The sequence below is a fragment of the Cuculus canorus genome, chromosome 4 (assembly GCF_017976375.1).
Source record: "Cuculus canorus isolate bCucCan1 chromosome 4, bCucCan1.pri, whole genome shotgun sequence".
Classification (NCBI taxonomy): domain Eukaryota; kingdom Metazoa; phylum Chordata; class Aves; order Cuculiformes; family Cuculidae; genus Cuculus; species Cuculus canorus.
In genome coordinates this window covers 27001077-27145255 of record NC_071404.1, presented here as the reverse complement: position 1 = coordinate 27145255, position 144179 = coordinate 27001077, and the positions used below count along the sequence as shown (strand labels likewise).

The following is a 144179-nucleotide window of genomic DNA, read 5'->3' as shown; positions in this document are numbered from 1 at the left end:
TTTTCTTATCCCTTTTCTCCTGCACTGGGCATTTTGTAAAGTTGAATTTGATTATTAAGTAATTTGAACTTAAGTCAAATAGCAAGGAAAAGGAAAGATAAGATTTTCTGTGAGTCCAAAATGTTTTTTTCTTACCAGTTAATATGATCCTAGATAAATATTTCTATAACATCAGAGCAATAAGACTGAAGTAACTATTTTCATTATTTTCTTTTTAAGTCTGCTGTTCTTTAGATCATTTTCTAATAAACAGAAAACAGAGAAGATAATTTTCTACTTCATTTGAATCCTGATCCGTTGCTCATCAAAGTCAGTGGAAATCTTTTCACTACATTCAGTGGTGTTAGGATAGAGCTTTTACTGGTTTTTATGAAAACTGAGAACATACAAATTCTTGGTAGAGACAGTGGATACCATTTCAACTCTTCACAATCTGTAAACCAAACACAGTATAATAGCTATCATCACATATCCCAGTACTGTTAAAACTTCTGCACAAAAAGTCAGTGAACTTTTGAAAACTTTCTGAGGGAAGAAGGGTTTGCCTCTTTTTCATTCACTTGCCAAACAGTCTGATTTATAGATCGGCTGGGACTCATCCTTAGGATTTTTATACTGGTGACAGCTGTTAAGACTCTTGTAACCCTGGGTCATTTTGCTCAGACACCATTAGGCATGTACAAAGAGATGCTGTGATCAAGATTTTTCTGGTTTTGGCGTGTAAAGCAATCAGTCATTGTCTAATGGATGTAAGAGATGTTAAGGGATTCAGTGAGCTTCTAAGGGTGTGCATGTTCACTACACCAAGAAGACAGCTAAGCAGCCTCTGCTCCTCAGTCTTTCCAGGTCACCAGTTTCTGTCCTCCAACCATTGCCTTTAGGAAATTATACCCTTCTGTGTTTTTCCTGATGGCTCTACTGCTGACTTCCTCACAGCTCTTTCTTGCAACAATTAATTTTATCAACCAATCAAGCCAAAGTTTTGTAGCTTGGCTTGTCAGAGCTAAGCACTGGGTCATTCATGAACTGCTGGGGAGGTGAGTATACTGCAATTGAAACCACAAGATACTGCTGGATGCAAAGGAAATTTGACCATTTTTTTCACCATTCTTCTTTTCTCTCTTCTTCCACAGTCCTTTATGCCCTTCTCTGTCACTGCACTGCCCTTACCTACTGTTCTCCCTAGACTCACTAGTCACCTTCCCCCTATCTCAGCTTCCAACTAGAAATAAGTTCTTGGCAGAGTCCTGTATTTTGCTGACAAGTGATGTGCCAGCAGTAGTCTGAGAAGAAAGGAAACACGCATCCCATCTCCTCTCCTTCCCACTGCTAGTAGGTGGCACTGGGAAGCCATTTAGGCAGCACTATCCCAGCTCCGGTGAAAAAGATGGGGTGGACAGAAGTGGAAACAAAGCCAGAAGTACAAGGAGTCTGGGCAGCACCAAGCATAGATAGGCTGTGCCCCCAGATACTAGATCATTTGTTATTGTTCAGTATCATAGGAATGCTACTATGGTAGCAATGCCTCATTCACTGTACCCTCTAAAAACTGCATTCTCATCGTATGTAAATCAGTACATTCCGGTATCTCTGGTGAAGCCACACCATCTACACTGTCTGTCAATCATCTGGCTCATCCTTATAAAGTAACAGGGAACACTGATCACATAGGCTGACCCCTGACTGGTCAGAATGTACAAATGCATCCACGGGCTCCTGCAGTAAGGGGTATTACTCTTCCCTCCAAGTCCAAGAACAATACTAAACACCATTTCTAGTGCTCAGGTTGGGAAAATAATGCAAAGGTCAGATTTTGCTCTTAGTTACAGAGCAGTAAATTTGAAGTAGTGTCACCAAGCTGTGCCAGGGGAGGTTCAGATTGGACATTAGGAAAAACTTTTTTCACTAAAAGGGTTATCAAGCACTGGAACAGGCTGCCCAGGGAGGCGATTGAGTGACCATCAGGTGAGGTATTTAAAAAATGGGTAGATGAAGTACTTAAGGATATGATTTAGTAGTAGACAGGTATGGTTGGACTCAGTGATCTCATTGGTCTTTTCCAAATTACGGATTCTATGATTCTATGATCTACAAATATCAGTGGGTGGATCTTCAAAATATCAAGACTGGACATGTGTGGCCATCATCACATTGCTGTGCAACATCAGTTTAAGGATGAAAAATAGGACAGTTTTTGGTTTTCTGTGGAATGTAAACTAGTTGTTACATGCCTGACAAAGAATAGTTTGTGTTAGCAAAATTGTTCTCACATTTTTAATGAAAAAACTTGAAAGCAGATTCCTCTGGTTCAGACAAACATTCATCAGTAGAAGCAGGTACTTGTAAATGAATTACTTGATGCCATAGCCTCCTCTACACCTTTTTCTGTTCACAAGCAGAGAAATCACAATATACCTCAGGGAAAATGGTCTTATTTGGTGTTAGAATCTAAAGAGTTCCTTGGGAAGAAATAAATACAAATCAGAAGTAAAATAAAATGCTTGTCACTAATGAAAAGAGAGAGACTGATTAGTTTGTGATTCACAGCATCTACGAAATTGAGGTCACTATTGTGAAGGAGATCAGTCAGTTTCTAATCTATTTCTTTAGTGCAGTGCTACCGATTCATCAGAAATTTATAGGGAAAAGTCCAACAGAGCTTGAGGCTTGGACAGAATTCATTATTCAGTACCTTACTTTCTCTTCATGAGATGCATATTTAGTGCAGCAGATATACTTTTACCCATCAAAGAACTTTACATGGATCCCAAAGCTTTTCCTTGTTAAAGCTCTGAAAACTGTCTTGGAGGTGTCTACTCTATAGTGAATCCATATATATATCCTTAAGAGAATCATAAAATATGTCCTCATTTACTTTCAAAGCTATTTTTGTAAACTATCAATGCAATGCAAAGATTTACAAGTCTGCTTACAAGTCTCATAAATCACATCTGTAAAATCTCTTCCCCAAGCAATGTTTAATGTATAAAGTATATAGGTGGTATATTATATATTAAAGTATATAGGTGGTATACAGATATGTATATTTATATATGTGTATATATATATTTATAAAGGTTTAGATAAATCTATATATATTTATACATACATTTTTATATAAGTATATATATTTGGTCCAAGGCAAAATTAATTATTTATCTTGATGGTTTTTACTGTCTTGGTGAATGCCAGCCTTGATGTCTTCCTTTAGGTTTTATTTTCTTCTTCATGTGAAACTTAAAAATAATGCACCAAATACACATCTTTTCTGCACAGCACATATAGCATCAAACACACAACACACAATCAAACACGAGCAGTGTGGGCTCAAGAGACTGGCCATTATTTGCTGGGCTTCTCCTTCCTCCATAGTCCCAACTAGCCCCTCTACAGAAGCAATAAAATATTACATTATATGGTCGGAGGAAGTGGATGCGAGAAAGGAGGGAGACTAAGAACACATCTTCATTGCAATATTTTATCTGTCTGCTGCAGTAGTTTGTATTAGTTGTAAATGTGGATGAAAGGATTTCATTGAATGCTCCTTTACTGGTATTGTCTCTCTCCATTCTTTAATAGAGTATATAAAGATTTCTGCTTTATCTAAGGAATAAATTATGATCATTGGCTAGTAAGTCAGTCATGCATCTTGAATAATGGGAGGGTAAGAAGCAAAAGACTCTTAGGGGTTCAGTGTGTATTTTGTTTAGGACCTAAGGCTCCATGTAGCTAATTTGCAGTCTCTGTCTTTCCATGTTTTTCGAATAGAAGAATGGATTTGAAGCTTTCCTGTACAACCATAACCCTTATTGCTCTTCATGTATGTGCTTATTTTTTGTAGAGAAAATACAGTTGTATCAAATTATTTTCACAATGAATGTAATAGTCCACTTAAAAAAAATAGTTTTTCACGTGCTTTTTCACTGAATTAAGAGAGAACGACACAATCACATCACAGTCATAGAAATGTTGTTTGGATTGAACATTAGAGGATCAGGTTGTCCAGCCGCCCAATCAAAGAGCTACTATCCTGAATACTGCATTGTGGCAGCTATGGGTTTGTCTAGCTAGGTCTTGGAAACTTCCATATGTGTCTACATCACTCATGGGCAACCTGTTCCACTGCTGTATGATGCTTCCAGTGAAGTTTCTGCTGATGTCCAACCTGAACCTCCCAACTCACAATTTGGGGTTGCCTCTTGTTGTGCCATCTGCCACAGCTGAGGTAGAGTGAGGCTTGCATTTTTGTATCTGCCCTTCAGAATGCTGTAGGCTGCTATTAGGTTGCTCCTTAATCTTAACACCTCCACCTCTCTTCATGGGACATGTGCTGTAGGCCTGTGATTACATCTCCTACCTTCTAACATCAAGATAATTGTCCATGTTTTGTTGAGAACATATTGTTATTCACAAAACCGCCAATAACTTGACGGAAGTGAACATCTGAGGTGAGACATAAGGGTTTAACATAGAAGCATGCATAGTATACATTTATTTATACATAAATTTAATTTGTCTAGCCTTACCACATTTTACTGAACGCTTAAAATTACATTGTTTGCTTTTCTTATGGGAAGTTGTTGTACAACACAAAAGATTGTTGTCTGAACAAAAGCAAGCAAGAAATTATGGCAGATACAGAAAATGTTCAGATCAATGCAAAAAGTAAGCGTCTGTCCCAGGAGGATATTATGAGAAGACATCCACTTTATCACCTTGCAGATAACAATACGGAAGCCACTGGGAACATTACAGTAATTCTGTAACTGTTGAGTTCAGCACACAATAAGTGAAGTGTTATCTGGTTCCCTCTATAAGTGGAAGGGGGAAAACTTAAAACAGAGCTTGCTACAAAGTACGCTGTTTCTGTAATTTCACAGCAGGACAATCAGAAACCACTTAAACCCACAAAATTCGGGAAAACTTCAGTTCTTCTAAAGCACATATACTCACTGGGGCCTTGTTATACTGAAAACTGTAAACAGCATATGCTAAGCTTCTGTATTGTACAACAAATTCTGTGTTGTGTATGGACTCCTGTTTCTGAAAATGTTGGTAAGAAGTTCAGCTGTAATCAGCAAGGTATAAAATTCCTGCAGATTCAAGAATATTATGAACACAACCCAAAAGCTACCAGTACTCAAGACAAGGAATGTAGTCTTTCACATTGAAACTGGAACTTTAACATATACAAAACCCAGATGTATGTTTGAGTTTTGACAATGAAGCTTGCACATTCAAAACATATACTCCAAATTTCCATATAACCCTGGCGAGGCTAACTAAGCAACTCTAGTCATAAACAGAAGACCGGTAAACATTAGTTTTGATCCTGTAAGTGTGTAAGTATTTTGCACAAGACATATTGTAAGAGCTCAAGAGACTTCCATGTGGTAGAATTTCTTATTATGCTGAGAGAGAGGTGGGTCTAATTCAGGTAAGGAACAGAACTGCCCCTAAGTCTCCCCCTTCTACATAACCATTACAGGACTGAGTAAATATGTGGCATGAGTACTTCCATGCTAATACTTTGAGCACGGGTAAGTGACAAGTGATTTTGGCAGCTACCAACCATACTGAATACTGAATTTGGCTTATTCACTGAGGAACTGAGTATTTCTCAGCATTTAGGAACAGCTTGTTTGGCTTGCTGGCCTTCGTGAACCTATTTATGGTTAGCTTAGATGCCTAACTGAGTATGAATTCTGCTAAAAGTTAAATACCACAACTATTAAGATTAGTTCACCCTCTTCATGTATTCCCCCACCAATTTAGGGAAAACACCTTGATTAACCCCAGTCACCACAGAAAAATGTCAGACCCATATATGATCAGAGCAACAATGGATTTTTTATGGATTCATTTTCCTTCTCCAAGTGGGATCAACCGAAGGCTGCCCAATAAGTGCCCCTAAACAGCTAGTTAAATGACACACTTCTGCTTATATTTCCTTTTTCTCCCTTTTTTTGCTTCTCAAGTTCTTCCCTTTACCACCCTCATCCACTCGAAAATTAACAGTCTGTCCCTATTTGTTCTTCTCTGTTATCCCTAATTTTGGTACTTTTTACCTCTTCAGTATTTGTGTTATGATTGTACTAATTTCTACCTCCATCAGCAATTCCTTTAAGGTAGAGATTCCCTTTTGTTATTGAATGTATTTCTCATTTTTCCTACTTCTCACATTGTCATCTTGTTAGTATAGCCATGTTAGAATTAGATGTCTATATACATGTTATCCCGTTATCGTTCTCTGTAATATTTTGTTAGTGTAGCTGCATGCCAGGGGTGCCTACTTGTGCATATACCCTAACAATCGCCAGGCTTGCCTCTGTTGTGAATCTAATACATTTTAGATGTACTCCTTATTGAAATGGAAGATTAATCACTATCACATGAGTAGTACTCTGGGAGCGCTCAGTTATACTCTCAGTGTTGGTTGGCACACTAGGAATTTAGCTTCCTTCCTACAGCTTTTAGATGTGCGATGTTGGTGCACACACTATCAGAAAGCTTCTCATAGAATTACTAGGTTGGAAAGGATCCACTGGATCATCAAGTCCAACCATTCCTAACAATCCCTAAACCATGCCCCATAGCACCTCATCCACCCATCCCTTAAACACCTCCAGGGAAGGTGACTCGACCACCTCCTTGGGCAGCCTCTGCCAGTGCCCAATGACCCCTTCCGTGAAAAATTTTTTCCTGATGTCCAGCCTGAACCTCCTCTGGCAGAGCTTGAGGCCATTCCCCCTTGTCCTGTCCTCTGTCACTTGGGAGAAGAGGCCAGGTCCCTCTTCTCCACAACCTCCTTTCAGGTAGTTGTAGAGAGTAATAAGGTCACCCCTCAGCCTCCTCTTCTCCAGGCTAAACAACCACAGCTCTCTCAGCTGCTCCTCATAACAATTGTTCTCCAGCCCCCTCACCGGCTTCATTGCTCTTCTCTGGACACGCTCCAGAGCCTCAACATCATTCTTGTGGTGAGGGGCCCAGAACTGAACACAATATTCAAGGTGCGGTCTCACCAGTGCCAACTACAGAGGGAGAAGAACCTCCCTGGACCTGCTGGTTACGCCTTTTATGATACAAGCCAAGATGCCATTGGCCTTCTTGGCCCCCTGGGCACACTGCTGGCTCATGTTCAGTCGGCTGTCAACCAACACCCCCAGTTCCTTCTCCTCCAGGCAGCTTTCTAGCCAGACTTCTCCTAGTCTGTAGCACTGCATGGGGTTGTTGTGCCCCAAGTGCAGGACCCGGCCTGGAGAGAACAAAGTTATATCATCCCGAGTTTCTGTGATACATTTAAATGAAATTAAAGCTACTTTAAATTGTCTTTCCCTATGAAGGCAGAGTACTAATTCATACATAGCATAAGATCATATTCAAGGGCCCATTGACTTTGCTTCTAAATCTCTTCCAGGTTTGTCCAGATTGACAAAAGTTCTCTTAGGTTAGTCTGGGGAATTAAAAAAAAATCAATCGAGACCTCTGTCTGGCTTCAAATAATCATTTTCTTGTTTCTTTTGTTAAATTTTAATAATAGAAAAAAATTAGAAGCTGTCTCCCCACTGAACTATCTCTGCTTCAAAAATTACCTCTGCTGTATTTAGTTCCCCATAATTGACTGCATGCTGGCATTCATTCAAGCCTTGGGGCTCTGGTACCCTAAAACATCTTCCCTGAATGCTGGAATGCCCTTCAGAAGCCAGTCCTAATGTCTAGCTCCCTAATGAGGACTCCACCTAAATTACATGGATCACTGGTGGAATTTATATCTCTATCATATATATACATATCTTTTTTTCTGTAGCAAATTACTAATGTAAATGGCTTGAATTATTCCGTATGAATTTAGCTAATTCAGCCCAGATGGTGAATTCTTAAGACTCTTGGCTTCAAGGACAGAGAGCTTCTGAACAAATTGCACGTGACAATGGAAATAACTTAATGTTCAAAGAGTTTTCCATTATTTGTCAGAAGAAATTGTAAAAACATGTCACATCAGCTTTTTGCTGTCTTGTCACCAATGGATTGACTGAAAGATGTACATGGAGATTTCAAGCAAACTCTACCAGAGGTAAAGCCCTCCTGGAAACCACTTGTACTACCTTGTGGTTTGAGCTATCTCTCTTCTCCTGTAGAAAGCAGTAAATAATTAGATAAATTATGTTTTACAAGTGTTTTTATAGAACAAAATTTAGGGTATTAAAATCTGATTAGCAGAGTGAGCAGCAGTGTGTTCAACTAGCTGAACAACAGCAGGAAACTGAGTACTGTCATTTGCTGGTCCCCACCTGGACTATTGTGTCCAGTTCTGGAATCTTCAATATATGAAGGATATGGAACTGTTGGAATGGGTCCAGAGGAGAGCCATGAAGATGATCAGAAGGCTGGAGTACCTCCCATATGAGGACAGGCTGAGAGAGTTGGGGTTGTTCAGCCTGGAGAAGAGAAGACTTCAAGGAGATCTTATAGCGACCTTCCAGTACCTAAAGGGGCTACAAGAAAGCTGGGGAGGGACTTTTTGCAAAGGCTTGTAGTGACACGATGAAGGGGAATGACTATAAATTGGAGAGGGGCAGATTTAGAGTAGACATTATGAGGAAATTCTTCACAATGAGAGCATGTGAGACACTGGCACAGGTTGCCCAGGGAAGCTGTGGATGCCCCATCCCTGGAAGTGTTCAAAGACAGGTTGGATGGGGTTTTGAGCATCCAGATCTAGTGGGAGATGCCCCTGCCCATGGCAGGGAGGTTGGAATTAGATGATCTTTAATGTATCTTTCAACTCAAACCATTCTATGATTCTATGATTGTATCTTCAAGGTAAGGAAAGGGAAAGGAAATGAAGGGATCCCTCTGATTCACTAGAGGGAGAATGGATTTAACATATACTGTTCAAAAAGCTTACGTGAAATTGCCATGCAGTGTATTTTAATGTTAATTAACTGTATAAATACAGTTCAGTAAATGGTATGTTCATAAAGGTAGAGTTTTACTGATCATAATTTATGAATTCAAACACCTGCATTTATGATGATTCCAGTATTACATATGGCACCACTTATAGCAAAAATGGAAAAGGAACATTTAACCCTGAGACATTGAATTACGTTTGATTAAAAGTTAAAAAAACCCAAGAGTTGTATATGATTTAATTTTTTCAGGCACTCAAAAACTCCACCCAGCAGTAGCACTATGCCGTCACTAGGACAAGATGTGGAGAGGCATAAGTCATGATGCAGTGCTCTGCAAAGATCTCTTCATGCTGGCACTTCCTGCAATGGGGAAGGCACAGGATAATGAGCTTATTCAATCTTGCTGTGGTACTCTAACAATCAGATTAATTTTGATGGGGATGATTTTACTTCTCACAGCTTTTTACCAAGGGATAAGTACACTTACAGTATTTTCGGAAAGTTAATCCAACAAGATCTAGATCTTGGTTACCAAAAAGAAGTTCAGAAGAAGGGAGAATTGAGTATCTCTGGCTGTATCAACTCTGTGGGATATAAGAACCCTGCCCAGTCCTTCCACTGGAAGGGATGACCTCCAGGCTTTCTGACTCCATATGCTTAGGTCTCATTCTGCTATGGAGTCAGAAAGCCTGGAGGTCATCCCTTCCAGTGCATTTGCACACCTTGATTTCTGCAGCGACTGGCCAGGAGAGAGCTGCCAAGTCCTCTGCTGGGTACCCGACCCAAACGTTATCTGTTTCATAGCAGAAAGTTTATAACATTGAATTGTCAACAAATTGTCAAAATATTTGATTAAATGGCTTGGATCTCATTGTTTTCTTGATTTAAACATTTTTTTCATGTTTTTTAGTGGAAAATACATGTTAAATAATCACCCAAATCACCTTTACTGTAGACAAAAAACTTACGGAAGCTTCATTATTCTTGGGAAAAGATGAGGGAAAAAACAGCATGCTATTTAATAAACATACAGTATTTAATAATATTATTTTAGAGGAAAACAAAACCAAACAATACTGATCATCTCTGCTGAGATGTGATTCTTGGTGAGATGATGAATTTCTTTTTTCATAAGCATATTAATACTTGAACATAGCTCATTTTATAAAAGCAAACATTGAAATCAAGCATTAAAACTCAGTCTCTCTCACCAAAAAAAAGTCTGGAAAATGATAATCCACTGCAGGATAATTTTCCAGACAGTATAATGGAAGGAATGTCATTCTTGTTTCAATAACTTTTTATAGAAGTATTTTTTAAAGACAGTTACTTCTGTCAGTAGTTATTCTGTCCTCTTTCACGCCTAGGTAAAAAAGTCAGGTTCAGAAATATATAAATTGGCATATAAATAATTAATCCTCTTGCAGTTGTACATAGCACCTAGTCTATACTCTTTCATGGTGGAAATTGATGGAAAGTACATTTAATGTGGATAATTAGATTGATTTTCTGTGTTAAATATCTTGACTGATTTATTTAATCTTTGCAGTCATTATAGAAAGTAAATGATGAGCTGATATCTAAAATAATGCTTAAAGCAGGACCAAATAAACAATTAGAAGGTTGTTCAAGAACAGAAAATTTCTCTACAAACATGACTCTTTTTTTTTTAATTCAGAATTATTTTGCTATCTATTCTTTCCTCCAATATAATCTGAGTATTGAATTCTGCCCTGCTTCTGTTGCTTTCCCAATAGTTTTTTTACTGCAAAGCCTATGAAGGCACACACTTATCTTGCAGGGGATTAACAAAAAAATACAATAAAAGGCAAAAAGCAATAATTTCTGTAGTTATTTCATTTTGCTCAATAGCGCAAAATGGAGTTACACAAAAATCCTATATAATTTGTGGTGTGTATCACAAGAACAGTATGTGTCACCATAACTACATAATAAGTAATGGCCTGAGATTCTGATCTTGTAACTGTCATCTTTTTACATAACCCCCGGGTCATTCAGTGTGTTGCTCCAAGTTGTGAATTATTGGTGTTAAAAAAATTAACAAACTAATTTTTGGATATTAGCAAAGCAGAACACACACCAAAATTGGTTTTTCTTTTCTCTTCTTCCTCCTTTTTTTTTTTTTCCCCTACTGAGGAAATGGCATAGCAGGAACCAATCTAATACTTATGCAGAAGAGCATCTATTTTTAGTAAAGCAGTTTTCACTAGATACAATATGGGCATTCTGAATAGATTATGTGAACCATTGCTAATTTAACTCCTCTGGGTTAAGAAATAAAGCCCATAGTGTATGTAACTAAGGGGGTTTTCTAACTTTAAGATATGATCTTGGGTTTGAGCTGTTGTGGCAAATTCACAGATTATAAGAGACACCTGTAGAAGTAAACAAACGTGATATTTAGGTATCTATCCTACACAGCAAGATAAATAATCTATACCTCTACAAACAGATAAACCTAGTGATCAAAATTAATGCAAATTCATGTAACTTGTTTTAATTAGGACAAACTGGCCCGAAATATCTGTGCATGGAGGAGGCATCCCGGCAAAGCGTAGATATTTTCATTTTGCATAGCATGAGTGTTCTACGTATTCCGCATCTGTTTCTTCCACCCCCAAATGTAGTGTAAAGGAAGAGATTTGTGTCTGTGCATTGAAGGTTCAGCCTATTAACTCTTATCTATTTATTTGCCTGTATACATAGATTTTTCATATGAAGCCCGTGAAAGTAGTATCTAAGCAACAGCCTGAACATTTCAGCTTTGTCCTGAGGACTCTATTCTGCTTTTAGTATGGAGCATAAACCTAGGCAGGTTGTAATGGCTATGGGGAGTTTAACCATCATATTGTTCTACTGTAGTTTATGCTAAGAAGCTGTAAGCAGTGTTATTTAAATGGTTACTATTTCCTGCTTGAAACAGCAATTTCGGTGTTGTAACCACTAATGAAACTACCTCAGAGGTGATCACCTACAGAAACGTTAGGAGCAAGATGATACTAGAAGCAAAATCACACACAAAAAAAAAAAGTATCAGTATATATACTTTGTTATAGTCTCTGCATCTGGTTGCAGACATACATGGGATTTAGCAGGATTTACTTCTCAGATATTCAAAGCAGGCTAACAAGTTTTGAGCACTTATGATGTTATTTGAATTTTATTTTATTTTTACATATATTTCAAGGACCTGCTGTGTTTTTTCACCTGTAGGCCAGTGCGTTTCAGGAATTTCTCAGAATTCCTGTTAATTCATGCTGCTTCCTCACCAATACCAAGTGCATTTGGTTCTTTCAGCTAGAAGGGTTATATAGGTAACATGAGCTCTTTCAGTCAGCCGTGTATCACAAGAAATTATTTTGCAGACCCACTCTGAATTTTTACCAGTTGTGATAAAACATAACAGGGAAAAGTTTTTGAAAGATGTAATGAAAAGAACTACTAACACTGCTGTGTGAGATTGAGTTTTCTGTTGGCTGATTCATCTGCCACTACTTTTGAAGAGAACAAAAACCTGCAGTCTCAGTTGGGCAAACAGCAAATCAATTCCTTATATGTAGATCTCATCTGTGTTAGAGAAGTCATACTGAAGGTATTGCAAATTTGATAGTGCTTCCGCAATTTTTTGTGGCAAGACATGGGGACATCAGATGTGAAATATTTCCAATTTAGAGAAGGACTAGGATATCATAAAGAAAACTAGCCTTAGGCTAAAGCAATTCTGAAGTTTAAGAATATTAAAAGTGAGGGCATGAACTTAGGAGTTTAAAGCAAGAATTTCTTTTATTAACAGTGGGATTTTCTGTTGGAAAATGACAAAGTAGTGGAAATACTTGCTTTTGTATTAAATAACTCATTGCACTAGATAAACATAAGATGCCAATGTAATATTGCCATGAAAAAGAAATGGAGAAAATTTGGTTTGATGTGTTTGCCTGTAATACTGAGCAAGTAGAACTGATGTCCCGGGAATTTTCGCCTGACAAATTCCCCGTCACTACACACCTCTGGGACACTGGTGATTCTTTGGACTCTCTGTTTTAGCCTTTATGATACAAATTCTTAGTTTCTGAATATTCTGAAAAGTATTTTGTAGTTTTATGGGGATAGAGCAGTGCAGATGTACATACAGACTTCTGAACTGAATGAATATAGTGTTTTTCCAAAATTTTCTGAGAGAAAAAGAAAATTGCTTACAAATGAGGAAATTGTTCATGGCCTCAATGTCACTAATGTGTATGGGAGTACAAAAAATATACTCCAGCAAATCAGAGCGAACTCAAGGAAAGATAAATAAGTCTTCAAACATTACTCTTTAATATCTTGGCAAAGGTCCACATTTTTACTGTGCCTAATAACGCCTTTGTATATATTGGGAAACTTGGGTTACAGCTATACTCCACTGTAATAATCAATACTTTTATGGAAGAGGTCTGATTGAGAATTATTGCCCATCCTTCATTGTCCTGTATTCTTATTCTCAGATTAATAATGAAAACGTTGTTATTGTTTCAGATATCCAAAGGTAAGCAATTACTAGTGATTCTCATTTTATTTGAAATACAGATCATTATTGGTTTTGTCCTTGTGAACTCTTTGAGTCTCTGTTATTATTTTCCATCTCTTTGAACATGGCAAAAGAATTAAAAGATATGTATTAAATCTGATGATTAAACTAGACACCCAAAGACTGTGGCTATTGTGTCATGAGTAAATCACTGCACTTATGCATAATGAAGGTTGATGCACCACAGCAAGAAAGTAGTAGTGAGACAATGCCCCAATAATCTAGAAAGATACTGCTCAAGATATCTGTCTAAAAAGGAAAAAAAAGTTACTCTGGAAAAAAAAAAATGTGGCAACGAATTTATTTGGTACAGGGCAGAAAAATACCAAGGAACGGAAAAAATAAAAGGATGACAAACTTTTCTTATCTTCTTATCTTTCTGGCAATTGTGTGCCAACATAACATCATTTTAGGATTTAACAAAAAAATATTTCTCCTTTTGTTCCACAAATAATTTCCATTTTCAGATTTTTTTCTTTTCATATTTTTGTTATTATCCTTGCTCATTTTTTATTCATTTCTTAGTGTCTTATTTATTCTTTCATACTGTTGTTATTTTTCTTTCCTTATTTTCTATTTCATTATTTTCTCCTCTGTCCCTCTTCTCACTCTCTTTCCATTATTCCAGTCTTTCTTTGGCTGGCCTCCACAGAAAATACTGCAGTATTTTTTTTTTTTTATACTATTCTTGCCAGTAAAACTGTATCTTTGACAAAGAGAAAAAATAAGCTGCTGCTCTGGAGGTGGCTAGAAAACTGGCATAATACCAGTGAACATAATCCAAGCTTGGCATGGGACAGGCTAGATGACCTAAAAACTTTTCCTTTATCGAACTTCAAGGTTTTTGTGGAAGTAGTAGGGGAAAGGAATAGATATCAAAACACTTAAATCTGTCATGATATTTTAATTGTGAAGGGCTTAAGAGACTCCGCAAATACTCTGTCCTTAAACACACCTTTCACTCTAAGCATTTATTCTGCATTTCATCTTTTTCAACCCTTTACTTTTGCTCCTTGGATGAGAAGCATTTCTGAAGCAATCTTTCCTCTGGAAAACAGTGGTGCATGTGCTGGTTCAGCACTGTAGTGCAGTGCACATTGGCAAGCCTTCTGCAGTACACCTAAGGTGGAGGAAGGGCAGAGTCAGAGATGAAGGTATAGCCCAGAGAATTTAATTCCTCGGAGACTGTAACACATCTATATATTTCCTTTCGTTCCTTACTTGCCTATTGTCAAGCTTAGCTGCACATGCCAAGCACTGACATCAAGACTGTAGATCTGTGTAAAGAGGTCTGAGGGGGTTCCTCTTGTCTTTGTTTTGTGGATCCATTATTTGTCTAGCCTTCAAGAAAAAGTATCTATGTATGTTTGGGTATGTGTATTTAATAATTTTAATTCTTGTTTCCAATATTTTGAAACACTTCTGAAAGACTGCAGAGCTATGCCATATTAAATAGAAAACAAAATACCTTCTCTCATCCAAGGTCATACTGTGTCAGTCTCTTGGGAGACATCAAGCTCATTTATTAGTACAGGAGCAGAAAAATAAATTATAGAAACCACCACTGACACTGGCACATTAAATCGTCTTATAAAGATTCAACAAACCTTCAGACAGAGTAATTTGACATCTTATTTTCCTTCCTCCTTGGTCAGCTATAACTAAAGTATAAAACAACAATTTGATTAAGAACTCTTACTACCAGAAATTCAAAATTAAAAAATGAGCAAAAATAAAACTAACAGCACTTGAAAAAGTGAAGGATTCATCCCAGATTTGGAGCTGGTTTGCACTGTCATTTCTAACATGCAGGACTTAGCCTTTTATTTTCATATCTTCCTGTAAGTCTCTGTCAGCCTGCTTATATTCCCCAAATAGCTTCTGCTTCACTACATTTCCATCTGTACAGAAAGGGCATGGACATAAACACTGATAAACAGTGAATGAAATCTTCCCTACCTCCCAGCTAAGGCAGGATACTGGCAGGCCATATTTTTCTTTTCAGAAAGTATTATGCTAGGGATTGAGTCTTTTATTGTGATTTAAGAGGGATTTTTACCAGGATGCTGGCAGCATCAAGCGTCTTTTGCTAGATGTTGTGCTGCTCTATGATATATAGGTATGTGTCTTTTGGCTGCTATAGCAACCTTCCTCTAAACTAACAAAGTACCAACCATTTAATCTCTGCAGTAGGTTAAAGTAGATTTTTGTCTTGCTTTTTTTTGGTCAGTTTTCCTCTGATTAAGAACAAGATGGAAAATTGTCATATATGTGTCTACATAATGGAGAGACCAATTGCATCAGGAAGATTTAATCTGGATCTGAGTACAAAACACATTTCATGGGATGTTATTGCCGATGTTAAATAAGCAAGAAACACTTAGAAGGTTAGGGTTTGTTGGAACCCTGAATTCTTTTTGCCTATACCATTACTATACTGGCAACATCTGATAGAATTTAACTGAGCCTGTTAAACAATTAACACATATATCCCACCATCCATCTACAGCAGAAATCAAGCTCCTAAATTAGCAGAATTTTAGGGCAATACAGGCATAAAGTGTGGTTAGGTAATTTTAACTACAGATAACAATTTTATACAGACTTTTAAAAATGAGTAGAAATAGATGCCACTGAAAAATACACTTTGCATCTGTAGTTCTGTTTTCTATGGGATGAAATTTTCAATATGATATTATTCAAAAGAGGTACGAGTGTATCACATACCTACAATCAAGCTATTCCAAGTGATAAGAATAATAAGGAAATAAAGATAGTCCATATTGTATATTGAAATAAATACTGTATTGTATTTAGCAAGTGTTAGTGCAAACCACAAGCACATCTATTGATGAAAAAAGGGTACAGGCATGTCCTAGAAAACTAGTTAAATTGCTTACAACAGAAAAATATTTTTCTATAACTAAATTAATATCCCTAAATTAATATATTAATAGATATTAATAAATTAATATCTATTAATATTATTATTAATAGAAAGTTGATGCCAGGAAATAAGATAATAGAACCCTTATGCGCTTATAAGAAGCAGATTTGCAGCTGATTAATTAATAAAAAATATTAAGCTTGCTTTCATCCTCTGATCCTACACAGAACACTCACAAATGTGACTATGATGTCATTGCCATCACAGAAACGTGGTGGGATGACTCACATAACTGGACTACAGCTATGTTGGGATATAAACTCTTCAGGCGGGACAGGAAGGGTAGGAAAGGAGGCGGGGTAGCCCTCTATGTCAAAGAGTGCTTTGAAACTCTCGAACTGGATTACGGTGAGGACGGGATCGAGTGCCTATGGGTTAAAATCAGAGGAGTCCACAAGAAAGGGGACTTTGTGATAGGAGTCTGTTACAGACCACCCAGCCAAGAAGAAGCTGCTGATGAACTCTTCTATAAACAGCTGGGGACAGTCTCTAAATCTCTGCCTCTTGTCCTTGTGGGAGACTTTAACTTTCCGGATGTCTGCTGGGAGTACAATACAGCAGAAAGGAAACAGTCTAGGAGGTTCCTGGAGTGCATCAAAGACAACTTCCTTGCACAACTGGTTAGCGAACCAACAAGGGAGGGTGCTTTCCTAGACCTGCTGTTTGTGAATAGGGAAGGTCTTGTTGGGGATTTGACGGTTGGAGGACGCCTGGGATTAAGTGATCATGAGATGATAGGGTTTTCAGTTCTAGGTGGGATTAAGAAGGGGGTTAGCAAAACAGTCACATTAAACTTCCAGAGGGCAGACTTTGGCCTGTTCAGAAGGTTGATTAGCAAAGTCCCGTGGGAAACAGTCCTTCAGGGCAAGGGAGCCCATGAGGGTTGGGCGCTCTTGAAAAATGAAATCCTATCAGCTCAAGAGCAGGCCATCCCTGTGTTCCGGAAAAGGAGCCGGCGGGGGGAAAAGCCAGCTTGGTGGAGCAGGGTGATCTCAAGATGCGTCAATAAGAAAAAGAAGCTCTATGTGCTCTGGAGGAAAGGACAGGCATCTTGGGTGGACTACAGGGACGAAGTGAGATCGTGCAGGGAAAAAATCAGGAGGGCCAAGGCCCAACTAGAATTAAAACTCGCTAAGTCTGTGAAAGACAACAAAAAGTCTTTCTACAAGTACATTAACAGGAAAAGGAGGACGAGGGAGAATATCCAGTCTCTAGTGGATGCAGAAGGAATAACAGTGACAGGGGATAAGGACAAGGCTGAGGTACTTAATGCCTTCTTCGCCTCAGTCTTTAATAGCAAAGAAAGTTGTTCCTTCTGTTTACAAATCCAAGAGTTAGAGGGGCAGATTGAGGCTCCCGTGGTCCAAGAGGAGGCGGTTAGAGACTTGCTTGCCCAGCTAGACGTCCACAAGTCTATGGGGCCGGATGGGATCCACCCAAGAGTATTGAAGGAACTGGCGGATGTCCTTTCCAAACCCCTATCCATCATCTTCCAGAGGTCCTGGCTGACTGGGGAAGTTCCACTAGACTGGAGGCTGGCTGATGTTGTGCCCATATACAAGAAGGGTTGCAGAAAGGATCCGGGGAACTACAGGCCTGTCAGTCTCACCTCAGTGCCAGGGAAAGTCATGGAACAGGTAATCTTGAGTGCTATCATGAAGCACACGCAAGAGAACCGGGTGATCAGGCCCAGTCAACATGGGTTTACAAAAGGCAGATCTTGCCAAACTAACCTGATCACCTTCTATGACAAAATCACTCAACTACTGGATGGGGGAAAGGCTGTGGATGTAGTCTTCTTGGACTTCAGTAAAGCCTTTGACACAGTTTCTCACAGCATTCTGCTTCAGAAACTGTCTGCCTCTGGCCTGGACAGGCGCACACTCTCCTGGGTTGAAAACTGGTTGGATGGCCGGGCCCAGAGAGTGGTGGTAATGGAGTTAACTCCAGCTGGAGGCCAGTCACAAGTGGAGTTCCTCAGGGCTCAGTACTGGGTCCAGCTCTGTTCAATGTCTTTATCAATGACCTGGATGAAGGCATCGAGTGCACCCTTAGCAAGTTTGCAGATTACACTAAGCTGGGAGGAAGTGTCGACTTGCTGGAGGGTAGGGAGGCTCTGCAAAGGGATCTGAACAGGCTGGACTGCTGGGCCGAGACCAATGGGATGAGGTTTAACAAGACCAAATGCCGGGTCCTGCACTTGGGGCACAACAACCCTATGCAGCGCTACAGACTGGGGGAAGAATGGCTGGAGAGCTGCACAGAAGAGAAGGACCTGGGGGTGCTGGTTGACAGCCGACTGAACATGAGCCAGCAGTGTGCCCAGGTGGCCAAGAAGGCCAATGGCATCTTGGCTTGTATCAGAAATGGGGTCACCAGCAGTTCCAGGGAGGTTATTCTCCCTCTGTACTCGGCACTGGTGAGACCGCATCTTGAGTACTGTGTTCAGTTCTGGGCCCCTCACCACAAGAAGGATGTTGAGGCTCTGGAGCGTGTCCAGAGAAGAGCAACAAAGCTGGTGAGGGGGCTGGAGAACAAGTCTTATGAGGAGCGGCTGAGAGAGCTGGGGTTGTTTAGCCTTGAGAAGAGGAGGCTGAGGGGAGACCTTATTACTCTCTACAACTACCTGAAAGGAGGTTGTGGAGAGGAGGGAGCTGGCCTCTTCTCCCAAGTGACAGGGGACAGGACTAGAGGGAATGGCCTGAAGCTCCGTCAGGGGAGGTTCAGGTTGGATATCAGAAAAAAATTCTTCACAGTAAGAGTCATTGGGTACTGGAACGGGCTGCCCAGGGAGGTGGTCGAGTCGCCTTCCCTGGAGGTGTTTAAGGAACGGGTGGATGAAGTACTTAGGGACATGGTTTAGGGAGTGTTAGGAACGGTTGGACTCGATGATCCAATGGGTCCTTTCCAACCTTGTGATTCTGTGATTCTGTGATTCTGTGAAATGCACATATAGTCTGTGCCTTGCATTCTCATAAGTCAGCATCTATTGCTGTGTCTTGAACCCTCTTCTAACATAGCCTAACAGTAGAAAACTAGGAAGAAAGGCAAATAATCTTCTCCTCTGTTTAACTGTTTCACTCTGACTTCCAGTCTGTTTGTTAGAGTCGCTTGAGTCTGCAGATGCTTCCCAATGCATTCTTCAGAGTTGTGTTCAGACCAGCCCCAAGAGTCTCCACAACAAGCAGTGGAGGCAGCTGTGTGAATGCACACCAGAATACACTAGGGGTGTCTGCAAGAATAGGAAGAGCTGGCAAAACTGCAGTTAATACAGTGTTTGAGAAAATTATTTTATTAGTTACTGTAATGAGGGAAAAAATCACTGGGGAACAGACTGCAAGAAAGTATCCTATGCTTTAATGATAGATGCATGAATTAAAAAATATCCAGACTTCAACTCTGATTTTGAATGAAAATGGAATTGTAAGTGATTGGAGAGGCTAAGACTGACAGTTACCTTTAAATTGCATGAGAGATAGGTGTCTGAACTGTTGCTGTTATTTGCCACGAGCTTATGGTGGAACATGAAAGAAAAGACCACAAGCATTTCAGACATATTATCTTAGACCTGTCTATTTTTCAAACCCATGATGACTATAAATCCCCAGAACAAAAATCAGTATGAATCAACCTGTACTTTGAATGTGATTTGTAGTTATTGGGTGTATCCTAATCTCGTTTAAACAGAGCTCTGGCATATACACATTGCCTTAGTTTGACTGAAGGTTATGTTATTCTGCAGCTGCACAAGAGCCAAGAGCATGAAAAGCACATTACAACATGTCGTGCGGTAGTATGACATTGTGGACAGGGGTACTTCATAAAGTCCTGCAAGACTTCTGTAACATGCCAGTGAATCTTCAAACTGCTGAAGCCAAAGAACTTAGGAGCGATCAAAACGTTTGAAGGGATAAAGAAAGTAGAAATCTCCTCACTCTTTCCACATAATTTTGCATGCTTCACTGTTTGGTGAAGTACCAAAAGAAGTAATCCCAAAATAAGAGCATTACAAGGTTTCTGTGAAGATATTTTGGCTTCTCAGACTTCTTGTGCATATGTCATGAAGCAGCAGTCTGTGCTAAGAGAAATTTATTCATTTCTTCTTCTAGGGCAGCTGTCTGTCCTGCCTTGGTTCCTCCTGCTATGCAAGTCCAAATGGAGGTGGGGAGACTGAAGAAGAGGAAGAATTTGCCCTTCTTACAAACATTTCCTCCAATTCTTCAAGAGAAGAAGCAAGAAAAATAGCATTTTCACCTGTTGCTCCAATAGATCTCCTAAGTCTCATAGAGAAATAGGAGGTCCCTGAAACTTAAAGAAGAGGGGCAGATAGTGAGGGGAGAGTGACAGGAGACAAAGGTACAAAATAGGAGAACAGGTGAGGCAGGAACCAGAGAAAATGCAGAAAGGATCTTCTTGTGCATTATATCATCCATTCTCCTCTTGATTAGCATCTTTCACCATTCATTCATCACTTGCTGATTGATTTTTTACTTTCCTGATGTACTAAGCGTGCATCCAGGTTCTGCTCATTAGACAAAATGTATTCAGTACATATTATTTTCTTTAAATACCATATTTGGACTTTAATCAGTTTACTCATTCTCTTTCATCCAGTACAACATATGTACAATAATTAAACTTCTTATTTTTAAAGTGCTCATAGCAAGCTATATCCTACACTAGGAAAAATTTGAAAAGGTAGGAAGAAATGGACAGAAAAGGAAAGATAAATTGGAGTGATTTACTCATCAAACCTGGAAGAAAAATTCTATCCAAAATACAGATTTAATTGCCAGATCAAAAACCCCATGGCAGAATCCTATGAAGAAACATACCTGATTGATACAGTGTTCATGATTCTGTGGAGGAAAGGAGCTGACAGAGTCTAGCCATTTCTAGTAGATGAGTAAAGATATGTAGTTAATGATGCACACAAAGCCAAGGAAACCTTTTGCAGACTTCTGGAGTAGGGGTCATCTTATTGGAAGTACTGACTGATGTTTGTTGGCATCTCCCTAAAAAATAATTACATTGTTTTTAATTTTTATAAAATCTTTTTCCTGTACTGTCTTAAAATCTCTCAAAATACAGGAAATTTTGTGTGTGTATCTAAATATAGTGAAAACAATTTTGCTTCCTAGTTTATCATAACAGTTGATTTTATAGCATGAATAATGAAGCTGGACTCATGTGTGGCACTCTTCTATTTGATTTTCTAGATCTTCATATAATGAGATCTGCTAAATAAATTAGACTCAAAAGGGCTTTTTTTGGTTTAAATGTTAAACTTCCACTCTTAAGGAGAGGCTGTGGATTAGCTTGGCGGTTTTTTCCCCCCCCCCCAGATGGCTTTGTAAAAGGAGATCGGACAAACTATGTCAATTACAGCTTTGATGTTAAATACCTCTGGATGTACACTACTTTAGTTTCATTTAACAGCTCTTTGGATTTATATTACTGTATAAAATATCCCCACTGCTTAGTGATACGATGGTTTAGATGCCTGATGTTGATAGCAGTCTGGACCATGCCTAAATTAATCCTGACCCTGCATTTGTAGTTTTGAGAGCTGGTCTAGGTGGGTTTTGTAATTAGACTCTCCCAGGTAGCAGGAAGCTAGAGCTCTGGCTCCTTAGTTAGCAGCTGTGCTCCCAGCTGGGTGTGTTTATTATAAATGAAAAAGACTCCTCAAATTTCCATTCTCCGCATGACCACGCTTGGCTTTAGTCTCCATTTCTGGACATCACTGAAGATAAACATTAAAGGCAGTCTGAATGCTGCCTCATAAAGATTTGGTTGACATAATGTACCATAATGATATATTTCTAATCAGGCTATTTAGTACTATCAAAGGATCTTTTAAAAAATGAATCATGACTTGTCATTTGAATATAAATGTAACCTAACTCAGACAACTCTCTGTATAATGAGCCTATGCAGTATAGCAACTGAATATGAAATGAAATATTTGCCTAAAGCATGCAGGTGATAACAAAACAATGGGACATTGTTGACCCACGGTGAGAGTATTTCACTACTCATCTGAAGAAAAAATGACTTTTATTTCAATCTCATTATGAAAACTGGAAAGCGTGCTCTATGGCATTATTCACCACAGTGCACAGCGTTTTATTGTCTCACCTACACCCAATTTGGAAGGTTTAAGTGAGATTTAAGGAGTACACAGGCACAGTACTGGTTCTTAACATGGGAGGATTTCATCATTAATAGCTATAGATCAGATATAAATCTCTATAAAAGCAACACATGAAAAAATGACATTTAAAATCAGTTTTCCCTTTAGTCTCTAGAGTATATTTTTGTTTCAGGTGATATTTTTACGTATTCGGAAAATAATCCCTTTCCACTCTCCCTTCTATTTAATCTCTAATAGGCAATCTTTCCCTCTGCACCTCCTAGCACTTTCACTGCTTTTTTGCATGATTCATTGAGCTTTTTGTCTCACATATTTCATCCAAGTGTAACAAATCCCCTCAAGCCAGCATTGGTCTGGAAAAGACCAAGGATGGGAAAGCAAGTTGTTTCATGTGAGGGTTAAATTCTTTAGATTTCTGCCTTAGAATAACCATGAATTTGTCTGCTTAGATTGTTTTTTTTAAAAATTCAGAGTTGTAGTTGAGATACACTCCAGATTTCTTAGGCAAAATCCTATTGGGATAAATGACAGTTTTGCAGCTGATTTTGAGGGAGGCTAGTTTTTCACGCAATTTCTTTGCTTTTTAAGTCTCTAAGAGCTAAATGTCTATTCTCCTGTCCCGTTCTACTGCAGTCTCCTTTTCTGTCTCCACATGGTTATTCTCATAGATCAGTGGAACACAGAGATGCCTTCTCCCAAGGTGAATTCCATACTATGGAAGCAATCATTTTCCAAAGAATCATAGAATCGTAGAATCGTTATGGTTGGAAAGGACCTTAAAGATCATCTTGTTCCAACCCCCCTGTCATGGGCAAGGACATCCCACTAGATCAGGCTGCCCAAGGCCCCATCCAACTTGGCCTTGAACACCTCCAGGGATGGGGCATCCACAGCTTCCCTTGGCAACCTGTTCCAGTGTCTCACCACTCTCATGGTGAAGAAATTCTTCCTTCCGCCTAGTCTAAATCTGCCCCTCTCCAGTTTATACCCATTGCCCCTCGTCCTATAACCATAAGCCTTTACGAATAGCCTCTTCAGGTACTGGAAGGTCGCTATAAGATCTCCTCTGAGCCTTCTCTTCTCCAGGCTGAACAACCCCAACACTCTCAGCCTGTTCTTGTATGGGAGGTGCTCTAACCCTCTGATCATCTTTGTAGCCCTCCTCTGGACCTGTTCAACAACTCCATATCCTTCTAAGGTTAAGGATTCCAGAACTGGACACAATATTCCAGATGAGGTCTCACAAGAGAGGAATAGAGGGGCAGAATCACCTCCCTAAGGATCAGAATCACCTCCCTAACAAATATGCCTCCCAATGACCAAGTAGCCTCAATTAAAGTATAGGAAGTATTATTACCCATAATTATAAGAATGTCTTTGATGCACTGTTCTGTTAGGAATACATCTAGTCCACCACATAATTTATTACCACTCATTAATAGTAGGCTCCTCTGGCCAACGTCTTTTCTGATCCATATCCTGAGCCCATTATTATCATCACTAACTAATAATAATATCATCACTACTAACCTGTAACTAATACAGGTAACACAAAGCATAACCATGAGAAAACAAAACTGGAAAGCTTTAAAGCATTCAAGAAGACATTTTGCCTCTACCTCTTTCCAAACAGAAGAGCGTTAAAGGAGTTAATCCTTTGGTCATGACACCGTTAGAATGTAGTGTTATGTGCTCCTAGGTAGGACACACTCAACCACAGATCATATGAATATGAATTTGACACTATCAACAATTTTTCTTTTAATGCAGTAAAAATGCATGGACGGCAGCCAGCCTCTCTGCTTCATCTGAAACCAGCCTTTGTGATTAGGTATGTAGTAGAATATGTCACAGCATAATGCTTAAAGGATGAATAAACCAGATGAGACCATATTCCTTCCACATGTGCAAACTTTAGCCACGCTCATTCCTTGTTTAATATTACTGTAAAAGGATGGACTGCTTCTTCTCCAAGAGAGAAACATGATCCCATGGGCCAAATTCTCCTCTGATTTACATGCAATGCAATCTCTCTGGGCTAAGTAATTAGATTATGCTCCTTTATCATATTGTGCCTTAGCACAATTCTTTTTTTCTATCATGCATCTTAGAAATAAAATATATTTCACTTTGGAAAGGTGAAGTTGCTTTTGTGTGTACCAGCAAAACCTGTCACCATCTTGACAGATAGGAATTAAACCAAGAAGAATATGTAAATATTTACGTAGTTCACAGTCTGAAAAATTAATCCACAAAATTAAATTGAAGCTTTTTTCTGCTTCCTACTTCAGTTACAAAAGATGTTTGCAGAAATTTGTTGCACAACACTGAAACAAGTGAGAACTGAAGTTAGTTTTAGGTTAATGGAGGCAATTGAACAATTTTAAACAGCCTCTGGACTACTCTGAATTATGCTGCCCTTCAAGAACTACACACCATATCCCTGCAAGGATAGATGGGAACAGTGAAAAATTGTCTAAGAGATTATTTTACATAGAGTTGCCACAGTCGTTGCTACAGTACCTGTCATCATCCAAGTGGTGTAAACATACCACAACAGAACTGAGGGCATTATTTGATAAGTTCTCATTATAAAAAGCTCTGAGATCATAAAAATAGGCCACTTCCACCAGTTGTGAGGAAGATAGATTTTTATTCAGCTGTGGTAGTGGTTTCACCTATTTTTTGATTACTATCCCCTGCAAGGGGGTATTACCTACTATGTAGTAAACTCCAGCCTCATAACATTAATTCTGCTCACCTTAGTCACCTTTTAGTGACTGCAAGAGCTGACAGAGCACAGACCGTCAACAACAGGTCTAAGGCGCATTTGCAATGTACACAAAGAATAATAAAGTATTAAAAAAAAAAAAAAGGCAGCTTGAAGATTTGAATGTTTTGTGGGCTTTAGGATTACAATCCTTCAACTCACAGTTTCCAGCAGATGGAAAAATGAGCAGCACCTGTAATGTTTCGTGATTTATAATATGAAGTGCACTTCATAAAACCGGAACCAATGTTAAGACAAAGTTTATTAGTCAAATCCAAAAGTAATTGGCCAAGTTCTTAATTCTCTGCTAGCACTTTATTAGTACTTTATGTATAGGTATTTATGTTACATTTATTATCTACTCATAGGACTAAGTACCTTTAGCATGTTAAATAACTGCATCGAAATATATTTGTATTCCCTAGTTCTTCCATCCATTGGAGTTTAACTGTTAGTTACTGAAGCATGTTGCCTTGATGTCTAATGAGACACCTCTCCTTCACCTTTTTTTCTTCTAATCTCAGGTTTATGCTTGAGATCCTCCATACTTACTTCTCCATACTTGTGGGCTTTGTCATTCTCAGCAGTATTTGTGCTAAAAGTATTTTGAAACTTACAATGTAGAAAATAGCAGCTGTGTTTTATCTCTGCATATTTACTACCAGCTACATTTCTTCCAGTGTGTTCTCTCAAGTCTCTTACTAGGTTAAGAAAATCTCCCATTACTCCTACAGCTCTCTTGACCTTTCCATACGCCTTTTCATTTACTCAGTCATTTTCACACTTGAGCTGCTGTTTCTGGAGAAGGCGGAGGGGTGTATATTTCTGTAACTAGTTTATTCTCTGAGATCAATTCAAATTCAACCCTGAATGATACTGCAGACTTAGGTATGACCAGATAACCACTGTTCTTTGCTCAAGGAACAAGCAAATCAATGCCCATACAAACACCTGCCATGGGAAAGCATGCAGGCATAGAGAACACTTTGGGTCCCCTCTGCCTCTTCTCATAGCATGGAGTGGACCATATAGAAGGTAAACCCAAACATCTCCTCTCCATATTGAATTTGCTGGCTGATTTAAGCTAATATTACAGCATTTTTTACCCTTCTCCAGGTTCTCTGCCCCAGTGTGAAAAGGGATGAAGTAATCTCATTCCTAGGGAGTGAGATTACATGCTTATAAGGAAGGCACAGACTTCTTGTTTCACATTTCTACTGTATCTTTTACTGTTAATAGCTCGGTTGATGTTATCTTTCAGCCAGACATAAGTTTGGCCTATAATATCCTACTTTTTTTAATATCACTAGCTGTGCCATTCTCCTACCTACTTTGTTAGACTTCTTTCCATTTTTATTCAGGCATTGTAAGAGCCTTTTATTATTGAGCTTACATTACAGTATATTAATGTCTATAAATTCCCCATGAATCTCCTATATAGCACATTCCCACCATAAAAAAAATACATTACCCTGTTAGCATCTACTCTTTTTGTTTTCCTCCTGTCTATGTACATATTTGTTAGAAAGGCCACATTCAGGAAAGATTTGGGTTTTCTTCAATAGGTCCAGCTGACTGAAAGACACTATCTTAATGATCATAAGATGTTACTCTAACATTAGAATACAACACCCCCTTCCCCCGAGCTACTGGTGCACTCAGATAATTTCAAGAAGTCTTTCTTTCCCAAATCAGAAAGTGTCAGGAGGAATTGAAGGAACAATTCACAGTAGACAAGGCAGTTGGGCGACTTTTAATCTCTTAAGTATAAATATGCATATAACATAATTGCCAGCTTTGACATAAAAACATTGGAACAGCGAAGTAGTTATTTATAGGTCATCAACAATAGTTTGTATCCCACATTCTAATATAAAGAATAGATACATGTTTATATATGTGCCTGTTAATATTTATGTTCCTTACAAAGAAAAATAAAGTCTGTCAATTGCAGCATAGAACAATTGACATGACAGAAAGAAAAAAACCCATGGTACAGCATTTCAACTGAAATATGCCTTTTTTGGTGCTATTGCCCCCTTATAAGTGTGTGCTCATGTGGTTTTTTTTTCCCTGAGAGCTGTGAAAACTGACATTTTTTATTGTCTTCTCAGACGTGGGAGGCAGCCATTTCTAAATCATTTTGGGCAGTCTACCACTGCAAATTTTACTTTATTCTTATTCCTTTATGGCTTTTATGAATACTATTCTGATAGTGACAACAATTAGGTTGGCTGCAAAATCAAATGTAGATTGCTATTAGTACTTAATACTGACTTTTGCATTCACATATGTTAATTTACTGTGCTCTTCTTTGGAGTCTTGTCACTTTCATAATTTTTCCTTTAAAGCTGTCATTAATTTATCATTACAATATCTTTTGTAGCTTTCTTTTGTGAATCAAGCCCCCTGTATGACAAAGAAATTCTATCTTTATATTCTGATTTGGTTCTTCAGCGGAACATCAGGGAGAAAATATCAAGTATACAAAGAAAGAAGAAAACACATATATTGAAGTTACAAACAAATATTCATATTTCACTATGCTATTTTGTCTCTTGCAGAATGAAATGAGTAGACAGTAAGTTCTAAAGCATTATGAATTATTATTTTATGCTCTATATAAACAGTTTCATACCAATGAAATATCAGTATAACTGACACAGAAGCAAAGACTTTAGTATATCTCTGATGCTGCATTGCGTGTGAATTCTTTTACATTGATCAGTACTCTCATCATAGCAAATGAGGCTCTTCAAGGACTGCAGAAGTGTTTATATGTCCAGTGCCAAAATGGTATCGAAGCACTTACCTCCTGTTTAGGCACTTCACTCATATTAATTTCAGTGAATTAGGATAGATTCTTGTATATCCTTTACAGTTCTGGCCTTAAGTGTTCTGCAGAATCAGAGCCACGCTTGACATTTCCTCTTCCTTTTTCACTTAGCCAACAAGAATATGGATGTAAAATACAAGAAGTTTGGATATTACCAGAACATGACATTTCTTAGTTTTGTGCATATAAAGACTCAAGCATAATCTTATACTGAAAAAAGTACTGTATATTATACTTTCTTTGATATTTTCTCACTCAATGAAGAAGGAAAATATCATTATGAATGTCCATTCCAATATTAGATAACCTACAGCAAACAGGAAAAATCTATACTGAGTTTAGTGGAGCCATAATTTGTACTACTGTAGGGAGTTCCTGAAATAAACACTACTGCATTAATTTCTATGTGCTACACTGTAGATATATACCCACTCAGACATTAAGTGCCTACTTATCAGAACTCCTGAACACCACAAACATAAGCTGAAGCCAAAAGGAGCTGTGATTATGCAGACTTTATCAAAACCAGGAAAATCAAAATCTTTATTGACAAAACAGTACCAGTCAGACTGTAGCTGCTCCAGTACAAGTGTGTATCACTACATGGACGTGCTAGGTGTACCTGATGTTTCTGGATTTGATTCAACTTAGGTTCATAAAGCACTGTTGGTGACAAAATATGAGATTCCCTGTCCTGATGACAGTGAAAAAGAGCAGAGTCATATAAAATCTGTTGCTATAGCAAGTGATCATATTATATGTTTAATATTCAGGAGTCAGGAGTTAATGATATACAACCTAACTTCACTATAATGAAACAATATGGTACCAGATACATATGTTTGTTCTGTTCATGTGATGATTTTAGCAGGCTCTGGGAAATTGCTGCTTCAGAATAAGAAAGAAAAGAGCAGCTGAGCAGAACATCAATACACAGTACTTCTATGGAGATCACTTCACATTGATCACCATTTAAAAGATATTTTTTAAAAAGATAAATCAAGGAAGAAGGAAAAAAAAACAGTACATTCAAATGCTAAATACAGCCTTCACTGAGAAAAGTGAGAAAAATGTCATTGTCATACTCTGGATACACTTACATAACTGTTCATGCTATTATGCCTAATTAACAGCAAGCTAACAGATTCTTGCTTTGGGGATGTTTATATACAGAATATGCTAAATGTAGAGTTCGCTACACCAAAGTTAGATTTTACATAGAATGAGGGCAGTGTAAATTCACATAGAAAACATATTTCTGCTTTGAAAAGGCGCTATGAGCCTAAGTACTTTGGGAATGCTAATTCTGACTGCTAATCTTAACGATGAAAAAGAAATTGTTGCATTCTTCATGGAACAAATCCAATAACATAAAATATCAAATTATTCTCATATATGTTAGAATAAAATAATAAAATTGATATATTTTAATGAAGCTGGACTACCTTGATATTGTTCTTTCTTCTGTTTTTGCTTTGCTATTGTAGCATAGTATAGGGAATACTCCAAAGAGATACAGTATTAAAGAACAGGCTTTATTTTAACTTTCATAAATGACTCTGGACCCAAAGAACTCATCAGGTAAAGCTTATGCAGCTTTTGCTGTGAATAATTCAAACAAATCACTTCAGCCACAGTATGACAGAGCTGACTTCACAGCGGTAACCTCCGTAAATACTGTCAGAAAACAGATACATTAGCTATTAGTGACTGAAACTTCCAGTCCTTGGGAAGTAAAACTTTCCAAATTCTTTCTTGGTTAACATGTCTGACAAAACATCTCATCAAGCCGTTTGGTTTTTTTCCCTGAGAATGCATCATCTTTGAAACCTTAATAAGTACTTGCTATATTTCATATACAAATTACATTAGAGCAATGGACTACTATGGACTGTAAAGAAAAAAGCTCCCATAGTCTCAGAATCAAGTGTGCAGACCAATTTCTTCTGATTTCAGTCCCAGCAGAACAACTAAACATCTATAATACTAATCTAAATGTATGCAGCATTGTTTAGGCCCTGAACGTACCCATTGCAGCAGCACTACCTTTACATGTATGAGTGCTTCTGTTGAACTCTGAGAATTAATTACATAAATAAAAACATTCATAAATTCTTGTAGGAAAGACTTCCAATTGTTTCAGAATAATTCAATGCTACTTATAAATAATTTTAAGGTTTTAAAAAGATGAATTTTGGGGCTAGAAAGAAAATGTGATACAGAGAAGAGCTAATAAGGACCAAAGGCAACATATATATTGAAATGAGTCCTGGTTGGCAAGCTCAGACTCATTAGAAAAGCCATTTCTTCGGAATGATGCTTTGTTGCCAACAGAAATAAGATGTAAAAGAACAAGAAAGATCTAAGAATTCTTAACAGGAAAACATTAATAACTGGGAAAAGGAAAGAAATTACAAGCAAAAGGAGAGAATTGTTAAAGTGGCCAATGCGTTGAAGCCTTACTGAGCCAGTGTACAACAGCATTAGAAATAGGATTCTGCTGGCAGTTTCTCACACTCTTGTCTTCAATTTTAATGTCATTTTTTGGGCTGATAACTTTTTGAAAGACAACATAATCATCTTAAATGCTTATGAGGTGATTTCTGTAATTATTGCAGATCCGTTCACAGTAATCAACTGGAACTTTTTCAGCATGATGAGCTACTCTTCCTGCCTGATCCTGCAATACAGGACAAAGGAACTATTCCTTTTGACTACACTGGGAGTCTGCCAGAAGAATCTTCTCCTTACTAAAAAAGTGCACCTAATTTGTTCATTTGCTGGGATTACAGAATTTTCATAATTCTCTCTCCAAGAACCTCCAATTAAATGTCCAATTTCCATGTTTGTTCTTCTCTTAAATATTATCCTCTACTTTGTCGTTCATTTTCAGTAGAGAAATAGGATGTATTTTACAATTTAATTTGAAAATTGGTTAGGTATCCTTCAGTTCATGTTACAAAATGATATTAAAAAATAAGACTGCAGTAGCAGGAATTACCTTGGATAGCATTAGTGAATGCTTTTTTTTTTTTTTTAAATAACTCTGAAGTGTGTCTTTGAAACAAATTTCTTGTGAAGGAAACTCTCACTTCCATCTCTCTCTTTCTCAGAAACCCTAAGTATTTTATTTAATAGTTTTTAGCACATATAATTTCACAAGAGACTACAGAAACATTTTTAATATGTAAAAAAATTACCTTTTGTTGGGTACATCAGTTCAAAACCTGTCTGAGCAATAAGCCAAGTAAATGTATTAATTTCTGATATCCTAGTTTCCATTTCAGAAGTGGACAGTCTGAGCAGCAGTAAATGCATACTTATATCTGCATGAATTTTTCATAAGGATGACCTAGTTGTTCTACATAATATGGTCTGGATGATTTTCCTGACCCTCTTCTCTGTCATTTCCCCTTCTCTCAGCATGATCCTCTCAGAAAAGCCTAGATTTATCATGTGGGTTGGTCAAACCAGCCCTCTGACTGATTCCAGGAAGGACTACAGTGAAAAGAAGCTTTTTGCTTAGGAATGTGTCCTGTCTGTGCCCCTCCAGGCTGCCTTCCAAGGCTGTTGTTGCTGCCCTTTGCTTGCACCAGATTTTCGCCCGCGTTTTTTTTCCTCTGCTTTAGGCATCAGAAACCTACACATACCTGAAACTTAAGGATATTTTTTCTTATGTACTTGTAAATTTATTTGTGTCTTTTACTGGCCTTAGACTTCACTCAAATAACACTGCACGATACTGCTACGCTACGCATCATATAAGAAGATGCTTCTTACTCCACAGAGCACAAATATGTTCTCATAAAAATCACCTTTGGAATTTATATGAGCTTTTTTCATCAACTCAAACAAACTCATTGTTGGGCCTAACACATACTTATTCACAGAGGAAACTATAAGCTGACCAAATAACAGACTGCATGCAGGAGTTTAATACAGAAGTGACTAAAGCATTTGGTATAAGGATTTTTCAGCATTTGGTATAAGGATTTTTCAAGTGCTTCAGGCAATGGCTGTTGAGCCTAGAAAGAATGAAGCACTGATTCTCTCTTCTTTCCCTGATAATCCCAAGGAGAAACTTCTTCTTTCCCTGAGTAATAAATTAACATTTCTTTTATGCATGACTTCTATGCAACCTGCCAAACTTGGGCAATTTTACGTGGTAAATGATCTCACTCTAACATTCGTCAAGCTACATATCCTTAGATCATATATCCTTACAAATACAAGTCACTAGAGAGAAGGTTTAAGATACAGTTCTGCTGTAGCCATGGGCTTCTGGAGATGAGAAAGAGATGTAGTTGTTCTCTTGCTAATGGCACTGCATCGGATACGACTCTAGCTCAGTGCCGTTCATGGGTACAATGCTACAGTGTCACAGCAATGCGGTGCTCAGGCACGAATTGCATTAAGGATGGGCAAAATATTATTCTGTATTACACAGAACAGGGTGGATGTGAAATCTGTCCTCTTGGAAACAGCAGAAATATTTCAACTGAATCCTCCGGAGAAATAATAACCCCTGCAGGCAAGAACAAAACAACGAATACTGTCTGCTCTTGTGCCTTAAGGATTTAAGCATAAAGAAATATATGACAAAATGGTCAATTAACAACGATGCCCTGCTTTCTTGGTGCCAGGCAGTTTGAATGATTTTTCTGACCTTTAGGAGCATTTCAAACAAAATAACCGTGGATAGAGAGAGAATTTTGCTTAATTCCATACTGTCACCCCCATTTTCAAAACTATTAATCGTTTCAGGAAGTGGTCAAGAAGGGGCACTGCAGAAATCTTTCCTGCGTGCTTGTTCTCTGATAGAAGCAATTTCAGTCCTACATAATTCTTATGTTTGAAGCACAACGTATCTAGTTTTCTAGAAGACTTTGCTCAGTCTTTCCAACACTCCTCACCCAATGGGTGAGTGATGGATACAACTCCCCTAACATTAGCTATGTAAAAGCTAGGAGTTCTTTACCAAAATCAGAGGGAGAAAGATACCACCATAGACTGACCCATTCCGCCTTAAAAGAGGTATCTACAATAGGTGGGATGAAGTGCTGTAGAGATGTCTGTATTACAGCTTTAAAAGTGAGAAGTCTACACAAGCAGTTTAGAGAACGTGACTAAGGTTTGTGTAACAGATGAAGGAAACTCACTTTCTTCATCACTGCACTGTCATGAGGAGGTAACAGACTGCAACTGCATCTGCCTGTGAATTGATGTCTTTTACCCCCAGGCCTGAAATGACATTATTTAAATGAAGAACAAGTTCGACTCCCACCTCTACGTAACACAATTAAGGATATAAACTTTAACTTTTAATGGAACATATAAACCAAAGCTAAAGCGTTCCCATGCATGAACCACTGAGCACAACAGAGTCACATTTAGATTTGGCACTGGTAGTCACAGAAATGCAAGCCAGGTTTAGGCCTCAGCTTCTACTGGCAAGAGCAATTGTAAACCTTTCATCCAACACATGGGCACAAGTCTGTGCTCTAATAGATTCCAGCAGCACAGCCTGAAAATACATGCATCAGAAATCTGGATGCAAGCGACTTGCAGCTCCGCTAAAAACAAAACAAAAGAAAATTAATGTATCTTAAATAGCGTACAACTTTAGTTGTTTCATAGCCAAGAATCCACATGGTAATGTGTTACAAATAAAAATCTGCGCCTGGCATCTGGATTCTAATGGTAACTGACTCTCTTTTCTGCTCTGAATCACCCCAATACCACTGTCAAACTAGAGAGCACACCAAGCTTCTCCGAAAGTCAAGATGTTAGCATGCCACGTCCCAGGGAAGCAGCAGAACATCAAATATGGCATTTGTGTCCCACCAGGGCCTGTGAGATTTGCACCACCAGCACGGCTGTACACAGTTTTCTTTTATGCCCTCAATTAAACTGCCCCTTTCCCTCAGGGTAAAGGCATGCTGATACAGGGATGGTGGTGAAAAACGCTGCCACATGCATCCCGGAGGATGCTACTTTTGGAAGGACGACCATCACCGTGGCGCTCGGCGAGTGCGGATGGGAGCGAAAGCTCAAAGGGGGCAGAAGGACTCGGGGGTAAGGCGAGGAGGGGACATCCAAAGAGAACCCAAAGCGCCACGCCGGCGCGGCGGGGGGAGGAGCCGGGGCAGGGGCACGGCTCCCCCCTGGGCGCTTTGCCGCGTGGAAGGCGGCTCCGCGCCGGGCAGGTGAGGGCCGCGCCGCGGGGCGAGCGGAGCAGAGGCGCTGCCCAGGCGCTTCCCGGCGCTCCGGGCGGCGGGGGAAGGAGGAGGAGGAAGGAGGAGGAGGAGGAAGAGAAGGAGGGGTGGGGTGGGTGGAGGGGAGGGAGGCCTCCTTTTTTAGGAGGGAGACCCTCCTTCGCGGCCGCCCGCTCGCAGCCATGGCTTTGAAGGAGGCGGGCGGCAGCATCCTGCCCATCAGCGACATGGTGTCGGGGCCGTCGGCGTTCCCCGAGGTGGTGGAGCTGAACGTGGGGGGCCAGGTGTACGTGACGAGGCACTCCACGCTGCTCAGCGTCCCGGACAGCACGCTGGCTACCATGTTCTCGCCCTGCCGGGGCGGCCCGGCGGCGGCTCGCCAGCTGCCCAGGGACAGCCGGGCGCGCTTCTTCATCGACCGCGACGGCTTCCTCTTCAGGTACGTGCTGGATTACCTGCGGGACAAGCAGCTGGCGCTGCCAGAGCACTTCCCCGAGAAGGAACGGCTCCTGCGGGAAGCCGAGTACTTCCAGCTGGGCGACCTGGTGAAGCTGCTGTCGCCCAAGGTCACCAAGCAGAGCTCGCTCAACGACGAGGGCTGCCAGAGCGACCTGGAGGACGGCAGCTCGCAGGGCAGCAGCGACCGGCTGCAGCGGGCGGCGCTGGACAAGCGCTCGGGGTTCCTCACTGTGGGCTACCGCGGCTCCTACACCACTGTGCGGGACAACCAGGCTGACGCCAAGTTCCGCCGCGTCGCCCGCATCATGGTGTGCGGCAGGATCGCCCTGGCCAAGGAGGTCTTCGGAGAGACCCTCAACGAGAGCCGCGACCCCGACCGCCCCCCCGAGAAGTACACCTCCCGCTTCTACCTCAAATTCACCTACCTGGAGCAAGCCTTCGACCGGCTCTCCGAGGCGGGCTTCCACATGGTGGCTTGCAACTCCACCGGCACCGCCGCCTTCATCAACCAGTACAGGGACGACAAGATCTGGAGCAGCTACACCGAGTACATCTTCTTCAGTAAGTGCTGCCGCTGCCCCTTCCACCCGCGAGGGGTGCGTGGAGGTGTGCGGGTCGAAGCGCACCCGCACCCCCCGCACTCCAACCCTTCGTGTCCCAAAGCAACACGTAGCTCGAGATAAATTGGGGCTGCCCCCTTTACCCTCTCGTTCAATTCAAATTGTGTGTTGTGGTTTGGGGGTGGGTGGGACGGGGCTGCCTAATGCTCCATCCGGAGCGCGGCGAGGGAGCGGCTCCCCCCAACCCTTAGAGGTGTTTTGGCGCTGCTTCCGCCTTTTGGTGCCTAACGTGGACCGGGGAAAACCATCCCTCCCGCACCTCCTGCCCCGCGTCGGGGTCTCCCGGGGGCCGGGGGGGGTCTCAGCCCCGCGCTGGCCCCGCCGCGGCGGGTTGCGGTGCTCCCTCCCAGCGAGATGGTGCGGAGATTGCACCGGCGGAGCCCCGGGCGAGGATGGATTTTAATGTTTTATCGCTGCGTTTTCCTCCCAAGGGAGCGCACTGCGCCTGGGCACGGTCAGCGAGGGCACGGCCAACTTCCCGAGGAGCCAGAAACAGTCTGGCTCCAAGCGTGGGGGGAAGGAAAAAAGGCAATGACACACTCCTTAGGCTGTATACAGCTCCTGAACAACTCCGCTACTTGGCTGTGGGTACCCTTAAAGGTTTCAGGTCACTAGCAAACAGGAAAATCGAGCACTGACGAATGAGTTTCAATCTGGCAAAGTATGTAGTGCTATGTAGGGCACTAGCTGGGCAGTGGTTTCGGGTGATGAAACTGCGCTGGATGGAGAACACCAGCCCCCGGCAGAGGTTTGTCTTTGAAAGGCAGAGGCAGCCTTAAGCAGTACAGATGTGTTTGAGAATCGAGTGAGCGTGAGGAAGAAACGTGTTGTCCGTTGACTTTTCTCTTCTGCCTCTGTGTAGACTCAGCTCCCTAAGCGCAGGAGGGATGCTTTGGCAGAGCAACTGCCTGCCTCTGCTGAGGTGGGAGATGCAGCCTCTCACTGACTTCATCAGTAGGGCAGGTACACAGAAGCAACCTGTTTTGTGCGCAAAACTGGATCGAGGCACGGTATTTAATAGAAGAGAGAAATGTGAATCGTTTTCTACTTGGAGGACAGATTAATTAAATACTTTACACTGTTCTGTGATATATAGGGGGTGACTACCTTTTGCTGGGCAGGTACTTCAAATCAGTCTTCAAAACTATATTAAAACAATTTGTGAAGATTCATTGCGTAACCTGCCACCAGTCATATTTCATGAAGATATGTATAAACTGAGCTATAGGCAAGCTATAAATTCTTCTAAGTGGACTTTTATCAAGTATTTTACATGATTATTAAATCTTCTTTCAGAGAAAAATCTATGCACTGATTTTCAAAATAGTAGAAATTCTTTATGGTTATTATCAAGACTATGAAATAACCTGTTCTGCTCAGAAATAGATTTTTTAGTTGCATAGTTATTTGTGTGCATTTGCGATGCTCGTAACATTTTAGGTTATTTTTTTTTGTGTATGTGTTATGATGCAGTTGCTGTATGGAACAGTGCTCTAATTCAGATCAGCGTTCCAAATTAATCCCTGGTGTAATACCACTGATTTACATGGAAAAATGCCAGGGATGAATTGAATGTTTTACATGAAGAGTTTTGTTTCAATTTTTAGTCTTCCAGCTTCCGATGTTGTGAAAAGTAAAACAATTGGGTAATGACTTCTGAGTGCTGAAAAGATGGGGAGCATGTTTTTATTTTAGTTGTTTGTTATGCATTTAGCAACCTTTTTGTTTAACAGTTTTGTACAGTTTTGTATGGCTAGATAGATTTTTCCAAAATACAGTAACATGGAGACAAAACTTAAAATCACCAAAACGGGAGGAGAAACAAGCAAAACACAGTGCCTGTGTTTATTTTCCCTTTTGTGTGTGTATGTGTTTTGTTTGGTACCTAAGTATCCAATTGATGGAGACTGTTTACAAAACAGTACTTTATTATTATTAAATGCCCTGGATGGCTTGGGTGTTTGCTGTTGCTTTGCCTGGCTGTTGCACAAGAATTCATTGAAGGGAGAGGAAATTTTGGAAGCCTTAGTGCTTTGCACCAGGGGTGGGAAGAGTGGTCACAGTTACTGGCTGTGGTTTCACCAACAGCATTTGCCAGGACTGTATGCCTTCCTCACTCACAAACAGACCTTAATACACAGAAAGGAGAAGAGCTATTCTGCAATTCACGTTTTTAATATTCTTTGAAACATGTCCCCATGAAGCCTAGAAAGGAAGCAGTTTCAGGTGGTAGGTTGCTGATTTCAAGACCACTGTCCAACCCAGGGCTGTGCCTTACAGACAAAAATACAAAGGCAAAGGACTTTGGGAACCTGTCCTGATTTTGACTGGTGTCTGAGACTTAATTTGGTGCTAGCAGAGAAGGAACCTAGTTTTATGTTCCACTGGAAAAAAACCCTAGCTGCATTGCAAATGTTATTCACAGCATGACCATCTGCAAACAGCAACTGTATTAGTTGTTGGTCTGTAATTCTATAGCAGCCACATAGACTTGTCTTTCACCATTTCTCCTGAGGACTTGTGGACAAATCTGTTTTCTTGTAATGATAGATAGCAACGTGATTGCAAAAATATGTATGGATGTGTACATTCTGCGTATTTCCTTAGGTCACTAGTAGTTGAATGAGTTTCTTACGGGGAGCTACTAAGGAACATTTGAAGACCGAAGGTGGCCTTTAATCTATGGTTTGTAGAACAGATTTTGGGTCTATTTCTAGTATTTCTTAAACTTTGGCAGGTATTTGGATGAAAATGACCACCTATGACTGTTTTAAAAAATGGAAATTATATTTTCCTAAACATTAATGCAGTTGAAATTCAGTTTGGGTACTACACAAGTTTACTTAATTTGTGGATTTCTTAATATCTAGGGTTGGATTAGGTGTTGCAGGGATCATTTGAAACCACTTACCAAGAAGTAACACTTTAGCCTTTGGCAACATGTCCTTACAAATACAGAGGCAGGCAGGTTTTTTCCTGTAAAAAACATGAGGTTCTTTTACCTCAGTGGTGTGCAAGCTGTCATGTATGCAATGACAGCTTCATTTGTCTACTCAATAACAGCATGGCCAGAGTTTAACTCGCACCTTGCATTGATGGCTTATTTCTGAAAAGTGCTCATAGGTCTGCTCTGTGTATCTATCCTCTCTCTTAATGGCCAATAAAAGGAGTAACTTCTAATGTGGTATAGAAAAGGGTCTACCAGAGCATACCACAACCTTTTCCTTTTTTTTTTCCTTTTTCTCCTGATAACTTGGCTTCATGCCTGAATGCTGTCAGGGTTCTCTAAGCTGTTGAGGCTTTCACCGAGGGTGGCTTGGGTCAGTAAATGTCACAGTAATTGCATATGCAGTTTGGAAAAGAGGCTCAAACTCTTTTGCTGCTTAGTTTCAAGCTGCCATTGAGGACACTGATTAACTATTTGTTGGTGTGCAGTAGGCAATGGCTTTCACAAAAGTTGCTTCTAGTTGAAGACTGGATGCTAAAAATAATGAGACCTTGCTTCGTGTGGCTGCAGGTAACACAACAGACCTTCTGTTATTAGCTGGTGTCTGTGTGAGGAATGGGTGCAATTTACATTTAGAAGCTTTTGTCCTTTTTTGTGTGGTTCACTACCTCTCGGTAGTGTTGTGTAATGCAGGATTGTCCATGTGTGCTATTACTATTTTTTTTCTTTGGTGGAATCTAAGTGGTCTTAATGGATTTTACATTTAACATATGCTATGCAATCTGACTTAGGGGTGTTGAGAGCATCGTGCCTAGCTGGAAGTTTTCTGTGCTGAACTGACATGTTTACTGTAAGAAAAATGCAGTAAAACTTCATGAAAAAAACTCTTGACATGTTTTCTCTTTGACACTCCTGTTTCACATGCGACATTTTGTGTTTCCTTGTCTTCTGTTTTTGTTTGTAACGGGTGACATTTGCATGAATTTTGGTGCTTATTTTCCACTTGAAGTCACAACATCCTGAGATTACATTGGTTGCTGTGCAAATTGTCATAAACAAGTGATAAGAATTTTATAATCACTGGGGAATAAGCAATTGGAAACAATGAACTTTCATGAAACAATACGATATTTTGAAAATAACCCCACAAAAACCAACAAAGCCAAACCGAGCCCCCCAACAGCAAGACACTCCCCCTCCCCAATATTATTTGTGTCTCTGCAATAAGAAGGAGAAAACAGAAGGTGACTCTTGAAACATGGGGAACAAGCATATACATATAATACTTTGAGATGCTAATTGGTCTGTGCCAAATCCAGTGCAACGTCCCACTGGGATAGTAAGAGGGTGGTGGGTTGGCAGGTAACCTTAAACTGCTCTTCTGAGGCTAGAGTGGTATGAGAGCCATTCTGCAGGTGGTTTCTGTGACCATGCCAAGCTCCATCCACCACTGCTTATTTGCTGGAGGTTTTGGTACATGGAGTGTGTATCTGTATTTGATATGGAGCAAATAGATCTGAAACGTGCTAGACTGAGGAGGGAAAGGAGTAAAGACAAAAGTAAAACAAGGATATTGTTTTTTCTTTTGTGGAACATGAAGGTGTGATCAAACTATTTACTGTGAGCCTGTATCAGAGCCTAAAAAGTTAGAGTACAAGTTTTTGGTGGTATGGGAATACACAAAGGGTTAATTTAGTATCAGAAGCACAATGTAGGAAAGCTGATTTCTGACAGAATCAAAATATAGGAACGATGTTTCTGGTAGGACTGTTGAGCAAAACCTTTTAAGAGGGATTCTGCAGGCAGTCCTGTGACTTTGGAAAACTGACATAAGACTTCAGGATATTCTGCCTTATTATTCCAGCTCAACTCTAATAGTGTTTATAAATAAATAAATTAATGACTGCTCTTTATCTTGCCATTCTTCCAAAATATATGTCCCTGAATATGAAGAGATCAATCAAAGTATATAGTCATAAATTACCAACATAAGAGTATCTTTCTTATGTCATCACTTGACATAATTTGTGATAATCTAGACTACTGAAACTGGTATTCTGATTTTAGTCATAATTTGAACCAAGAGACTCTATTTGAGAATGATTTTAAAAAGTGAGATTAAAAAGAAGTTTAAACAAATTCAGCTTTTTAATAAATAAATAATGAACACAGCCTCCTTTGCTCTTACACCTGGTGCAAAGACACTACTGCAGTAAACAAATATGCCAAGAACCTTTTTTTCCCCCTTACATTTCAATAGAAACATGCATGACTTGATACAATGATTTGTGACCCGTTTTTAATAATTTTATCAGGTTTTTGCTGTCATTACAATAAAATTATATTTTTAAGTCCTGTGGAGGCACTTTAATATTTGGAGCTGAGGACTGAAACTGTTGTGTAGCATTTTAAATGTAAAACTAGAGATTATCTGAGAAAATTAACTATCCTGGATATCATATGCCAGGATCAATACTAGATAAGCAATAAGCACCTTGATACAAGCAGCTGTTATTTCTGGTGCTGCAAAATGGAAACATAGTGGTTTTACTATCATCCCAGATTTGTACTTCTTGTGGACGCTGACTTTGCTGTATCTGTAATATTTTGCAGGAAACTGTTTCTTGATGTCAGATCACTTCATACATTTTCAGCGATTTATGACAGTAGTTGCAGGGAAGTGTTTACTTTTCCACTGTAGGATAAGCAAATCATATTTTTTTTTATTGCCAACATGAACTTCCAGTTATCTACTGTTCAGGTACAGAATTTATGTGTACAAAAGTTTTCTGTATAATATTATTCAAGGCACGATATAAAATTAAAACATCACTGCTAATAAAATACATTTTGCAATATAACTGCTTTCTCAGTATGATATGGCTGGTATTTCACTGCTGATTTTCTCCTTTGCAGTAAATACCAAATTTGTTATACTGTGATGACAATTTGAGCGGTGAACAAAAATCCACCAAGCATTGCATGAAGAGAGACTTCAGAGATTCTCATGTTATCTTCTTTCTGCCACCGTACCACCTTTAAATGTAGATCTCCAGAAATGAAAAACTGCTCTGGCAGCTCTCACAGATCACAGAAGCAGTATGCTATAGGAATGGGGAGAGACTGAAGTGGCAGTTTCTCTTCTTCGTCTAGCTGAACATCAGCATGGTCTGAACAAAGCATCCAGAAATAATCAGTCATGTTTTGTTGCATTATCTAGTTTAAGGGTGGGAAGTTTGATAAGCCAGGTACCTAGACAGGCAAAGAGGGAAAGCATGTAAGGTGATGTACACCTGTCTCATACCTCTAGGGTCCACGGCTGCTCAAGACTGGTGTGGTCACCACTGTAGTTCACAGCCAACTTAGCATTGTCCTGCGTTGTCTCAGCAACTAGGCAGATCCTGGGTGTCATTGCAGGAGAAATGAATAGACTAGCATGGCGGGGCTCTGGGTTTCTGCACTGATTTTCTGTCTCTAGTTTTGGATTACTTTACTGTCAGAGTGCTGTAAGAAGCCTCTTACAGAGTTAAGTTGATTGAGGTCATGTCTGCAGGGCTTTTTTGTACCACAGGCTGATTTGTTTGGTGGTAATTTGACTTGGTATAATTGTTGAAATAAGCTGGTATCACAATACCAGCTAACATCCTAACTTGGCAAGCAGGTGTTAGCTTTATATCCAAGGATGGTTTTATTTAATTTCTGCTTAAAAGACCCTTGTTTCTTAAAGGAGATGGAGTACTAATGGTACTCTTAAGTCATGTCTCTTATATAAACTGGGCTACTGAAGTCAAGTGGAAAATCCTTAAAAAAAATTACCATGCAGATTTCATTTTGCTTTAACAAATCAAATGTTTCTTGATGGATTTCCTGGGGACATTGTTGATTCCAGCTTGATAAAATGACATGGTTAGTTTGAGAAGAGATAATTTATACTCTACTATTTAAAATTCATATATTTACTAAAAGTTAGGAGAAAAAAGTGCTATGTCTAAAATAAAAATGTCATTCTCAGTAGTGTTTAAGTACTTCTCTTTAAATGTTTGTATGATTTTTATTTCTTACTTTTAAACCAGTAATGGCCATTGCACATTTAGCTTTTTCCTTATATAAATTCAGGATTATTCAGTGAATTTATTATTTTTCTTCTTTTTTTCTCTGACCTAAATGGGATTAATCGTATAAGTAGGGACTAAATGTGTGCAACTCACACATTCACAGCTTTGAGAAAGACCTTCACTGGAACTGAAGCAGTAAATATTCTTGGGCCAGTCTTTCACATAGAAGTGAAATTCAAACTAGATGGGTGATGATTTGGTTCCATAACTGTTTCTAGTGCACATAATCCTGGCAGGAAGTAAACAGTTATGTTTTGTAATTTCTGTGGCACTTGTAGAAACTAATGCCATTCCATTTTGGTTGCATTTTATCAAACTGTGGTAACAAAACTTGTCATGTTTGTTACATTTTGACAGTTTAGCTTCAAAAGACATGTTTAAAGAGTGGCATCTTGCTGCAAGGTTTCACTTCATTTATATCATTGCATTTCTAAATATTTTCAGGACTTCATGACGTGTAATAAATATCATAGTATTGGTAATGAGTGTTTCATGTTTGTAGCAACATAATGCATATAATGCTTTAAAACCGTTTATGCAAATATTATTTCTTCTTTATGGAATAACTTCTGTCTTGATACTGTCTTTCCCAAAGCTGCTCAAAACAGGATTCAAAGATAGGAAGCAGCATGTTTACCCATTCTTTGCCAGGCCTGCCTGGCCATGAACAGCATCAGGAATGCTCTCAGTTACAGCTGGTGCAACGATTCCTTCCTTAACATTTTGCAGCAGACAGTAGCTGGGTCAAAATTTAATTGTTCCCTTTCCCATTGCTTCCCGTATGCCTGAAGCCTATGGCAGAAGCTCTGAGTGAAGTTGTTGCAGAGAGACAGGGGCCACTGCCTGCGGGGACTGCCCCCGCCTCTGGACTGTGTGCACGTCAGGTTCGCTTTGTACTGCTCAAGTTGTGTACCCTGTGCCTGACCTGTTTTCTGTTCCTGTGACATGTACTTAGTGGATAAAGAAAACTAGAATAAATTACGGAATAAAAAATAATGGTGCTTCCTTTTGAAAGGATTACTATAACACTTTTAACAAAAAAAATTTAAATAACTCGATACATAGAGAACAACTCAGTCATCAGTGCAAGTACACACAGTAACAGTGGCTAATGCATTGAGGTAGTATGCTGCACATACCCTTTTGGGGGCAAGTAGTGGGTTGTGAAACTGAAGAAAGGAATCATTAATTTTTATTAATGAAATTAAATATTCCAGGAATTCACTTAGCAGATGTTCAGTCGTATTATACATACACAGTACAGAACTATTCTCTTTGCATCAGCACAAAGATATGATTCGGAAATGAAATCAGAGTATTTTATTTTTCACACAAGCGAACAACAATAACTCAAGATGTTTTTTTATCTTTTAACTTTCATCCTCTCTGGGTTTTACCCTTTAGTAGTAATAACAAATATTCCCAAAGAGAGATGAGTTGGTACTCAGGGACTCTTGTCACATTTTGTTGTAAACAGCAAAGCAGCTTAAGCTAGTAGTGAAATTGTTTTATTGAACATAGATGTTTCTAGGTTCTTGTAAGGATTACAGCTATGTCAGTGTATTCTACAGAAGTTGTTAGAAGCGTACTACTATTCCAAAAACTTTTTATGAGTAATATTTTCTATATGTCTCAGGTATCTGTGAAGCTCTTTATATTTATTAAATAATAGGAGGAAAAAAGGCCCAGAATTATATATGTACATGATTACATAAATACTGTGCAAAACAGTTATTTTCATAACCTCTTATTATCTAATTAAACCAGACCTTTTCCCCCCATCTGTTACTCAAATCCCCAGTAAAACTACCATACTACCAAAACTTTGAGTGATGACAAATGTCTATTTTGTGTATACAGAAGTATTCTCTTAACACTTCTTGTTCTTAATGCAAGGTTCATTCATTCTCATTAAAGGTCAAGAATATAAAATAATATGAAAATCAGCTACGAAAGGGTTAGAAGGCAGATAAAGTCAGTAAAACAGAGTGCCAACAGCCTAATTAGTGTAACACAGATGATACAGCGGAGAAGGACTAAAACAAAACAATGCTTTTTGCTAGTTTTTCTTAATAAATATGTTTTCTTTTCCTTTCTTCTCACAGTCACCCATTTATAGCCAGTCTCTTCTCACTATTGTTCTCTCCAGACAGCTGTTACTATTTTTGTTGTTAATGTCTCCTTTGGCTTTTGAGCTGATCTGAAGCAAACTGGATGCATGGCTACTCTTGCTTTTCTACCTATTTTTGTATTTCAGTGTTAGGGAATGTAAATCTCACTCATTCTGTCATTCTAAAAATAACAGTATACAGCCTGATAGAAGTGTGATCAGTATTGCTGAAGTTATCTGTGCTTAAGGGGAGGGGAAGGTTTCATCTATTTATGACACGAGAGAGAATGAAAGCATTGTTCAAGTAAAATTGTGCCTGTCCTCTCTTACTGCCAAAATTCTGGCATCAAATCCCACATTTGCATTTCTGAGTGCCTTACCTATTCGAAGTACCCCTTCTTCAGATAACTGTCATTATCTGTATGTCTAGATGAGCATTTTTATATTTAAAACAGTAAACCAAAATTACATAAGGAATATAACTGAGAGCATTGTAATTTGTAATCCTACTTGGAACTTTTACTTTCTAAGCACCCGTAGTCTTTAGTTTTCTCTGTAAGAATCCCTCAGAAAGCTTTGCATTATGTACCTGCTTTAGCTTGAAAACATCTACTCTGATCATTTATTTTTCCTATGAAGTTTCTTCACGCGGTGTGTTTATTTCTGGGGATGTTCTAAATAATGTTTATTAATGTTATAGATGGAGAGAAGACAAAATCTTATTTGTTTTTGTTACCACTTTCCAAAACCCACCTGGAATAACACATAATAATACCATCTTTTGGCTTGAAAGTAACCCTGTAATTCTTCAAAATTCTGAGACAAACGTTTCAGAAATGTCTCAGTGATTCAGTACGTGATATTTTGAGGACTGGCAAAATTTTTGAAAGTTTACCTCACAATCTACTAACTTTGTATCTTCCAATGATTTTTACGAATCTAGTATTCGAGCCTCCAGTCACAACGATGCTTACAGTTTCATTCATGTCCTTTCACTATTTATCTTATCCACCTGCAGCTGCTGAAGGAGTTTGGTGTCTAAATTGGTGGAATTATCCTCCTAAATAATTGCGTCTGTGATCACATTTAATTACAGGAAGAAGAATGTGCTCGTGGTAGAGGAGATTAGGTTAAACACTGTCTGTTTAATCAGATCCCTGGTGACTAACTTCTGGCAGTGGTTTCTTCCTAAATCCCGTTGCTGTGGATGTGATGGATAAAAGCTATGCAGCCTGTGCAAGTCCGTGTCGTCAGAAGGTGGTTTTGTTTTTCTGATTTGAGGGGTATGACACAGACTTAGGAGCAACCCTGAACTTCATTCACATCTGCCAAAACCATGTGTGGGCCTCATGGTGATTTTGGGTGGGCTTGGCTCTGTAGGACCCGGGGCTGGGAAGGGCAGAGCTGTGAGGAGCTGGAGACAGGCCCTGCTGCAGCCTTGGGGACAGCTGATCCTGGGGGTGGGGAGTTAGATGGTGTCCTGGGCTGGGTTGGGGGAGGCCCAGGGCTATCAGGGCTAGTACAGCCTGGTGGTGACCCCTTGGGACCTGGCAGTGTGGTCGCCACGCCTGCTGTCTATGAAAGCAGCTGCATACTCTAAGGATCTTTGGCCAGGTGCCATAATCATAGAACAGTTTGGGTAGGAAGGGACCCTTAAAGGTTATTTAGTCTAATCCCCCTGCAATGAGCAGGGACATCGACTACATCAGGTCACTCAGAGACTCATCCAACCTGATCTTGAGTGTTTCCAGGGATCTGCAACCTCTCTGGGCAACCTGGTCCAATGTTTCACCACCCTCATTGTAAAAACTTTCTTCCTTATATCTAGTCTAAATCTACTATCTTTTAGTTTAAAACTCTTCCCTCTTGTCCTACCACAACAGGAGCTGTTAAAAAGTTTGCCCCTATCTTTCTTGTAAGCCCCCTTTAAGTACTGAAAGACTGCAATAAGGTCTCCCTGGAGACTTTGGTTCTCCAGGCTGAACAACCCCAATTCTCTCAGCTTTTCTTCACAAGAGAGTGTCCCATTTTTGTGATCATTTTTGTGGCCCTCTTCTGGACCTGCTCCAACAGGTCTATGTCCTTCCTGTGCTGAAGGCTCAGGAATAGGCAAATTTGAATTTAGACTTCTGGTTTGGAAAATTTAGTTCTTCTTATGGTCTCGATAACTGTTGATAAATTGCACCTTTTTTGCCCCTTTTCTTATCCTGTGGTTATGTTACAGGTTTATCAATACAGAAATTGACATTTTGCCAAAATTCATCTTGATTTCTAGCAATGGTTAGCTCTCAGTCACTAATTTACTCAATTAAATCACTTTATAATAGTGAAAGAAATAGTAGTAAAAGCTATTTACTGTATTATCAAACAGTCATAGCAGGAGTATTGAAAGTTACTGGCTAACTGCTGCTGATTCAGATTAGATTGCCATAATTTCTGTTCAAGAAGGTGTATGGTATTGGACTGTGGATCAGTAAATTAAGACTATTAACTGTTACATGTGGTAGCCATGTAACACGCTCAGCTTTCAGGTTTCTTAACAGATCTACAAGTTTATTGATAAAAAGAAAAACATTTCCCTGTTTAAGCAGTCAGGCATTGGAGCAGGCTGTGCAGCAATGCTGTGCACATTGTGCATCCTTGGAGATTTTCAAGACTCATCTGGGTCAAGCCCTGATAACCTGGTCTGACCTGATAGCTGACCATGCTTTTGAGCAGGAGATTGGACTAGAGACCTCCTAAATTATCCTGTGATTTGATTCTCTGATGTGATTTAACATGACGTTGGCTATTTGAAATCACTTCTTGGGAAAGGAAGAGTAAACTGCTGCAGCTAAATGAAGTAGATGCTAAGGAGCTATAAATTCTGATTATTCTGAAAATCACAAGCTTCAAAGCCTTAACTTTATGTTATCTCTTTACTTAATTTTGAGGGTCCTACGTGAAGAAAGAAATGAAACGAATGCTTTCTGGCCCAAATTCAAAGCCATAGAATGTTAAATAGGCCACAGGTAAGATAGTACTTGGAAAAATTGTTGAAAAATAGCTTTGGATAGCACTGTGGTTGTTGATCATATGTTGCCTGAGGAAAGTTATCTCAGAAATTTAGCAAGTTGTTATTATTTGAACTTCTAACCATTTTTATAATCACTCTTCAGTTAAATTCTGTCGGTCCTATCTGTCATGAAGGTATCACCTTAAATTTCTTTGGGGTGTTCCACATTTTGGTATATTTCATCAGCATTCAGTTTCTTTAATGTGACATATTTTTCTGCTTGAGCTTTTCAAACTCTGTATTTTTGCCCTAGCAGAGCTTGAATCAATTTAGTAGCAACTGCAAAAATGATGAGCAGGATTTTTTTTTTTTGTAGACTGGAAAACTTAAAAAAAATAATCATAAAGCAAACATGGATAATGCTGAATTACTTTTTAGTAATTCATTGCTGAATGAGTGCATACTATAACAGCAAGATATAATAGCAAGATAGTTAATTATTAGGAGATTTAAACAATTTGGGTGTTTTTTTCTTCAAAATTTAATGTAAGAATGGAACACGGGGCACTATAACTAGGATTATACAAAAAATATTGGATGTTTCTCTTGATTTTCCCACATTACTTAAAGATAGTTGAAGTGATGTGTCTGGAGACTCTTTGCTGCTAAAAATTCTCTTATGACAACAAACTAAAATAGAGGTATTTCTTGCATTCACTGACATCTATTATATAAATATACATTTATAGTCATAGAGAAGAAACATAATGAAAAGATCTTAAGACAGCTCTTATATCATTTGAAGGTTGTCAAAATACTTTTGATGCCAACAGAAGAATACAATTTGTGCCCGTAATATGTTTTCTTCTCTATAGTTATTCTCCTGGGCAGGACATACATTGTTGAGGTACAGTATATTTCCATTGGCATTCGTGGAGGGATCAGTCAGACTGGTACTTATATACTTTTTATGAGCTCACCTATATTCACTTGGAGAAGATTTAGGTGTCCCGGTGGTGTTAACTAGTCTGTTCCTTTATGTCCATGCTAAATATGATACAATACTTACGTGACACTACATTCAAAACCCTGTGGCTTGGCTGTGTTTTGCTTCTGGGAGACTAGTGGAGATGGGTTCTCTAGAGGAGGGAGGAAGGGATTCTGAGGAACAGCAGCAACAGAGTTTCAGCTTATCCCTTCTCCTAAGCTGGTGTGGTGACCTAGAAGCAGTGGATCATGGAGCTTAGTCCTTCAGTTCTTTGCATAGGCGGCCTCATCAATTCAGGACTTCTCTCAGGCTCTTCTCCAGACATTAATTGGTCTCATAACTCTGCTTATGTCTATGTCATGAGCTACAAGCTTTTCTTCACAACCTTGAGGCCAGATAATTGCTTTACAATTTTAAAGTTACAGCCTGAAATTCATGTATGATCGTGTGAATCAGGAGCCTAGTATCAACTGTGCTATGCTTTCACTATCTTTTCAGTGCCTTCTTTCTGCCCTTATTCCTAGAATACCATTGGGTCTACATTAGTAATTTAGTAACATGGTATTCCCAAACATTTCTTAAATCTAATATATAATCTTAAATCCATACATCACATATCATGTATATATATTTATCTATTTGTATTTAGCAATCTAAATATTTAAAGAAAAGGCATTAGTTAGGTTGTGATATCCTGCCTCAATATTGTAACTGAATGATATTATGGTGGCTTGGGAGGTTACTAATTTTCTTTACATAAAGTGTTTTTCCTTATAGTGTTATTGAAAGGCTTTGAATACTTGGCAAGATTCTTTATTTCTTTTTTATAACATCCATAAAATAGATTGTGGTACCAATATTATTCAGAATTGTATTGGCATATTGTAGATAATCATCATAATTTTGTACATTTTTAAAAAGTTAAACTCTTTAGTGATCCACGGCAGTGATTAGAATGTTGAGAATGTTGAAATTGTTTGCCTGTATGACTTGCAATACAAAAGAGTTCCTAAATTATTTTACACAAACTAAGAACTGTTTGTTTCATCTTATTTCAAAGCATCTTGAACTCTTCGCATTCAGCTCAGTGATTTAATATGTATATGTAAAGATCCAGGATATATACAGTTGCCAAAATATAAATATTGATCTAGTAGTCATGTTATGTAGTGCTAAATCCTACATCAAATACATAGGAATTATGCTATCAAGTATAGAAAGCTATACTAAATTAACTCTGCTTTTTGTATATTCTTCTTTCTGAGTTCTACTTCTTAGATAGGATTTTCCCTCCACATATTTCTCTTTCGAGCTTACAATGCTCCAGCCCTTATTGGATAGGAGAGTAGTCTCACTGCCACATAAAGCTATTTTCCCTACTGTTTTTAATCCAGATCAGCAGTGTTTCTCCAGTATTCTTGGAGACAAAAATGACCATATTTTAATCAGGGTGTAGAATCTTACTACAAGGACTTTGAAAGTCATTGATACAGCTTGAATTCCAAACAGTTTTGTTGTGATGAGGATGATGTGGAATATCTGTATCAGCCAAATTATATATAACACTGTCTTGCTACAGTTCTGGAAAGAAGTAGACTACAGTGATTACATAAAAGACTTGATTAGTTTGGTGTTAATACAGATCTTCCAACAAGTTGTAGAGATAATAAACAATATGAACATGTTTATAATCATTCATTTTTACGACAGCTGTACAAGTTTTGTAAAATCATCATAAATACACTCCACTGGCTCATGTCACGTGTACTTAACTTCATCTGTACAAAGTCAGTCCAAGCAAAACAGGTCAGATACTTTGCAGGTCCATTGAACAATTGTTGGTAGTTGCACTGAACACAAAACAATGCGAGCTCAGGGCTGTATGGACAGTAATGTTCTTGGAAGACAAGACAAAATCTTCATCTGATAGATGCAGAAAAAAACCTCGCTAGTTCCTGATTTTCTGGTCCTGTAGACTGTAATGTTGCTGTACTTTCCTTATAATGTGAATTAGAGAATAAAGTCTTGAAATTGTAAGTTTGCAATAAAATATGTGATAGCTAAGAAAAAGCTCTTTTCTACCAAGAGATTCCTGTCATTAAATACTGTAGAGTTTTATTTCTAGTTTCACAGAGTTGCTTCAAATGAGGCTACTGGGACTAAGGGTTCTTCTGAGACTGTCTGATGTGACACAGTACAATCTAATGGAAGCCATTGCAGTCTTATCAAGTCAGGGAGTTTCCTATAAAACAGAACATTTATGTGTGTTTCCGTAAAGTAGAATGAGTAATGTTATGAATATCATGTGTAGATGTTCATAATGTTTGGTGGAAGCTGGTAGAATTTCATCTGCCATGTTGAAAATACTCTTTCTATCCTTTTTTTCCTTTTTTTTTTTTTTTCTCCTTTCTTTGTTATATTGATTTTCCACACTAGATGGCAGTGCCTTAGCACTAGCGCATAATAGGAGAATTGACTTAATTTGCCTGGGGGGGAGGGACAAAATTCTTCTGTTTCATGCTTCCTTTTACATACATAGCTCAAAGAATTACAGATGGGAGGCTGGATTATGATTAGCAATATATGGATGGGCAAAGGAAGATGCAAATTATTTCACCCCTTGTATCGTACAAGTTAAAATCAGTTCAAGTTGATTGAACAGGGCTTGCATTGGCTGTAGGTGAGATGAACTGGGGTTCTCTCTCGTGCTGTCCCTGAAAATTACGTTCATAGGAATTTCACATTAAACATTGTATTGAGTAAGAGCTGAGAGTGCATCCAGACTCTTGAGCAGATTGCCTCACAGTTTTGAGCCATATGTTGTCTATACTGAGAAGACAGTCGGAGGAAAACAGATCTTCCTTCTCTTTTCAAGAAAACCAGGTGCTGAAGAGGTAGAGATGGAGAGCTGAGAGATGATGGGATGCACCTAGATATTGTTATATTAGACGTAGAAGATAGGCATGGCACATAAAGATGCTTATGTGCTGGGATGCACTCCTGCACTGGGAGTTAGATGGAAGAATGCAAGTTTATCAACTTGAAGTATTTGGACTAAACAAAAAGTCTGTGAAAGTCTGGTGAGGAGTAAGGAGACATGAGGATTAGAAACAACTGGGCTCTGGAAGTGTAAATGTGGCAGTAACAGGTGAAAGCTGAGAGTTGGAAGCTTAGAGGTGATATTCAACTTGAAATTCAGATATAATATTTGAAATTTATGAATGAAATCCTTAAAATCCAAGATTATTAAAGCAAACAAATACACACCCTTTCATGTTTTTTGAGTCTCCAGTGTTCATATTTTTAGTCTTGTGTTCACAACCTTGAAAGAAAACCTCCAGGTAATCCTGTGAAAGGAGGAGGCAGGAGTCTAAAACAGCAAATAGCAGTAGCCTCTGCAGTTAAAATAAAAGAAATAGTCACAGCACGTCAAGAGAAATGAAATACCTTAAAAGACAACTAACAGTAGCAAAAAAAAAAAAAGATGCCTGACATAGGACTGACTGATGGTAGGAGAAACAACTGAAAGAAAGAAGGTATAAAAGAACTTGAAAAAAAAAAATATGTCAAGAAGTTAAGAGCTGCCAAAGAAATGTAATAACTTTATGTAAAATTCCTAAAGAGTCTCTTCAGGGTAGGTTGGCTTAAAAATAAGATAGTTGTTTCAAGTTTCACTCCAATCTGTACTTAACAGGAGGCACATTTGATGCAATACCTTTATCTTGCTCATTGGAGTTAAACATTTTAAAATCAGGAAAGCTGTTACCTGAGGCTGAGAAGAATACTCCCATGAATACATTTTCTTAAAGAAAACGTAACTGAACTTGGTGTCACTTGGGACCTTGCTGAATGCAGCTTCTACCTTATTTATTCAGTTTTATTTTATTTTTCTCTACATTCCTACTGAAAGAGCTGGATAAAAACAAATTGCAATACAGGAAAACAAATTTTCTCTCACTGTTTTTTACTGGATCTGCTGTAGTCACTGAAATTTCTTTAATACTGCCAGAAGGAAGGCAGGCGAAAGGTATGTTTGCCTATATTCTACCGAAACGTTGGCAGACTTTTTTTTTTTTTGCAAAATATGCTGCTGTTATTTGCAATCTTTTTTCGGATATCACTGAACGTGATAGTCCTCCCTATAATTTATTACATAATTCTGCCAGAGTAGAAGATGCAGATGGCTTGCTATAAGGATGGAATGCAAATTATATTTGATAGTACCACTTACAAGATTCCTTATTAGTTAGGGGAAGCAACAAATGGTGCTGAGTTGGAATTTGTCATAAATTTGGTGCTAGAGAGTGAGCCTATGACCGGGGCACTTATGTTGGAGGTAGAAGTTGTCAGTTCTTTAAATCAGAAAATGCAAATGATTGAAAATAGATATCCCACCCCCCAGATGAATTTTCTAATCACTGGGCTAGGTTGTCAAGGAAAATACCTATTCACTTTGCAACATGTTTTTTTCCCCCTTTCTGAATTTGAATATAAATATCTTGCCTTAAAGGTTTTTGTAATACAGAAACTTGTTTTCCAGTTAGACTTTTTCACATCAGTAGGAAATGTGGTGCAGAGTTGTTTGAGGAAAAAGATAAAAGGTGTCTTGAGAAAAGATGAGTATTTATATGAACAATATTATGCAGAACCTTGAACTTGGGAGGTTTGTTGTTGGGTTTAGAGGGGTTGTTATTGTGATCTGTCTTGGTTTGGTTCTCTTTCATCTTCTGGTGAGATGATAAACTGGGATTTTCCCTTTGTTTAGATCTTTGGGAAGTCTGAGAAAAGAAAGTTGCGGACTGTAAGCAAATTCCTTCCACAGTTTCAGTCTTCCTGAGCACACAGTTTTACTGACTAGATGATATACAATATTCAGAGATTTAGGGTCCCACTGGATACCCCAATGCTAGAATTTCTTTACCATTAACATAACAGCATTTTCAGAGACTCCCTGTAACCCATCTGCATAGTATGCAGGTCATCTGCATAGTATGCAGGTCAAATTCCAGTTAAAAAGAAGAAAGGTAATTTGTAAACTTTTAATAAAAGTACTAAAGGAAAATGACATTTATTTTTTAAAAATATTGGAGCGCCTCATTAAAATCTGATTATCAGTAGTTCTGTAGCCATTTTCATGGTTTTTTTGAAAACCATGCCCAGCACTTTGGGAAGCAACAGGAACCCTCCTCTTTTTGTTCATGCAAGCCAAGAACAACTGACTCTAATAGGAGATTTTTATCTTGCTCACATGGCAGTTCTGATTAGAACTGAAGAACAAATGAATGACAGAATGCTTCAAAGCACCCAGATAATTTGTCTTTACTCCTGTCCATGATTTAATTATAAGAAGTAGGTTTGCTGTTGAGAATTGGGCTTTGTAAGCATAAGGACTGCCCCTTGTTTGTTAAGTCTTAACACCCACAATTCAAACTTTATTTCTTCAAAAAGGCAGTGAGCTCTTCCAGACTATTTTCTTGGGTTTACTGTGGCTGTGTTTTTGAAAAACAGAAACAAATGAAATGTTGAGTCTGCCCAGTGTTCTGTCCAGAAAATATTCAAGTTGTTCTCTTTAGACAGTGTTGCTTATGAGTTGATACTACTGCTTCCCCGCCCCAATATTTTGTTTGCCTCCATCTGATCTGAAATGTCATTTCCACAAGAGGAACAGCAGAGTTACTACTCTTATTAAATGAATGTTTGCATTCCTTGTTCCTTTACTTCATATTATCTGCTGGGTAAAACCACTTGCTGGATGGCCAAGCCCAAAGAGTGGTGGTAAATGGAGTTAAATTCATTTGGAGGCTTGTCACAAGTGGTTTCCCACAGGGCTCGGTGTTGGGTCTATTTCTGTTCAATATCTTTATCAATGATCTGGATGAGGGGATTGAGTGTACCCTTAGAAGTTTGTGGATGACAGTAAGCTGGGCAGAACTGTCAATCTGCTTGAGGGTAGGGAGGCTCTACAGAGGGATATGAACCAGCTGGATCGATAGGCTGAGACCAACTGTATAAGGTACGACAAGGCAAGTGCAAAGTTCTGCACTTGGGACACAACCGTGTGCAGCACTGCAGACTTGGGGAAGAGTGGATAGAAAGCTGCCTGTGAGCAGAGGAACGAAGATGAGCCAGCAGTGGCCCAGGTTGCCAAGAAGACCAGTGGCATCCTGGAACTGTGCCCAGCAGGACCAGGGAAGTCATTGTGCCCCTGTACTCGGCATTGATGAGGCTGCACCTCAAATACTGTGTTCAGTTTTGGGCTCCTCACTGCAAGAAGGACATTGAGGTGCTGGAGCTTGTGCAGAGAAGGGCAATGAAGCTGGTGAAGGGGCTGGAGAACAAGCCTTATGAGAAGTGGGTGAGGGAACTGGGATTGTTTAGGCTAAAGAAAAGGCGGGTGAGTGGGAGACCTGGTCACTGTCTACAGCTGCCTGAAAGGAGGTTGTAACAAAGTGGGTGTTGGTCTGTTCTCCCAAGGAACTAGTGGTAGAATGAGAGGAAATGGCCTCAAGCTATGCCATGGGAGGTTCAGATTAAATATCAGGAAAAACTTCTTCACTGAAAGGGTTATCAGGGACTGGAACAGGTTGCGCAGCATTGAGTCACCATTCCTGGAGGTGTTTAAAAGACAGGTAGCTGATGTGCTCAGGGATATTGTTTAGTAGTGGACAGATATGGTTGGACTCGATCCCAAGGGTCTATTCCAACCAAGCGTTTCTATGATTCTGTGATTCTAAGATATTCATTAAGCACTCTGTTGTTAGCCTGGGTTTTGTCTTTTTCTTCCTACTTGGACGTATACAGCTTTTTTCTCCTTTTGCCATCATCTTCCTCTTCAGAGGCTCACAAATGAATTCATTATCCTTTCCACCGTGATACAGTTTTTCTTTTGCCTTTCTTTTCTAAGTTTTGATTTTTGTGTGCATTTTTAATTTTATTTTTGCTTTTCCTATTAATGTCCACTGTTGTTTTGACCTTGCTCTTTTTTTCTGTTTCTTTAATTACCTCTATTTTTTTTTTCTGCAATTGAAAAATCTCGGTTTTCTCTTACAATTACTTCTTAGTGGAATACGTTATTCTATCAGCAATTGAAGACTCTGTACTCTTGAGTTTTTTAACATGTATGCCACTCAATCATAGCCTTTAAAAGACAGCAGCTTTGGTTATTTCTTAATTGTCTTTGTTTTCTCATCTCCATCCTGCCAGACATATGGAAAACAGCTGGTTCCTTTGCTTTCATTCCTTTACTATTAATTCCTATGGTCACATGCTGTTCCAAATCAATGCAAATACTTTAGGTGGCATAATAGAGATATTTTCTTTATAAAACGCCATGCTTCCTACTTTAATTATTTTTCTTTTAGAAGAAAATATGTTTTAAAGTATGGGCTGAAATACATAATTTCAGTTTATTCCATTCATGAGTAAAATCCTGCAATGTACTCAAAAACCTTCACTTCTGTTTACTACTTTTGATTGCTGCATAGATTCAAATCCTCACTTCAGCTGAAAAGCCAAGGTTGCTGCTAGAGAGAAGGTTCATATGCAAGCGGAGAAGCGAGACACTTCTGCAGTAGCCTGCAGGACTTCTCTGAATGTGTTCTGCTGGGGGATCTACAACAATAGCCACTTTAGCATTTTTCACTCTTTTATTTTAGCAGCCGTGGATTAGTCACAGGGCAGAGCCTGTACACTTAGTCATCAACACAGGCGGATCCCTCACTGTGTATGTGAGGACAATTTCTGGTGGAATGCATCGTCTTTTCTAAAAAAATGAATAAAGTTGCTGATGGGCAGACTCTTGTGGATGTCCGAATTCCTACCAGCGCAGTTCTCTTTCCCACTGCACAAGCAGCAGGTCCAGCAAGGCAAGTGTTTTGCCCTCTGATTTCCCATGCATGCCGTGGCTAATCCTGTCATTCAGGAATCCACATTTAGGTGTGCTTTCTTTATTTGGGAAATGCCTTTTTCCTTCAGAAGGAAAGCAGTTAGGTCACCTTTCTGCATGGAGACATAAGCACTATCAGGACACACTGCTCAAAGGCTGGTCCACATGGTAAATTGTGGCTGCCCTTACAGCGCACAAATAGTAAAGCTTTATGCATTTTTATTTCTAGGGACTGATATATTTAAAAAAAAAAAAAGACAAAAAGGTGAAATAAAAGCTAATAAGATTTTAGACTCTATGTTTCTGTACACTATGTTGTTTGTTGAAGTTTTTAAACTTTCTGCCTCCTTTTGGAGATTCACCACAATTCATGTAAATGTAGTGTATAATAATAGGAGCAAAGGTAGTGAGGTAGATTTATGCCCTTCCCACTGTTAGAAGCAATAACTTATAAAACTGAAATGCATAATTTCTGTGCTAAGATTACTACATAACTATGTAATGAGTTTTTTCTCTTTAAAGGTATCTCTAAGAAATAAAATGGAAAACGCACCATTTTACTCAATTTGAAAATTATTTTATTTAAAAAAATCACAAAAAAGGCTATCCTAAAAATCAATGGCCATCAGCTATTTACATTTGCCATTCTGTATTCTTTAGTCTTGACTTCCCAATTTTAAGTGTGTAATTTTAGCATTACCTCACTGTCATTTTTACTTTGTGAAATTTAATATTAAAGTGAGTGTTTATGGAAACTGCTGTTCTCTACAAAGATGGGAAGAGAATCATGAAGCATTAAAATTCAAGAGGAACTGTTTGAGGGGGAAGGGAACATCATATTCAATCATGCCATTTCTTAAGAAGTTAGCAACAAAAGACACGGGATGTTTATCTGGCATGATCACAGCAGTGTGTACAGAAGGCAAAACCAGAACTGGCATTTTAATTTAAATATTCAAAATTGCTGGTCCTGAGGAACCCAGTTACCACTATTAAAATTACTCGTTTTCTTACTTTGGAAGCTCATTACTGACAGTTTTCAATTTGTTATGCTGAGTGGTGGTGTTGGCCTCACAGCTCACCACCACTTCTCTGTTTCTGACATTCTGATATGGTGGGTAGCTTGCAGTGGCACTGTTTCTGCTGGTGCTGAGATGGGCAAAGCACGTTAGTGTCCACAGGAGCAGGGATCCTTTTTGGAGAGAAAAGGTCAGAGCAGACAAGGAGGCTGAAAACAAGAGCAAGGCAAGGTGAGAGAAGCTTTTCCATTTTCTCAGTGGCTGAGGGTGGTTTAATTGATCAACTAGTAGTGCAAACCTCAGAACACAGCGTATTCACATGTACATTTTTTTGGATCTAATGGACATGCCTAATATTTTATAATTTTGCTTCTTGGTGTACTCACTTTACTATTTGACACTTAAAGTATTGGTTGAATTGAATCTTGCAACATGTAACATCCACACTAAAACATTCTTTTCCATTAGCTTCAATCCATACCTTTTAGTACTAGTCACTACTTATTTACTACATCATAGATGCCAATTGAAAATCTTTTAAAACATGTACAGATTTTTGTATGATACAATGGAAAAAGAAAGTCTGATTTTCCCCTTATTCTTTCAAAATCTCATCACAGATTTCCCTCACCATATATCATATATTTTTCCTCCTTTCTGTTTACATTTTTAAAATAATTTGGGTGGAGACATGATGTTAACTTTTATTTCAACTGTTTGCCAAAAATCCTTAGGCAGAGTTTGCCGAATCTCTAATCTGGTCAGTACTCTCAGCTTGTAATTCTCCTTTTCCTGGCTGGAAGGTGGAGCTTGTTCTGAATATGATGATTTTTTGGAAAAGGAAATCAGAAATGTTACCTCACTCCTTCCAGCTTACCAAAAATTTTGGATCTTCCTGAAGGACTTTAAAACATGATTTTGTAGGAAATGAAAATGGACTGTCTGAAAAAAAAAAGAAAACTGCTTATTAGGTTTCCATAGTAACATGTATAGAATATTCGCAAAAGTTTGATTTTATTACATGGTTCTATTGTTTGGTATGAATAGAACAGTTTGGCATCATGAATTTTCCTTCACATTTTACTGGGTTCTGACTTGTGGCAATATAAACAGCAATCAATGTGACGTGCACATGAAGGCAGTGGTGTTTGGTGTTAGTCTGTGTAGGCAGTTTAACTTTTCATTGTCATAGAAGTTTTATTCATCTACTATATTTATTGAATGGAAGAGCCTACTGAAGAAAGCTGCAACCTTTAGCTTCATTTTGTTACAGATACCTTATGAAAAACATAGCATAGTATATAAGTTTTGAAATCCTATTTCTTTCCTTAAGCCTTGGTGTTGCATATCTTCATGTTTCAAAATTGCTAATGTATGTTACCTTTTCGGTGACATAAGGATACACCTTATTGATGTTCTGTTCTCTGGGAGGGAAATCTCTGAAAGGTAGTACCTGTGGGGCTGATGTAATTCCTGGAAATAGAGCAGTGGACTCCAAACCTGCAAATTTGTAATTGCTTGAGTATTTCTGCTGAGGTGGAGTGTGAAGGATTGGATCCAGCTGAGGTCTGATGAGGAATCTTTCACAGTCTGATGCATTTTTTACATACTTTAAAGCATATGTAAATTAATGAGCTAGTGTAATAATTTTATTTCTATGAGCTAAAATACAATTGATCACACTAATCATGATGTGATCTGCAGATATTAGAGATTCTCAGTTCTTTAAAGTGCAGCTGCATAACAGTGAAGTGACAGTGCCTTTATTCCTCTTACCATCGGATCAACCTTCTTCCTGCAGGTTAGTAGTGAACCTGAATTTTTGTATATAATCCTGTATCTGCTTTTGTGGGAAAGGTAAGGTAACCCAAATATTATCCAAACACTTCATTAAAGAAAAACAGTACCATTAGTACTCAGATATCACAAAAAATTATATGAGGTGGATTTTTTTGCTCTCCCAGTCTTCATTTAGGAATACATTCTGTATCTTAAGGAAAAGGATAAAGATAAAATAAAAGACTATCTCTAGCAACTCATTGAGACATCTTTAGCTTTCTGTTTTATTGCTCTGTGTGCAACTTTAAGCCATACAGGTTGGCTTGTAGGAAAGTAGGATGTAATCTGACATTCCAGATGCTCAGATGCCATCCTTTACTGTAATTAGTACGCCATCCTACTAGTACATATGTATCAATTTAAAATATCTTTTTGTCCACTCACACTGCTTTTGTTGGTTAGAAACCACTTTTAAATGACCACCTTTAGCTTTAGTCAGAGTTAATTTATTCTTTTTGTTATGTGCTGATACTGCTTTTGTTTAAATAGGTCATCTTCTTGTTCCATTATTTTTATGTGTATTGGTTTGCTAGGATGAACAAGATATGATTTTGTCATGTACTGTTATTTGATAGTGTTGCCATTCCTCTGATTTTTTTAGTAGCTTTATTTTCTGCATCTGATCTTCTTTAACTGTACATTTTCTGAAGAAAATTAGACTTATGTACAGTACATTTGGTGAGATCTTATCATTGCTGCGTCATTTACACGTTCTAGGATAACATTATTTTCACAAAGCCGTATCATGCAGACATTATTTTACCAGATTAAGATAGTCGTCCTTTGTTGTCTCCAACTGAGAAATTTCTTGTCATTAGCTTAACAATCAGCTCACCTCATTACATTTCACACTACTACAGTTCTTCATTTATGATATCCTCATTTTAGCTTATAAAATTGTCTGAACCTTCTATTGTCTGGAAGGTTTTTCTAGATCTCTTCTGCTTCTGCTTTGTTTTTGCTTTATTGTCTATAAGCTGTTGTGTCTTTTTGCAACCATGTTGCAACCACACTGCAACCCTCACAACCAGGTTAGTATGGCCAGAGCGGAAGCAAAGCTGCTTTATTAAAAATAAATATTCCTTTCTATAAACTATTTCCTTGACGTGTAATTCAGAAGAATTTTTTTCTTGAGGGTGGTGAGGCACTGGAAGAGGTTGCCCAGAGCAGCCATGGATGACCCATCCCTGGAGGTTTTCGAGGTTTAGTTGGATGAGGCTTTGAGCAACCTGACCTAGTAGAAGGTGTCCCTGCCCTTGGCAGTGGGGCTGGAACTAGATGATCTTTAAGGTGCCTTCCAACCTGAAGCATTCTATGATTCTGTGATCTCAGCACCTGCTAAAATTACAAAAGGAATTTTGGGATGAAGGATTCTCTAAAAGGCAAGACAAAATCATTGACTCTGTTGGGCTTTTTTGTTGGGCAGCAAAACATCAATACGTTGCAATACATAGGCTCTACTTTTTGTGATGTGTTTATTCCATCAGCAGATAACAGTGACAGGTGGGACAGCTTGCATTCTGATTAATCTCACTTCATTTTATGTAGAATTAAAAGCAACTTTAGATAAGAGCAGCTGACTGTGGGATTTTAGAAGTTTCTTTTTAACTCTTCTGGAGCATAAATTGTTTAGCGCTCCATAGCTGTCAAATCTTTTTGCTCATTGGAATTGCCACAGCTACTTTAGAAACAATGTAAATTTTTTTTTTTTTTAAATCGTAACTGCTGTAGAACAAATTCCTTACAAAGTGATCATCATAAACATCAGAGACAAATCAGCAGTTTTTAGATTTGAATACAGTTTTGTTTTTCCACAGGAAACAAAGTTTTCCATTTTTGAGTTTTTCAGTGTGCTAAACGCCTGATTTTGTATTTAAGGTGTTAACAGAAGCAGAAGAGGAGCCATGATGAATGCCAAAATGAGCATGAAGATAAAATTAAGCTGAGAATAAAAGAACAGCATAGCACTTTGTGACATTTGTCACAGTTTGCTAATTGAAAATTATATTAGATATAAAAGTCTTATGACAACTACAGTTTGTATTTTTCCACAATAATTCCTCAGTTATTAATTTGGAATAATCTACAAACTGAGCAGAGTGGCTAACTATGCATCTGCATTATAGTTCAGTGTCAGTGTTTTATCAAATAATGTGATTGTCACAAAGAAAACCTCTTATCTTGTTCTGTACTAAAAGGTGTACAGTGGTCATGTTAGGATCATTGGTGTTGAAAAGTAGAAGAAATAGCTGTGTCAGACACCCTTTCCTGTTCAGAACAGCATTGTTTCTTGTACTTTAAAAATGTAGAAAGTGCTTAAGATTGTCATTGTTATATTTTTTTTATAGAGGACTTTTTTTAAAGAAAGTGGGTTATCTGTGAGGCCATAATATATAATGAAATTTGGCTTATAATATCAGCATAAACTGAACTCCTACACAAGCATTTCCTCAAGTCTTTGTGGGCTTTTAGGTTTTTTATGTGCTAATTTGTGTATTACTGGTAACTGAGGATCTTGCATTATACTATTACTTGTGGCTTGAATAATTTGTAGCATTTATATTTCTCATGATTTAATATCTGCTGCTCTGTGGATTGTTTTGTCCTTTAGCTTGATATAAAATTACTTTCATTATATCTTGAACGCTACTTCTTCCTCTTACTTGAAGCTAAAGATGCACATTAGAAAGGAATGCTACATTTTCAACAAAAATTGAGCAACAAATTTGATACCTGCTGTGAGTGTTCAGAGAACTGCTCCCAATTGTGATATTAATATTGTATTGTTTATCAGGAAGGTAATTTGCTGAGTTATTTCAAGTTAAAGGCCAGGGTTATCTCCCACTGAGATAATAGCAGCATATTTCTTTGTACAAAAGTATTGGTCTAATTATGTTTTTAACTGTGCTGCTAACTACGGTAGCCATACAGCTAAATGCATTAGGGTTAAAATGACTTTATATTGTACATTTGGCCCTAAGTTTTCCAGGTTTTAAAACATGTTTGTAAATTTTTACACAGTAGCTTGTTGTTGAATTTTATTGTTACTGAACTTTAATGTAGTGATTCAAAAAAATTAGCTGCATGGAATTCTTAAACACTTGAGTGTTTGAAAAGAAGAATAAATTTATTTGTGTGTTAAAGAATGGTAGTAATTATATGATTTATTAAATATTAGTAATTTTAAAGGAAAGCTGCAAATTTAGCATGTGCTAGAGTGAAAAGAGCCTTCTTGGCTGTAGTCTGCCAGAATTCCACATTTTTTAGGAGCAGATAAAAAGTAACATTAAAACAATATTCAGTCAACTAGGCAGTGAATTCAGCAGCACCCTTCAATCATATTGTAGGTTTGATAGCTCTTAGTAAAATGTATAGTAAAAGTATTTCTATTGAAGCTAAACAGATAGGTTGCCAGCTTAGTTTCTTCCCCACCAGAGACGATGGCAGCATAAAATTATGAGGAGCTGTAGGAGCGATAAGTCTTACTTCTATTGCTGAGTATTAGTATTTTCAACTTCCATAGTCCCTCCCTCACATCTGAAGATTTTATTGTATTTTAAATGTATGATTCACTGCTACGACACATGGGATTCCCATTTCCTTAAAATATAGTGTAATGCAGTCAAAGAAAATACAAATCTGCAAGGCTTTTATAAGGGCTACGCAAGCATGTGATTAACTGGAGATTGTAATGCATTGCGGAATTAAAACTAAGGTGAGGAATTACATGAATAAATTTAAGTGTTTTAAATAGGAGGAAGAGTAGAAAGAAATTACATTTGGTCAGCAACATCCATAATACTGGGTAAAAGTTCGTTATGAGAAATTTTAACTTGGTCTTTAAATTGAATAAGCAGCTAATGCACTGAAGATCTGAACATTTGAATTTGAACCCTGTTGAACCCACGTGCCAAGAGAAAACTTCCCTTCATTTGTTTTAACCACAGTAACAGGTGACATTTTAATAAACGGACTTGGCTCATCCAGATGCAGTCAACTCTTGATTATTTGAAGATTAAGTATTCAGTCTCAGGGATAAGTGTGCTGCTGATGTGAAGACATCGGAGCTGGCTGTGCATGAGCTGGTTTCATTTCAGGAGGAGTGTAGGCATGCCTAGGCTGAATGCGCAGTATGTTCTTGGCTGCTTGCCGGGTGCCAGTTGGGAGATCTCCCTGCTCCAGAGTCATCAGTGACACTTCACTTTTCCTGCTGCACCCTTGCTGTGTGTTCTTATGTCCTAATTTCACCTGTAGATTTTATTATATGCAATTTCAGACCTCTTCTGGTGGCAAAAAGACATTCCTACTACTAACTTAGACATTTTGCTCACCTTGGGCTTTTGATACAAAGTGAATTTAAACCATTCCTGCAATGTAATTCTGCATAAAATTGCAAAGTTCACTTCAGAACTTTGTGTGGTGTAGATGCACTCTGCAATAAAAAGGAAATATCACCAGATTTAAATTTCACACAGTTTAATTTCGGATCCTTTTCACAACAAATATTAATTAAGTCCCACTTCATTATTTTCACATATACACTCAGAATTTTGAAATTCTCATTAGTTCTTTTTAGTGCTTTACCATAACATGCCATGCCTTTTGGAGTGGCAATTATACACATATATTCACATATGTAATATTTTGCTGTGAACTATATTTTATTCTAACAGAAGGCATCATCGGCACTGTCAGACCTGTTGACTGTCAACCACAAAGTCCAATCTATGTCTTGTGAGTTTGCTTTCTGTTTATAGACTATATTAGACAGTCATTTGGGAATAATATACTGGAAATCTACTTATGAAACAGACTCATGTTGCTTTTAAATTAAATTAAATTGTAAATTGTACTACTAATATGTAGATTTTGAACTACTTTTCTTTTTAATACAACATTTTAAATGCTTAGTGTAACCATTTGCATTTGAGTTATATTCCAGGATGTAAGATCTAATGGAGCTTCCACTTCATGTAAGAAGCCTTACATTTTTTGGTTACATCAGTGAGGAAATAACAATGTGTCAAAATATTCTGCTCAGGATGACCTTACCTACCAGGTTAATGCTTTAAAATCTTTGAGGTTATCTCTGTGAAATGTCTGTAGTTGAATTCTTGGTCAATCAATGGTATTACCTCTGTAATCATAAAATGCCATTTGTTTCATCAACATCATCAATTGCCTCACAGAGAAATATGACAGTGGAATCATGTGAAGTAGATATCTGAAAGGTTAAAATCTACATTTTCAACATTTCTGCAAGGGAGAATCTAAGCAAGAAAAAAAAAAAGAACAACATTTTGAATGGTCATCTTTTCCTTTGGCCTTTAGTTCCACATACTATGCTAAAATGATAGTTCCTTTTAAAATGCAAGGCAAATTTTTCTTTGAAAGATTTGCAACTTTTTCATCTAGTATGTAATATCAGGCTCATGTTGAAATGGAAATAAGCTGGTTTCAGTATTTATGCCTATTAGTCCACCTGTAATTCCACCCACCTGCATATGTCCCTCTGGGCTTGGCTATAATGTGCAAGCTGGTCTTTTTGTTACAAAGCTTGGGCATTTTAATATATATAACTGTGCTTGTGATATATTCCCAAAGGCTCTGAGGAGACTTCCTCTGTGTCTTTCAGCCAAATAGAAAATTTGGCTGAACGACTTCCACAAAAATTTCTAGTGCTTTGATGTTGCTAATAAAACCATAGGTAGCATTTGGTTTTGGAACATATGGCAATAAAGATAAAAAGGTGTTTCATATTTAAACCTTTACTTTTCAGGATTCCTCATTACCAGCACACAACCACCAGTAAAGTCAGTAAAGTTTCCGCTCTTAAAATGATCTATTTGTCTTCAATTTTGTAGACACTTTCATTGTGATCTTTAGCACATTATTATATATAAAAGAAGAATGGAGTGGGTATATATATACTTATTTCTGTTATGAGAGCACTTCACCGGTAATACACACTCATACATCTGCTCAGATTTTAGACTTGAGACTCTGCCTCACAGCTGAACATGCTCCACTCATTTCTCCCATGTTTCTATAAGCTATTGCGGTTGCCATCTATTTTCACTATTGTTTTGAGGAGATTTTTTACAAATACTAAGTTAAAATAGTTACAAATAGCGACTATTTGAAAGTTTACAAAAAAGCCTTATAAATAGTAAGTTAATCTGCCTTTTCTCGTCCATCTCTACTTGTAGTAGTGACTATTTTTCCAATCTTTGCCTTCCTAGTCTCATACACTGTTGGTAAAATTAGCTTTCTACTACATTTTGCGTTTTTCTGTGCCCTTCCCTCCCATTAAGGTCAATCTACTGTCAGTTTTCCTCAGCAGTGCCTATCCAGCATGTGTATTTGCAAATTCTGCAAATTAACTGTATGTTGTAAGACTTTCCTCTATGCTGATTTTATGAAGGTTTCAGTTGCTTCAGTCTGAAGACAGAAAGATAGGAAATTAGCTGTCTGAGATGGAATTAAACACCTCATTCAGCTAAGTGCTTACATTTGATCATTATGCAGCTGCCTCAGATCAGACTAGCTAACTTCGCCGTACATAAGATGTACTTGAAAGATCTATGTATCCATCTTGCATAATACCACATTCTTAAGGCTCACCAAAATGTATAAGCAGCTACAAGTCTGTAAAGTGTGCACAAAACACAGAGAAAGCAGAGATGCAGTTCTCTGTCTCAGCAGCTGCATGATGAGGGTTGGACTGTGTTCTTACTGATCAGCTTAGCTTTATGGATGCTGCTCCAATGGATTGGTGAGCTCCACATCATGAAAGTGTCACCAGACATGAACAAGACATGGCCAAGCTGACAGGAATAGGAAAAGCAGGGCAGAGAAAGAGGAGCAAGAAGGCAGGGGCAGAATAAAAGCTCTGAAGGAACCCTGGACCATGATCTCTGCTTTTTTTTTTCCCCCCCAGCCTTTACATGCAACCCAAATGAAATTCTTAGAAATAGAGGTCTTCACAAAAGTTGCCATCAATAACAAGCCTTCCAAACAGTGACTTTTATTTCTTCTTTCTTACAGTCACTTTAAATACTTGTAACTTCACCTTTAGCTGCTTCTTCTTAAGCCTGCTACAGGTATCTTGATGTGCTGTTAAGTCTTTTTGTTTGCTTATTCCTTCAGTGATCCTTTGCCTGCTAGCAGCTGGTAGAGGCATGCATTAAACTCTACTCATCTCTCCTAGCTCTGAAACTGTATGAGGCTGAAACATGTATATCTCAGCAGTACAGATTTGTCAGAGGCTCCTTACAGAAACTAAAAGCGGGTGGGAAATAGAATAGATGGTGTTCTTTCCTCACTTGCCCCAAGTATTCCCATGCTCAACACCATAAACACAGAAGAATATAAATCTGGATAGTCTTTGGTTCCTCTAAACCAGCTCATGTGAAAGGACCGTGTTTTCTTAAAGTTTTGTCCTGCGGTGCAAGATTCTCTGAAACCTGTAGTGCACAGGCTGACAGGTTTCTGTAGTGGGGTGAATAACAGCTCCCTGTATCTAGTCTCATATGGTATCCAGGCCCCTGGCCATGATGACAGCAGTGGCTTTGTGTAGTAGATCCACAAAGCTGCTTTACTAGAGCAACTTGATGATTAACCCACATGTGATGAAGTTTAAACATCTGTAATCCCATGCATAACCAACTTTACACCACCGCTGAGATAGTCAACAGTTGCACAATTGCTCACAGCAAGCAAAACTGTACATACTAGGTATGTATAACTTCCTGTTTCCTGCATCTACTGCCTAGTCTGTCTAGAAGGTTCTGGGACAATCTTTAGATCCAGTTTTACCTCTTCCGTGCATGATGGAACTTTCATCCTATTCACTAAAACCATAGTCTCCGTTATACATAAATATTCCTTCTTCTTTTATGAAATAACCATGTCTACCACATGGGTGTGTAGCACATACCTACCATATGTCTACCTCCATCAGCTGGGCAAGTTTAAGAATAACTAGGATCAGGCTGTGAATCGGTGCTGTTCATTGGTGGAATAAAACCTTGTACATTCAACAGAGATGTAGGTGGAGTCCATGCTGTAGCACTGCTGTTTAGAGCTTGTCCTTGCCTAGATGTGCAAATGACCTGCTGTGTGTGAGGGATCTGACGACCCTTCAGGAGTTCTTTATAAGGCACTTTGAACTGCCTGCATCGTTTATTCAGCCTGATTGTTTGATCTTGATAGCTTAACTGAGTGGGTTTTTTGGCAAAGTCCTCAAATTCATTAGAAATGCAGGTCTGTTGCGGGATATGACAGGACCTGGTAACTCATTAGTCACACCTGACAAAGAGCAGAAACTGCTACAGTAGCTGTTTTTATCTTGATTCATTTCAAGTAAGAGTCTGCCACAGTTTGGGGGCTCTTTTGAAAAACACTGGGGTATAAACACAGGTTCAAGACAACAGCTTCTTGAATGGCATCTTCCATGTCACACAGAATAATCTGTCTAGTGATACACTCGTTTATCACTTCCTTCTGGGTATGCTTTCAAACTAAGAATTTTTTGGATTTGCTGCAACATGGCTAAAATTGTTCAACAGTCTTTAAAAACATACAATTTTTCCATTTTAAATAATTTTTCAAACAGTTTTTCCTCTTAATGTTTAGGGAGAATGGTGGTGCATATGTGGTGGCTGTTTCTAGAACTTGTGTGGCCAAGGAAGGAAGTAAATATCCAGACTTAATACTGGTAAAATGACACAATCCGGCAGCATGTTGCAGTGATGCATTATGAGGATGGTGATGATGTACTGCACAGATGAAGCACAGACCTCATGGTATGTAGTTGAAGAAACTACCACTGTTGTAGCATTCAGTGATTCATCAGAGCTCAGCAGTGGGGGCAGCAGTTCCCTCATCTGGGAACTAAGCTGATCTGATTTTATGGAAATAAAATATCCAGTCAATGACAGGTGATGTAGGCAGAAATGTAGTTGGCTACCATATCGTCTTATGCCTTGTTCTTCAGCACAGCAGGCACAATAAACGCCTATAGTGGCAAACAGGGGTAGTTGAAAGAACAGCATGTTTTGGTTTGGGAATAATTTCTCTTGTTTCATAATTATTCCTGAATTCAGAGAATTCTGAAACCATATCCCATGATGCAGAAGCATTTACATTGAGTTGTTCAATGTATCCCAGCTGTGCTGATCTAATTTCAGGCAAACACACATTTCAGTGACTAACAGCGCTTTACACTGTGTTTGCTGCCTGTCCTCAGGACCATTGCTTCTTTCTCTGAGGAGCAGTGCTGCACTCCTGCTGGACCTGCTCATTCCTCCACAGGATTGCACTCTTCCTATCAGATTCCTGAAGTTGTGTTTGTGGAGTGGGAAACATCTTGCAGAAGAAGCCAGCAGGGTTTTTGTGATTAGCAGTATGAACAAAACCACACCAGCTGCACCCTCGCAGGGAGGGATTTTGCGTGACATTTCCTCGTAGATCAGAAATAATGTTCTGCATATACAGCAGCGACATCTCATCTGGATATTCATTCCTCACATAATTTAAAGTGGCCTTTTATGCATACATAACATTTTCTGGCCCCTGCTTTTATTTTCCTATATGTGTAGGAGTCTGCTGTCTTTTTTCAGAGAGCAAGTCCATCTTTACTCCTAGTGCCTCTTTTTTGCATTCCTCAATACCAAGATTTCTCTTCACCTTTCCTTCTTCAGTCCTTGAATTTCTTCAGAAAAATGGCAAATGCTGACTCTGTTTATTATAACATTATTGTCTTCCGTGTTCACTTACCCAATGGCCAGCTAGCAGCCTGTCTGGTTTCGTCTGCATGTCATTTCACAACTGGCACTGAAAAAGCAAACTGTTGGCAATAGATATGTATGCTGCTTACTAATTGCCTTTTGTGATTCTTTGAAACTTGACTGCTTTTTTAATAAATTCATGAAAACAGTTATAGTAAAGCTGTTAATATTACTGATGCTACTTTTTTTAAATGCTTAGCTGTCATCGCCAGTAGATCATTACTATAAGTGGGCACATGCCCTACATTAAAAGTGACACTGGTAAATTAAACAGTATATAAAATATAGCTAAGATAGTACTTTGCATTGCCGTAAGCATGTCACCAACAGTGATCCATAGAAAAGTGTGTAGATGTCAAGTCTTATCATTGGTGTTTGAAAACTACATCCTGTTCCTAATTAAAAGTATTTCTGGAAGATACTACATGTGTTTTGCTGGATTGTTGCTGAAGAAAGGTGATTATTCCATCTGGGTATCCTGTAGTCTTGGCTGTTTGAAATGCTATGAAATACACTCAGTGTCTTTTTCCTTACAGAAGACTAAAATTTAAGATCCTTAGATGATTTTGCTTGTCTGCTTACAAAGCTATAGCCCTCATTTGGAATAGCTAACGGTTTCTGTTTCCAAGAGGTCCATAACGAATAAAAGGTAAGGTTCTTATACGAAAAATACGAGATTCTTGTGGATATTTGCAAAACATCAGAACTTAGTAATTTGAGTCCACTCAAGAATTAATTTTAACTCATGGTTTAGAAAACTGGGATGTCAACTATATTCGGTGTAGTATCTTCAGTGATGAGATGTAAGCTTCAGTGACAAGTGTCACTAAAGAGCAAATTTCTAAATAGTTTCAACAGCAATCTATGATGACTTCATGAATGATATTTATAAAAACTTACTTTTCATTCTGTTTACTCCAATAATGTATGGTTTTTAGCACAGCTAGAGCTGTCTTTCACTTCTGACCTTTTTGTCCTATCTTTAAATAGGTAAGTGAACCAGCAGAATAGGGAGAGAAATGGAGAATATGAAAGACATTAAAAGTTCAGAACGTTCACAGAGTGCCTTTAGGTTCTTGAAGTATTTCGAGTAGAAAAGTATGATGAAAATTAATTACTTACTGATGGTAAAATTAATTAAGAAATAATAATGGGTAGTGCAGCATAAAAAATTTAAACAACCCTTATAATACATTACTAATATCTAAAATATTGTTCTGGAGGCAATTTTCCAGCCACATCCCAATATTTTGGTTTTTAAGTACACAGATATAATTTTAAGGATCTGGAATAAAGGCTTGCAAGGGAGAATTGATGACTTGGGTGCTATGATATTGTTGCATTTATGTCATGGTTCAAATAAGCCCTTCTTCACTTGTAAATTGCAAGCCATTGAAAGTTGGCTCTCCTATTTTAATTTGGGTTTAAAAAACGTTTTCTTGTACATGGGCTTGTCCACTCCTCAGTTTCTGCTAGATACCAACAACTGTATCTGTAGTAATATTTAAAGATGTGTTTATGGATCGAATGTGCCCGTGGTGACTCTTCATACTGCAAACTTTAGCCTACCTTTAAGTATTTAGTTCATGTAAGGTTTAGAGCATGTATGTTTAGTTTTGTATAGACAAGGAGAGAAATATCTCCAGAGGAAGGTGTATATAAAGAAAGAAAAAAAATATTTTGCTGTTAATATTTGAAGTGTAGATGCTGGCACACCAAAGCATGAAATAGAAGTCGGGAGACGCTTTAGGAAATAATTTTGTAAACTGTATTTTCCCTGGAATTTAAATACATCTTGCCCAAAAGAAAATGTCTCACCAACAAAAGGTAGACATTCTGTTGCCAAATGAAAAACTACTTATTTTAAAGCTAACATTAAACTTTACCTACCTAAAACACTTCTGAAGTAACTACTATACACAGATTCTTTCTAAAATCTTCATGACTTCTTCATTAAATTTTAAAATAGAATAATTTTTATGTTTAAAGCAGAGAAAACTTTTAGACACCAAAGCACATCACTCAGTGTCCTGAAAAGAGCTGAGAAAATAATTCATAATTTATTTGCAGGGTTTTATTTTTTATCTCTCCTTTATGAATACTTCACACAGAACACTTTGCCAGTATCATATTTGTAGTGTTGTGAACTGGGTTAGTTTTAAGTTAAGTACAAAGTACATACTTTTCAGTCAATAGGTCTTCTGTCAACAAGTACTGAATTTATGAGCACTTTATGTGTTTGGACTGTTAGGATATTTTTTCCCCATAGCTGTAAATCTGTATACCACTCTTCTAATAGAAATGAGAGTAAATAATTACTTTTATTGTGGGTTTTTTGTGTATATTTCAGCTCTCAAGCTTCAAATGTCTCCATGGTTTCCTATCTGTAGTTCTGAGGTCCATGACCAATGATATTGAAATTCTTTCACTGAAGAATATTCATTAAAAATAGAATATAATATATTTCACCCCCAAGATGAGTAAACACTATAATGTCTGTGACAGTGAAAAAGAGCATTAATAAAAACTTAGAATAAGTTTGGTGGGGGATCAATGGCAACATGAAGGGCAGAAGAGAAAAAAATGCAATCAAAGGATAGAGACCAGTAACAGGGAACTACAAGTGCCTTTATAGAATTCAGGAGAGGTGGAATTCCCCCCCACCCCCCCATGTTTTCCTCATAGTATGAAGGAGAATCCACGGTCTGAGATGTTTATTCTCACAGAGCAGTGGCGCTGATTAAAGTCTAGTTGGTTGTAGATAAGAATCTGACCTTGAGAATGATAATGCTGTGTACTTGAGTTTTAAATAACAACAAAGTTGTGAAGGATATTAACACAGTTTGTATACGAAGAAAGTTGCATCGCTTTCTGCATTTGATTATAAAAATATTTGTAAGCTCTCTATGCTTACATTTAGTAGTTTTTAATAGTTATTTAAATTTTGTTTATCTTTTTCAGACACCTACTTCTACTTAGAAAACTGGGTGCGTAGTGTTCATTCCTGTGCAGTGTTTCCACTAGCACTGAGCATTTCATTCTTCACTACTAATCAGAGATTTATTTCATTTATTTGTTTTGTTCTAAATGCTCAGGGGCAGAGTGGGAAATAATTGTTTCTTGCTTCAGCTATCTGGAAACCTCTGACTACAGCGGCAGCCTGTCTGCGCTGGAAGGCTTCCTCAGGCCAATAGTTTGCACTTTAATGACGATTACAACACCACCTCTTGCAAAGATCGTTTCTAACATGAACTGACCCTGGTGCTGTTGAACATGTATGATCTTGCAACTTGAAAAACCCTGTATAACTTGTAATCTGAAATATCAGTGATATGCATGGCACTTGTTCCTTTGTTGAAGCATACTTACTTAAAAACTAAACCTATTTTGAAAAACCCAGCTTTTGGAGCAAAAGATGTGTGATGGACAAAGTGACCTTTAGAGAATTAGCTGTATGAAGCAAATTATGCATGGCTTCCCCTCTCACAATTTAGAAAACATTTGCTCAGGTGAAATCCAGACCTTGGCAACTGGATTCAACTGATAAGGTATTAAATGCAGAGCAGTATATACCCCAAGTAACATCTACTGTTGCAGTGTTTGAGTGAACCTGTTTCTGAAAGCTGTGTAGGTTCTTTACCAGATTAAAAACTGACTACTGTGAGAAAGGGTAAAAAGTTTGGGATTTAATACTGGCTGTGGAAAATATTTTTTTTTTTTTTTAGCTAAATCTCCCTGTTAAAAGAGTGTTTCTGAGATAAATTTGACATGAAAAAAAAGAAGTGATATAAAATATAAAATGTAAAATAGTGCAATTATTTTCTTTGCAGATGCAGGTAAAGGAGTTAATAATTTACTTTAGGGTAGCTAGCTGAAAAAGGTGAAGCAGCTTTTTCTTCTATTAATTCTTGTCATGCTCATGCTTATGAGACCATGATGGAGATGATACTGATGTGTTGTCCCAGCTCGCTGGTTACAGGCAGTTGCTTTGGGACTTTGCATTTCTGTAATGCACCACAGGTAATTCTGAGCTGGTACCATGGCATGGGAGCTATAATCAACTGTTGGAAACTTCTCTGTCCCCTCAATCTGTACTGAGACCTCTTAGTTTCACAATTGATTTCAGTGAATAAAGAAATAAAATACTCCTGCAATTAAAGGTTTTATATATGCAGTGTAACAGAGTATTACCCAAAGCTGAGAGAGTTGGGCTTGATTAGCCTAGAAAAGAGATGACTCTGCGGAGACCTTATAGCAGCCTTCCAGTACTTAAAGGGTGCCTACAGGAAAGATGGGGAGAAGCTCTTTATCAAGGAGTGCAGTGGCAGGATAAGGGTAACAGTTTTAAGCTGAAAGAGATTTACATTAGTTATTGGGAAGAAATATTTTGCTGTAAGGGTGGTGAGGCACTGGAATAGGTTGTCCAGAGAAGTTGTGGATGCTCCGTCCTTGGAGGTGTTCCAGGCTCAGTGGGATGAAGCTTTGAGAACCTGACTGATTCAGTGGAAGGTGTTCCTGCGCTTGGCCCAGGGGTCGGAACTGGATGATCTTTAAGGTCCCTTCCAACACATCCCATTGTTTGATTAAGCTTCTGTGGGTGTATATTTGCTTAACTACTGAAAGGTTGATGTCTCTGGCTACTTATCTCATGAGATCATATGCAGAAGCTCCACTTACTACTTGAATTCTGTGGTTCTTTGCACCACTGCAACTTTACACTTAATTTGTTTGTATATGCTGCTTTAATATAGGCAGAACAATCCACCCAAACATTTTCTTTGCTATAGGTGGCAGAGAGATTACTCCATCATTAAAGAGATGTTCAGGGTAGAATGAAACTCAATACTTTATATATCTTGTTTCTGTTTTCAGCAGCTTGTTTTTGTTACGGCTTGGTCCGCTATGATGAAAAGCATAGCGTTGTCAATATAATGATTCCATACACCTCTTTCCATTTTCTGTAATTTTCAAATTAAAGCACATGAAAACTTCCCTTTTGTAGGACTTTAGACATCTCCTTTCTTGCCCCTAGAGCAAATTCACCATTTTGAATAAGCTTATCTGCCAACAATGAATTTTCTGCCATAGTCTTTCTATCTCAACTGTTTCCTAGCTTAATTGCTGTGAGTCAGCAGTAGGAAGTTAGAGTAATGAACGGAAGCTATCTGTGTATACTGTCTTTTTAAAGTACAGTTCAATCTTTACAATTAAAAGCTGTTTTTCATGCTGTGTTTTTTTAGGGCTATGCTTCAATTCAAATGTTTTTTCACTTTTAGAACTTAGTGTCTTTTCATATATGACAGGTCATAGCTAGGCAAGAGTTGTAACCCGTAAATAATCAGAAAAATTACTTTATATTCCCACGTTGCTAAGATTTGTAAACGATGAGCTGTAATTCTGAAATTTCTAATTATTCTCATGTCCTGATTTTCCTATGTGAAGTGTTCTTTTATGGCCTTATCAGCTTATGTGGTCATAATGAACTTCCAATTCCAAGTTCCTATTCAAAAATAATGACAGTGATACATTACGTTATATAGTGACACATTGTTTTATATCACAAAGATTAAATGGATGACTCGGACATAAGCTCAAAGATTTATGCAGACTATAAAATTTAAGCATTTGAGTAAATTTAAGCCTGCACATAAGTCTTCCCAGGATTGCATCATAAAATTTAGATGCTAATTGCCAAATTCTTACACTACATACCAACAAAGTGTTCTGCTTGGTAAACTCTACTTGATAAACTTCAATGTTATGCCATCCCTTGATTTTTTTCTGTTTTTTTAGAGCAAAGACAATGAATGTTCCTGAAAGGGCAATCTTGGTGTATTGCATTGCAAAACTAGAAATGAATGTTGTATTTTTGGGTCTTCTGATGATTTAATGTTTTACTCTCTCTCCTGGTGGCAAATAAATAACAAATCATTACCGTGAAACTATCCTCTCTGCTTTTCCTTATTTTTTTATACTTCATCCTTACTTGATTTGTTCGGTGTCAAAGACACGGAGTCAGAGGAATTAGGATTTGTTTAGTGTGATTTCACTCTAATTTAAATCTTTAAAGTTTTAAGTCATTAAAAAGAAAATATGACCAGCTATTTGTATTTAGATCAGATTTGAATCTTGCAGAAAACAGTTCTTATCAAGTGGTTATGCTAAACATTGAAACGAGATTTTTAGAAAAAATGTGTGAGCAAATGGCAAGATACTGCATATAATAACAAGTTGCCTTTTGTTTAACCGGGACAGTTTATGAGTAAAATCCACTTGTAGAAATGCCTCTTTTGGGACAGTATTGGGTAAGGAATACTTCTGTGTGATTTTTGAGATATAAGGTTAATATGAGGGTATTGCTCATTTGCTGTGATTTCAGTCTTTTGTGTCCCAATTTTTCCGTCTCTAAAGCAGTTGTACAGATTCTGATTACTTTCATGAATTGTTTTGATATCTATTTATAAGTCGCTGTTGTTAAGAGCCACATAGATTTAGTATTCTTAGTATAACATTCATGAATATATATGTTTTTATAAAAAAAAACGAAATCATGTAACATTTTATCCACCCCAGATTTCCTGCATATCCCATGACTGCTCCCCTCACCTCCATTTCAATCCTGTTCCTGCAAAAATCAATCCCATGCTCCTGGATTAATCTGATTACTCAGAATCTAATCCTTACTTATTATATTATAAAATAAGCACTGTCTTTTGTAGGTGAAAAAGAAAAGATTGACAAATGCACCTCAGTAGGATGAAAAACAAAGTCAAGTCCTATTCCTTTCTTCCTGTCAAGACTTCAAAGCCGATGTTATGACTCTAGATTTACCTTTTGAATTTGGATGCTTGGAATTCTGGATCTAATTCTCTCCTGAGATGGCTGTTGGTCACTGGAAGTGGCTCCCCAGGGAAGTAAGTGGTCATGGCACCAAGCCTGTCAGTTTTTAGGAGGATCTGGATAATGCTCTTACGTTTAGCGTTAGGCAATCCTGCAAGAAGGGAGTTGAACTTGATGATCTTTATGCCTCTTGAGATATTTCATGATTCCAGGCTTCTGTGAATTAGTATTATTTATTTAAAAATCCATTGGCTACCCAGACTAGCCAATGGGTACCTGATTCCGCAGTATGGTTTACTTTGGTGAATTTATTTCCCCTCAATGTCTCATAGATGAGACAGAACCCTAAAGTTCACCTACTGAGTAAGTTATCTGTTAAAATATACCAAAATAGCGCCATCATATATGGGTGCTGCATTGAGAATTGAAATATTCCATACTATTTCCCTAATCAAAAATAGTCTCACTGCTGTGGAAGAACAGTAGTTATTAGGGGGTAAATATTCTTTTTTTGGAGAAAGATGCTTTCAGACTGCTAGAACTAATAAGGAGGCAAATGTTTTGTGTTATGTTATATGTTCAGTCACGTCTCTTTCTGCAGGACTGACAAACTCTGCATTAAGTTGTAAAAAAAGGTAAAAAGGTCATAAGAATTCAGAGCTGTGTTTTCATTGTTTAAAAAAAAAAATGTCAGGTGATTAACCTTTCTCCGTGCTACAGTTCTGTGGCTTTCAGCCTCCCCCGCTTTATTTGGCAATGCAGTGAACTGTGAGTGGTATCAGTTACCTGCAGCCCACTGAAAAACCTGAAACTGTGCTGAGTTTCTTCAGTGTGTTTTTTCTCTTTCTGAGAAAGAACAATGGTATAAAAAAAAGAGTTCTCGAAAAGGAAATCTAAAACTGAAAAAGAAGCCATTCCAGAAAACCTGATTGAGATCAAGGCCATTACACAGAATCCTATAAAAGAACATAGAGGAAACCAAGTCATCACAAACTCTCATGGTGAGTGAAATCTGTAACAGTACCAGCTTCTGAAGTTAAAGGAAAGCTTTTCCAAATTTAGTAAAATTTATTTGAATATTCCATTAATGTCAGAATATCAGCTCATTTCATTCTAGAAATAGATGTGAAAGAAACCCCAAAATCTTGGGCTGGTATAATGCTGATCCTCACATTTTTACCAAGGTGGGTACAACCCAGTCTCCCTTTCTTGTCAACTGTTTGATGCCAGTTTCAGTGCTTTGTAATGCAGTTTCATTATATATGTCCTGTTACTTGGGCTGAAGTTCAGATCAAAGCTTTTACTCTTTCACAGTCTGTCCTTGCCTGTGTCAAAATGTGTCCATTTGGCTCTACTCATCTTAATTGGCTCTCCTGAGCTTCAGTTGCCTGCAAGTACCACAAATGTAGGTTTTTATGGTGAATATGTGGAAGTCTGAGGCATTGAAAGAAAGGCTGGTTTCATTTGCTGGCAATTAAGATAAGGTTATTCATGCATGTAATAGATTACTTTTTTTTCTTCTTCTAACTAATTATCAAAGGTCAGTTTTAGCATCAAGTCCTAAGTATCTCCACAGTCACTGACTTTCCACAAAGTCAATGTAGTTCAAATCCTCACAGGCAGTGTTCAGCACTGAATGGTCCCAAGGCTTCTGTTGAACCTCTTGGAAGAATAAATCATCCCTGAAAAGGGAATATACATGCAGTTCCATTTCTTTGTAGTTTTTTTTTCTAACTTGAGAACTACTTAGAGTACATCAGAAATGAGTGATGAATACACGAACAAGACATACATTACTTTGGGAAGTTTTCCAGCCACTGAAAAGAATAAAGGCAGCCATGCTCATGCATCAGTTCCATCTGCTCCCACTGCTAGCAAGCCTTTGGGATTTGTTTCAGAATAGGATATTAGCGTAATGGACAACAAAAGTAAAGTGCATGTATCTATTGTAATGCATCATACGAAGCATCATTCACTTCTTTAGAAAAAATATAGCAAAAGGAAATAGCTTTATTATCGTAAAACAATGTTAATAATAGCAAAAGTTTATATAAGATTAAATGAGACATGAGATTTGTAATTTGCAAATATGAACAAAATGTTTGGCTTGTGTTGAGGAATCCTGCAGTAAGTGTGCTGTCAGTGGGACATGACTTCATAGGCATTGCTCATTGGTACTATTACATTTTTTTTTTTCATTTCTTCTTAATGTGTAAGTTTTCCATCTTTGGAAGAGACCTGTTGGTTGTTGCTCAACTTTACTGTCCATCTTACAATGAACAAAACTCTATTTTAATTGAGTGATCCATGTATGGGAAAATACATGGGTTTTGTTTTCAGTCTTTTTCTAATGCATACATATAATTTCATGATCTATAGAATATAGATCAAAGTACATCAAAATATATTTTGTCAAAATGTATAAATGATTATGCTCTGTCTAAAACAATTTTAGTAGGAAAGTAAATAGTTTTATTAGAAACTAATGGGGACAATGATAATTGCTTTTTATATAGCTCAGTGTGAAAGATGTATTTCATACCTGCTCTTGAACCTTGTAGAAAAAGCTACTAATTAATGAATCACAGGAATGTTACAGTTGATTGGTACCAGTATAGCTGAGGTCAGAAACTGTTCATAAGATTTTTTTAAAACATTGCATTTAATAATCTGTTAGTTTACTAGTATATTAGATTGTTGCCTCTATAGCAGGAACTAGGTCCATTTTTCTGTTTACAGGATAGCTGGAACAGTATGGTCTGAAATGGGGGGTTCAGAAACATTACTATTCAGTTGTGGCTTATTATCAATTTAAGGCTATTGCAGTAGACCTAGTGTCATCATGTCTGTACAGGTGACAGAGTACCAGTCTAACATCACCTCTGTGCTTCTGACCGCAGAAGTGCTGAGGGCTTTCCTATACCTCATTCACTGTGAATAATTTAAAGTTGCTGACAGCTATCATAATTTAGAGGGATGAACCCATTTCACACCAAAGCACACACTGGGAGAGTTCAGGGAAGCCTTTCCAGATGCTCTGAGAAAGCTTAAATGGATTTAGTATATGGAATGTGTGACAACATTTTATATTTAATATTAGTTTCATGTCTTTCTGTTGTAATTATGCAAATGCTCTTTTGTATCAAAATATCATTATACTTTTAATCATATGTATTATGTTTTTCAACAAAATGAATCATGCTAGAACTGAAAGATATTTCATCTGTAAAGAAAAAGTTACCTGGAGAGGAAGTGTGGTTGGACTGGAGGAGAGCATCATACATAGGTACAAGTTGCTTGCATGTGTAATTTCCAAGTCAGACTCCTTTTTGTTTTATCCTGCATCTCTGTGAATACTGTATGAGAGCTCATGGGAGGCTTTTTCTTTAGAGCTTTTACCCTATGGCAGATGCAGCTACCAAGCAGCATTGGCCTGTTAGGCAAATACACTGATCATGTTTTTGGGAACATCCTCTCCTGAGACTGCAGTTTGCTAGTATTTGTTTCCTAGCATCTGTAGACCCAGCATGATTGTTGAGTTTATGATGATTTTGTAAGAGGGGAAAGAGGAAATACAGAAGAAATATAGATACATATGAAGATGTATAATAAGAAGAAATATAAATACATATGAGAACCTCCACATCTTTTACTTTCTTGTCTTTATAGCTTCAGTTACAGCACTTGATAACCTGCTTTAAGAAATGTTTAGCTGCTACAAGGAAGGAGAGGTATGCCAAGGGACATGTAAACACCCAGGTAGAGAGGGATGTATTCAGCTGGAAACTATCTGCTATAATGATTGCTTTTAATTGGAATGTATAACTAGTGTTGCTTTCTCCTGGAAAATGCAAAAAAACCCCTGACTTTAAGGGGTAAAAGCTACACAAAATTTTTAATTTAATGTCATTAGATAAAGTATGTTAATAGAAGAATTAGCATCACATTTTTTATTCCTTGGGTACAATTAAGGGAAATTCATATGTCTTGTAACTATTTCAGGCCAAGAGAATAAAACCAACTTTGGTTTTGATATTTTATTTGATAATGTTAAGGCAAATTTTTTCCCCATGTTTTGATTTCCAATGTATTAGAGGATAAAGATAGTAGAAATACAAAAATAAAATAGCTTTTCTTAACAGGCAGAAAAGAAAAGTTGAATGAGTTGGGCAGTCCCAATTCACCTATGTATCACTGCAGGCATAATCCGTGGAAGTAAGGATTTTCCTGGTTATAGCAGCAGCCATGTAGCAGTTACTCAGATTTAGAGCTGCTTTTCTGCAACTTTTTTTTTTTTTTTATGAGCTTCTCTGTTTCTTATCTTCTTCAGTCAGCAATGGTGCTATATATTTTTGGTGGTGTAGCGTCAACCCGCAATATAACTGACAGTGGAAATCTGTCTGGCACTGTACTATGAATACACACACCAAAACAACACAGCTCAGCTGAAGGAAATTGCTATGTGGCTGTTCTGCCAAAAGAAGTGCATAGAATATGAAAAGGCAGCATTATCCTTTCCTGTAGTTCTTAATAAATGGGAAATGATTAAAAGAGAGCTCTGGGATGCACAGGGAATAGTTAAGTGGTTAGAGATGTATGTAAAGTTTAGAATATCTCCAAGTAAATTTAAAGCTTTATTGTTGTGATTTCTATGTCAGAATATTAATTACCTGTGATTACACGGACACTTTCCAGTTGCATGTGAAAATTCTTGGGACTTAAGAATTTTATATTAGTAGTTGCTTAAAATTCATATCAAAACCACATTACTTTTATCTGTTATTCACTATACAGGGCCTGTACAGAGCAAAATGCTCACCTTAAACCTTAATTTCAGGATGTCTGCATTTTGTTAGGTACTTCTTTGAAACAGTTATCTATTTTCTGCTCCTTGGTTTCATTATTGACAAATACTTCTTAAATTTTGCCAAAAATAAGGAAAAAAAAAAGCAGTTCAGGAAGGCTGTTCATGATTTCTTCCACCAAAAATACATTCAGCTAAATTGCCTGAATCATGAAAAAATGAACACCTTTGGAAAATGTACGCTTACAAATGCTTCATTGTCTCAGAAAGTATGTTTGACTACAGTTGTAATGCATATATATCTAATAAATATTCAGCTGTGTTGTTTAATCCACCCAAAAGTGTCAATCCACACTGCCTATGAGAATAAAAGCACAAGGCATTTTTTTTCCCTTGACTCAGACAGATGTGGCTGTGTTCGTTTCCAGCATAGGGTGTATGAACACATTTAGTTTGTTCCTCATAGGATACAATTGACTATTCTGAGGGACTACAGGAGATAATCTTGTAGCATTATGAACTATTTTTTTTTTCTTTCATTCATTATTCCTTAACACCTTTCCATAGTTGGCATATACTCTGTGAGCTTAATTAATTAAAGCACTGTCCTAAAATAGCATCCGAAAGTGACTTGCTCTCCCTCTGTTTATTACATACTTTACTATATTTCTCATTGCCTTTACAGTCTTCCTCTTCTTTGTAAAAGTTCTTATCACAAAGTAATTGTTGGCATAATTTTCAGTTCATAAAAAAAGGAATGTACATTGTTGCTTTTCTTAGAAAGGTTTGAGCATTTGTGAGTTTTCATTGTATCCCTATTTAAGGAAAAAAAGCTGCCTTACTGCCAGCTTTAGTAAATTTTTGATGGATCTTTTGGCTAGGCAGTCTCAGAACCTCTCTCCTCAAAATGCTGAACCTATATTTACTGGTTGTCATGGGAAGTATTCATTGTCAATCTGAGCTGTCTCATTTACCTTGAGGGTAAAGACTATGCTAATATTTGTAACGTGTTTAGAAGTCATGAGTTGTCCTTTCTTTCACTCGGTCATGGTAGAAAAAATTTGCCGCTTCTCAATTTCCTTTCTCTTTTTTAGTGTAGCTGGAGATTTATTTTTCTGCAGATTCCTTTGCAGCAGAACATCCAGAAAGGGGAAAGGTCAGATATATTTACTTTTGACTGTTACAAGAAACAGTATTTTAGCAAATCCAGCATGCCAGTTTACTTCCCTTTCTTCTTTTGAATCCTTCAGAAAAATCCATGTCCTTTCAATGACCGCCCAAAGGCATAGCATGCAGATAATGTGGACCTCAAGCAACATCTGTTAAAAAAAAAGAACAGAAAATTCACTTCCTTCTGCCTTCCCGAGGATTGTCCAAGGAGTCGAGTGACTTCTGTCGGGGCAAGAATGCAGAAAGAACAGCTGTTATTATTTGGTATCAGACCTGCTGTTCTTCCCAGATTGGTGCACAAGAGAAGATACAGAGGAATCATTCCTTTCTGCAGTTCTACGCAGCTTCACAGAAGCCAGGCACCATCAGACCGTAATTGCTCGTCCAAATATTTATGTAACTTACATTCCTAAGAAGCTGCCACAATTTTATTCCACATGTTCATGTGTATCCTGAAACATCTAAAAGCAATGGACAATACAAGTCTGCATTAAAAGAAAAGAAAGAAACTTTAAGCATTAAGATGATTTTGTTACCTATACATCTTTCCCCACAAATTTTCTGATTATTTATAATGACTAGCAAGTCAGCCAGGCAGCCTTGGCCTCAGATTAATCACAGTTCTTAAAAAAAGGGGGAGTCTTTCTGACTTATCTCTGAAATTATTCACATATTTTAATGATTTCTTCACAGCACTTTCCATTGTATCTCACTGTCACCTTTTCTGCTTCAGAGGCAGGGAAAAGTTTGCAAAACTGACCAGAGATGATCTTGACAGGCTGAAAACGTAGAAGACGCCTAACAGGAGACTAAGTTTTTAAAAATTAATCGAGTTTCAGATATTTATTACTTAAATATGTTCTCCTAACAGGGTAGCATGACAAAGCTGTTTCTTGAGTAGACATCAGTGTGATAGTATCACCATTGCTGCAAATAATTTTATCCTGTCTTCATAACATTTTGGCATTTCATATGCCCCCAGACCTCTCCAAATGCTTACTCATTTATCCATTCAAGAACAACAGGCAAACTTTTACAACATTCCATTGTAGCATTTCAGAAGGACTGATGAAACACAAATTCATAAAAATATAAGGATTACTTTGAGCTGAAGTAATCATTATTACTTTTTCTAAAATATCATTGACAGATTATAAATTCATGGGCATCAAATGAAGTCTCAGTAATTATTACATTGTAATATCTCAATGTAATTATTACATTGAAATCTAACTTTCCAGACTTTGAGATATTACATAATTACACAGCAGTTTCTAGAAGAGATGAGATATTTATAGGCAGTTTTATTTATTGAAAGAGAATAATTTCAGAGTATTTCTCTCATGAAGAATTTTCAAAGTTAGGTCAGAGAAAAGGAAATTCATAAATTGAAAGCATCAGCTGAGTTGAAAGCAAAATCATCACTTGCAGAAGTTCACCATCCTGCCTCGTAGTGTTCCTGAAGATCTGCTTCCAGGCTAAAGGACCTCTGTCTGTTTTTGACTCTTCTCTTGAACAACAATTTCTGTAAGAACTGCAGAAGAAGTAATCCTTTATAATTTAAGTTCAAGTAGTTGTTCCCTTGAATGGATTCTGAATCAGTTTCAAAGTGGCATAAACCAGTCATTTTTATAGCCCTGTGTGTTGCATTGTTTCCTGTCCCATAAGACATTACTTGGATGTTTTCTTTTTTTCTTTATTTTTTGTCAATAGGACAATCAGAATGGCGGGTTGTAATCAATGCTTATATCCTGAAGACTTTATTCAAATTCCCCTCTATTCCCCTCTATTCCTCTCTTGTAACACCTCATCTGGAGTATTGTGTCCAGTTCTGTAATCCTCAACATGAGAAGGATATGGAACTGTTGGAACGGGTCCAGAGGAGGACTACAAAGATAATCAGAGGGCTGGAGCACCTTCCATACAAGGACAGGCTGAGAGAGTTGGGGTTGTTCAGCCTGGAGAAGAGAAGGCTCCGAGGAGATCTTACAGCAACCTTTCAGTACCTGAAAGGAGCCTACAAGAAAGCTGGACAAGGGCTGTTTCCAAAGGCTTGTAGTGATAGGACTAGGAGCAATGGGTATAAACTGGAGAGGGGCAGATTTAGACTAGACGTAAGGAAGAATTTCTTCACCATGACGGTGGTGAGGTACTGGCACAGGTTGCCCATGGAAGCTGTGGATGCCCCATCTCTGGAGATGTTGAAGGCCAGGTTGGATGGGGCCTTGGGCAGACTGATCTAGTGGGAGGCGTCCCTGCCCCTGGCAGGGGGGTTGGAACTAGATATTTAATGGCCCTTCCAACCCAAACTATTCTATGATTCTGTGATTTTAAAAAAACAGGGTGATAGATCAAAATCTTAGAACTAAGGTTTAGTTCTAAACACACAAAAAATATCAGTACTGTATACAAATACTTTTGCCTGTTATGGTAATTTCAAAACAGAGTTCAAACTTCAAATGTAATTGAAGCTATGTCCTTTTCAGTATATATTGATTTTTTAACTTTATGTGACTTTACCTATTACTACAGTACTATTTTCAGAGCATTTTCTTTATGAAAAACTGTATAAACCTGTACATTACTATTTAAAGCATCTAATTTTTGTCCCACAGTATTATATATATTTGAGATGAAAGAATGTTCTTTTAATTCTCATTTATGTTGCTAGATATGTAATATACTTCAGGCATGACATTTTAATAATCTGATAGAATTCAGGATTTGCTTTTCTTTGAAGTATTAGCTCATCAGCTAATAGACTAAATCCTTTATTGACCTTTCTTTTAGAGTTTTTGTTTGAGATTTCGGAAGGTTTAAGAGTTGCAGTTCATCATCCCAATCTTCCAAGATCAGATTTGTCTGACCTTACTCTGCGGTTAACATTACTTTAATTCTTTGATTCAAAGAATCCCATATTGTGAAATAGTGCTTTAACTTTTTCTCCTCTCGTCAGACAAAGATAATATCTGTGAACTACATTGATAAGAAAGCAGAGGTCTTTCACAGAATTAATCTGTTCATGTTCACACTGTTATTACATTAAGATGCTCCAGTGCAATGGTTCTCTATTGTGCTTATGCAGAGTGAAGTGGGGCTTGAAATAGCTGTGTCCTGAAGTAACCTGAGATCCAGGAGTTGCTTAGTTTTATCTTACATTGGAGAGACAGTCTGACATTAGATTACTGATGTTAATTTTTCAAATTACTACCCGCTGTTAAATTCATTGATTGTTTTACAGAGTGTAATGAATTCTGTCAAACAATATTTTGATGAATTTTTAGTTGAAAACTACAGTCTACTGGCTTAATGGTGAAGTCTATTCAAAGATGTGCCATTCCCTCTGTAGTTTTTCACATGAGAATCAAGTAAATCTAAGTTTTCTATATTTGCTCTTCCACATTCTCTTGTTATTAGTAAACACCTGGATAATGCAGTTTAAACAAAAGGAATTGGGGTGAATGAATTCCTTTTATGTTTCTTGTTCTCCATCCTGGTTATAAGGCATAAATTTCACCACAGTCATCTGTTGCAATAACTTTGAGTGAACCTGCACATAACAGTAGCTCTGATCCTTTATTTTTAGACAGTAACCTCCTCCTAGTTGTTGGCAGTAGTTCATTTCTCATTATGCATTATAATTTTGTTTAGCATGCAGAACAAAACTTTGGGTTTAGGACAGCAAAAGAATATCTTTCCAAACTCCTCTCCTCTGAACGAGGATCTACAGCCACTCTTTCAAAGAGTTCTTGGAGGACAATCACATTATTATTGTTATCAGGGTTTTGATGAAATGTAAAACCAGTATCCAGTCCTCCACAGTCGCTTGCTCTTCCTCAGGCATCCTCAAGCTGTTGCAGCCATGAGTTACTAAGCATGGGAAGGGGAAAGCCAGTCTGTTGCTGTGTGTTGAGCCTGAAATCCAGCAGATGAAGTCTTTTAGGGTACAAAAACAAAGATGCAATTCAGGCTAAACAGTTACTTACTTAGCCTGGCTCAGTTTTTTGCATGACGAGAAGCTGTCAATCTGAACTCAGAACAGTGAGTTTAGGAGTCTTTGGTCACCAGAGAGAATTTTGGGGATGAAGATTTGGTGGAATTGACTCCACTGTGCTCAAGTCTGATTCTAGATGCCCGTTTTTATGGGACCAGAAAACTCCTGAAGCCAGTCCAGCTATATCACTGTGCATGTGTCAGCACATGTTAAAATGTCCTACTTGCAAGTCAAAAACAAGTATGACCAATCAACATCCCACTAGAACAAGGGAAATGACACACTGTGAAACAGGCTTATTAGGGATTTCTGAGAATGATTATTGTGACTGTTCCCTGAGCCCTCCACATTTGAAGCTCTGGAATATAGAGCAGCAGTGCCACCAGGTTTGTTCCAAAAGGTCCTTAAGGTGTACCATGGCATTGCTATTTCTGCATGTGGGATTAGATCACACCTAGCCTCCCTTCTTTTTCAAAAATTAGCTTTTATGTAGGTTTATCTAGGTAGTGGAGTGGCCAGGTGTGATTGGTAGCTCAAACAAATCTGATTATGGGCTGCCTATGCCACGTCCCGTTACCGTACCCATGCGCGTCTAGACGTTGTTGAGGTAGTATCCATTTAGCTACATGTTAAATCAGAAGTGGGAAAGGATTAACTGTAGAAGGCCATTTCAGTTCACTCTTAACCTTAATGCAACAGCGGTGCTTTTAGAGTACAATGCTTGCAGACGTGAGTTTGAAAAATGTTCAAAGGAAAGCCTGGGAATTGTTTAAGAAACAACTACAAATCATCTACTTTGTTTTAAAAGCAGAGTTGCTGATTTTTTTAATTCTTTGAAATTCAACCTGATGGTTCTCGGAATTACTTGCAAATGAATTCCACTGTGGTTCAGTATCATCAGTGGGAAGAGGAGTGTGAAGCTGAGCAAATCTCTTGCCATCTGGAATGTAACCCAAGCACCTGATAGTTCCATTCTGAGTCCCCTCAGGAAGCTTACAATTATATAAAATGTTTAATCAAAGCTGTTATGCCAAGTATAACTGCAAAGCTGACATCAACATAGGAAAAGAAAAGTTAAAAGGCTCCATATGAGCTGTTCTTTTCACTAGAATTTTTAAAAGACGGGAAGAAGATATAATCCTGACTTTGGTCTCTTTATCTATGATTTATTAAAACCATTATTTTAGTAAATGGTGTCCTTCGGCTACTCTGCATTGTTATTTTCACTTATGCTAATTACAGAATTAATGTCCATAGATATATGGCTCTTTTTCACGAAGACTGAATGTTTGTTCAGTTGTTCACAAGAATGCTAATTCCTCTGTTCTAACAATGAATCATGCAAAGTTGACTTAAACCCAGCAGGCTTAAAGCGCATATTTTTATTTTTTCATTTCAGTTCTTAAATAGAGATGACTGAAACATTAGAAGCATTGATTAAAAAATGAAGATACATATTGAACAGTCTTCATGTAATATCTGTTTTTAATAGCAAATTGATACTTGGCTATTACAAATATTTTATTAGTTTGGGTGAGGTAAGAAAAAGGTCACACTTCTTGAGAAAGTTCTATGCAAAACTTACTTTAAAAGTAGTTCTTAAAATATTTTGTTGGCATTTATGTCCACTTAAGGTGAATTTGTATTTATAAAATTGTTGGAACGTAAGCTTGTCGTATTGGGGGAAAGCGTATTTTTCATAAAAACATAGAAGAATGTGCAAAAGCAGATGATGTTTTGGATAGATATACCTGGAAAATTGCTTGCATAAACATTTTTTCACTAAAAAAACAGTTTAAAATTTGTTTACTAGAAATAATCAGCTTCATAGTGTTTTTTAAACATCATTTATTTTTAAAAATATTATAAATCTAGATTTCCAAAGCAAATTACGAATCAGTGAAGAAAAATATTAATGTAAGAGAAGTGATCTTTTGGATTATTTTTCTTTTTGGAATGGAAGCCTGTCACTTCATAACATATTAGATACAGTTCAGTAATTTTAAAATTACTACTAATTGAAGATGCTTCAAGAAAAGTCAGAATCTTTTAAATACTTGCTAAAATAATTGTAAAATATAATATGTATGTTTTCCGCATTTTCCTTATTCTTATGTTTGCAATACATGCCACAAAATCTTGTGGTGCTGAAGGCTTGATCCTCCACAGTAAGAGGCTGAAAGTGCTGAAAATCATATAATCAATAGTATAGACAAATTTCAGCCAGGTTATTTAATGAACCTGTTTTTTATCTAGCTGTATGAAGAAATCTCTTAATGCAAATTGAAAATAGTGATAAATCTTAAATGTTCCATAAGGTAGGGTGCTATATCATCACTCAGGCTTTGACTGTGATATTTTATCTAGTAATTGTAAAAATGGGGATACGAGAAATTCCAGTTCAGGAAAAAAAATTGTCTGTTAACTTTTTGTATTGTAACGCACTCTGGCATTGACAAACATTTTAGATACATGAGAAAGGATGCAGATCTCATGTTCTCAAACTCACTATGGGAGCCACAGATTCCTTAAAGCTGAAGTTTTATTTTGCTAACAATCTTGAAAGTCCATTTTGATGAATAGCAGGACATTCTTTAAGGACCTAGTTAGAAATTATTCCATAATCCCAAAGGTCCCACAGATATGGAGCAGATTCAAATGCCTCTGTGCCATCTGACAGTTCTACAAATACAATTCTATTTGTTGCCTTAAGGCATCCAACTTGGCCTCTCTAAGTGCATAGTGCTCACAGAATGTTAGAAGTATAATATTGGTTGGAGGGAACCTCCCAAGGTCATCTTGCTGCCTGAAGCAGGACTGTTGCCCACTTTATATGAGGTCAGTCTGGCTTTGTTTAGCAAAGTCTTGAAAACTGCAAAGGAAGAGGTTTCACAGCTTCATGGAGCAATATGTACCAGGTTGCACCGCTCTCCTGTGGCAATATTTTCTTGTAGTATGCAACCTGAACCTTCCGAAGAGCAACAGGTTGCTGCGAGGTTATGTCTCTATTAGGAATTTTGTTCTATCACGTGTATACCTAACCATCAAATAGCTGTGGCGTCAATCAATCTCTCCTTTACAAGTGTTGGAGATGGCAGGTATTGCCAAATTCCTTTTTCTCCTCAAACTAGCAATGAAGGCACAGCGGCATGACTTACTTTTATAATGCCTTGTAGGAAGACAGAGGAGGAATCCACACACAGTTTGGGGAAGATGCAGTAGTGACACTAGTTTTGTGGGATGTCCTTTTTTTCCATTAGAAAAAAATCAGTTGTCCCAGGCAGCAAGGTAAAATTCACCTTCATCCCGAGACAGTTTGGTTCACAGGGGAGGGGGAGCATGGTTAGATCCCACCATGTGGTGGATGGAGTATACCATCTGTGCTTATTTTGAACAGGAGATTGATTTGACATTTTCTAAGCCTTTACATTTCCCTGGGAAATTACATTGGCCTAATTAGAGCTGTACCAGAACTTCTCCTGCCACCATTTCTTTTTTAATAAGCAGGCTGAAATTTCCATTAAGCTAATCTAATAACAGGTTTGTTCTGCTGCTTTAAGGCTTACTTGCGTTTTAGCCTGAACTCTGAAGACAAACTGACAACTTTCAGGTCAGCTGGAGAAGGTCCACTAGACACATCTGTAGTAAAAAGAAAGTGGACTGCTTTAACAGGCTTTCAAATAAACCTATAACATAGAATCATAGAATTGCTTGATTGGAAAAGACTTTTGGGAGCGTCGAGTCCAACTGTACCTATCATGTCCCTGAGCACTTCATTTGCCCAGCTTTTAAATACCTCTAGAGATGGTGACTTAAGCACCTCCCTGGGCATCCTGTTCCAATGCCTGATAACCCTTCAGGTGAAGAAATTTTTTCCTGATGACTAATCTGAATCTCCCCAGGTGCAACTTGAAGCCATTTCCTCTCCTCCTATCACCTGTCACTTGGGAAAAGAAAGCAACACCCACCACTCTACAACCTTCTTTCAGGTAATAAGGTCTCCCCTCAGCTTCCTTTTCTATACATACTGAAAGTATTTAGGGTAGCACTTACCTGCCATGAAGCTCTATTGGAGAATTACCAAAAGTAATAGAAACTTCATGTAGTTCTCCTGTTGTTACCACCTAAAATGTGAAACGTGAAACTAGTTAATTAGAAGAAAAAGAACAAAACAAAAAACACTGCAATGCTGGTTTGTGAAAGTTTGGGCAAGAAAAGTGAAAAAAGTCTAAGAACTTGTGTGGTTCTCTCTGTTATTTTGTAAGATATAAAGCATGTGATCCCCATGCAAATAACTATCCATTAAATGGTGCAGAAGGTAAATGCTGTCATTTCTCCCTTGCATGTTTCTCAGTCCTTTCAGGAGCTCTCCAAAGGCTTGTGAAGTCGCACATTCATCTTAATGAGATATTGCCAGGGAAGAAATGAGAACATCTCAGGGACATGGGTACAAAGAGAAACTATCCCTGAGATGTCTCCACTGCTGCATTCATTTCAGTGGCTCTTCTCATTTTCCCTACTTTAGGTCCATTTTTTCTGAGCTTGCTGGTAATTCAAGCATAAAGCTTTGTATTTAGATAAACACTTTTGTAGCATTTTGATATTTCTTGTGCTATTTCAATATCTGTGTTCCAAGACAGCTGTGTGTATGTGCTTGCATTAGATAGAGGAAAAGGAACTCCGTTTATTTGCCATTAACAAATCAAATCAAACACCTGAGACAATGCTCCATAGTATTGCACAAAAAAAAAAAAAACCTCCAACAAAACCAAACCTGAAGAAATTAGTGGAAAAATCAGAATTTAAGCTACTCCGTTTTCACTTGTTTGATATCTTCTTACAGTATATTTTACTGAGACTTACGCAAGACCACTTGAGCTGTATAAAACCTCCTACATGTTTTCAACAGTAAGAAAACTTCAACCAATAAAGAATCTCAAGTTATGACTGAAATATTGTTTGCAGGCTGCTCCGTCTTGCTGCCTAAGTCTTTTGGTTCTTCTAGTTTTGATTTTTTAATTAACTTTCTTATTATGCTGTTAATAACTATTATCTCCTAATTGGCAATAGGTTTTTTTTTGTAATATACTAGAAATGTGCAAGGCAGTCACTAAAGTGATTTGACGTATGTCTCTAACTACTTTCATTTCCATTGCCCTTTCTTTCACCTAGGCTTTTAATCCTTCTCATTCTACTCTACTGACTGCATTAGATTCCTTAAATTCTCTTCTGTTTGCTTCATAGCCTTGTCATATTCTTTGACAGTCCTTTGTATAAAACATGCTGTCATTTAAATTATGAATGCTTCTATTGCTTCTTTGTAGTGATTAGTCTTTTGAGTTTTAGAGGGTACACCTTCAGGAGAAATAAATTCAACCTTGTTTGGTGTGATCAAAGAGCAGACGGGGCTTTAACCAGAATTAACATCAGCTTCATTTGTAATGCTCTCGACAGCAAGGTTAGACTATATGGATTGTTCCCTGCAGAATAAAGTCAAAGAAGTCAACTTCCGAGCCAAATAATGCTATGTGCTAAAGAACTGAGGTGATCATAGCAATTAGAAGGGTTTGTTTATTTCATGTATAAATGTGTAATAAAGTAACATCAAACAAACTAAGCATCTGCCAGTCACTCTTTTCCACCTATTATTACCAATACATAGTGGCAGGGGTTGACTCAGTCTTTTCTAAACATGCTAGATTCAGTCCTGCAAAGACATATAACTAAGTTCATAGGAACAATTCAGGGTTTTTTGCAATTAAACTCTCTGATATCTGAAGTGGTCATCTACCTATTTGAATCCTAATTACCATACCACAACCATTTGTTTTAAGGGATTGTATGGACTTAATAGAACAGTTCCTAGCTGAGGAATCAGTTGGTAATTACTGCTCTCTTTATTTGGCTAGTATAACAGGACTTGAAAATTGGAGTTTATGACTATTTTGCTATGATTAACATCTGACTCTGATAAGAACTTGAATTTACCTAAAACATTCTTGGAAGTTTATGGAAATATAGAGCAAAATGATAGGAGTTTAAAAGCCTAAAAATCTTTAGGCCATGTTTTTCAAGCAGCATATAGCTTTTTAAAATAATTATTACACAGTTGTATTCCATTAGATTAAGGATCAGTTACGTCTCCCAGGCTTACAGCTGGACAGAGAAAACTGCCGCCTTGTTTTATCATTTGCCTGCATCAGCTGATGTGTAGATTTCTCAGGGAGAATCCTGAATATTCAAATATGCATCTTGCCTTGTCTTCATGAAATATTTTGCTATTTTAATATGACATCACCAGATGGAAGATATTAAAAAGAAATACATTTACATATTTTTAATTTTCATCCCATGGAAATGTTTTAAGCAAAATATTCTCTCACTTTAACATGGAAATACTTGAAAATACATAACAGCCTACACTGAACAGTATGTAAGGAAAAATATCAGAAGTAGTTATCACCTTAAAACCATAACTCTTTAGGCCAAATACTTCTAGAAACTGTCTGCTTTTATTTCTATCTCAAGGTTTAAGAGATTTTGCACTGCGTGAAATAATTCTTATTTCAGGTCATCTGCCCCTACTGATTTTTTTTGTTTTGATTGACTGTCTAGACTTGTATCTCTCCTCTTGTAAATAGGGTACGAAAATTGATCTGTTTTCTTGTTACAGTAGATAAAGATAGAATTTATCTGAAAACGATATTGTTTCTTCAAGGGTGCTTATAAATCTTCTTATAAATAAAGTGCAACCTATCAAGACTTGTGAAATAAAAGGCTTTAGGGTTAGCCTCCTGGGCTCTTTCTGGAGCTTTTACTGCTCTTCAGCTGGGCTTTTTGTTAATCTACTATGAAGAAATACTTGCATAGCTTTTTACCAGTGTGTATTTTGGTACTGAAAATTTCACAGGTAGAAGTTGTTTAGGCAGGTGGTGTTGACTCTGGGGTACTTTGAGATGAGTAAGCCTCAATGCCCTGGGAGATCCACTAAAGACCCCTTAGTCTGTACATCCCTGTTGCAGGTGGCCTCTGTACCAGACTAATTTTTTCTCTTAGACCAGAGGTAGCAGATTTCACGTTGATGGCAGATGAACCCTGCACAAGTTTTGAGCAAGCTCTGATCCAAACGTTGCTCAGGGTTTGGCATTTCAGAATGTGCTGATCCTGGGTTAATAGTAATGCGTGCTTTTTCAGCAAGGCTCATTCTCTTGGACGTGAGAATGCCTCTTGCACCTGGTTTTGGCTCAAAACACAGCTTAAGTGCAGCGTGTGCGTGTGCACCTGTGTGTATCAGTAGGAAATGTGCCAGTCTACCATTACTGGTTCTCAATGTTTTGCAGGGAGGCTTTGCATGAAAAAATATTGTAAAGTGATATAGGGTTTTGGAAATCAGTATCTAATACTATATTTTTATATCTAGCAATAAAATCCAGAATCATGCATTTATGAATTATGACTATAATCCTGTCCAAGTTGCAGTTGATGCCTTTTTTATCCTGTTCGATTGGTTTGGGGGCTTTTTGGTCTGATTTTTTGCCCCTTCTCTCCAGCACAATCTTTCTTTGTGCATATATATTGTTCCTTAAAAATGTTTTTGCATCTCATGCTACAGCAGAGGATGTGAAATAGTTCTCATTCCCCTTGAAGTATAGATTATTTTCAGACAGACCATGGGCTCACTAGCTTTAACAAAGCATGCCATGTTAATCTTTCTCCTTAAAATATAGTGGCCAAAAAACTAACAAAATACTATTTGGTGACAAATCCAAAAGGGTTATTATTAAGATTTATTTTTGCAGTACCTGTAACAATAGTTTTTTGAACTGCAGAAATAAAAAACATATAAATGCTTTCCTGAAGTTTACCACTTAATTTTTGTTTCTATATTTTCTTTAAAGAAACATAATAAATGAGTTCTAGAAAGACCTGTTAAGATACAGTTCTTGTGCAGGTAAAATCACATAATTACTTGGTTATGTCAATAATGGCCTGGAAGAAAGTAATTTATTTATAATTTTCATATTTATTGACTGTTTTCTTAAAGTGGAAGTGACAACAGTAAGCATTCACGTAGCCTGTGATTTAAGAGACATGTCAGAGACCTGTTGCTGGAGGGCTATTTGTGTTTGGGGCTGGGGCAAAGTGAGGAGTGGGAAAAAGAAGTTGAGGGAGAAACCCTGGAAACACATTTCAGAGCTGTCTACTATATCTTAATCATTTTGGTTTATAAGTTATACTTTGCAGTTTCTTTGTTTAGCATATTATACGGAAAAGAGAAAAATTATTTTGTCATCTGCTCTTTAAGACCTGCCAGTCTAAACTGAAACTAATCGGAATTTCTTTCCTGAGATAACTGACCATACCACCTGATCTGAGAGGATGCTTCCTTATTGCTTGAATAGTGACAGCCAATTTCAGTAGTACTGGAATGGAGTGGATATTTAACTATTCTTCCTGAATTAATTCTCAAGAGAAGGACAACCTGAAGCATTAATGAAAGTGAATTACTCCCCTTCTGTGGTGATTTACTTCTGATAATTTAAACACTCTTGATGTATCAGTTTTATTCCTAAAGTATAAATCTACTTTGAGTTACTGTGTATTGATAAGAATATAAAATTTAACATATCTTCCTACTACACACTCTTCTTTAAGAGTTAAATCTCTCTGACAGCTATTTTGCTTCTGACTGCAACACAAATAGGAATTCAGTTTGGAAAGTGACAGTTGTCTCTTATGCACCAGAAGGGGAAATAGGAGGGTGTATTTCGTTTGCATGGCAAAGTTTTGGTAACGGAGAGACTACAGGAGTGGCTTCTGTGGGAAGCTGCTAGAAGTTTCCCCATGGTCCTATGAAGCCAAGGCCAGCTGGCTGCCAGTCGGACCCACTGCTGGCCAAGGCCAAGCCAATCATCAGTGGTGGTAATACCTCTTGAAAAGGGGGAATAGTTGCTGAGTAACAGCAGTTGCAGTGGGAGAAAGGAGTGAGAATGTATGAGACGAACAACTCTGCAGACACCAAGGTCAGTGAAGAAGGAGAGGAGGAGCTGCTCCAGGAGCCCAAACAGAAATTCCACTGCAGCCCGTGGTGAAGACCATGATGAGGAAGGCTATCTGTTTGCAGCTCATGGAGGTTGATGATAGAGCAGATATCTACCTGCAGCCCATGGAGGACCCCACGCCAGAGCAGGTGGATGCCCAAAGGAGGCAGTGACCCCATGGCAAGCCATTGCTGGAGCAGGCTCCTGACAGGACCTGTGGACCTGGCGGGGGGACCCATGCTGAAGCCACCTCTTCCTGAAGAACTGCACCCCATGGAACAGACCTATGCTGAGGTCATTATCCTACTCTGAATGGTAATATATTAACTAATTACACCAAGTCAAGTCTGTTTTGCCTGTGATGGTAACTGGTGAATGATCTCTCTCTGTCCTTATCTCTACCCAAGACCCTTTTGTTATATTTTATCTCCCTTGTCTGGCTGAGGATAGGAGCGATAGAATAACTTTGGTGCACACCTGGTGTCCAGCCAGGGTCAACCCACCACAGAGGAATTTCAGGGCAAATTAATATTTTTTCTGCCTCTCAAACTGAAGATGCTGAGATGCTGCTGCAATATTGATAAGCTTTCATTGCTCCAGTAAACTTAACTTCAGTGCCTTCTTCCAGGAATGGGGTCTATTTCTTTTGCAGTCTTTGCTGTTGTTGTCTGTGGCTGCAATACAGGTTTTGTAGCTGTGAGGTACACAGCATCACTCAAGGAACAAAATAAATCCTTTGGTGTGTGGCTGAGCTGAGCTCTGTGTTAATGTAATTAGGTGTCTAACAGAACATGGTCTTCATAGTTTAAAGTTAACTGAAGCTAGCCTATATGCTTCTACACTACAGTGCAGTCACCATTGACATTTGTATTGATCTCTGTTGGTGGCTTTTCCGTACTCTTGCAATGTTTAGCATTAGTTGTATATTATATAAAGTTGTTTGGGTCAGCCTACTGCCTCACCTGAGGTCACACATTTTCTATTAGATTACATCAAGTAGAAAGCTACTTTTTTTTTTTTTTTCTCTGATGGTTGTGTAGTTAGGAAGCGCGTTTCCTACTCTTCTGGGACCGACTAGTGTATGACTGGAGTTCATGGGATTCACAAAACAGGGAGTGGAGGATTTAAAGCTCCATACAGAAAATTCAAACTCCCTCTCAGGGACTATTCAGCCTTTTATAACCTGGTTTTGAAGAAGGCAAGTTCCTTTTGGTCTCACTTGTAGCAACTATTCAGAGAGATCTTCGGTACTCAAGTAATCTATTGCAGCTAGTTTTCTTCCATTTATTTCTTGTTTCCTGATGTCTTAGCTTACTTGCTGCAGGTGAGTGAACTGTAGTAACTGGTGGGACAGTGGGGAGAAATGGAGTATCTAGAATTAAGTGTATTAGTGACTCGGAAAAGCATTACTGTGCTTCAGTTACTCGTCACCACTCTAGTCTAGCCGGTGACTGATATTCTCTGACTCTTCATTAATAAAGCCTTCTGTGTCCATGGTCTTTCAGGAAAAAATGATGTTTCTTATTCTTGAGAGGGCAGAAAAGCTGCACCTCAGCTTGATGACATGGTTTCTGGATGAGAAAAGTGTTGTGTTTCAAGCCATCGTATCATATTGGCTGAAAATACATCTGCATCTAAACGGAAACAGTAAAATATGATTGCTGGTGCTAATTACTTGCACAATATAATGGCAAAAATGAAGTATATAAGTGTGTACAAGTGACGCCAATTGAACAGGATTTTTAATTGCTCTGTTTTATACAAAAGTTCTTTCAAAATATGTCTTCAGGATATGCTGGGGCTTATGTTACTAAGTTCAGATGTCATATTATTTTGCTATTTGCAGCATCCAGAACATAACCACAGTAACTGTAAAAATCCTGATTGTACCAGGTTGTTATTACTAGACACTAGGTGTTTTCATAGTAGTATTCACTGCAAAATTAATTAATTTCAGTTAGCTAAGTTTCTGTTATCAGATCCCTGAGAGGGGATTTAGCTATTGGTATTAGTTAAGTATTGATTGAAATAATAATTTAAAAAAAATTGAATACATTTTTTGGAGTATCAGTTTTTCTTGGTCTCCACTGTGGGGGTGGAGGTTTCTTATTTGTTCAGTTCAGTAGTTGTTTAAGCAAACAGACCGCAGTAGAGATTTAAAGACTACCTGTGCAATATAGCCCTACTCATCACAATTGCAAAGAGTAGCATCTGGCTCAAAAACCAACTATAATTCATTGTCTGTAAATACCTATTACATTTTCACTTTTCAAATGTGAGGATGTTTAGGCAGAACATAGCTTGTACAATTTTGTTGATATAGCAAAGCATGTAACTGTTTGACTTTGAATAGTCAAAGGAGTTTATCCACAGCAGAGATATATTCCAGCTCATATTTTTCCACACAATTGAGTTACTAATGAGCCAGTCAGCATGTCTATAGATAATTAGTAAGGAGGAAATAAACACCCATTTCACCAAAATGGTGCTCATTTTGTGGTGTCTATTCTACATTAGTTGTTGATAATTTGGATTGAAGTCCTAAAAGTCAGTGTTGATTCCCCAGTCCTGTGACTCTTGCAGTCTATAGTCACTGAAGTAAGTTCTGTGCACTGGAAGGTGTTGGCTAAATAGCCTCCTTCCTTCAAGAAGAGGCTTTCTAAATATTTCTAGAACTATTTTCTCATTAATCTTGTTTCCCTTTTTACTTGTAACTTTCTCTACAGAATTCAGTCTATTATACTGAGGAAAATCTACATATATGTAAGTATTGAGTTTGTGTACTTGCTTATTATTAATGCTTTCTCTTTCATTTAAAAGACTTAAGAAATCGAGACTTTTGTAAAGTCTGTGTTTGATGAACAGATGAAATGTAAATATTCCCAGAATATAATGGTTTATCATCAAAGGGTATAGCTGTCAACCTTTTTTACTCATATACTGTTGTGTGACTCAAAATATTTCAAATATTGAAAGTATAAACAGCAAATCTTGAAGATTTCCAAATACGACTCTGTATCTTGTACATATAACTTCGAAGTCATGGTCTGCAGCCTTCGCCATATCATCCAGCCTAAAATAGTCACCTCTAGACTTCAGATACTCTGTAATTTTTTATTAAAAATTTCTTTAAGCTCTAAAACCTTCAGAACTTCAGAAAGTACTAACCTTCAGAGTTCTTCAGCATCATATAGAAGGATCACTACTAGGAAATCGATATCTCATATGTACTAAAAACAGTATTCTGTCACAAATTACAAACTTCACACCATATATACTTGTCATCATGGAAATTGTCTGTATGCTGATACTACTTAGGTAGAACAAATGAATATGTGCTCCAAAGGAAAAACACTTTCCTCCTGAATATTTATAGGTGTTAAATTTAGTTTTATTAGAACATACTCATTCATATTATTTGGATGAACAGTCGATGAATAAAAGAAATTAACTGTTATGTGTAACATATAAAATACTTCCAATAGGCACAGAATTCAGAATCACTTATCTATTTTCTAAACAGGTGTTTATTGCCCATATTCCTATATTAGTAAATAAAGCACGTCTCTTTACAGTACAATATTGATGCCATATAAGCAGTAATACAGCAACACATATATACCATATATAGCAAAAAAATATACTTAAACCAGGGACACTTTGAACTCTTTTTTGAAGCTCACATTTCTGGTGAACATGTGTAGGCTTAGAGAAATACTTAATGTTTTGAAAGAAATAATGTTAGGCTGACCACATGCACACACTGTTCCTCATCTTTGTATATAACAGCTAGAGCTGTTAAAAATAGTTTATTATTTTAGCAGAAATGACAAGTTGACAAAAGTTTTCCTTCCTTACAACTGTTTTTAGAAATATCAAAGCGTTTTAGTTCTTTGAAAGAAATTTTAAGGCAAGCTTAGGTGATGGAGAGTAGGCTAATAGAAAAATAGAAAACTTTGACGCAAACACTGTAACTATGACAATGTATTAAGTTGTAAAGTTTCTTGAGATAAATAATGTAATAACCTGTTAGGACACTCCTGTATCTCATGCCCTTTCCCATGTTCTGTACTAGAAATGGAGACTAGAATAATCTGCTCCTCCCTGCTCTCCCCACAGCTAACTCTACCCGAGTCGTGAATGTTTATGAATTGCTAGCAGCCTGACAAACGATAAGAAGCAGCTGCTGTGTTGGCCACCTCTGTCATGAATCTGCACAAGGCAGTTGTCAAGAAAGGTCTTTCTTCTTTCCTTTATCCCAGCTCTTACATTAATGTCAACTTTGGGTGCAGCTTCTGCACTGGAAATATAAAGGTTCTGTATCTATACATATGTATATATGTTTCCAGTGCTGTCTGGAAACCAGTGTATGCCACTGATTTTCAATACAAGCATATAGAAACCACTACAAGCCTGCAGGCTTTGCCTGAGTGAATTGGCGTGTTGGTACATGTGCTTGCTTATCTTCTCCTGAGGCAGCCTCTGAATAAAAGTTGAGCAGTCTGTAGATAATAGTCTCCAAGTGTAATAGGTCTTGAACCTAATGCTGTTGTTGATGTAGCCTACACAAAAGCAGTGGAGAAAAGCTGAGGGAATAATCCTCAATATCAAATTCAAAAGATTGGGCTAGACACAGGGGGAGTGTGCACCCTCCTCTCACAGCAAAAAAGCTTTTTTTTTTTTTAATGATTTCAGTAAGTCACGTTCTGATTGAGGAGGCGATGGGGAAGCAATAACTGGGAGTATATATTCTTAGTGGCACCTGGGTGGTTTTGACAGCTCTGCCTTGAGTCCCTTCTGGTTTTCTGCATGGTTGTCTCCATAAGGATCCTGTGCAAAATTCTTGGTAGAGAAGATGTAATTAGAAGTTATTTATTAACTATGAGAAATTGTTCGTATGATACTTTTAGACAATTTCCATTTCTGAATAAGAAAAGTAGTGCCCCTTTGTAGCTTGACTACTTAGTTTAGAGAATTGAAAGTTTCCTGCCATTGTGATACAGAATTCTGTTAAGATGAGTAAAAACAGTATCATATGCTTTTCAGCCATTTAGTTTGAAATTAATTAAACCAAACTGCATAAAACTAATGAAATAATAATAAAACTTACTAATAATTGCATCTTCATACTTCTGTGTTAAGCTTGGTTTCACAGTCTCCCATGAAACTCTACCGCCACTATTTATATCAAGAAATTCAAGAATATCCCTAAGTAGCAAACTTCTTTCATGCATAAAAGCCTAGAATATGTACTGAACGCTGCTCAGCTGCTCCGCCCTGGTGGGACACATCTGGAGTGCTGTCTCCTGTGGTGATACGTGGAGATACTGAAGAGAATCTGTCCACAAAGACGATTAAAGGCTTAGAGTATCTGTCACACAGGAAGAGTCCTAGACCTGGTACTGTTCAGCCTGAAAAAGAAAAGGCTCAGAGAGGACCTTATTGATTTGTATAAATACATTGTGGGAGAGAGCAAAGAAGACAGTACCAGAATATCCCAAGTGGTGCCCAGCATCAGGTAAAGGCAATGAGCACAATAACAATGCTGGAAATTCCTTTAAAACATGAAAAAACCCAAACTTTTTACTCTGAGAATGATTGAACACTGGCACATGTTGCCCAGAGAGGTTGTGGAGTCTCCATCCTGGGATACATTCAAAACTTGACCCCTTACCTGGGCCCCTTACCACAGGAAAGACATTGAGGTGCTGGAGCATGTTCAAAGAAGGGCAAAAACTCTGGTGAAGGGTCTGGAGAACAAGTCTCATGAGGAGTGGCTGAGGGAACTGGCATTGTTTAGCCTAGAGAAAAAGAGGCTGAAGGGAGACTTGTATTGGTCTCTACAACTACATGAAAGGAGGTTGCAGCGAGATAGGTGTTATTCTCAGAATTTTTCTAAGTAAGAAGCACTAGGATGAGAGGAAACAGCCTAAAATTGTACCAGGAAGTTTAGACTGGGTATGAGGAATATTTGTTTCACCAAAAGGGTTGTCAAGCATCGGTACAGTCTGGCCAGGGATGTTTTAGAGTCAACATCCCTGGAAGTATTTAAAACACGTATGGATGTGGTGCTTAGGGACATGACTTAGTGGTGGACTTGGCAGTGCTAGGTTAAGGGTTGGCCCTGATGATTTTAAGAATCTTTTCCAACTGAAACAATTCTATGACTGGACATGATCCTGAGTAAAGCGCTGCAGTTGACCTTGCTTTGAGGAAGAGTTTGGACTAGATGATTCCAAGAGGTCTCTTCCAACATCAGCAATCCTGTAAATTTGCTTCAGTCTTGGTGAGAATCCTTAAGGTAACATCTAAGGGTTAGCTGAACAGCTCTGTATCACACAGGTACACTGTGTTTTCTAGTTTTCGTAGCCTAAATAGCTTTTTAACCATTACGAGCAAATGTTTCAGAGATATCTCCACAGGTGAATTCGGCGCTGTGTGCTGGTCATTGCTTGAGTACAGACATAGTTTCAGAAAATACCAAATAAACTTTTGAGGTAGTTTCTATCATTATTAAAAGACTCTGTATATGCATCAACAGAAAAGTATGAGCAATTTTCAATAACCATCACCAAAGTGCTTTCTCAGCTGGGTTACTCTGTTGTGTATTGATCAGGTCTAATGATGCTGTTTGTTTTCAGTTTTTTCTTCTTTGTAAACAACTTGAAACAGAACTTAAATGCCAAATTCTTCATTAAATATTCAATTCCCACTAGGCAAATACTTTGTAATGATTAATTTATTTAATTAATGCACAGGATGGTTTGCAAGCATCAAATTATACTTAATTCTTGCTCTGTAACTTTGTCAAGAAAAGTTCAGTGCAAGGTTTTTGTAAGAAACAGACTGATCTAACGGTAACTTTCATGTCCTTTAATCCCTCACAAGTTTTAGACCAAAATATTTCTTCACAATGAGGGTGGTGAGGCACTGGCACAGGTTACCTAGGGAAGTTGTGGATGCCCTCTCCCTGGAGGTGTTCAAGGCCAGGTTGGATGGGGCCTTGAGCAGCCTGATCTAGTGGGAGGTGTCTCTGCCCATGGCAGGGGGGTTGGAATTAGGTGGTCCTTAAGGTCCCTTCCAACTCAAACCATCCTGTGATTCTGTATCTATTTCACAAAATATGACAGTGTTAGTAGGGTTTAATAGAACACTTAGGAAAGCACATTGCCAAACCTAGGCTACTGTACATAATTTTAAACTAAGCAAATATAAAGCACTCTTACCACAGCAAGGTCAAATCAGCAAATTATTCTCTGCTGAACTGGAATTAGATAATCAAACTCATTAAATCCTCAAGTTAATACCAAAAATATCTTATCTCTGTATGCATTCTAAGTAAATCTAAGTAAGTGGCTGCATGTGTGGGTTGCAGATCCTAACTAAAGAATTTTCCCAGAGTTGTTTCACTGAATAATTTGAATATATAAGTGCATTAATTTGGCTGGAAGGCTATGCTCTAACATGTAAATTACATTCCTAAACGTAGTCATTAAAAAATCCTGCAAATAAACTTAGGTGGAGATTTAAACCTTTCCCATATATTTATCGTATAGGAAAAAACACTGGCTTTAACTAGAAATTCATTGTAAAATAAAGCAGACCTTATTTATCAGAAAGTGCCAGGTGACAAGCTCCAGTCTTCCAAAAACTGCACAATGCCAAAGTAGTCATTGAGCAAATTTTGCCCCTCTGCATGGACTCATTGGTTACTAACATAAAAGTAATGCATTTAAAACATAATAACCATGCAGAGTTTGCATGGAAACTTGTCCATTTCTATAAATTGAAAATATAAAGAATAACTCCAATTTAATAAATCAAAATGAAGAAGAATGAGCTACCTGAGCCTAGCGGAGCTTGGACACTCTCTTTCTCCCATATAGGACAGGTCTACCAAGTGCAGTGGAGCACATCTCCAGGCAAGTGCCGGTGAAACTTGTCCAATGCCAGAGGCCATATACTTGATGCATATTAGCACTGCCCTGGTACTTGGGTGTAGCACTGAAAATATGCCATAGGTAATTTTTGGTATAATGTGTCAGCTGTCAGTAACTTGGAAAGTCTCAAACTGAAGCATAGCACAGAGCCAGTGGTCGTTGTAATGGTGAAAGAGTTTTGTATGTAAGCTAAGAAAATAAGTCCCTACTCCTGGCTCAGGTATGTTACATTAAGCACTAATTTTGTTCTTAAAGAGTTGTTGACATAGCGATCTGACAAAATCCATGTGGTTTTGGCTTCTAGGTTTGAGGAATCGCACTCACCATGTGAAGGAATGAAGCACAACAGCAGACGCAGAATTCTGTTTATTTGAAGTAGCCAGAGCATGTAGTCCGTAAATAGTCCAGACCTGCTCAATGTATAGGATACACAATCCACATCTATACTGAACTTTTCAGCACCACTTTTTCCTTGGTAAACATGGCTTCTCTTGAGAGGTCAGAGTTTCACAGAGGAAATCACACAGGTGTCCAACAGAGAGAGACTTAATGTTTGCAGGAAACAGATGAACATCAGTTAATTATTTTAAAAGCAGAGTAGAAAATTTCTCTTCCTTTATCAACTCTGTGCAGACATCAAATACAACTATTAAAAAAGCAAATATGAAACTTATTTTTACAGCAGCTAAAGAAAGAGAATAGAGACGGGTTATTAACCTTCAGTTTTAAATATTTTTTATATGACATTAAGGCAGTCTCACACAGAGAAACGCAAATTGGGAGTTTACAAGATTACAAATGGAAAGCTTATTTACTGCTGCTTTTCTCAATTATTCACTGCTAATCACTGTTCCAGTTAGAGTTTTTACCGCTGAGCTAATTTCATAGAATATTAATACACAGTTTAAAAAAAAGGCAAACACAAAGTAATAGTTAAATTCACAAATACTTGTAGAACTTCGCCTCTCCCTTCTCCTCCTCCTCCCTGTAATTTCACAGAAGGCAAATTAGGAGCAGAAATTAAAAAGAAAATAGAATTTTTCCTGAAAGCCCACTTCTCTTCAACCTCCACCTCTCACCAGTCGCATCCTATTTGTAACATGCAGACTAAATGCCTGTCTCACTGCTTAATACAAACTGTCATAGCATCACTTTTGAATAATTGAAGACTATTCATTGTGCTTTGCACATGACTAGAGTAGGGTGGGCTTGTGGGAAATGGCACTCTGTGTCAGTTCTTTCCTACCCCAGTTTCATCGGATTTGTTTTAAACAGAGTAGAAATGGTGAGTATTGTGATTAGTTTGCAAAACAAACAAAAAAGAAAATTAGTTGTTATTTTCGGATTTGATCAGAAAGTGTGCTTTCTTGTATCCTCTTATTCCTCTCATGCCTTGGCCTCCACCAAACAGTAACACAAAACCTCCCCCTCTTTTGCTTCCACGTGGCCTGTGTTTAATTTGCTTTTAAAGATTTTTAAAATGTCATGTATTCCTTTTCAGCCATCTTTTTAATGAAGAACTGAGAAGAGCAATACAAATATAAAATACCATCATTAATCTTAACCTAAAAGCAGAATTTTAATTCAGAGAGATGTATTAAATTCCGTGGGCTTTTCACTCATCAATGTTGCAGTAATCCAAGAAATACTGGTTTTATTTTCTCATAGTCATATCCCCTCTTCGTACGGGGTTTTCTGTGTTCAGCTAATGTGTGTTTCACTTGTTACTTTTCTGCCCTGATTGTGCAAATCAGGCCACCGATTCATTTGCATTTCATTTTCCGTTCATGTTTTGTGAACTATCAGTTTTAATCCCGTTGTTAGTGTGTGCAGAGGCAGCTACATGGATCCTTGCTGAACAGAGGATGAAGCTTCAGTATCCACGCGCTGCACACTGTTATCAGTTTCCAGTCCAATGCTTCCCTTCATTCATGTATTTCTTAATAATTTTTTATGATATCAACAAATGAGATCATAATTAAAACCTGAGCAGATCAGGGATGCCTTTACATTTTCATGTGTCATCTCTTGATCCTGTACTAATATAAGACATCGGTATTTTTTGCAAGTTCTGTGTTTAATATGTCTGTAGTAGTTCTTAATTTACCCAAAGATTAGCTTTGGCAAACCAGCCCATGAGTGTTTCACAGCAATCAGCTGATTTCCTTCTCAGTTCTTCATTGACGTGATTTATTGCTTGCTGAGAGAGCCTAATTAAATCTAATGGACTGGTGGTATACATCTATTGGGCTATTGACATTTTATCACCAATTAGACTGTATTCCTTATGTTATTATGCTGTTAGCTGGCTTTTTATCACTTTACTTTTTAGGATTAAGAAATGCTTCTTCCTCTGTTTTCAATGCATTTGTTTTCAATTAAGGTGTTGAGGTTTTTTATTTGGAAAATAGAAGCATTATAAGTCTGAAGATACAGGGCATAAAGAAGTATGTAACTGAAAGGCATAATCATCTTAAATATCCTTCTCTTTTTCTCCATCTGTATTCTCTCTCTTCCCAAAATACTTAGAATAGTTTGATAAATTAAGCTCCTATGCCCAAATCTACTGTCTAGCTAGAATTGCTCTTTTTTTCTTCAAATCATTTTACGTTAAGAAACTTCTGATAATTTTTAACCATAATACCTTACTAAACTCTAATGTGCACTTGTTTCATTTGGAGATAGTGCTGCAGAAAAGACTGTCACTCACTTCTCGTCCTGGGTGTCATGTACCGATAGATATCTTTAGATTTCAGAAGAATGACTATGTGGCATACTGCAGCATTAAAGTCATTGGCAGCTGTTGTGGGAAGCTTAACCCCAAGCAATGTATCAGAGCTGTAGGTTTACTTAATGCTGTTAACTATCTGTGTCTGCAGCTGGTCATTAGAGAAAAACAGCAGTAAAGCAGATATGGGCAGATATGCTTGTACAACACCGTTTGGATTGTATGGGTTTGATCCCTCATGAAGTATTTCTTAGGCTCCTCAATACAGGAATGGAAGAAAGCTAAGCAAAAGTGAATGCTAAGTCAACTTTGGACATCTGAACTGTGTTCATTATACCAACTAAAAAAAAAAAAAAAAATTGTGCCTGAGATCAGGAGTCTCACTTTGTACACCAGAAGTCTCTTCACCCAAAACCACTGTGGCCATGTGCAACCGACCTAGTGGGAACAGACCCTGACCTGTGGTGTTTCCAAAGTCATGTCCAAAGGTGGTCAGGAAAAGGGCTTGTTGACATTGGGTATAACTCTTCAAAGAAGACTGCTAGCAGTTATAAACTATGGACAATCCTTGACCAGAAGCCAAGTTTTTGTATATTTCCTAGTATGTAGTTATCTGTAGAGATTTTACTTTGCACAGTTCAACTTTGTGCTACAGTCCAAGATTTCATTGTATTTCAGTAATTTAGGTTATAGAGTGAAGAAAACCAACACTGAAATATCTTTTCAGAGGAGTAAAAGTGGACTGGACTACATAAGAAATTGAAAAAGAAAAACAAGACCAAAACGATTTTTGCAAAAAACAGTTATAACACCACTGATATCAGTAAAATTGAACTATTCTACATGGACACTCTACAATATTCAGCATCCAACGCGAGTTATAATATATAATCTTCACAATGTTTCTGTAAAATTCAATATCTTCCCTTTATACGTGGATTTTTGCACACACTCTGATGCTAATTAACAAAGTGCTATACCTAGCTACATTTTCTCTTGATTTTAATTGTTTTAATGATGAAATTATAGAGAATAGGAAGCCATTATATTAATTATATTTTGTTATGGGTAAAATGTTTGCTACTTTTCAGGAAACTTGCTCACCAATATTATCTATAGACTACAGGATTATTGAGTGAAGCAGCCTGTAAAAAGTAGAGGATATAAATTAACAGGCTACACTTTTATTTACATTAGAAATGCATGGTATCTCAGTGATACAAGAAACTTGTTGGATGCATGATAAAGGAACCAAACAAGAATGGAATTTGTTAGTGATTATGACTTTAAACCAGAAATCGAATTGTTTTTTTTATTAATAGATTTGGCTGTTGAGCCATGATCTGAGGCAGCTGAGGCACTAGCACATTGTTTTCTTTATTTTTGCAGGGGACAATAACCTCTTACAGAGGTGCACAGAGAACAAGAGAGTTTAAGCTTTAGATCTTCTGTCCCCCTTCAGCAAGATCTATAAGAGGGTGTCTGTCCTTGCCACTTTTATATGTCCTTTGAATTCTGCTGCTGTTGATGACACTGGCGCTGATGTATGCTGGTATCTGCCATACAAATCATAGAATGGTTTGGGTTGGAAGGCATCTTAAAGACCATCTAGTTCCACCCCTCCTGCCATGGGCAGGGACACTTCCCACTAGATCAGGCTGCTCAAGGCCCCATCCAACCTGGCCTTGAATGCTTCCAGAGAGGAGACATCCACATCTCTGGGCAACCTGTGTCAGTGTCTCACCACCCTCATTGTAAAGACTTTCTTCCTAATGTCTAATCTAAATCTTCCCCCTTCCAATATAAAGCCATTCCTCCTGATCCTGTCACTGCATGCCATTGTAAATAGTCCTTCCCCAGCTTTCTTGTAGGCCCCCTTCAGCTACTGGAAGATTGCCCCAGAGCCTATTCTTCTCCAGGATGAACAATGCAAACTCTCTCAGTCTGTCCTCATAGCAGAGGTGCCCCAGCACTCTGATCATCTTCATGATCCTCCTCTGGACCCATTCCAACAATTCCATATCCTTCTTCTATTTTCCCTCGACCTGTTGGCCATGCTTCTTTTGATGCAGCTCAGGATATATGGTTGGCATGGGCTCTGGGTGCACGTTGCCAGCTTGTGGTGAACTTCTCATCAATGAGCATCCACAAATCCTTCTCTGTGGGGCTGCTCTCAATCACATCATCCCCCATCCTGTATTGAAATTGCAGATTGCCCCAACACAGGCTTAGAACTTTGCACTTGGCCTTGTTGAACCTCATGAGGTTCACACAGGCCCACTCCTCCACCTTGTTCAGATCCTTTTAGATGACATCTCGTCCCTCTGGTGTGACAACTGCACCACTCAGCTTGGTGTCATCTGCAAACTTGCTGAGGGTGCTCTTGATCTTGCTGTGTATATCATCAGTGAAAACATTAAACAGCACTGGTTTCAGTACAGACCTCTGAGGGACACCACTTTTCACGGATCTCCATCTGGACATCAAACTGTTGACCACTGCTCTCTGAATGCGACCATCCAACCAATTCCTTATCCATCTAACAATCCACCCATCAAATCCATATCTATCCAATTTAGACAGAAGGATGTTGTGGGGAACCATGTCAAAGACTTTACAGAAATCCAGATAGGTGACATTCATTGCTTTTCCCACATCCACCGATGTGATCATCCTCTCATAGAAAGCCACTGGGTTGGTCAGGCAGGATTTGCCCTTAGTGAAGCCATGCTGGCTGTCTCGAATCACTTCCCTGTCCTCCATGTGCTTTAGCATAGATAAACTGCTTTGGCTTCCAGAGGGATTGGGAAGTCTTAAGTTTCACCCTGGAATCATAGCACTGGTGGATAAATTTAGGGTTTGCAGATGAATATGGAAGAAACCTTTAAAATGTCTTCTGTGAACAGATATTTAGGGTCCAGTGGCAGTGAATATTGTATCCTACTCTGTTGCTGCTGAAGCCACAAAAGAGTGAAATGTATTATTTATACATTTTATCCCAGAAGTGGACACAGTGTACTATTTTTTCCAAACAAATTAACTGATACCTGACGCAGATAAACTAGGGAAATGTATGATTTTTAACATAATCCCAAAATAGTTACCTTACTGAATTTCAAGAAAGCTTTCTGTAAATGTTTATCAATTTAGTTCATAACCTGTAGCACTAATGACACTGGAATGCAATTATTTGTTTTTGTTCTAGACTTACTGCTGACTCTATGCAGATTGTGGTGGTGAGGGGAAATTAACAGTACATTAAAACTACGGTTATTGAATAGTTATTATATAATAGACTGCTTCATAATGTATTATTATTCTCATGATGGTTTAACAACTTGTGTCACAGATGCATTAGATGAAGTGGCAACAACAGCAGAGATATTAGCATAAACATCATGCTCCACTGCCTGCCCTGTGCTAAATAAATTAGAATGTGGGAGGAAGAAACATAACATTGTGAGTGCTGAGACTGACAGCCATGGATGTGATGACGTCTTTATGAAATCAACAGCATGTAGGATACACACTCACCAATTATGATGACAGGGCTTCACTAAAAGGTGAACCCACTATGATTACACCCAAACAAAACTGTTAAGACAATTTCCAAAAGATCAAGAGCAGCAGATACAGTTTTAAATAAATAATAAAGGTTGGTTGAACCCAGCAGCTCCTCTAATGCAGTCTCATCCTGTCTCCTATCAGTATGAAGGAGTATGAATTATTGAACAACGAAATATTTTTTCCATTCTGGATTTGGATTATTATTTTCAGCTCACTTCAAAATATTTTGTTGACCCTTCTTGTCAGGGATGTCCCACTGTCTTGGTCATGCTGTACTGAGAGCTTAGCTGGTAGCACCATGTTCATAGCACCATGCATCTAAAATGTATATTAAAGCCAACTGCAGAGCAAATTCTTAGGAAGACCTGTTGGGCATGGCTGATTTGTTTGTTTGTTTATTTTCCTGAGCAGAATGCAGGATTTGTAAAACTTACTTTGTGTATGACTGAACAGCATCATTGTGAAGCTTGACAAAATGCATGTCACATTTATTTGTCCTTAAACTGGTATGCTGCACTCTTCCACATAGGCTAGGAGAAGGGAGGAAACACTCCTCCTGCCTTGTGCCCTCACTGGGTGTACTGAGGGTAGAAGAGCTCTGCAAAGCTGCTGGGAGTGCAATTCCCTGAAAAAAAAAAATTGGTAACCCACAAGCAATTCAAGGAATACCTGGTTTTGGTTTTGTTCTTTTTTTTTCCCTCTGCTCATTTGTTGAAAACCTTTGAGAAGTACTTGTAAGGAAATTATCTAGGCAAATCCACCCCAAAACTGTAGCTGATTTGGGGATCTCGTCATACATGTGGCTGGAAGACCATTACCAGTTTACTGAATTTGTACTATCACTAGCAACCAAACATAATCCTGTTTATAAACTTATCAAACTGCAAAACCTTGTTGCTTTGCTTGCTAAAGAACTTTTGAATTCATAATTGGCTAAAATCAGTTTGGTTTTGTACCAGCACTGTCATATCCCTTTGCATTGCTCTTTCTTCTTTTGGGTTTTCAAATGAAAAAAAAGAAGGAAAAAGGGAAAAAAAAAGAAGAAAAAAGGTGTAAGCCCTTACTTTAGTTGGAAATTGCCTTTCATAAATGTGGAATACCATAATTAAACACAGTATTCTGGGTCAAGTCTTGCCTTTACTTTGTGGAGCACTATTGAATTTCCTTCTGGGTATGCCTCACTTGTCATGTTCTGGAATCACATACAACTTTTTCTTTAATGACTGGTCTACTTTGTTCAGAGGAGCTGTGATTAGTTAGCATAACCAATTCTTTCCTCTGCTTTTGTTTCCACTCAGATCCTTAAAGGAAGAAATTCTTTTTAATAATGTCTGAGATGCATTTTGTACCGTTACATTTCATTCTATTACTATCATTTAGGTCTTCTGCTTTGCTTCACTTCTCTGGTATGATATCCTGATCTTCCTTCTTAACAGTAATATCCTATAGCTTCGTGTCATCACTATGTTTTAGCAACATGTTTATGTGCAGGGATCATTACTACAGATGTTAAATGAGACTCAACTCGAGAATCATTCCTAACAAAAAGCACTCACAACTTTTCTCTAGCTCAACAATTCTATTTTCAGTGCATCTTCACTTCCCATTTACTCCAGTCTGTAGCCACCTTTGCATTCCTGTGCCAGTTCTCTTCTTGTCTGACTTTTTGCAGATCATTGCTACACATTTCGCAATACTACTCAAATGAGTGAGAAGTTGAACTGATGTCTTAACAAAATATTTATTTCTCAGAATTCATCTTTTCATGCAGCTGCAGATTCTATTCCTATTTAAGTATTTATAGCACATCCTTCACCAAGGTCCAAGAAATGCATGGCAAGCAGAAAAAAGTGTATTTACACAAAGCCCACTCAGAGGACTGCTGCAGTTAAACACTGAAAGTTTTTCCTTCACAAATATAATTTTCCAAAGCACTTAAGGATTCATCGTACTTAAATACTAAAGGAACATAAGGCATTATTTATATTAACTCTTGCATAAAACAGAAAGAAAAATCTATGAAATTCTAGAATATCTGGAGTAGCTTTATTTAATGCTTGTTTATACCAAGCCACTCACGTGAGGTTGTAATCATTTTACAATCACAGTGAAAATAAGTTCATTTGAAGAGCACTTCAATAATAACATGAAAGGAAAGTGAAGAGCTTAATTTTTTAGGCTTAGGTTATATTTTTAAGCTCCATGACAAAACTGATTAATACCATTTTACAGCACAGAGAATAATGCTGCCACTGTTTTTGGTACGGTCCCAACTGAGAGGCAGCTTTTTCCCCCTTTACTTGGTGACATTTTCTTTTTGGTTATTAAAAATAGAAAAGGACAGCTGCATACTTAGATTTGCATTAGCTTCATAAATTTTTAATCCTGAAAAGACATGCTGCTCACAGAGGGGGGTTAGTTTAGTGCTGTGGACTGCCATTCAGTGACCATCGCTACATCTTACATCTGAAATCGTGCACATCAGGCAGTATTTACTTCTTTATAAATGGAGCCCATTCTAAGGGTGCCCATTGATGTAAGCAAGAGTTTAATTTATTTTTTTTAAAAAAAGTCTCCAGTAAAAACAGTAGGCAACTGAAATGGTTGTCTAGCTTCTGCCCCGAAGCAGAAATATGTGGAAAGCAGGTTTGCAGCATGTATTGAAGGTCAGCACTGGTGCTTCTCCTTAAAGAGTGTTAGCTCCCAGCTGTTCGCTGCGAGGGCTTTAGCCTGGGATGACCCTCTCCCGACATGCAGGCTGAACAAACATTGGGTCATCCATCCACTGGTTGGATTCACTGAGTAGGACGCTTGGCCCCACAGCCTGTGCAGTCAGCACTGCAGCACACCTCTTTGTAGGAGGCAGGTGCCCGTTTGCCTATATGGGTGCTTCAAAACAGGGAGGAACAGGGAGGAGCAGGGAGGGACAGGCACCACCAAGTGACGTTAGAAACCTGCAGTGGGAGGCAGGGTGGGAAAGGAGCATGGCACATTCTTGTGGATACTTATGTCCCAGTTAAGGCAGTATTTTGCAATGTATTCCATCCAATGTTACTTTTGTTAGCATTGTCTCTGATCAGCATGCACTACAATTCCCAAACCTCTTTTACTCATTCACTTATGAGCCATAAGCTTTTGTTTGTATTTTCGTTAAACTAAAATGCTTTGTGTGCTTAGCAAAGTCTTTATCAAAGAAACATAAGGGGGGAAATTTTTTATTGCTAACATGACAGGAGAGTAGCAAATATCACTAAGCTGTGCTAGAGCTTAGCAGAAAACTGAGAGCCACATGAAAAAAAGATTTAGGTATATATGCTGGAAGTTAGACAACTACGTCCAAAATGTCATCCTAAGAAACCTGACTAAACTATAGCTTCATTCTAGAAACCCAATCTCTAATAGGGTTCTCCCCTTCCAGGCTTTTAGCTTTCTGTGTGCATGTGTCTGGACCACCTACTAAGGTTGTTCCACAAGGCAGGAAACAATTCATCATCTAAAAATGTTGGAACCTTTCCTAGCAGTTATGTTTTCAAAAACATACCTAAATACATGAACTATAAAAAATTAACTGCAAGAGCAACACAATAGTACCAATACAGAAAATAATTCCAACAGGCTTTTCGATGATGGCCGTGAAAACACTTCCAGGTTTTTGGAAACGAAGAGGTTTTAGAAGGTGCTAAAAAGAAAAGAAGCTGAGAACCTGCTGAATATAGGAGCGTGGCTGTCTTGCACATATTAAGGTTAATGCACGAAAATAAAGGGGACACACTCACTGAGTGTAACGTGTTCTATTGTGAGCATGATGAAAGACCTTCATCAGCACTACTAACATGAAGTCGGACTCTCACAGGTGTAACTCCATACCAAATCTGAGCCACACTATCAGAAATGTAGTCATATGAATGTACCAGAATTAAAATTCTCATTATTGACTGTGACAATAGCAGTAGGAAGCGAAGGAGATGATGATTGTAAAATAATTGCCTGCCTCCACCTGCTGAGGATAAAAGTGGAATTATTTTTATTATATGTATTAATTGTATAATGTCTTGCCATTAGTAGAAATGTAGTCCTGCATCTATATTTTTAGTATTGTATCTGCATTAACCATAGATAAACCATAATCCATAGATACTCTTATTCTAATTACCATACATATTAAAATTATTTCTATTCATATAAAGTTATTAAATAACTTCAGACATATATCATAAAAGTAATCTGTGGAACTATTGGTTCAGTTGTGTCACAGACACATGTATGATGGAAAGGATATGTTTATAGCACTAAATAGAAAATATCAGAATAATCTGCTGAAATATTTTTCAGTGAAAAATATGGATTTCATCTAAAGCTAAAGTATTTTAAGCACATTAATTTATTTTTTTCATATAAAAAGTAATTTTAAGACAAAAGCAGGAAATTTCCAAAAGTGCTGGAAGTTTATTTAGTAACTTTGAATTATCTTTTTTATTTTTGTGGATTTCCCCACTTTCTTTACATTAGTGTATAAAATTACATAATGCATCTCAGTTGCTGAAATGTCAAAATTTGTTTTGAAACAAGAGACAGAAGTCTAAAACTACCTTGAGCAAGAGAAGAAGCAATTCTGTTCTCTACCCTTATATAGTTAAAAAAAATCAGTACCTCCTCAATTATTAGCATATTACAAATACCTGTGTATTCTGATTTCTTATTATAAACATCTGATGAGGAGGATAAATTATAAAGAAAAAATAACGGTGTCATAAAGTTGAAAAGTTTATTGTGAAGAATAGTCTTGGTTTTTATTATATATTTTTAGACAAGGAATAGTTGGCAGAATTTGTGTCAGAAAATGTTTCACAGCTCGTTTAAAAAATCTAAAGAATACAGTTGAAAGTTTTTCTCTAAGGAAATAGAACACATAGCTTGGGTGTCTTGCTTTATGTTAGTATAATTATGAAGAACACACTCAGCTAGAATAATGTCACTGTTCTCAGTTTGTGAAGTCCTTAATCTTGGTTGTGCAGAAACGGGAGGATATGTCAGGAAAATATTCTTTTTTTTTTTTTTTTATGTTGTTTTGTCTTAAATATAGACAGTCTCTTTCAAAGGAAGTATCAGTTTTTCTTCTGTAACAGTCCCTGCCAGTGTTCATCTCCTGTCTCTGACCTTGCCTAGAATACAGTCAGCTCTCAAACTCTGCCATTCCTGTGTACTAAGGGTAACACAGAAGCTAGATCTTAATTGTGTAAGTTACAATATCTTGTGTGAAGAGTGTAGGACTCCATATCAACACATTTCTCTTCCTCTTTTCTGCATTTCTTTACACCTTTTAGGGCTAAGAAAAAACAAATAAGAAGGGATCATTTCACAGACTTTTGACTGCAAAGTGAAAATCAGACATCATCAAATGGAAGCAGCCAGAACTGGATCTTTAATCTTTTCCACTAAGGACTTTGCCTTCCTTTGATTTCCTAAATTTGTCAAACCACGGTAATACTGTGGCATACCATGCACCAGCAGACCAGAAATACTAGTGAAGATGTACAAGAAGGAACTCTTCTATGGTCTCATGGGATAAACCTGTTGCCTAGTTTTACTTTGTCATGCTCCAGCTGTACTTTATTTTGTAGCCTCAAAATAAAGTTGGAATTTATTGTACAAGAATTTTGTGGGATTTATTCTGGTATATTATTAGTCTCCAGTTGCAATAAAATATTTTCAGCAGCAAATCTTGAAGCATTTTACAGAAGAAACGACTTACATTTTACAGATGGAGTGAATCAGGGACCGAGACAGAAGAACCCTGACTTTCATATTGACATTGAAAGGCAGAAGAAATTTACATTTTCAGACACAAAACCAATTTGTTCAGGGTAACTACCTTGTTGTATTTGAAAGCTCAGTGTACAGCTGAATAGGAGAGATATACCATCACTGGTAAAGCGTGTTTAAATTAAGCTAGCTTTTAAGGGAATCAAAATAGTAATAGCAGGAGAAACAAGTATGTAGGAAGCAAATTATTTCCCTATAAGAATCCTGAAACCAATGACTGTAACAACATAGGGGTATTAAGTCCTGGGTTCTTTTGGAGGAAATACAAAAAGTGAGAAGAACACCCATAGCTCTTTCCCTGATTAGTAACTGTACAGATTGCATTTGGAAATCTGAGTCAATAAAGTTACATCATTGGTCCCTGACAGTCCTTATGTATATCAGCTGGTCTTTTTTGTTGACTCTGGATGGTGACAGAAAAGAAGCATCATTCATCTGTAAACAGAAGCAAGCTTCAGTTTAGGCTGCTGTTGGAAACTTCCAAATGCAGAACTGCAACTATTTTCATAGACTCATATCAACACCTGTAAGGCAACAAGTGAGTCTTGTATTCTGAAAGAGTAAACATTTCCAGGCCTTATGGCTATTAGAAGAAAGACGTGTTTTCATATCAACTGCTATTTATCTTTTTCTTAATTTTATGTGTTAGCTTTTTGTACAACCAAGATACGATAGCTCTTACATGAATGCAATGAAAATGCCAATTACTTCAAAATAAGATTGTATTAATTATAAATGATCACTTACTAAAATGTATTGAATGTTGCTTTTCTAACTCCATGACTTTTTTTTGTGATAATATTCGAAAATAATAATTCCATCTGCTGATCAATCCTCTGTTGAGGCAGTCAGAGGTGGGAAAAGAAAATAAGGCAAAGTAAATTACTTTAGCTTTAATGAAAGTCTAGTAATAAACAATTATTGACTGTGCCTTTGGTCAAACAAATGTAAGACTACTAGTGATAACCACAGTGAGGTTATTATTTTCTGTAAAATGTTTTTACTATATGGTAGATTACTATTATGAAATGAAAATTGCTCAGGTTTGATTGACAAATGAAATTTAATGCAAAAATTTTCAATACTACTGCCTTTTCACTGTCCCAAGATTAATTTTAATCTGTTTTTCCTCCCTGCTCTCATTCGTTTTGTTACTATGCAAGCTACAAAAGCCACTCAGCTCCTATTTGAACTATTCTTCAGATAATGTACTGGAATGTGGTACTGTGGTGAAAAGTAAAAACAAGTGTATATTTCTCCTCTAAAATTCTCATACTTTTACTTGTAGGCCTTTTTTTGTTGTTTTCTTTGCTTCCACTAGGGCTAAATTAGGTAATGACTAATGTAGTACCTGTATTTCAGTACTGCTAAAACGTGTTTTGTTAATACCTTAAGTATATTTTATTAAAAATTACCTCAAAGAATAATCTGAGAAATGAAGTTTTCACCAAAGAACACGGTCACCCTCTTTAGGTTGCCTTCTGTGCTCGTTTAGTATTCAGTTTGCAGGACAGAAAAAAAATCAGTACATGTTTTATTATTTAATGTCTTTATTATTTAAAAACTTTGCGAATGTAGTTAATATTTAAAGAAAGAATGAGTTTAAACAAGCACATTTCAGTCTGAGCTGGGCATAATTTATTCACTGTAAACTGTAGTAAGTGATTAAATATCTCAGTTATGTGTATTGATTGTGTTTCCTGATAGATTCCTGAAACATTTGGAGTAAGAGAGTGTATTCTTCTTACGCTTTCTAATGCTGCATTCAACTGGGCTAGGAACCAGAGTCTGTTACTTAGTTAGAAATGGAAACATTGCATGTAAATGCACCTATCGAACACAACTAGCAGTCACCTTACAGAAAATATTTCCGATAAGGGATTGAAGGACTAAAGAAATATTGGAGCCATGTTCTCTTTGCTTACAGATTATGCGTTGCGTGCATAAGTGAATGTGAATCAGAGGAGTATATAGTATCTGCAGGACTACTCTTACAAGCCTAAAGTTGCTCAAAACAAGTCTGGTGTCATTTATCCCCTGATTTCTGCCATAAGAAGATAGGAGGAGTTAAGTGGGAAGAGGTATGGTGCAGCAAGAAAGTGTTGTAGGAAATGTCGAGGAAAGCATGGAAAAGCCAACCAGGACTTGGCTGCTGCATAGAACTATGTAGCTGCTTAACCAAGGATGCATAAAAGTCTTCTGGAAAATGGTATTTTCAACTATATCCAATTGAAACTCAGATACACCGAAGAAGCAGGGTCTTGTGTTTGGGTGGAAATTGCTCATGTGCACTTGTATATATTAAAAGCCATATGAATTGTCAAATCTTAAATGGGCTTGCTTAAACACATGAAGAATTAAATTATATTTCTAAGAAAGGGTCTTCATTTACTACCTGTTGCACCCACACTTTATGTATCTAGCTGTGGAAAATACTACTTTATCTCCTTACAGAGGGTCTGCTTTTTGTTGATTGAAAAAAAAAAAAAAAAGAAAAAAAATTGTTGATTGCATTTGACTTTTATTTCTCAGTCCCTAAATGATATCTCTCAGTTTTATGTCAGATGTGAGTGGCTTATCCTCACACTCAAGGTCTTTGACCGCCTATCCTCGCCAACCTCATTTGTTTCTGAAATGGTAACTCTTAGCCACAACCAGACCATGGTAACGTTCTCTATTGCTCATATTCATGTTCTTTCTGATGCTGCTTCTTATGTGAAGGAGAGGATACCGCTAACATCTGCAAAGCCATTGTGTGATTAGCCTTCAAAATCCTCCTTAAAACTCTTGGGGTTTGCACTGCTCATAAAAATTTCAACAAAAGATTAGACAGCTGGAGATCCAAGACGACCAGCCTATCATGCTGACCAATACTGCACTTTTTGGTACTTTCCCATCTGTCTGTCTCTTCCCATCTGTTATTTCTTGTCTTTTTCCTAGCTTTTAACCTGTTTGGGGCAAAGCTCCTCTTTTAATTAATGATCGTGCAGCTCAACTACGTTATGCACAGTGTAACCCATTACTAGAACATAGAGTCTGCAAGGGAAATAAATTAATACTAATAACAACAACCACTTAAATAATAGCAGTGCATCCCTTTTAGACTTCCCTTTTTATTACTTTTGTAGGATTGAGTGATGAGGAAACATTTAAGTTAGTTTAAGTAACATCCCTTTTATCTTCAAGTATTTCTAAGAAGTGTCTGAAGAAATTTTGCAGTATTTCAAATACTGCCCTTAAGAATCCCTGTATGTTTTGAATTTCTAAATGTGATCAGTGCAGTCCTGTCCCTTTAATGCTGGTGGTTCTGTCTTCTCAAAAATTTTGTTTGTTCTGCAAATACTCAGGATTTCTATTAATAACTTCAAATTGTCTTTACTATACTGTAGTTGTAATCTGTGTGGTTCCGCTGTTTCTCCAGGAAAATTCGTTAATGAAGTCAACCTTCAGGTTTTTTGTGTTTGCAGCCTTATGTTATGTAGTCATAGTATTTAGTTTGTGCAAGTATGGATATATAGTATTTTTAGATGCAAAGGATTTGCAAACTATTTTGCCTTTGACAGAGGATAAGATGTTTTGTGCAGAGTGAATTCATTATCCTTTACGTATTCAATAATTTTTTATTTTGCTTAAATATATACCATATAAATAAGATGGGTTTTCTGCATATGTTTTGATGTTTCCTGTAGCTGTTTACTTAGAGTGAATCCTTTGAATATTCCATAAGGATGATCTAGGAATTTGGATCTTAAGATAATGTCTTATTATCAGTATGCATTTCCACAGCTCAGAACACAGTGCCCAATGAATTTCATATTGTTTTAATTTTTTTCTGTGTACCAGACCTTAATGGTAAAATAGATGAAGGGCACTGCTATAGGTCATGTTAGTCAGAAATGTAGTTCATGCTGTAAACACAGAGTTGAGAATGATCTCGTCGATGCCCATCACCGTTACTTCAAGAAAGCTTTCAGGAAACATATCTAGTCTGTTCACAGAATTATTGCAGATTGAGATGTTTTTTACTATCCCAGGGACTGATGAGGAAAACCATAAAGCTGTACAAATATAATCTGAGTATATTTCAAATTGCTGCCCTCTTAGTGTTGAACCCTTAGAATAATTCACTGTGGACTCTTATCCAGTTCATGTGATTCACTACTAGTTCTCAGTAATTAAAAGTAAAATGCAGACTTGATTCAAGTGTGCATTTCCCATTGTTTTGCACTTGCTCATTGCCTGAAGTGCTATCATAAGTATCATGTAAACCCGCCAAGATTGCTTGTGTCTGAAATATTCCTCTACTGTGGAATGCTTTCTAATTCCAAAGCCAGTGCGTGGCATTTTGACAAATTTCTGCTAGCATGCTTTATACACATTCTGTAAATTCACATTAACATTAATTTATTTCACATGCCAGTAGGAAAGAAACCTGAATAATTGAAAGAGTGGAAGGAAGAAATTAAGATTATGCATTTTATCCAAAGCAATTGACAAAGTAATTGACAAAGCAAAGTAGTGTGAGGTGATTCTAAACAAACAAATAAAAGTTATTGAGGAATTTTTTTTGTTTAGTATCTGAAATTGAATGGAGAATCAAGCCATACAGAAACAGAGAATCAGAGAAATGTTTAGGTTGGAAAAGAACTTTAAGGTCATGGAGCCCAGCCTTTAACCTAGCACTGTCAGGCCACCACTAAACTATGTCCCTAAGCACCACATTTACCAGTCTTATAACCTCCAGGGATGGTGATCCACCCATTTCCCTGGGCAGCCTGTTCCAATGCTTGACAACCCTTTTGGTGAAGAAATTTTTCATAATGTCCAGTCTAAACAGTTGACTCTGTCCCCTTTTTTATTGTTTGTTGTTTTCCTGTTGTTCATACTGTTAGAACAAAGTAACCAAGACTGAGGCCACTGACAGCCCCTGAAGAGGAGAGTTCTTACAAGCTGGGAATAAACTTCTCTTAAAAGAAAATATCAAAACAAGGATTTCTGAAATTGTTGTGCTAATCACTCTCCCGTTGCTTTAAATCGTGTTGGAGATTCTAAGAGAGAAGTGGTGATTTTTGTAAGTGAATGAATCCCTGAAGTCCATCTGAAATGTGTTCCTCACTGGTACACCTTATTTGAGATGGCATTTTTTACATTCTACTTCTATGTTCATTGAAAATAAACTATATTTTGATGAGGACATTATTAAGTCAGTATATTTAATGTATGCGTGCGGCACGAGAAGGCAAGTAATTGTTTCATGTGTATTTCAGATTGCCATAAGCCACCACCGAAAAGTGCAATCCCTTCCCTTAAATACTCTTTCCAATATCTCATGTGCCTTTTGTTCTGGCACAAACATTTATGTTGCCACATAGAGAGCCACATCTGACAGCTGAGAAATTAAAACCACTTTAGGAAAATGAAATGTGAGTGTTTCAAAGAATATTGCTTATCTGAATGGAAAGTGATTCAGCTTCACATTGCCTAAAACTGTGATTAGGGCTTTGCCAAACATAGACCCGGTGGCTAAAAGACTGTTTCACAGTTGAGCAGGTGCCCAACCAATATTAATATTTACAAAGCAGAAGGTAGCTGACAGCAATGTGTTTGACAACAGACTGAAATTCCCAAATTACTTACAAATAAATAAATCCTTAAAAGAAAGGGGAAGGGAGTGAGGAATGGGAAGGATAATATCTGGTAATGTCAGAGGGACCTGTAAGGATTATGGGGCTATCTGAAGGATAAACAAGCATATAAAAGTCAGTGTCTTTACCCATCCCAACAGCTGTTTTCTCTGAATGCAGTCTGAGGACACCAAACAGGAAATAGAAATGAGTCTCTAAACACAGAGGTTAAGCAGTCATCTAGTTTGCCCTATGAATCCTGGGAGGGAGACACATCTGGGATGTGTTTCTGCAATGCGAAGATGGAGTGATTTTCTTTCCTTCTTGTCACTTCTGCCTTTATAAACCATTTGAAAGTACATTGTCAGCGTGTTTTTTCTTCTTGTAACTTTAAGGCTATGTTAGAGGTGATTTCAAGGAAATAGTTAGGAAAAACAACTTAAAGCCATTTACATCCTTGATCCTGAGAGATTCTCTTGTAGTGCCCGGTATCCTGGTGTCGAAAGAATAAGCACAGACTTGTCCTTTCAGCTGCGAGGGCTACAGCAGGAGCTGGAAGACTGGCATCTGGATCGCTCTTCCAGTCATCAGCAATAACAAAGCAGATTTCTGCCAGCAGCAGTTAGGGGAAAGAAGGACTGAAGTCTTAAGGGAGTTTATAAGAGACGTGATAAAATGTCCTGTTTTTGATACTATTCTCCTGACTCCTTTTCGTGGTAAACTGAGACTATCACGCTAGATAATTCTAATTAACTTTCACATGTGAAATTAATAATTTGAAGAGAATTTGGTGGAGATTAATATCAATTAATTCTTTCTTTGAGGGAAAATACTGCATCTAATAAGCAACGATTAAGTGTGTTTTCATGGACAGAACAAAAGATTTTAGCTCTAAACTGATAGCCACTGCAAAATAACTAGTTAAAAAAAAGGCAAGTAGTATTAGCACACAGACCTGAGTGTGAACCTACTTGACAGTTTGGAAATGAATGACAAACTCATATACCAGATGTTCTTGAGAAATAGAAGCAGTTTAATCTGCTCACTGTAGCAAGTGAAGTTGTGGAACAGGCATGCTTTTTATGAAAGTTGTTCTCATTTACTATGTATACCAATGCTTTCATTTTTATTTTTTTTTATTTCCATCGAGCACCACAATTATCTTAAAAACCTGCATTATCAGATTTGGGGCAAGGGAAGAATATTTCTACAGGTGGAGAGACAGCAAACCTATCATTCTACATATAAAATGTATTTGTGTCAAATTGCTTTCATTCTAAAACAACCAAACCCTTCCAGTCTCAAGATCAAGCTCAGTCTTACTGTAACTAGTATAGTATCTGTATTTTTTTTGCTATTACTCTGCTGTTAGTGGAGATTAATATAGCGTGTGACAATCATTGAAAAATGTGATGACTTATCTGGAGCTTCCTTCAGGAAGAAAATTCTGTACTACTTCAGTGAGTCCTCTTTCTCCATGTGCTTCATGTGAAAGACATGAAGTATCTGTTTGATTCTGGAAGTTTGTGGGTTTTGCTAGGAACTTGTCAGATAACTTTACGATAGTCGTTTTGCTGTGAGCCTTGCCGAGACTTGTTAAAATTTGCTTCTGAATTTTTGCAGCATGTCTTGCAATCTGTTTGCTAAACAGTGGGGTCTTCAAGGATAATCAAGAGGATTGACATGTTTGGCTGTAAAGTATTGACCTAGTGACATCATCTTGAAATAGATAAAATTTGTCATGCGTTATTCATAGTGGATGGACATTGGTGGTTTTCTGACTTTCAGTCTTTTGATGTTGGATCTTACTTATTCAAAAAATTTCATTTTCTTCTTGTATCTCCAGCAGAGAATCAATGCAGCAGCCATCTCTAACTCCACAATACGGAAATATTCCTTTCAATGTCTGAATCCCTTTGCAGTTGAATATGAAAAAATACTGATCTTTTTTCCTCGTATCTTTATTTCATATGCAAGGAAAAGATCTTCCTCAGAATGACTACTAAATTTTCAGATTAATATATTTAATAAAAAAGCTGTGGACTCTTCACTGGTTTTACTGAAATGCCGCAAACTGTCAGAATTTCACAGACTCTCTCTTATTTAAGTACTATTTAGTATAGCATTACACTCAATTGGAAAAATAACAAATGAAAGGAGTATGTTTTCACTACTTGTGAAAAAAAGAGTAGGATGAAGTATCTAATGAATTCAAGCTGGACGTGGGACTTTTATTGTACATCTTATGTCATTCCAAATAACAAAAATAGTTCCCTCTGTATGTATTAATTAATATTTTTATACTGTGAATAATTTTAATATGTAAAATATAGCCTGACTGTAAATAAGCAAAGATGTTTTCCTCATTGATTCATTTAACTCATTCTACTTTACTCTTTCTAGAAGTTAGTTTAACATCAGGTGGTAGTAAATGTGACGGAAAAATATTTTTATGTTGTAGTGTTATTGTTTTTTTTCTTTTGATAGAAAGCACTTATCACTTACAAGCATGTGGTCCTAATCTGAAAGATGAATTGGTTCATTCACTTCAAGTACCACATAACCATTCACACACCATCAAGCTTAACACCATTAAAGGGTAATTTCCCCTGTGGGAGCTATGCCCAACACAGACACAGTCTCTACATAGTGTCTTTTTATCTTTCCATGGCAGGTAAGGAGATTTAAATAAAAGGCTTCATCAGGAGTACAATCACAGACATATTCTTGTTATTGAAATATCCATGAAACAGGAAATAAACACTCCTAAAAATCTAAATGCTCCTAAACCTTACCAAAAAGACTCCAGTCTACAGTTCCCATTTTAAAATTTTGTGTTGGAATCAAAGCGTGCAATATGCCTCATGGGCTTGGCAGTAAAGCGCAAGAAATATTATATGAAAATTTGCGTTTTCTATTAAATTTTGAATGTAGCAAAACATTTCAGAATAATCAAGGAGTATATTTTGCCTTCTTTCATAATTGCCATGATTTTTTAAAAAATTCTCATAATTTCTTTAGTTTCTCAACAATGATTCATTGAGCACCCTATTATTATTGGTTCTACATTCTAGCAAAGATGATAATTAAGTCTATGGTGAGGTTTTCTTTAGAGCATAGTATTTTCACATATCCTTGCTCAAATATTTAGGGGCTAAAGTATTATCTGCAATAATTTTGCTTGGTTTCATGTAAAGATGAATTTGCCAGGGATTCCAGTAAAAATATGATTTCTAAGAAAAGTACTGAAAAGTTATAGAAATCACTCTAACTTCCTTCCCCATCTCCCCACACATAAGAATAAACAGTATTTCCCCCCCCCCCCCCCTTTCTGCTTTCATCATGAAATTGCTTTCCTTCTGAGGTCTTTTTTGCACACTGGAAGGAAGAGGCTTTATTTTTTTAATTAATATATCGTAATTTAAGGTCACAATGTGTTGTAGCTTTGGACCCAGACTCACAGCTCAGAGTCAGCTGATCAGTGAGCCCAAACCAATTTACATGCCTTGTAGACATGAATTTGAAGCTTTGCAGAGCATAGAGAATATTTACAAAGCTGTTTTATTAAAATGCAAGTAAGCCAAATGCTCTTCTTCATGTCAGGGAAGCCCTGCTGAGATTTGCAAGACCTCACTGTGGCAGTCTCATCTGCAAGCCAACTTGCATGGCTTTCTTAAATCACATAAAATTCAGATTCTGCTCAAAGTACTGAAGTTGATATGCCAACACTACTGGCCTGTTACCCAAGAGTTCAGGGCTTAGCATATTAATAAATCAAAGCCTCCCAGATACTTATTCTCTCTTGTGCCTGAGGGAAGTTAATTCACTTCTTCCAAATTAGAATGTTACCCTGAAGTAATAAAGGTGAAGGGAACATTCTCTTCATTTTATTGAAGCCATTCTACTTTGCATTGACTAAAGACAGGCCTCAGTTGGGTCAAAGAACATGAAGAGGGGAGCATTTGGATATCCATATCAATATGTCGCTCATCTGAAAGGAGAAAGGAAAATGGGAAATGCTGACTTTCAATCCTCCTTTCTGAAAAATACTTCACTATTATATACTGAGCCAATATTATATATTGAATCAAGCCTTTAATGTGAAAAGTGGTTTGAATTTTTTTACCAGATGCGACCCGAATTGGAAACTGAATATATGGGAGATTTTTTTCTTGAAGTGATTTGAAACCACACAGCATAAAGACTCCCACACTAAGTTTTGTTCCACTGAAATCCGAACTCTTCAGTTTTTCCCTTAAGTGCAAGCTGTCAAGAGGAGAGCTTGTCAAGAGCACTTAGCTATTTCTGACATTATATACTTAGGTATTGATATTGTTTCCTTGGAATGTTCATAATGGATAAAACTCGTCCATTGACAGAGGGGCAGTTAAGGACTGTGTGCCACTTAATTCCTGTGTAGGCCCGCATATTAGCATTAAAATCGAAATTACATGGGGCACAGCCTTCTTTCTCTCCCCTCTCTCAACACGACTAAGTTAGATGAAAATTGCAATACCTAAAATAAGTAGAAAAGATTACTTGACAAATTGCATAGACATAGAAAAACCTACATAAATTCTCATTGATAAATCCAAGCAGTGGATTTAGCTTGATTCTGTAGTGCATTAAAGAGGCCAGAGTGCAATGGTCAGGAAGTCCCTCGTAAATTTGCCTGCCATAAAGCTAGTTTTACCCTACAGCTCTAGTGTTATGGGGCGAGCTGAATCCCTGGCTGGTCTCAGGGCGTGAATTCATGAATTGAGCTGCTTCTAAAACCAGAAATATCATTAATATGCCACAGAAAATGTCAGAGGTTTAGAGCTATCCTTTTATAGCTCTTAAAATAACCGTTTTTAAAAATTAAATCAAAGTGAAATTAGACATAAAAGATAATCATTTACCATTGAAGTGTGATATTAAGTACTCAGAAGTCTGGTAATGAAAATGTTCCCACAGTAGCCATATCCTCTCATCAGATTTCACAGGTGACTTGTCTCTAAGCATTCAGTGTGGTTTAATACTTTGAATGTTGGTGAAAGATAATAAAAAACCTTAGATATGTAAGATGGACAAGTTAATCACAATGTGAGATTTGATGAGTATCTTTCAGTTATTGTATTACTTAGATTCTTACGATTAAATCATAAACCACAACAGAATTCATCTTATAGTCACTCTGAATGGAATATCATTTTGAGATAGTAGGTAGAAAAGAAGTTCGCTTGGAAGTTTAACATAGCTGTGTACCAGACTGAAAATTCTGTGTAGCCTATAAAAATAAGATTTTTTTTCCTATTAAAAACAATGAAAAACGTGCATTTCATGCAAAATCATGTACAAATCACAGACTGCCCATGTTCTCAAGCAAGCAAAAATTATGAATCAAAGTGCAAATAATATTGTTGGGTTAGATATTTCTTCTACAGATAAAATAAATATAACTTCTGTTCTCTTTGCTACTATGTTTCTGAACCTTTCAACATAATCAAATTTAAAAACCTCTTGCCCTCCTGTTTCCATTTTTTATGAAATCAGTTAAAAAATTGATTCCTTTTGCATCATAATTTTACCAACAATTTTGTTGCAATGTTTCTAAGATTTGTTCTAAATAAATATTAAGCATTTGCTGCAAAGAATTGGATTTATAAGTTTCTAGTTAATTTTCCGTCAGTATTTTGTTGTAATTGTTTGCAGGCTATTCTTTTGTACGTCGGTTCTGCCAGTAAATGATGGCTAAAATGTATGCAGAGACCAACATTGATGAGGAATAAATACGGTAAAAGTAACTGTAATATGCCTTCCTGATCAGAGAAAAGTGTTTGAGGTAATCTCTCAAGTCTACTAGACCTGGGAGTCTAGCAGCCACTGTAGTAGAGATGTAAGCCCAGGTAAAGGGTGAGCTTGCTTTATAAGTTTCTGAGAGAAAGGAAGGCATTTAAGAGCAATAAAGGAAAAAGAAGAAGTGGAAAATTCAGTGTCTACTGGAACTGCCTGGAGGAGAAGTTGAACAACCAGCAGCAGATGGGAGATCCTAGAAATGGCAGGAACTGGAGGAACAGATTGTAAATCAGTGAAGTTTTTTAGTGTTACATATGTGTTGGAGCAAGTATGCTTTCTCTGAATCTTTAAGAACTATTATGTGCTCCCAGAAAACAAGTAGTTTCAGATCGACTAAGCTATTTGAAGGTTTTTGATGTTATTCTGGAAGGGCTGAGAAGGTACAGTGAAGACACTGTCCCATTACCGAATCTTGGTCACAAATGAGTGTGCCGGTATGGAGGGCAATGAGATGTTTGTTGAATTAGAGATGTAGCTAAATTTATCTGATAATCCCCAATGTTGAAAATTAAACAAGTATCTTTTGAGAATCCTTTCTTACATATTTATAAATTATTTGGGATTTCAGCAGGTGGAAAATATTGTGAGAAAAACCTTTTCTCTAGCAGAACAGTTGCTTCTGTTATTATCACACTATTGAGAAAGAAGTGCAGGAGCTATTAAAGAATTCTTTGTGAGGGAGGATTTGTTAATTTCTAAAAGGAGAGTTGTGGGAGAAACCTGAGTTTGGGTTAAAGTCATCATGAATTTACGGAATTCATTGAAGCATAGAAAGCTCAGTGCTGTAACATACTGAATTTCAGGGCTCTGATCCAAAAGAACATTTAAATACCTGCCTTTTGTCAGACTCCTGAATAATCTTGTAGCAGGAAATGGAATTTTTTATATTCCTGAAAGTGTATTTCAGTGCTTTTTTGAAATAGATTCTTAGTACCTTGCAGGTTTAAGCCCTTGAGAAGCAAGAAATACTAAAGTAAGTATAAATAGACCAACTAGAAATAATACCTTGATTTATGAAGTTACAGCAAAAAAATTATGCAGAAAAGACAGAGATGAAGACTGCAGGGTATTGCTAACAGAAAACTTTAGTTTATTAGTATACAGTGTGTTGTTATATTTCAAGAAGCTAAGATTGTAAACTAGATTAGATATTGATGTTAATCATGTTATTGGAAATCAGAGTAACTATACTGAAATCACTGTCTGATTAACTACTCAGTTTTATAGTTGCATGCTGCAAAGCCAGAATAATTCCATAACAACAGCTAACTCATGATTTGGCATATTCATATAATGGTTAGAGGTATGAAATGAAATGCCAGGTACAACAATTGAAGGCAGACCTGTAAATCTATTTAAGAAAGTGAACATATTTCTGGAGGAGAAGGAGGAAGGAAATTGCAGCAGCCATGCACTAAATATCTGGGATAAATATAATGAAGCAGAAGATCACTTGTGTTTTTCTCTCTGAATAATGCAACTACAAGCCCTGATGGATTGTTCTCTCTTCTTTGGATCTTGATTATGCATGAGTTTCTCTAGGTGGACTACAGAAATCTGACGCTTTATCCTGGGATGCTAGCTAAAACAAAAGAAAAACAGGTTCTTGATTGCTGCTGTTGTTACATTATTGTTTACTTGTTTTTGTGGTGGGTTTTTTTGTTTGTTTTCCCCTGTGTCTTACATAAAGCATTGCAGTCTTCTTAGATTCCTTTTAATCATAGAACTGCAGTGTCAAAAAGACACTAGAGGGTTCATATTGCTCCCACATTCTTAATAATTGCAATTATATTTCTGATTTGCAATTCTGAAAAACAGAATGTGAAATGACTCAAAAATCTCCTTGCAACTCTGTCCCAGTAACTCAAGCATGAGCTGTCATACCCTGAGTTGTGGCACCAGCAAAGGTGGTTAACTGAGGTTAGTGGTGGTTTTGGTAAACAGTAATAATAATCTAGTTTTTCTAAGATAATTAGATACCTGAAGTCTTCCAGGACTCATAGCAGACATACAACTGCCACAGAAGTCCCTGTCTTAGTTTGCATTTAGATGTTTAAACATCTTTGAAATTTTTCCCTTTGGCCTGATACAATGCCTCTTGAACTCTGTAGGTATTTCTGTGAGATTTAGATAGTGTCCTAAATTAAGATCATGCCATTTATATGATGCCAGCATAGCATCATTTCACTTCACAGCTGGAGTTTTGAAGTAAGACTTCAGAAATGAAAACACTTCTACAGATTTAGTGGCTACCACCTAATTTTCACATTCATATTCTGCTTAAGACTTCAAAGCAAAAGTGATATCTGGAGAGAATAACAGCCTAGATCCGATTTTCAGGCACATGAAGCGCTGAGCAGTGCCTGCTGATAGGTCATCAGATTGCTCTCCCAGCCTTTGCAGAGTACCTTTTTATCCACAACTTCATAACCTTCTTTTCCCTGCCAGCATGTACAGCTGAATTCTGACCTTGCACTGAGGCAAGTCTGGGATAAGACCTGCGGTGAAATCACTATAAGATAAAAAAAAATACAACTAACGACTCTGTCAGTAGTGAACGATATCACTGTTATTCTAGGATTAATACTCCTTTTTCCGTCTGTGGCTTCTGCAGAGTTGGCATCTGCAGAATGTAGTATCAGTAGACTCTTCTGGGAGGGTGAGTTAAGAGCTTCCAGAAAAAAAATCTAAGCCCTTGGAATATTTTTATTTAAACAAAGAGTTTACAAATTGTGTGGTACTAGTGGTTTCGTAATATTTCTCATCATAAACTTCTGGGGTGTAATAGCAAACCAGCTTGTTTAAACTTTCCTGCAGGGATTTCTGGTGCAGATGACCTGTGAGCATTATGCATGTTTCATTACCTGGATTCTTAAGCAGTCAATGAAGTTATTCTTGCCATAAACATTTTCAGGAGTGAGTATTGTGACAACTGAACACACACATAGAACCAGGCCTCAAACTGTGTACCAGTCTGGTATAGTTCTTTTGACAGAAAGGAAATGCTCCAAATTTATCCCAGCTGGGATTCTGACTCACGTTTTTCTAAATAGCAACTGATGAGTTTTCTGTATAAGCCAGCACTTGCTTAATACTTTGTCTTTCCTGCCTTGTATTAGGACCTCCCCAGCGAACTGTTTCCCCCAAACAAGACCGTGAAGAAAGGAAGCATGACAAAGTCTTGGACAAGGGCAGTGAAAGCGGGACTTCCTGTAACGAGCTGTCCACCTCAAGCTGTGACAGCCACTCGGAAGCAAGTACCCCTCAAGAAAATGCCACCAGCACTCAGCCATCCACAGCCCACCAGCCAAATACTCTGACTTTGGATCGTCCATCGAAGAAGGCCCCGGTGCAGTGGATGCCACCACCAGACAAACGCAGGAACAGTGAACTCTTTCAAACTCTCATTAGCAAGTCCAGAGAAACAAACCTTTCAAAAAAGAAGGTGTGTGAGAAGCTGAGTGTAGAGGAAGAAATGAGAAAATGTATCCAAGATTTTAAAAAAATCCACATTCCAGATTACTTTCCAGAGCGCAAACGTCCCTGGCAGTCTGAACTCTTACAGAAATATGGGTTATAGTAATCAACTCTTTCATGACGTATCTCTGGGGCATTTGATGTTTATTAAGTTGCCACTAACTTACTGATGTCCTCCCTCTGGCCAGCTTTGCCACCAGAGCTATTCCTGCTGCTTATTTCTTTCTGTGAACAGTGGATGTTGACTAGTACATGGTTTCTTTTAAAATATATATAAAAAGATAGAAACTTAAAAAATGCAAAAGGCATCTCATCTAAACCACCTCATAATAGCAAAGAAAAAAGTGCATGGTCAAGAAAGATGGTTTTCAAATTGTAGTCAGTTGAGCTTCATTTTTGTTACTGAATAAAAATCTCAATCATCAGTTAATGCCTCATTTTATGTCACTAATAAAAATGACTCAGACTTGCTATGGATGAAGAGAAACAGGGTTTAAAATTTGATTGAACTGGTTTCAGAAATAATTCCCAGTGTTCTTTCAATGTTAATGCAATAAAGCAAATACCTATTTTGCATGAGCACAATGTTACAAATAAATCACACAAGAACAAGAGGTTGTCTGTTGCTTGGAGAATTATTTGTTTGATACCAAGCCTATAAACGTAAAATGTCTAAGGGGTTGAATTTATTTTGTTCTGGATCTGTGATTTTTTTGTGTGTACAGTGTTCTGTATGTAAGGATGGTGTAAATATGCCTTATACTGTTTTATTATTGCACCAACAACGTTCATCTATTAGTGCTTGTCAGGATTATTTCTGTGAAATGCAAAGTTATGACAGATTGTGAAAACTGGTTTGATGGTCTGAAAGTTTCTGTTATGTTAGTCGCTAAAAATGGAGAAAAATAAAAGAGACTTTACTGTATTTATTAAAAGAACCATCTGGTAGATTTTTCTTCACTATCATTATCTCCTCTATTTTTTAAAAATAGAATCAAGCAAATTGGTACTTTTTGTTTAGTGTTTTCATAAATACTCTGCTGAAACAAAACAAAACCAAACCATTTCAAGAGTGACTGAAAATTATTTAGGGTAGTGCCACTTAATTGGAATCACTACACACACTCTATGAGAGGAAGATACTTACACTAAGCAGCAGCAGGGAACTAAAAAACTGAGTGGTTTCACTAACAGAGCGGAAAGCAGTTCCAATTTGACAAGTTCACAAAAGGCAGCATAGAAATAGAAGATTTAAAGTTCCACAGCAGAGTGCACTACATTTACAAATGAAAAGTTTTCTATGAAGAGTCATCTCTATATGACAAACTTATTTTCTCAGCCCAGGTACACGAAAAATCAATACCTTTCTCATTACAACACCACCAAGAAGACAACTGTGATTCAGACAGCCATAGCTGGAATGGATCAGGACCACTGGATTTGCAGGAGAGCTGCTGAGTTCCCACAGGCTTGAAATTATTACTGTGTGTGCACTCACAACGTACACATACATGTTTAGAAGAGTCCATCCCCATACATATTCTATAGCAGAAACTGTACAGTTGTGTCAGGGGAGGTGTTTTACATCTGATGGCAATTTTGACTGTTTAGCTAAAGTAAAGAGGATTTTGCTTTCTCTCTCTCTGATGCAGCCCAGAAAGCCAACCATATTCTGGGCTGCATCAGAAGAATTGTGACCAGCAGGTTGAGGGAGGTGATTCTGCCCCTCTACTCTGTGCTTGTGAGACCTCGCCTGGAGTACTGCATTCAGTTCTGGAGTCCTCAACACAGGAAAGACATAGCAAGTCCAGAGGAGTGCCATGAAGATGATCAGAGTGCTGCAGCATCTCCCATATGAGGGCAGGCTGAGCCTGTTCAGCCTGGAGAAGAGGAGAATTCAGGGCCACTTCATAGCAGCCTTACAATACTACAAGAAAGCTGAGGAGGGGGTCTTTATCAGGGAACGTAGTGATAAGACGAGAGGTAATGGTTTTAAGCTGAAAGAGGGGAGATTTAAATTAGATATTAGGAAGAAATTTTTTACTGTGAGGATGGTGAGGCAGTGGAACAGTTTGCCCAGAGAAGTTGTGGCTGCTCCTATTCCTGGAGCTGTTCAAGGTCAGGTTGGATGAGGCTTTGAGCAGCCTGACCTAGTGAAAGGTATCCCTGCCCATGATAGGGGGGTTGGAACTGGATGATCTTTAAGGTCCCATCCAGCCCAAACCATTCTATGATTTTGTTCTGTGCTTCTTTTTTAATATTCGATATCCCAGTATTTACGAAGTTTCCAGCTATTTAAGCATGACTTGCTAACATCCAGTGGCTACAATTCTGTTTTTATATAGTCTAAAGTTAGACTGCTATTGAGACCTTTTGAAAATCTCACACTGAGATTTCCTTTAGCCTTTTGAATCAGTCTTCTTTGCCCTTCTAGTACCTTATCGCAGCTTCCTGTTACCTTTGTTTAGGCTAAGTTTCCATGTGGGATGATACCTTTTAGGTTTAGACAGCATCTTCAACCTCCCCATTAAACCTTGCCATTGAGTTGGATACAATTACACCAGCATCCAAAGATGAAGTCTTGGTTTTGAAATTGCATGGTCTTCCTTCTTTCTGAGTGAAAAATTGGGATGTGTTGAAGTCTGAGAGAGAATAGGAGAAAAGAAACAGCTCCTGTGAATCCTTCTGTCATGTTCTCTAATTACCATTACACCTTTCGTCCAGTTCACCCAGTTACAGCTCCAACCCTTATCTGTATAGTTATTAATCTACAGTTTTCAGATTCCAGCCTGTAATTAGGGAGAAAGCAAACTGAGACACTTGTTGGAACAGAGGAGCTTGTGGGTGGTTAGATGGTTGGTAGGGAATTCCCAGGTTTTACTAGAGAATCGTATATTATAAGCACGTGGGGTGTTTGTTTGCTTCCCTTTGTCTTCCATTTTTCTTACTTTTCTATGATCACTGTTGTTTCTTTTTCCACTTCAGTCTTCTTTTTCTTTTCTTTCCAGCTATTTACTTTGTTACACACAGGAATAGTCTACAACAAGAATCCATGCTTTTTACAGGACTTCAGTGGAAGTGGTCAGTACATTAAATTCCTACTGCATATGAAATTTATGATTTCAAAACAGTGTTTTTCTGGGAAGGAAAGAAAGATCTAAATATAGTTATTTGTCAATCTCATATTTAAAAAGAATGTCAATAATAAAATTTTATTTTTATTTCAATATTTCAATTATTTTTATATTATTTTCAGGTTTTATAGGGCTGTGATTTACAGTTGTAATTATGACATATTTAGTTTAGTGTCATTAAAGACGAAGTAGTGTTTAATTGGGAGTTGCTGTTATAATCCGTAATGAGTAATTGCTTTGATAAATATATAAAAAAAAAGATAAAGTATAAAGAATTAATATAACATGTAAGTGAAGCATATTTCTGGAAGGAAAGAAATTCTTGTAATAAATGGATATTTTTAATTTTCAGTGTTGTTTTCTAAATCAACAGAACCCCTTAAATCATGCTCATATTGGGAATACCACAGAAGATATGTTATGTTTTCCAGCCAAGTTTAATACTTCATTTTTAGTATGTTCAGCAGTATATAATGCTGTGTTCTAGGTTATGTTAAAAGGCTTGGAGCTGATAAAAATAAAACAAATCTTCGTTCACAAGTTGTCTCCCAGTTAAGCTGGTATTTCACTGAAGTAATGTATCAGAATCTGCTGCAAAAGTACTGTTATCATTGCCCATGTTTATTCACTACAAAAGTGAATTTTAAGAACTCATAATGGATATTCGGTGTGCTAATTTTTAGATACTTTCTTTTTCTACCTGACTAGGTGGGGGAATAGAGATACAATTTTGCCATACAATGATGTTTACACATTTAAAATGTGTGAAAAAAAGATCAGAATTGCATGGTAACTAATTAGTCTATTGCTGATGGAATATTTCTGAGCCCTTTTTCCACTAATAAAAATTTACAAGTCTTAGAATAACTGAAATTAATTCTGAAATAGAATTTTAGAATTCACTTTGATTTCCTCTGAACAAATTAAAAAAAATGTGAAATTGTATAAAAAGCATCATTTTGTAGCCTTCTTTAGAAAAAAGTTCTTATGCAAAATCATTTGACTTGCTAATGCTGTCTTTGTTCAAGTAATGGTATTCAAAAATATACTTCCTTCTGGAGGTGGAAAACTCAATTTAGCATACTTGGTAATGAGAGTACAATGTCGGGTTCCCTCTACGAGTGACTCATGTCCTGAACTATGTTCTTTGGGATGCTCAAGAATTCTCAAGCATCCTTTAGCTTTTTGCAGACTCACCCCACTGGTATTGGCTCATTATAAAAATAACATTCACACGTTACTTCTGCTTATATATTGTAGACCATAAGTAGTTTTTTCTTCTCTAGGATCTGTTATCTAGAAACAGTTTTCAACCTGTTCTGTATTTTCCATCCTATCCCTTTCTTTTCTGTGGTTACTACAGACATTCATACAATCACTTTTATTCAAGTGCTTCTCTCTTCCTTGCTTAAAAACACATATTCAAATTCAGAAGGGACTACTGTAGTCTTCACAGTGGAAAATGATGGAGGAAGCTGGGCATAATGGGAACGCTGCAGGTTTGAATAACCCTCAGCACTGCTGGCAAGAAGATGCTGTAAAAGGTGAGGTGGAAGGCAAAGTCATGTCACTCTATAGCTCATGCTCTCTTTCAGACTTTCAGGCATCAGATAGCTTTAACGTTGACCAGTCATCAAGCCATAAAGACGTTATTCATCAATAAATGAGCCACTGATGCTGTGAGCTTGCCACAGTGTTGTGTGTTGTTACCGCAGCTAAATCGCTCATCCCAGTTCAGATATAGTCATGCTGGGCTGCATGAGGCTGGTGCAGGTAAGAGGTGTAAGAGCTACTACTTTCACGGTATGCCTGTTCACAGAGACATGCTACTTATTGCAGGCTGCTATAGTGGGCATCTGCCTTCACAGAGGTAGCCCCTGAAATGGGCCTCTTGTTTTATCCTGATGGATCATTGCTGTTTGCTCAGAAAACAAGCTGTGAGACCAAGTCCTAGTGTCTCTACATTGAGATCCCCAGCAGAAGATGGAGATGTCTGCTGCTGTAGCACACTGTTCCTTCTTTGAAACTGGGCTCATGACAGTGTGAAATGGTGTGCTGAGAAAACAGATTACAAATGTTACCCAGAAGAGAAACTCAGCAACGACTGTGCTCCCATCTGTTTGGAGCCTGGCACCCTGGCGCTCCTCAGCTGCAGGCATAAGGTTGTGTAACACAGAACTACAACTGGAGTGAGTGTAGTTAATGATGAATATAAGAGAATAAATATTTGGCAATTTTCCCTTAAGGGCTCCTCCTCTTCTCACTGGGACATATCTTCTCCTCAGATAATAAAAAAGGAAAAGAGACTGAGAAAAACAATAGTAGACCAGATGGATATAGTGGGATTTTCTGTGACTCTGTCTTGCATTGCATTTGAAAATTAGTATATTTGTTCACAATGTTACTTTATGTTCCTTTATATACAGAAAAAGGGAATGTAGACATAGCTTGACAGGATTAGTTTTGAGATCCTCGCTCATATAATCTTTCATACACATTTTAGATGAAGTTCTAGTATTGAGCATGCTAAGGGTTTCAATTACAGGGCAATGCAATTTTTCACAAAAGTCACCCAAAACTAGATCAATTTAAGTAATAAGAAGTAAATTAAATTGGCATAAAAGGAAGGGAGATTGCTTATAGACAATAAATAAGCTTTCTAGATTCCAAAGCAATATTTAATGCTGAAACACTATGGTTTTATCTACTATCTGCTTAACATGCATGCAATTCATTAATTTAATATTGATCAATTCATAATCCCCCATAATGTGCTTAATTTACTCATGAAAAATTTCTAAAAGATTGTTTTCTTCATAAATGTAGACTGTACTTAGTAAATGTAAATTTTGGCAGTGGGAAGCACCTGATGGAATATTTCTCATCCCTACTTTGGCCTAGGAGGAAGTGTGGAAACCATCAATGAATGACTGTAAAAAGTATTTATTACTGTTTGTCTTCCTGTTTATGTGAATTGTGTATTTTGTGTGGTGTCATTTTTCTGTCAAAAACAGCATTAGATTCAATGCAGCACAAAAAGTCACTGATAGTTCGTCCCTGAATTGTTCTGATTTAGACCTACCCTTGCTTTAAATTACATTAGTAAGCTTCTGACATCAGCAGTTGAGAAAACTGCTGGGTGATTGAACACCAGCCGTATGGTCGAGAAATGAGCTTAAAGAAGATAGGGTTAAAAACAGCTTTCTGTGCCTTGGATTTGGAGGCAACACAAAGGGTTAGAAGCCCCAGCCCATACATGATGTGTGGCTTTTCTGTCCAGAGAGGGAGGGATGGGAAGACCTTGCATACCTTTGTCCACAGGAAGTCTTGGTTTCACCATCTTGTGGAACTAAGCCTAGTCTTTGGGAAAAAAACAGTTGCTCTTTCACCTGGTTTTGTGATGCTAGTCCTGAATGTCCTAATGGAAAAATTAAGAGGCCTCTTGGTCCCTGAAGAGAAAGTAAGTTTAGCTTCTATTTTTGCAACTACAGTCACTTAACTTATGTGAATAATTACCTGGAACTTCCATGGTAAGTGCAGGCCTGGCTTTATACAACATGTCTTGTTACTCTCCTTGAACTTCTTCCTACTGTTCAGTTCTCTTTTGGGAAAGAGATACCCACAAATGCATATTCTAGTTTTGGTCAATAATGGAAGGACAGAGGTAGAAAAAAAATGGTTATTCCCTTCCTGCACTGTGATGGGAAGTTTCCATATATAGAATTCATCATTGCATGACCTTTTTACTGCCTCCTAATATTGCAAAGTCATGTCACTTTTCTTGATTTTTTTTTTTTTAACATTTCTTTCTCCTGGTTACTTCAGCCTCCTGGAGATACACAGTGCAGATTTTCAGTTATTTCTAACCAGGCCACTTTCCTCAAAAGTTCAGTCACATTTTACCTTTCTCTATGTTTCTAATTGCTAATGAGTCTTTCTTTTATTTTTTTTAAGCTGAATTTAATGAGCATCTCATATACTTTATCTTAGATAATTAGAGAAGATGGCAAATAAAACATAAAAGAGATATTTTCGAAGGCGCACAGGTGAGAGATCCCCACTTCTCTGTGGCATTTACTGAGACTTGGGCACGTAATTTTTTCTGTCTGAAAAACTCATGTTATCTCTACAATGATCCCTATGCCCTTCCCCTCCTTCCAACAGGACTTGTCAATCATCTTTAACTGCAGCTTCCAACTTCCACCCTAAGTCAATCTGAAGTAATTTTACAAGTAATGTTTCTTGAAATTAAAATCAGGAATTATACTGTCCCATTCCCTTCATCCACTAATTCTGTAGCGATTATTGAAAGGAATAATCAAGTTTGTCTGACAAGAGCTATGTTTTAATACTTTTTGTGAGCCTGTCTCATTCTCACGCTGTGGTAAAGAGCAATTGCCTGAGCCAGCCTTTGATGGGCATCTCAGCAGGAGGCAAGCAATAGTGCTGCTCTGTGGAGTACAAAAATGAGAACTCTTATGCATACAAGCTCTCAATTAATTAGTGTACATCAGTGTTTCTGAAAACCTACAAAAGACCTCTGCATCCCTCTGTAAGTCAACACACTGTGAAGCTGTCATGGAGGGCAAGAGAGAGGGGAAAAAAATCAAGAACAGGACAAAAAAAACTTCTCTGTGGTTTTGCAAGTGATTTGAGTATTGTTCTCCAGTCTCCGCATATATGGGGAGCAGCAACATCTTGAGATGCTTTAAGATCTTCTTCCCTTTGTGATTATCTTGGTTGTCTGCTGATGGGCATCCTGATGGACTCCCAGCTTATTGTATAGATCCCAGCTGGTGCTCAGGAGCTGAGATCCTGCTTGACTTTGTAGCAGCTATCATGGGCCTCATTTTCTGAATACTGTCAATATCCCACCTTAGAAAATGCAGATGTAATTTCATAAATCATACATTAATGATGGTGCTATTGCAATTTAATACTCCTAGGAATTGTATTTTGGATGTACGCCACGTCCCATTGTGATATTGACTGTAGAAGATCTCAGCAAAACTGCAATATTATGTAGGACCTGTGTCCACAATTATCATATCTTGTTTTTACTGTAACTATTAAAGGATTATTTTCAGATGGTAAGATACCAGGCTTTTAAGCTCCACATGTGCTTAAGCAATTATCCTGTTGATGCATCCTCCCAGTTCTGGAGATGTGTTATTTCGTTTTCCTCTTCCCTGCTGCTGCCTCAGTCACCCAAGGATATTCAGATTATTGATGCAGTAGGTGTGTGATGATTTACTTAATATCTTGGAATGCCTACTATGATTAACTTTTTATTCATTTTGTATGAGATGCATGATTAGTGCTTTACAGTTTAGCAGAAAGACTTGTCTCTTGTCCTAAGACAATTGAAAATGACAAAACAGGAATTGGGACCATTGAAATTAATGTTACATAAATGCAAAGAGATTGGTTGTTCTCTGTAATTTCTAGTATTCCTTAGAAAGGTTCTGTTTAAAGTTTATTAGAGTGTAGAGTAAGATTACAATCTCTTCACAATCTTTTGCTTTTAAATCAATGAAAGTCTTTGTGAATTAAATCAAGTCATGTCTCAACCATGCTTTTCTTCCCCTTATCTTCCTAATTACCTATCTTCCTCTTTGACACTTTAATATTTTTAGGACTGATCAAATTACCTTGCTCTATTGTTTGCTCATCAACTGTGTGATCAACTAACTTAGAAGTCATATAATGTGAATGCAGAATAGAGGAAAAAAGTACTTACATACAATGTATTTCTATAGTGAACATTCTGGTTGGTGCGTGATAGCCAAGACATTTTTTTTCATGTATCACTAAGCAGGAAAGCTCCTGAATGCATGAGGGTGTTTTTTCATAGGCCCCAGTCCTGCAGCCTAATGTTTAGCAAGACTGGGCAAAAGTCTGTAGCTATGAATGGAGTTCTTGCCCATGGGTATCTAGCTGCAGGATTAATGACTTAATTAAGTTCTTCCATTTCCCACCTACTCAACTCCTAGCAGTGCACAGCAATATTCTGATGCAGTTGGTATCCATGAGATCAGCTTAACACCACACAGCTGAATTCTCTGAGTAACACCATCCACCAGGCAGAAATACTGGGATAGGTGGCTGGAGGGCATTTTTCTGTTTGCTGGCTGCACAGGACATTAGACTCAAAGTTCCTTAAAGGTGATCTTGAAAAGGGGCTGCACTGCCTCTGTGGAAGGTATTTGTCCGAAACAATTGCCTGCCCCATCACTGCCTCTAAGGGCTGCAACAGGATGAAAGTAGCAATTGTGTTTTCCTCCTAACAGAATCACCCTTTCTGTACCTTCTCTGCTCTGCTGTTTTGTATATAACACAGATGGGGAAACAAGCTCTTATAAATTTTTTTTTTTTTTGAAAGACAGCGCTATTTATTTCTGGCAGTAAAGATATTTCCTGGCAGTGGTGTAGTGTATTTTCTGTAAGCTATCAGCAGCAAATTCCCATTTTCTTCCTTGCTTTTCAGGCTGTATCTCCTGGACTGCATAGCAGAGCCAGGTAACTAAAAGTATTGCTTCCACTTGATATTCTCAGTTTAGTGGACAGTAAAGAGAGCGACTACTGCTACCCTCCCCATCACAGGAGAAAGTAGTTATAGCCTTATCCTCCTTCTCTGTCTGCAGCGTTTTACATGGCTGAATGATGCCAACTGCATAGTCTGCGGATTCAGCATGGAATTTGGGTTATTTTGTTTATTGGGTTGTGGTTTTTTTCCCCTCTGTAAGCTTTCTTCTGGAGACACCAGCTGCAAATCTGGGCCAGCAGCCAACTTTGTCTCTCCTTGAATGAGCAAGGGGGAAGTGCAGAGAGGCAGCAGAAGATAATACGGCCACTTCTATCAACCACACAGCACTCACCCAAGCTGCAGCAAGCTGCTGAAGTGTTGCCCCAGAGAATGAGCCTTAAACAATGTCCATATGGGCAGATAGGCACCTGCAGGTGCGCGGCCCCTCGCTGAGTAGAGCTCAGGTGGAGATGGTGATAAGCTAATCTTAGCTTCTCTTGAACTTGCGGGGAGTAGACCTAACAGTGCCCTGCACCAGCTGGGCTGTGACACCCAGGTGGGAAAGTGGCCATGGAGGGTTCTGGAGGGAGTGGAAGCAGGTGCAGTGTGCTTGGAAAGTGTGATTTTCCTAGGCTGAGGTGGAAACGATCAGTGGATTCACTGGGGGGCAGCCAGCAGAACCTCTGTGCCCTTTAGAAGAGGTTGTTGAGAGGGAGCCTTGCGGGTGGAGTCAAGGGCATGAAAGTAAGCAGCCATTGCTGAGTAGGTGGATGATGAGAGCAGAATGGGAAACAAACTTCAGTTTTGTCCCTCCCCCTTGCAAGCCCCAGAGGCTGGAAACTAAATTAAATATCTAGGAAATTAAGACAGGTGTTTTTGCATTTTGCCAAACTTGTCCAACGCCAAAAACTTATTCTGTGATTCATCACCCCTTCCACCGAACTAACTGCCTCCCAGCACAGACCTTCCCTTCTGCCTCCTTGCCCAGCTACCTACAGTGCTTTCTTCAACAGTTGCCTGTTGACGGATTGCACTGCAACAGTGCTGCACATGGAACACGGATCTGTGGTGGGGAATGACTGCTCAACTCCAGCGTCACTAAGTGAGTGATCCCTGACAGCATGACAGGTGTGTCCCTCACCTTTTTTTTAACAGGTGTTCAAGGGAACCTGTAGCAGCAAAGGTGTTCCAGGATGTGACAGATGTGGTTGTCCAGATGTTCTCCTGAATGAGCTGGGGATTGTTCCTGGGTACAAGCACCAGGGTGTAACCATTTGGTGTGTAATCCTGTTGCATGCATTTGAGCAGTTAGGTGATGACGGATGGGCAGATACCTGGAGGTTTAGGCAGCAGATGAGTTACAGTTTAAAAATGTCTGCGATGCCTGGATTGTAAGCGAAGCTGCCAGTCTGCCTCTTTATGAAACCCCAGCCATGGGCTGGCATCCTGCCCTCTGTCAATCCTCATCCTCAGGGTGGTGCCTGATGCCCAGGGCCAGGGCTGCCTCCAGTGCCCTGGCTGCCCTGCTAGGTGACTGGGGTGGTCGGAAAAAGTAAGTGCATACAGGAGCTGTTCAGTTAGATACATTCTTAGGAACAAAAATAATACAGGAGTACTAAAATAGTAAGGGAAGGCAGGAAATGCACAGAAATGCAGGAACAGTAACAATGTCTCTGTCACACTAGAATTGTCCCTGATTAAAAGTAATCACTTTCCTGTAATTTTTGTGTACGTCTCAGGTCAAGGAATAGAAGCTGTGCAAATACCTGCTTGGACAGTTCTGTTCACAGCCATCTCCCCTTCCTTGTGTTCGAAATAGCTTATAATAATTTCATTCAGGACAAAAAGGTTATGTGCTTAAACCAATGCAGGACAGGAAAGAAGCTGTAACTCTCTGGATTGGAAGCAATCTCCCACAAAGTATAGACAAGAAGAATCTACTGGATGTTCAAATGTCTGCATGCTTCTGGAAATTCCTGTTTGTCAGTGAAACAAAAAAACTAAGCCCATTCTCTGTCCCTACCTGTTTCAATTTACGTAACTGCTAGGACTGGCTTTCAAAAGCAATGGATATGGTTGAAGAAAAAATGCACACCTTAAAAAGCCAACAGGGAGAGAGTTAGGCATGTCACTAGGGATACTGAGGAAAGATCCCTTCCTATTGTAATATTTGAACAGTGCATTAAACAAAAAATGGTATAAATACACATAGTGTGTTCTAAATCCTGGAACTGGCATTTGTCGTTCATTACCTATTCACCTCTTTACTCACAAAATCTTAGATCTTTCCATATTCAGACACTATCAAAATAACTGTCCATTATATCAGTAGAGAGGGGTCTTTAAAACTGGAGGCTAAGCATCTTATACTGCTATTAGCCTTCTTTTACTGTCATTTCTTGTGAAGAACCGTAGTGCAAATGAAAATCTGGCACATTCTTCTTCATAGATATCGCCATTTATTAGCAGGTTAAGATAGAAGAAGAAGAGTCCTTTTGATGTGTAGCATAGAAAACAATTAATTAGAGTTGTAATTCAGCAGAAAAGTGTTAAATTTAAACTTCAGAAGAATTATAAAACTTAATGAATTGACCTGGAAAATGCTGGAATTTTTAGCAACTTACTTAATTGCCCTAAATGAAATTAACTCAAATCATGATTGGACATTAAAAAATTGATTTGGCTGACCTGACCTGTGAGCAGGCAGTAAATAACAAGCTGAGGATGGATTCATAATAAATGTATATTCTGAGAGGAAGAGAATGCATATCTGCAGGAACATACAAATAATTTATATAAGAATAGAGATTACCATTTCAAATCTGTTTCCATTCATTTCTAAGAGGTCCCAAAGGCTTCAGCAGGGAAAATTCACATAATATTCTGAATGAAAGAGTTCCCAACATAAGCATTTAAAGCAGAAGATGCCAAATGAACAGTTGTCTTCCTGCTGCTGTTTTCCTACCTCACTTAACTCCCATCTCCTTTGTGCTGTGGCTGCCCTGCAAGCAGCCTGCTAGGCTTTGCAGATGTTTGAAGACATAGATTGATGAATGTACAGTGTCTGTGTTCTTCAGATTTAAATGTTTCTCCTCGATATTTAGCAAAGTTCCCTAACCCTTACACCACATCAGTAAAATTAGGAAAAACAGCAGAGATGTTTAGCTTAATGGACTATGAAACTGATACAGCTGAACCTGAGGGCATATGTAGAAGTCTTACAAATGTTCTTTAAAAAAATGTTGCTAAACGAAAACAGGTTTATTAAAACAGAACCACAAACATAGAAATAAAAAAAGAGGGTTTGTAGTTCAGCTTTGGGGAGCCTAACTTCACTCTTCATTTACATGACCAAAAACTCCTACCGATGCTATTGTGCAGCAGAAGAGAATTTGGGCCAGTGTGTGAGTACTGTGGCAGACTTAATCATGCCATATGTTTGTCTATTTTTTCAATTCCTCCCCACATATGACTAACACATGACATTCAGGCCTTCCAGGAGATGAAAAGAGCTGCATTCACAGCATTACCTGTGGGTGCCACTCCCACTGGGTCTAACACAACAGGGTGTTTTTATCGCTGCCCTCCTGGTGCAAGGTGTCCTGTAGCCAGCCATGAGCCATGCCAGTAATGTTCACAACCTTTGCCACTGGAGCCATTAGAGGATATTTACTGAAATTATTTTCATCAGCTAAGTGTCTGTTTCCTCCCATTGATCGAACACAAGCCAACTGCTCCCAGCATGCCAACTATTTCCCTTTTCGTTGCCTTTCTCATTCTGCTGAAATCACAAACATGTTCACTGTAGCAGTGGGTGCTGCCAAAAGGCATAAGATCTCTTGCTCTACAGGAATAAAACTGTATCCCAATCTAAGGGATTGGAAGAGCAACTGAGAGGCTCAGGTGGCTTTATTCAATAAAAGCTAAAACAAACAGGCCCTAAAACATACCTTGGTAAGTATCTGTGCATCTTAAGGCAGAAATACTGCCAACACTGTGAGTCAGCACTGAAGTTCTGCACAAGTTTCAGTGTCTGTCAGAATCAGAAAGTCATCTACCTCATTAGGGATTGATTTTAAACTTATACTTCCCATTCATTATTATGCACTGCAAGAGCGTACTACAACCATTAGTATCCCATTATTGGTTCATAATGTGCTGCCATTACTCTGTTCCAGCTCAAATTACCACAGTAATGGCTACTGGCTTCCAATAACCTACCCCGATCTGAGATTCCACATGGGAGACACAGTTTATGTGAGGCACCACTATAAAAGTCTTGTAATATGCATAAAAGACCAAATTGCACATAAAAGATTGAACATCATCTGAATGCAAAGCCTCTGCACTCTCTGCAACAGATGTTTTCTTTCACAGTGCCCAGAAAGGATATATCTTGGGGGTTGTTACAATGCAAATATATATCATTGTCTCTATAAACAGTTAATGGTGCCACTTGCAACATGTACTTCCCTTC

General features: G+C 37.8%; 1 protein-coding gene across 2 annotated transcripts; it reads left to right on the top strand.

Moving 5' to 3' along the window:
• The first annotated feature begins 34569 nt into the window (after window positions 1-34569).
• On the top strand, window positions 34570-133455 carry KCTD8 (potassium channel tetramerization domain containing 8). Of its 2 annotated transcripts, XR_008449843.1 has the most exons (3): window positions 34570-35448; window positions 89907-89993; window positions 129685-129799. XR_008449843.1 is itself a non-coding variant. In XM_009559975.2 (2 exons), exons 1-2 carry the CDS (start codon window positions 34611-34613, stop codon window positions 130143-130145), a joined length of 1299 nt encoding a protein of 432 aa, XP_009558270.2. In that variant the 5' UTR covers window positions 34570-34610; the 3' UTR covers window positions 130146-133455. The 2 variants fall into 2 exon arrangements, 1 of the variants encoding a protein (XP_009558270.2); XM_009559975.2 differs by lacking the exon at window positions 89907-89993 and having other exon boundaries at window positions 129685-133455.
• Window positions 133456-144179: the final 10724 nt, after the last annotated feature.

Bases quoted from the DNA above. Each gene is read 5' to 3' on its own strand.
- KCTD8 (XM_009559975.2), top strand. From the start codon at position 34,611: ATGGCTTTGAAGGAGGCGGGCGGCAGCATCCTGCCCATCAGCGACATG. The intron at 35,449-129,684 runs GTAAGTGCTGCC...GCCTTGTATTAG, and splicing joins CACCGAGTACATCTTCTTCA to GACCTCCCCAGCGAACTGTT.